At 41.3% G+C, this 121,896-nt stretch overlaps 1 protein-coding gene across 1 annotated transcript; it reads left to right on the forward strand.

Annotated features, from left to right (window-relative positions):
- The first annotated feature begins 51,343 nt into the window (after nucleotides 1–51,343).
- Nucleotides 51,344–119,737, forward strand: tnr (tenascin R (restrictin, janusin)). Its single transcript, XM_053437093.1, has 28 exons — nucleotides 51,344–51,455; nucleotides 52,741–52,957; nucleotides 53,059–53,159; nucleotides 55,100–55,262; nucleotides 56,735–57,211; nucleotides 62,397–62,516; nucleotides 62,665–62,808; nucleotides 65,001–65,116; nucleotides 68,003–68,153; nucleotides 71,105–71,283; nucleotides 71,572–71,662; nucleotides 72,182–72,282; nucleotides 74,162–74,264; nucleotides 74,973–75,062; nucleotides 76,221–76,354; nucleotides 76,545–76,674; nucleotides 79,696–79,962; nucleotides 82,889–83,008; nucleotides 83,362–83,505; nucleotides 93,182–93,301; nucleotides 95,311–95,454; nucleotides 102,991–103,121; nucleotides 107,282–107,414; nucleotides 109,771–109,922; nucleotides 110,140–110,236; nucleotides 116,666–116,827; nucleotides 117,482–117,645; nucleotides 119,618–119,737. The coding sequence occupies exons 1-28, from the start codon at nucleotides 51,372–51,374 to the stop codon at nucleotides 119,735–119,737; spliced, it is 4,155 nt and encodes a 1,384-aa protein (XP_053293068.1). The 5' UTR covers nucleotides 51,344–51,371.
- The last annotated feature ends 2,159 nt before the right edge of the window (nucleotides 119,738–121,896 follow it).

Consider the following 121,896-nt stretch of genomic DNA (forward strand, 5'->3'; position numbering starts at 1 on the left):
TCCTGGACTGCTCACAATGCACAAAGAGAGTTGAAGAAGGGGGGAAGGAGGCAAAAGAAGAAAAGATGGAAATGTCAAAGTGGATCATTACAGTAGAGGACAGGGATCTGTTCACTTCTGAATAGAAGCGTCCCTAAAGGTCACGTCAATAATTCTCCTGTTTCTCCTGCTGGTCATTAATCATCTGGTCGTACGTCTGTCATCATAGGGGGCTAATGAGATCTACATAGATCATTTCTTTCTCTGGCTGGAGGACAAACCTGCTGTTAAAAAAAAAAGGCCCTCTCATTGATCTTGTGTTCCTCAGAGGATCCACGTGTGGCCGCAGTCCGTGTTGCTCTGTTCGTGCTCGCTAGGGCAGCAGCTTCGAGCCTGTTACATGTGCTGTAAATTGAGGGAGCTGTTGTTTTAATGTAGCCTGTGATATATGAACTTGGTCCAATTTTGTGACCTTGTAGCAAAACTAAAATAGTCAACCAGATATTAGCGTTGTCTGCCGATACCGTCAACGGAACAGTTATAGGATTTAACTCTTGGCCTTTGGAAAGTCGATTATCAGGTCGTTGATTCCAAAATGAATCATCCAACTTAAAAAAACAAACACTTTCTAGATTTTATTTTTAGATATGAGGCAGTGTTTCAGATTTCCTTTCACACTGAACATTTCCCTCATCGAGGCTTGGGATGAATCTTAACCTGATTAAAGCCTCTTGCTCATTAATCATCCTGTCAATCAATAAATTAACAGTTCAGATCAATGAAACTGTAGTTTAACAATGTCAAAAGGGCCATTCATCAAGCTTTTGTAAATTCAAAGCGGATATACATCAGGGACATTTTCTCAAACAGCTGACTGGATGACAGATTGCTAGTCAGTGATGACCCAACCATTGCAGAGGGGAACACTAAAATCTCTAAACATATACGCCTGACAAATTGCCTGTCTCTCAACAAGAATATGCAGTTCAAGGTATATGATAAGGTGTCATTGTTTACCTTTCTGTTTTATTTCTATTTGGTCTCAACTTCCAACTTTTTAAATCCGTGTGACTCAAGGTAATTATTATTGTAATTATTTTCTAATTTCATTTTTGGAAAACCCCAATTTGAAATGTATTAATCAACATTTTTCTCATTGCTGGTTCAACACATAACTCCAACAACACTTCTGTGAGATTTTGATTTTCCATCTGTATTTACCCGAGTCCATATCTATGTGTCTCTAGATGAACAATTTATTTCAGAGCTTAAAGGGAAATTCCAGTATTTAGCAACCTGGGCCCAATGTTAATAAACATGGGAATTTAAATGAAACTTTTGGAATCGGTTCTGTGCCTCTACCGGCAGCCAAAAATAATACACAAAAACCTGTTCAGTTATTAAAAGGAAAACCAGGTGAGAAAGAAGGTAAACAGGAATAAGACTCAAAACCTGAGGTCCACTCTGACAGTAGACGTGACTGGGCTCCTGGGCTGTGATGGGAGATTTCAGTGGGGGGGGGGTTGTAAGTGCAGCACTTCCATGTGGCCGTGAGGTTAAAAAAAAGTAGAGAAAAAACAGAACATGTTGAACTAACAGAAAGACATGAAACAGATAGAAAGCATGAAACACAATATTTTGTCTTCCTATTAAAACATAAATGAGCTTCTCAGCTGCTCCTGTATTTCTGGGCAGAGATGATAAAAAACAAACTGTCCAGTATTCAGGTGATGTTTCATGGTCCCCACCAACTGTGCTGTGCTTCCCCTTGACAGCAGTGCCGTGTTTCATCTTTGAGTTGATAAGCGAGCAAGCACCTGTGTGCTCACGCAGGCTCAGCGGGACAGTGTGAATTTCATGTGCATAGAAGTCTGTGTGTGTGTGTATGTGTGTGTGTGTTTTAGATATGCATTTATGCTACAAAAAGGGTTGCTGGTGGGCGGATGGAAGATCCGTCATTTATTATGCATTGCACTTCAATCCAAATACCTGCCCCCGTCACTGTGATTACCAAACTGCCAACATCGACAGCACTGTCAGAACACACATTTACTGGACACAAAACATTTACCTGATGATTATTTGTCCGTGTTTGTGTGCGCGCAGAATTTTTCAAAAGTTTTTCATCAAAAGTGATGCATGCATCCAGTTTCTGACTTTCTTGTTTTAGTGAACTATTTGTATTCAGCTTTGTGCCTTTATAATAAAAGATAATGCATCACATATTCCGAATCATTCAATTATAGGAGGAGAGTGCCCTGCACCCTGCAAAAGCCTTTCATATTTTCCATTTCAGCCATAAAACAATCCCCACAGTGGGTTCGTCCATTGCTGTGCAGGCCTGGATCTTTGCTATTATAATAGAGAACAGAAGCTCTCATTTGGTGAGAGATCCTCTCTGTGCGGGAGAAGAATCAAATGGTTTTGAGTCTTGAGCTTGTGCCGTTCAGGCTCATTGCTTGCCTTCATCACACTCAAATTTATATCAGGAAAGTCTATTTCCCTTCTAACACAAAAATTATACAGGAGAAACATTTAAAACAAGAGAAAAGCCCCAAATCTCTACCTTTTCACATATATCTGTTTATGCCATAGCATAAACTCCAAATGCAAAACTGTTCCCCAATATATCTCTGTCTTCAGCTGTTCTCTGCTCCACTCTTCATGTATTTCACCATTTCTACAACTGTTTAAAGTAAAATTGGAACGGCAGAAGAATCCTGGTGTGCTGGTTTCATCCGTGGGCCACTTTAGGATTTTTTTTTTTCCCTTCTGCTGCCCACCGATGCTTCGTCAGCCCCCTTCTTGGATTATTCAAACATCCCTCAGCCCGATCAGTGATGCTTCTCATACCCTGATATCATGCAGGTCTGAATTTGTTTTTACTGTTTTTGCTTGAACAGCCCTGAGGTGCAGCGTCAGCCCACTTTTATTTATGCAACAGGTGGTAGCTGGGGCTGGTGAGGTTGAGAAAATCCAGGGAAATCTTTTAATCCCAGTCCATCCCTGGTTTAAGTGTGTTTCATTTCATTAGAAAAACTTGTCTATTTAGTCTAATCCAATGGTCAGATGTGTTCAGATCAGATATTATACTTTTTAGGGTTATCCTTGTGTCTGTGTTTAACAATTAATGAATATAACACAAATGATATTAGCCAATTAGTCAAAGTTAATAAATATAGATGGAAAAACCCTGACTTTTTGGATGTGCAATAAAAAATGACACAGGTTGCATTTTTTTGGTATGAAATCCTGAGAGAAAACCTTGGCTCTGTTATTTAGTGATTTAATTGATAAGCTAAATAATTGCGCTCCTGGACTGTAGCAGCCCTTTGAGTCGTTCTCACCCACCAAGAAGGCCATGTATTTTTTGCTGAGTTTCACAGAAATCTTATTAAAGAAACACAATGGTGGCTTTGCATGCTTTACACCAAGGAATCCAAATTGCTTACGGTACATTACTGCCCAACACTATCCCAAAGAAAGCTGCTTTTTCTTCAACTCATATGCGATGACGACCTTACCCAGAAGCCAAAAATGATGTTATAATAAAATAAGCGTTTTTATGGTACATTCACTGGCTGAAAGCACAGATAGTGATGGACAGAGAGAGCTTGGGAAGTACAACAGGGTCTTTCAGGCCTCCAGAAGCAGTAATGGACACTGACATCTATTTATAGTGGGAACAGCTAAATACGGTGAATATAAAAGCAGAACAAAGAGGGAGAGAACAGAGCCACTGGCAGTGTTTTTATGGTGCTTTCATGTAGCACAGATAATCTCAAGAAAAATTACTTTATAGTGAAAGAGTGCTCTGTTTTTACATTTATTACGTTCGGATCTTTTTATATTTGAATTATTAGATGCTTAGTTTATTTAAGAAAGTTTTAATAAGAATTACTGCAAACTTTACACTGAATGTCCTGGGGGTTAGAGAGATAAGTGTGTGGTCTGAGAGCAGAAACATTGTATAACGCTGCTGTTGTGCTTTTTAGCAGAGCCCTAGATGATAGAGATGCTGACCAGCAATTGAACATCATCATTTATAGTTTGAAAAGTCTCATCCACACAAGTTACGCATTTGTTGTAGTTGTTAGCAGGGGAGAGAATAAAAAAACAACAACAGGGGAGACACATTTGCTTTTTAGGTGTTCAGCATTTGTAGTCGGTCAAGTCGATCGTCTAATCACTATTCTGACCACAGTCTTTTATGCAGTTGGGAGTTGGGAGGAAAACATGTTTTGGAAATTCATCTTCTCCAGCTCTCTGGGCGACTCCATAAAGTCACAACATGATTTATTCCCCTTTCTAAAGACATATCCAAGAATTATGCCCCATTTGAAGAAATCCCTGAAGGTACTAATTCATATCTCCATATGATTGGACCATCAATACTCAGGGTAAGTGAAGGTCGCTCTGACAGTTTTACGGGTTGCCCGGTTTGCCTTGCCTTACCGCTGTTGCTCCACAAAGCTCCGTTTAAGTTGCTTTTCTTGCATCACTGATTACATTTAGTCGTGAAGGACGACCACTTCAAAAGATGGCAAATACAATCAAAGCTGCTTTAGCCCCCCCCCCCATTACTTTGTTGATTATACCCTGTCTTTTCTTCATTGTTTGTACTTATCAAACATGTATTCTGATATAAAATACTTCTTTTTTTTCTCACACTGCTAAAACTGTGATGACCAAGGGGACCTGTTTATCACTGATCACGGATCAATAAACAAGCTCTGTGAATGTTCAATAAAACCAGGCGCTGGCCGCACAATGGATCACGCTTTGAGCTGAGAGATCTCTTTACTGTCAGAGGCGATAACAATAAAAAAAGATCAGAGACTTTGCAAATGGTCTCAAACGATGGAAACATCCACTGACTTATTCATAGCTCGAAAAACAAAAGAGCCCATGTCTACTTCATGCTATGTGAGGTATTGGATGAATATTTTATCGTTTCCCAGACCTGCATTTGATATTAATGAACTTTCTGTCTGAGCCTTTCAGGCTGCTTGCTTTCTTAAGATGACATATCTGCCTGCCCACCAGTTATGAATAATTATAACATGCTAGTGGACAAAGGTTAAAGAGGCACATTTTGATTTTGGCTCGCTGGCTCCACTTCTTCTCCGTGATTGGTATTCAAGGCACGTCGCTGTCCGTGGTGCTGAACCAGCGATCCACTTATACTGAGAGTATAAGTGGATTCTCTCTCACTCTTTTTCTCCTTTCTTTGTCCCACTCTTCCATCCTTCTCAGCGTTGGTCCTGGAACGGTTAACATCGTCAACTGCTCAGGATTGCTGAAGTGCCGTCGGGAAAATAAAATGTTTGATTACTATTGTGAGTGATTTAATGGCTCGTTCAGCTGCAGCATGGCACCTCACCTCCCAAGCATGGAGAACAAGAAGGAATTAGATTGGAAAGAAAGAGAAAATGTGAAAGCCTTATTGACCTTGACCTGCAAAGCCGCGGTGAAATGATGTTTAAAAAAAGCTGTCTCTGATTAAGTGTGCTGGCTCCTCAAGTGCTGCTATACCTGACCTGTGATTTATTAATATATATATGACCACAGTTCAAACTAAACAGAAAAGCTCAAGGAGTGTGAGTGTCATAAGTATGGTTGTGCATGGCAAAACAATTGCAGCCTGTCTACTGCATAATAGACGGGTGGAAGTGTAAGCAGTGTATGCCATCCATGAAATCAATGGGCCACTGCTTGGTGGCTGGCTGACTCCCCTCAAAACACACCCAGGCGGGTGCCATAAAGGATGTTTATTAGGCTGACAAGTCGACACTGCGGCTCCTTGTCATGCTCTGATAATAGGGGCCATGCACAGACCAGTGGACGCCTTGCCTCAGCTGGTTAGGAGACAGACAACTCCTTCAGGGGTGCAGATAAGAGAAGAGAGTAAATAAGAGAGGAGTAAAAGAGAAAGACGGATGAGGGAGGGCGGTGTATTAGTGCAGCTTCTCTCTGTTTTATGAGACGTAAGAGAGGACAGAAATTATGAGAGGAGAGGGAGAGGAGCCAGGTGTAGAAAGAAGAGATTCAGAGAGGAAGGAGAATAGTAAACCACAGAGTGTGGTATTTTATGCGGTCCAACAAAATGTAAGAGAAAAAAGTATTTTCTTAGGTTTTCACATGTTTGGGCCCACAGAGAATCACACACTTCCTCTATTCAGGACACTGATGTATCAAAGGATCTGTATACTAGACTCAAGATGGTCTCAGCCCACATGTTCCCACTAGGCCCATTGACTTTGCTTCTTTAAACTTCACATGATTTTAAAACTCATAAATGCCTGCCAATAGCTTAGACATCTCTATATAACGCTGGTGTACAGCGGAAATACCTTTTGAACCGCATGTGATCTTTGTTGTTGCAATATGACAAGTGAACACTCTGTGAAATTAGAAGCACTGCTGAGTGGCAGTGCCGTGTCCAGCTCTCTACAGTAAATACATCCACAGATTTCCTGCAGAGATAACTGTTTTTGAAAACAATTTATGAATGATCTAAAACAATTACAGTTATAAGCAATTGCAAATCAACAGGCAGCTGTTTTCATAATAATATTAATAAATAAAACATCAATTTTCAGATAAAATTTAATTATATTGTCTGGTTCCTGCTTTACGTTGTACCTTGTGATTGTAAACTGATTTTTGATCATGTGTCCTTCAGGAAATTGCGATGAACATTCATCAAAGTTGCTGAATAATAATTGATTAATCAAGAAACTAAGCAGCAGATTTAATCCGTAATGAGAATAATTGTAAATTGTGTCCCAATTAACTGTGAAAGCTCTCCAAGTCTTTCCAAATTTAATTACACTAATGGCACTAAATTCTTATAATAGATACATTTTTAATAAGCCACATAAAAATGAATTCATCATCACCCTTCTGTCTGTAATGGTATGTGGGAAGTGATTTTTGAGTAAGCGTTGTTACCCCCACAATCGCTGGAACCATTCTGCTAAAATGTACTCAAAGCCCAGTGTGGTTCCCTGGTTAAAGACAAAAGTTTTGCTGTTGTCCTTGTTATGTTTCTGAATATAGTAAAAATTGCTGCATTAAGCTATATCCGAATATTGAGTGCATTTGATACATTGTAAAAAATCTGCTTAAGTCTCTCCTCCCCTCTCCTCTCCTCTCCATCGCTCTCCTGTAACGAGCGGCCCTGAGCAGATGCAAGCCATAAATCAGCTAATCAATGGCACCAAAGTTAGTCCCTGAACAATAATGTAGGAAAACGGCTTGAATGAGCCTCATTGATTCGTCTTCACAATCGTTAATTCCCTAAGAAAGGCTGACCTTCAAACACAACAAGGTTGTTACTTGTCACTCCACACACTGAGAAACCTATTGTAATTTGAAAGTGCCCTGTGCAGAGTTCCTCTGTTGCGTATTTCAAATCTCTATCCGATAGAGTCATTTGTTATTATTGGAACCTCTGCCAGCCATCTCCATAATTATCGTTTCACTCAGGAAACCGGGTCAAGGCAAGAAGATGAGGAGATACGATGAGATGTGTCTTATTTTTTGCTAGTTCATCATAAAATAGTGCAAAACACCTCTCTTTATTTCCAAGGGTCAGTCCTTTTGAGTCAGCTCTGCAGAGGGAGCTTCCCAGCGCCGTTATGTCATCAAGGACAAGAGGAGGGAGAGCGAAAGCTCGACCAAATAAGCAGTTTTAATTAAATCTGACAGATTTACTTGCCTAGTTGAGGCAGCCCGGGCCGATGGGGGCAAAGAGGTGGTCGTTAAAGTGACTCATGCCAGGCAGGGGTAGGAGAGAGCCCCCCCGAGGGACGGGTCAGGGGAATCAAGGTGGGTAGTCGCAGATTTGTCTGTAATGAGGACAAATGGCTGAGAAGTTTGTTGTCTGACACAAGGTCTCGAGCAGGCCAGGGAAATATGCATAATGCAACACTTTTAGTTTGGGTGACATTTTGGCTGCACCATGTTATCGTAGCGAGAGAGATAGGGGGAGGGAGAAGGTATGACCTAACAAGTAAGGGAGATGAAAGACTAACATAAAAGCAACTAAGATAAAAGTATAAGGTAGGACTTTGTGTGACGCCTATTAGTTAGTTTGGATAATCTGGGAATACATTAGTATTAAAAGTATATAAAATGCTGAAAATCATTTGCAAAAAAAAACACTTTATTGATCCTTGGAAGGGCTTAAAGCAGCTGATCTGCAGCATAATCAGCAGCTTATCGTCTAATACTTCTGACTGCATCAGCCAATAAGCTGTAACGCACCTCGCTGAGCTCAGTGAACGTCTTCACACGCAGTCAGTGTCTGGAATATTACTCACAAAATGTAATATGACACTTGTTTCTTTCCATTGAATTAAACTGAACTGACAATCATTTACTGTCAGTGTCCTCTCAAATTTGGCAGTTACACATATGTGCCAGTGCACTTCTGTGTGAAGGATCATGTAAACAATAGTAATTAGAAGGTGAGAGCACCAACCCCCCCGACAAGGCCCAACAGTCAACAATGAAACCACATTTAATTTCACTAGATCTGGATTTTGATTTGGCTCTCTACTAAATTACACACACCTATACATATTAGTCCCCTTAGCATGCCTCATTTATTTTTTCATAAAGATGCAACCAATCGTAAGTCAGTCTGAGCTGTCAATCAAGATATCTCACCTCATTTTTATATCATCAAACAAGTAATCAACCATTTACATCAGTGTGAGAAGAACAGACTACAATGACAGAAACCATCTTTGGGAAAACTGTGTTTGTTGCATTTCTACTTTTTTGTTTAGTCCATGTCCCACCCATTAACATGGAAAAAGGCATGCATGTACTGCAGGCAACCCCTAGGGAGCAATCAGGTTGATGTCGGGAGCTGTCATGTCATCCATCTTTATATACAGACTATGATCTGAACCTGTACAGAGATCTCACCTCACTGTTTTTTTCCACTTCTTCTTTAAGATTATATGCGTTACTGTGACTGAGAGGAACAGCGGGTCGTCCTCCAGCCAGATGCCCGTCGCTTCTGTGATTCCAGTCTTATCCATTCTGCGTGAAGTAGTGTCCTTGGGCAAGATACTGAACCCTAAATCACATACTGAAGATGCACTGGGTTTGTGTGAATGGGTGAATGGCAAAAACTGTTACAAGACAACAAAAGCACATATAAATACAGACAATTTACTAAATACCATAACCCTTAGTTATACTTATTTATTTTGACTTTTTCTATCATGTTTTGCCTCATGGTTTCTTATTTGTGTAAAGGACCTCAGCTACATGAGAATAAATAACTGTTTGTGACCACACACCTGGTTTATGTTGCTTCGCTTGCCTCTGACAAGAGATAACAATCTGGGAGGGCTTCGCAGCGATCCCGGCAGCTATCAAACACACAGAGTACATCTGTAAAGTGGGATCTGTGCAGCCATAGTTGTCTGATTCCAAGTGCCAGATTTGAATGGTTGTGAGGAGCCAGACGAGTTTGTGTTATGGGTGTGGGTGCGGACGTGTCACTGCGGCCGTCCTGTTTTCAGGAACCTGGAAAGACGGTGTGAAAATCAACTCGCCATCTTTTTAGATTTTTGTCTTTGTCTCACCACCCACACTCCCGTGCTTACCTCTCGCCTTGCTCTGTCACTTCCTCCCCCAAGCTGGTGGATTGTCCCTGGAATGAATGACATGATGAATTGAAAGCTGTAAAAATAAGAATCCCCCCCGAAGCACACACTTATACCCACACACATGCACACCACCTCACTCGCTCACCAAGTGCACTGTCTGCTGTGACAGCAGATGTGACTAGAAGCATGACAGCACTGTCAGATCTTCCCTCTCTTTCTGTGGATGTAATGGAATTCATAATTTATTTTCACCATCTGTAAAGCCTCGTATTTATGGCTCTGTCTCGGCATTCAAAAGCTGTTTTTGATCTTTAGATACGTGAGACAGGATCACTGCACAAACTGATTTGCAGGTTACCACGCCTCTTAAAAGCAGGAAAACAATAGATGGCAGGCCTTTCCATCTTTTCGCTTCCCTTTTCTCCCCCCTGATTCTCCTCTTTTCCCCATTTTTCTCTGCTCACCCCAACCGGTCGAGGCAGACGGCTGCCCACATGGAGTCTGGTTCTGCTGAAACTTTCTTTCTGTTAAAAAGGAGATTTTAGTCTCCACAGTTGCCAAAGTGCTTGCTGGTTGTTGGAATGTATAATATTGTAAGGTCTCGACTTCTCTATGTAAAGTGCCTTTAGATAATGCATGTTGTGATTTGGTGGCATACAAATAACATTGAATTGAACCTAGTTTAATTAATTCTTAGAAAAGCCCCAGTGAAATATTTGACCTTCATCATGGATTATGATGGATATATTTATTTATTTAATAATATTATTGTAATATAATAAATTATACGTATTATTTTTGAGAGGAAGAGACAAATCTTCACAATTTGGACAGATTCTGTGACGTCGTTCCTCTGACCGATGTAGATGTTTTCTTCTAGTCTTATTATCCAAAGGCTCCTTCTCAGCAGATTAAACTGGTTGACTTTTTAATCTGTCAGAATGTCAGCTGTCACTCAACAGGCTCTCTCTCTGCCCAAAAAACTGAATGTACTTTTTAAAAAAATTCAGAGACTGTGTCCTCAACTCTGGCTTCTTTTCAGCAGTTTGAGTTTATTTTTTTCTCGGATATGTTTTCCGACCTATCTTCTGGGGAGATTTGAGCACTGGGTAAATTAGACGTGCTCAATATGGAGCTCCTTCTGTGCCGTCTAGATATTCTTTGTTTTATAATCTGAAGTCAGTCATCTGGCACAGACATGAGCTCAAATCTATCCCATCTCTCTGACTGCGGTGTTGAATTAGTGTATTTGTATATATTTGTTTTAATGGGAAATCAAACATTCCTAAAGCGCCACAGAGGATGTGGTCTCTCTCTCTCTCTCTCTCGCTCTCTCTATCTCTATCTCTCTCTCTGTGTGTCCTTGTGAATATTCATTTCACTTGGAGCTTGTTTGTGTGTGTTTGCCTCTACAGCTGAGTTTTTGCATTTGAAAATGGATACATTTTAAATTCAGAAGTCTGATGCTGTAAACACACTGGGGCAAGAGTACACTTAAATTATTAAATTTAACATTAAAACTGAATGTAACTTAGATTATTTCTCAATGAGAGGAGCTTGAACTTGACCAGACACGTATTGTTAAATGCAAGTGCTGCAACAATACGGCAGCTTAATTAGGATGAAGAGAGAAGCTCATAGGACGAGTGACTTATGCAACAGCAAGGTCATGTTCTGTTACCTAGATCACACACACACACACACACACACACACACACACACACACACACACACACACACACACACACACAAAACCATGCACACACCATGCCACCATTCTCTGCCACTATCAAGAGTGTGTATCAAGTGCTGACTCATGTCTCAAGTGTAAAATGAGCTTCATTTCTTTGTCCTTCCAAACCATTATGAATGCTAATTATAGGTGCATTGCACATTAACGCGCCATTTTTAATTAAGAGTGATAAAAATGCACAGGATGTCTGAGTAGCAATGTAAATGGGTTTAGAATCGATCATCATGCCCAACTTTGTCATAATTACTCTTACAGAGCGTCTTAAGTAGTACAAGATATAGTGAATACGATTATTTGAATGGAACAGATGCCGCTACTGCAACTTTATAATTGCCTGACTTGACAAGTCCACAGGAAATGAGTCACTGGGGCAGAACATTGGAACATAAAGTCAAGACTATATGATTTAATCTGTAGATTTTTACTGTATTGCACATGCAAAATAGTTTGTGCTTAATAAATTGTCAATTTTGTGCAGTTTCATTCATTATGGGTTAATAAGATATACTGAAGCAACCTGTGATAAATATTCACCGGTTATTCCTCTGTATTTTAGGCACTTCCAACCTTATTAATCACTTATCTGAGAAACTGATCGTGCTTTGATTCTAAACAGGAACAAAAGACTTACCACCTCCTGCTTCTCTCCTCTCTGTTCACAGCTGCTTCCCAGAAGACCAAGACAAACAGGATCAGCTGGGGTTGGTGCTCTCAAGGTGAGATGCAACTTCTCATGCAGGCTACAGTATCCGATTGTTGTGTTCTTATAGCTTTGTGAGGACCAGTTTGACCACTAGACCTTGATGGTAACTAGGACTGATTAATATACTGTATTATTGATGAAGCCAATATACCCAAGGTCCAAATATTACCATCATATGCATTTGGAGTAAGAATGTGTGTGGTAAGGATTGTGGGGCTGGGGCAGCAGTAAAAAGGTTGTGCAGATGCAGTTGATACATCTTGTAATGATTCATGATTAATACTTGGACAAACGTCAACGTGATAATAACCAATGTTTTAGTTAGTCCTTGTCCCATCCACTTACATGGAGGAGATGGGATGTATGGTGTATTCTGCAACCAGCCACAAGGTGACAATTGAGAGGCTTCACTTTTTGGGAGCTGTTATGCCGTCCATCTTTATATCCAGGCTATGGTTGAGACTCTGTATGGTTTAGGCATTTACTGTAGTTGTGTTGGTTAGTGTTAGTGTGAGGGGCTGGGGAATACATTGTGTGAGTGAGTGTCCTCATAAAGATACAAGTGTTTGTGTGTCTTTGTGTGTGTGTGTGTGTGTGTGTGTGTGTGTGCTAGAGAAAGAGAGGGAGAGTGTGCGTGCATATTGTTTACAGCTTTCCTCAATAAAGTGCAAAATTGCAAAAATATATTCATGCAGCACACAATGGAAATCAACTCAGCGGGTACCTGCCGTGACTGCAAAGCCAGAAACAAGCTCTCCTTCTGTTTGCTTTTCAATGCCCATAATAATGATTCTTTGATTGAGGCCGCTGTAAACACTCTCTGTCTGTCTTTAAAGTATCCTGTTACATTATCACAGTGTGGGATTCCTGTGGAGAACATGGCATTTTTTCAGATAAGCCGAGGCCCATCTGCTGTCTGCATGTGTCCCTGGATATCCACTTTAGCCACGTTAGCATCGGGGCACATAGGAGCTACTTTAAGGACCGCCCACATCAGCCCTGTCCTTAAATCTCTGCACTGGCTGCTAGTGAGCCACAGGATTGATTTTGAAGTTTTACTGCTTATTTTTAAATCTCTTAACAGAGCTGGCCCTAAATACATAACAGACATGATGGTGCAATATAACTGGGCAAGACCTCTGAGATCAATGGGGAATGGTCAGCGTGTGGTACCTAGGGTAAGGTCTTATCAAGGAGGAGTGGCCTATAGTCATTATGCAGCACCAGGCCCGTTCGTCCGTCTGTCAGAGTAAACATTTAAAATTAACAAAATGTCTGAAGTTTCTATTTAAAAAGCCTAAAATCTTTGACCTAGACATGAGTGCCTTGATTTTTTTTAAATGTTTAAGAGACCTGTCGAAGGCTGACTGTTGCATTCAGGGAGTCACTGGCCTTGTAATTGAATGACATGCTGGGAAACGAACCAAGTAATTAAGGGAACATGTCTTGTAAATTACCAGTTAAGGATAAAGATATTGAGTTTATCAACCAAATCATAATAGAAAGTGATTTATTCTTTTCAGGAGAGGCACAGCATAGTTCCTCGTTAATACACATCCGGCCCTCTATTAATTATCATGTTGTGTCAACAACAATTTATTAGACATAACCTTGTGTATGTATTTATTTCTGACTCAGACTTCAGACACATCCCTGCTGTATTAAACTTTGTTTTCACCCTGCGGTGAGGAAGCTCTTAGTTCGGGACTCAGGCAGAGAGAAGGGAAGAGGCAGGGCTGGGTTTGCCTTTCTAATTACTTCTCATGGGAACCCAGCCATTGATTCTTGCAAATGCCCATTGATTTCTTGCAGGGCTCTACACTATTTGACGTTTGTGCTTAATACCATGGGACAAATGACGTCTGTGTGTCTGTGATGTCTGTGACAACAGTATGTATTTTTGCATTTAATTGCGTGTGTGTGTCTGCAAGTGTGTTTGCGCATATTCATGTGTGCATGTATTAAATGAGAATAGGTTCTGGGAGTTGACGAATAGGAAAGTCACTGCATTCCTTTTGGCCCGAGCAACCTAATCGAGACACATCGATCGGGCCAGGGAAACACTGTGCTTATTTGCACATGGAGATAGCCGGGAGCTATTGGCAAACTGTTTGTTCTCATTGGATAAAATCACAAGACTTTCCTTCTGTGGTCTGAACAGATCACTATGTCAGAAGGTCAGAATCAGTGCCGCGATTAATCAGCTAGTGTCCTTCGATACTTCTGTAACAAAATGTTCAGTGATGGCGCAGCTTGAATTATCTGCAAATGAATTTCATCCACATTGCCTGTATTGAGACGACAGTAGTTCAGGCGCCAACGAGTTTGAAATTATCATTGGCACTGAATAACTTGCTTCTGTAGCCCAATATGAAGAGCGACTGGAATTCATATTCAGACTCAATGTATAATCCAAAAGTTATTTTTACTATTTCGACAAATAAATATTTTTTCTCATCTTTCTTTGTTGATAGGTTTCTTAATATATTTTTGTGCAATTGACGCGTCTTGCAGAATTTTTATTTCAGCACAAAATGATCCATGTCATGAAGTCAGAACATGAGCAGTGGCTCTCTCCTTGCATTTGATCTCCTGTGTATCACATTGGCATTTTTCAGAAACAAATTGCAGGATACCGATCATGTGAATCACAATCAGTGTTTGATGTGTTTTGATCCCGAGGGCTCCATTAGAGCATGTTCCACACCAGCTTGACAGTATTCAGCTTATTGGTTCCAGTCACTTGATTTTCCACATTAACTTTGGGATGTGACGGGTTCAGTATTTCCACTGAGGTTCACAGCAGGCTCAGTGCTTGCCAGCTCACTGGCCATTGAGTTTAGTGCTGTGATCCCACAGCCCATTTCAGCCTACACTAACTGTGCAGTGGGTGTTAAAGACGCAAAGGTGTCAATCTTTGCCATTTGATATACTCAGCCTGTTGTGGTGGGGTTTAAAATGTGTCAGCTCCCTGTGGACAAAATGGTTCTGATGTTGTTTGTCCAATCATTTTTTTTTGTCCTAAAGTGTTTGAGTAAAATATCTGACTGAGAATGAATACGACAGAAAAGGTTCAGTCTCTTTTGCTGTCATGTGTGAATGTGTTAACTTGTCTCCTGCGTGCTGTCCCTGCTTTACTGTGGTCTTAGGATCTGTTGTCTCAGCAAACGGCTTTGATGGGAATTAAACTGTCATCGTTCTTAACTCTTGCTCCTGAATGATCCAATGCTTTCTCCTCAACTACCATTTAAATATATCTGCCTGGTCAGCAGAATGAAAAGCACACTAAAAAGACAGCGGCTCAGCCAGAGACAGACTCCTCATCACACCAGGTGTTGATCATGTCTCCAGTGTCCACATTGAGACATGATGGAGGAATAGAGGATAAGGATGACAGATCTGTGAATCTGCATTATAATGATTGCTTTCTTTTCATCTCATCTTCACTCCATGCTCAGGTGTCTTGAACAACGTGGGGACTGTTTTTCTTTTTCACTGGCTAATGGCTGCTAGCTACAGAGCTGCTACTCTCTTGCCAGTTTTGTCCCTTGCAATTGTAATTTCAGTGTGGATTGACGACACAACTGCATTTACAGTTGTGTTCACTGTGGTTATAATTTGTGCCTCACCACCTCAAGAGGTGACTCTTCAACTGCAACACAAATCCATCCTCGGTGTGACTGTGGTGCATTTACACCTGCACTACGGTGTGGCAGTCTGAAACCAATTTTAATGTCAGGTGTAAACAGGATAATTGAGACAGAAGTGCTCAGAGGCGAAATTACAAAAAAGCAAAAAGAAGAGAGAAAGGTAGAAACGGCAGAGAAAGTGGGTGATGGTCATGTAAAGAGACGGAGACAGAGATGTATAGAAAGCCTGATTATTAGCGAGAGGGCCGGTGCAGCGCAGCATCTACAGTGCCTTGCATAAGTATTCACCCCCTTTGGACTTTTCTACATTTTGTCATGGTATAACCACAGATTAAAATTTATTTCATCGTGAGTTTATGTAATGGACCAACACAAAATAGTGCATCATTTGGAAGTGGGGGGAAATATTACATGGATTTCACAATTATTTACAAATAAAAATCTGAAAAGTGTTGAGTGCATATGTATTCACCCCCTTTACTGTGAAACCCCTAACAAAGATCTGGTGCGACCAATTGCATTCACAAGTCACATTTGCAAGTCACATAATTAGTAAATAGGGTCCACCTGTCTGCAATTTAATCTCAGTATAAATACACCTGTTCTGTGACGGACTCAGAGTTTGTTGGAGATCATTACTGAACAAACAGCATCATGAAGACCAAGGAGCTCACCAAACAGGTCAGGGATAAAGTTGTGGAGAAATATGAAGCAGGGTTAGGTTATAAAAAAATATCCAGAGCTTTGAACATCTCTCTGAGCACCATAAAATCCATCATAAGAAAATGGAAAGAATATGGCACAACCGCAAACCTACCAAGAGGAGGCCGTCCACCCAAACTGAAGAGTCGGACAAGGAGAAAATTAATCAGAGAAGCAACCAGGAGGCCCATGGTTACTCTGGAGGAGTTGCAGAGATCCACAGCTGAGGTGGGAGAATCTGTCCACAGGACAACTATTAGTCGTCTACTCCACAAATCTGGCCTTTATGGAAGAGTGGCAAGAAGAAAGCCATTGTTGAAAGGGATCCATAAAAAATCCCGTTTGGAGTTTGCCAGAAGCCATGTGGGAGACACAGCAAACATGTGGAAGAAGGTGCTCTGGTCAGATGAGACCAAAATTGAACTTTTTGGCCTCAATGCAAAACGCTATGTGTGGCGAAAACCCAACACTGCCCATCACTCTGAGCACATCATCCCAACAGTGAAACATGGTGGTGGTAGCATCATGCTGTGGGGATGCTTCTCTTCAGCAGGTACAGGGAAACTGGTCAGAATAGAGGGAAAGATGGATGGAGCCAAATACAGGGAAATCCTTGAAGAAAATCTGATGCAGTCTGCAAAAGACTTGAGACTGGGGCGGAGGTTCATCTTCCAGCAGGACAATGACCCTAAACATACAGCCAGAGCTACAAAGGAATGGTTTGGATTAAAGAATGTTAATGTCTTAAAATGGCCCAGTCAAAGCCCAGACCTCAATCCAATAGAGAATCTATGGCAAGACTTGAAGATTGCGGTTCACAGACGGTCTCCATCCAATCTGACTGAGCTTCATCTTTTTTGCCAAGAAGAATGGACAAACCTTTCCATCTCTAGATGTGCAAAGCTGGTAGAGACATACCCCAAAAGACTTGCAGCTGTAATTGCAGCGAAAGGGGGTTCTACCAAGTATTGACACAGGGGGGTGAATACTTATGCACCCAATAGATGTCAACTTTTTTGTTCTCATTATTGTTTGCGTCACAATAAAATGTATTTTGCACCTCCAAAGTACTATGCATGTTTTGTTGATCAAACGGGAAAAAGTTTATTTAAGTCTATTTGAATTCCAGTTAGTAACAGTACATAATGGGAAAAAGTCCAAGGGGGGTGAATACTTATGCAAGGCACTGTATGTGAAACCGTGGTTAATCTAATCTGATTTGCTTTCTAATGAGACAGGCAGCCATTTGTACATTTCAATGTGTCACTGCTGGCCTTCCTGTTTCTGTGCTGCCTACCTGTATCCCCATCCTGATTCCTGACAAGCTGGAGATGTTTTGTTGTCTGGAGCAGTCGAAGACAGACTGTGATGAATGGAAGTAGTTCGACATTGTGGCAGCAACAGCCGGAGCAGGATTCACTCTAGCTTTTGCAATAATGCCGTCACTTCATCACACAGAGACAACCAGAAGTTTTTTTAAATTTTGCATATAAAAAAAAATGTCTGTTATATTCAAGCACTTCTTGAGAAGAGACAGGTAAATGTCTGTGCATTTCAGAGTCAGTAGTTAGTCAAATATTTTAAGTCAACCAGCAAGTTTGTCAAAGCTGAAGAGGGGAGACGGTTGGCTACAGAAACTAGGGAGTATGGTGGAGTCTATAGCGCAAACATCTAGAAGGAGTCCAAAAAAAGTTTCTGATCCTACAGGTAAATACGAAACAGGGCCAAATATATCCCTTAGGTTATATTTCCTTTGTTGAAATTGTCGTGTTGCCTGCAGATCGATTAGTGGCAGAGTTGACTGTGTGGTCAGTCGGACAGAGACAAAGACAGAGATCCAACATGGGGATCAATAGAGTATATCAACAGTATCCAGATGCCCAGGAGATCAATATCTGGAAGTTCAATAGAGCTCATTTGGAACCATGAGCTTTCCACTCTCACTTTACTGGTGAAGAGAACGTTGTGAGAAACATTGAATCCTCAGGAGCCTCACAAGTATTTGGCCAACATCCATTTTAATCCGTGTCGACAGCCAGTATCAGATTATTTTAGTTTTCGTTTCAGTTCCTCTGTGGCCTCTGGATTACAAATATATCACCAAAAGTAAATACCACCCACATCACACAAAGATGGGTAGAACATGTGTTGTACATCCGTGACTCCGTCTGAACTGGCCGGCCGTCATTTTTATTCAGTTTTTGCTAAATAGATTTGAAAAGCCATAACTCAAAAAGTGATTCTCCCTCGCGCCGTCTGAAGAGCACGAAATATGATTCCAGTTTCTTTCTGGAGGGCAGAACAACAATGCAGCTGTGGCTGAGCCTTTTGAACCGTAAATCTGTTTAAAAGTGGAGACCTCACTGTAACTCCCACACAGTCTGCTTTGACTCTCCGTTGTACTTGAGTTAAACAGCTTCCTCAGGTCCCTTCGAGAACAGCATTGAAATGCATTTCATCAGCTCGGATTTCACAGCTCCTTTCACACTCTTTAATTCCTCTGTCTTCATTTCAAACTACTGACAAAGATCTCTCTCTCTGTTAAGCAGCATCGGTTGAGGTCTCTCTTTCCCCCTTCGCCTTCACACTCACTCTTCAGCACCTTTCTTCTCTCACTCTCTCCACCTTTTTTTCCTCTTAAGAAGACAAAGTCGAATGGCCCGATAGCATTTAATTGCCGTGGTTTTTATGTGGTCTGCTGAGAAGTAATAGCCACTCAGCACTTCTGTCCACAAGATAGATGCTGCCGATGCTTGTCTTGGGAGTTGGTTGCGGTGGGGAGCGCACCCAGCGGCTCGAGGAAGTGCAGGGGAAGTAATAAAAGAAAATGGTTCGCTGAGGGAGGAAAAAAAAATTCCCACAATGGATTTCATTTCCTTATTGGAAACAAGTCACTCTGGGTCACGCACACAGACACAACACACATCCACACATCCACACACACACACACACACACACACACACACAAACACACACACACACACACACACACACACACACACACACACACACACACACACACACACACACACACACACTCAGAAACAGGGGTCAGAGTGGAGCAACAACTTGTTAGCAGCAACCATTCGCTGTGACCAGAACAGTAATGCAATCTGCTCCTGCTGTTGGACAGGCCACCATATGGAATCAGTTTCAGGGTGACTGACTCAGAAATGGAAACAGCAGGAAATCAACAGGATTGCTTGGTTCCCTCCTATATTTGTACTCCTATATAGCCTTTTTCCTATGGCTTAAAACCTTGAAAAAACACATCTCTGTCCACCGATGGCATTAAGTTTTTAATACAGTACATCACACAGAGAAATGATATGGTTTTGATAAGCTTTAAATCATTATTGTACATGCAGGTAATACATAATAAGGCTACAGTGCTATGATACCCCGTTCAACATATTAAAACATACCTAAAATGTCAGAGCACATCTTATTTAAAACATTTCAGTTGGTCTACATCCTATTACTTACATGGAGGAGACAGGGTGTATGACCTATACTGCAGACACTCAACAAAGAGCGATCTAGATGAATTGGATTTACTTCTGTGGAGCCGTCCGGTCGTCCATCTTTATATTTAGTTCTCTACTCTTGATTTGAGCCACTTTTAAAGAAATGAGGTGTGGGAGAAAGAAAACAATCCAAAATGTGAAACCAAGGATTATTAAGTGCAGAGAGTTCTTCTGTCTGCTTGCACAATGACCTGTAGAGAATACATCACTTTACTTCAAGTAGGTCACTGGAAACAGTGGTAACTGCAAACGGATCTACCGCGTTTTTGTACATATCAGGCAAACATGGCTATGACCAAACTTCTGCTACCCCACCTACAGAAAACATCAATGTCATGAGCGGAAATCAAATATGGATCACAGCAAGTTATGTGATTAACTTCGAACTGAACCATGTCAGAAGTTCACCGAAGAGTCTAATTGCTATCTGTTTTGATTGGATTTTCTATTTCAGTCTCACCACATGATAGAAATTCAAAATCTGAGTCCATGAAGAAGCAATTATTTGCTTTACTGCTTAACTGTTAAGAGACTCTCATTATCTAGTTAGAACCATTCACAATTTCACCTCAAAGGAAGCATTCATTTGCTTTATTTACTGTCGCACTGTGCAGTTTATTCCTCTTGGAAATGGAATATGAAACACTGAAATGATCGGCATTTTAGATATTTGCGAGAAATGCATAACTCAAATCTGTCTTTGTGTAAACAAAAATCTCAAGCAATACTATTCAACGGTTTGCCTGTGGCCACTTTGTAAAAACATGCATCAAATGGTTAATATAATATTCCTTTATACAGGGAATGAAAAAATGAATTGAATTAGAACAGAAATCTGTTGTTTGTCATGCTCAACGTTAAGTTGAGCAGGGGAAGTACTATAACCTGACTGATTAAAATTATACGTGAACTATTACATTACAATTTCTGATCAATATTCCCACTGTGGTCTTAATGCATCACAATCATTGCTGTCATCATCAAATGTGAGATACAAGAAAATCTATTACAACCGACTTCAAACTACTAAAACTACTGTTCAATAAAGCTTCTGTTGTTTACTAATGATACAGTTTGGGTTTTACTTTGAAAGTTCACTTAGATAAATTATGGCCTTACTTACAGTCCAGACAGCTTTTCAGTTATTCTCTCTCTCTCCCATTTAATCAATCAATAGCCATCAGGCGCCTGCTTTATCCAGGGCTACATTCAGACCCACTTCAGCCCATGCACGCTGCCTCCAAACACAATCAAATACATACAAGCGCTTGTTACTGGTGGATTAAATTGTTAATGCTGTTAACCTGAGAAATTTTATTATGAAAGATAAACCAACATCCACATTAAACCTGTCTTGTTTGATGAGGAGTCTCGCTCTCAATTTTTATGGCAGTTGGATTGTTGCAGGGGCATGAAGGCGGTGAGAGAGGAGTATGGATTTTACTGAAAAGAAAGTGTTGTGCCTAAATCTTCTGCACAATGTCGATGGAGCATTTTACTTCCATGGCAATCCCAACAGGAACTTTGTATTTTTTTTATTGTGTTGCTGACCGGAAACTACACCCAAATCTACACAATAGAGTTGTAAAAGTCTGAATTTCACATCTTGCAAATGTGCCTTGCAATCTACACTCAGGTTGTTCACATGCTGGTGTTGCTATGGTCAGGGGAAGGATGTAAGCATCCCAAGCCCTCAGCTGGGCCTACTTATCTATTTAGTCTAGGTTACTGTAGTGACCATTTGTCCCGAGCTGGCACGAGGCATCCATCCTACATGGAAAACAGCCCCTGGTGAAAATGACTTTCCATTACTCGTGACTCCATCAGTAAATTACGCTCCCTGCTGATAGGATAATTCGCTGCCTTACATATCCACCATTCTCCTTTTTTTTGTGCAAGATAATGGAGGCATATGGTGTAACCTTGCAATGTAGAAATACCTCCCTAAAAATAGAATAATGTATTCATCCTTTTCCTTGATGATGGATGGTATCCAGGGGAGCAGTGTGCTGCCACGGCCTCCATCTCAGGAAACTCACGTATAGAACAATGCCATCTCAGAGTAGAGTTCTTGTCTTATTTGTCATGTTTTTTATATTTTTCCTCTGGATAGTGGCAGAGCATTTCTGCGTAGTCAGCATCATGGAAAATATATATTGACCATGCCATTAGAATGCAATGGATGGGGGAGCGTTTTAGAATTGAGTGCTGTAGGGACACCTCTGAGAGAGACTTGTTTCATTGCATAACTCACAAATCAATATTCTCAAAACAACGAATCATCTCTTATCAAGTTGAGCGCCCGTAGCTATCTGTCATACAGTCTGTTGGTATATGTGTGTTTGTGTGTGTGTGTTAGTGTGTGTGTGCGGCTTGTTCATTTAGCAGAGCACTGAAGCAGAATTTAGTGTCATAACAAAGCAAAGGAATCAATGCAGAAGCCCTCTTGATCTCTGTTTTCATATATATATAGTTAAGGCAAGATGACAGCACAGGAACAGCATCCTGAGAGTGAGTGCGAGCGAGGGAGAAGAAGAAGAAGAAGAAGGAGAAAGAATCTGTTTGGATGTTTTGAGTGTGAGTTCACTGTTAAATTGTCGGGTCAGCACAGAGATGTCTCCCTGAATGGGCCAGGTTGACATCACTTCCTGAGGAGAAGAACATCTGGAGACACACTGCATAGGATGTGTGCTACCCTACAGGGTTTAACCGCATTTTCTCAATTTTTCACATCTTCTTCAATTTTTCTGTGATGAGGCTCAAATTTGACAGAGATAATTTGGCCCCAAATCTTAAAATTGAAAAAACACTTTTACTCATGTGGATGAATTGTTTTGATGCTTGAAACTGGTTAATCAAAGACCTAGGTTCCCAAATAGAGGGGATTACACATGTATAGAACACAGCATAATATTTTGTAAAATGCTTTTTGAGCAGAAGTGATGTCTGTAACCTGAGTTTCAAGCCTCTATTCAAAGACTTGTAACTCCTGTTCTGAATGATGTAAGATCTTGTGGAGAGAAGCAAACCAGAGCGGAGACTCTCTGGATTCTGACAGTGTCTGAATTGTGTATATGTCGAATGTAGTTTTTAATAGAAATATCTAGAAACATTTCTTTAGATGCAGCCCTAGACCCAAAAGGGTTAGCTACTGGCTCACTATATGGCAGTACTGGTTGCTTGAGGAAAACATAAATAAAACATGTATAACCATGGTATTTAATATAATTCAAGTACTCTTTATGTTATGTTCATAACATGCACTGTGATTGTACAGCGAGCTCACCCATTTACTTCGCTCCTCACATTTCCTATAGACAGACGTATTGACTGGAAAATACGAACCTGTATTCATGCAGACGACTGTAAAAGGAATGAAAAGGCTCCTGGGAATCAATGCAACGTGCAAAGTTGAGTCACCGGTTTTGCTTGAATAACTGAGGTAATAGAAAAACTTTTATCAAAGCACTCTCTCACTTTCCCGAGCGCGGTTTTGCTCATCGGCAAGCAAGAGCCATCTCCTGATATTATTGGAACGTCTGCTGCTCAAAAGGAACATATATCATTTATATGCAGCACTCATACAGTCCAACATGCAACTTTTCTTTCTGTGGTGCTACACAATCAGTTTAGGGATCAATTTTGGGCAGCGTTAGGGGACAAATGCTGCAGGAGAAAGGAGCTAAAACCCACAGAATAAATAATTCACTACAGGTGTAACTGCGTGCCCTTTTCTTGGAGACCTTAAAACTTGGTTATGGTCACATTTAGATAATATAATCAAATTAACTTTAACTTTTCTCTCGCTCAGATCTTCCAATACTACTATTTAGCCACTGGTTTCCCATCACCCTTTTTTCTTGTTTTGTTTCTTTCTACCTAACCGCGGGACAATGCGTTTCTTAGAGTGGAAGAAGTCATTACGTTACTTACTCGACAGACAATTATTTTCGTTGATTGAGAAATAAAGCTGTTACCATTAACTGTTGGGATATAAACTCAGTTGTTGCTGTCAAATTGAAATTGAATGCCACATATTGAGCACTGATCATGAAGCCAAAATGTTTTTTGGGGAATGAGTAAGAAATTCATCATGAATAGCTGTTTATGAGGTTTTTAGTTTGAAGCTCTTTATTTTAGATTCTGAGGCTAAAACAGAAGTCAGTGAGATGTGAATTAGGTAAAGGTACAATATCAGGTATAAGTACTGCTATTTAGATATTTATAATAATGAATGCTCTATAATGTCTTGATTGGTGTGGTCATATGGGGCCGTGATTCATGATTGAGTCACGCATGGGTGACCACAAATTTAATTTCAGCCTGCCTACGAAAAGGGTCAACTTAATTTGCTATATTTATTAGTTTCTATTTAAAATTGTCCTGCCCAGATTCAAAAACATCCCACTGTTGGTTCTAATCTCGACAGAACGCATATATTATTTTCTGTGAATTCAGTTTTTACACTCTCCTTTTTTTGTCTTTTTTCGTTTGTCTATAAAAACCCAGTCACAGTATTTGCAATAATTATTTATACCCTTTTTTGAAATACCTGTTTTTAAAACATGATCATTAAACTACACTTACAGCTTGAACTTTTTGAATTAAACTTCCTGGGACCTTGATTACTAATGTCATGCCAGTATTATTATGGGTTTATTCATTTGTACCTGCTCAACATGCTGAGTGCCTTCATCATTAAACCTGCACTCACAAAGCTCTCAGCAAATATCAAAAAATATATATTTAAATGCCTGCTCAGCATCTCTTGCTTTTCTTGTTTTCTTAGCACCCCAGGAATATTGTCTCTGATGTGCTACCACACCGCCTCTCATTCTGAGATCCAGTGTGTTTCAGTGAGATGTGTTTTCTCACATCTTTGTGAGTGCTCAAAGTGCTCTTTGCCAAAATGGCTCAAAATGGAGCAGTGTTGACATAATATGTCTTTGAGTCCACATGTCTGTATGTCATCAAGAGTAGAGGAATTATGTTTACTGCTTAATACATCTATTACACTTTTTGATTCACATTCAACTAAGTGCGATTTATGGGTCTTACATCAATCAAATTAGTATCATCAGCTAATAAAATAATCTTAGTTTGCTAATACGTCAAATATCTGTTTAATCCACTGCTCCAACTGTTATATATTTAAACATTCCCTGTATGTGTCAAGTGAGGTTGTTTCCCTTCAAACATAAAGTGCTAACAAATAAATAAACATAAATGCAGTGGCTTGTTATATCCTTTAGGTCCGTTTCGCTTATCATGGTCCCACTGGAGTGAGATTCAATAGAAATTGACTGAGCGGTGCTCTCCAGCACTCTCTCATGCTCTCTTCTCATCCTCCAGGATATGTGTGGCCAGACCTGCAGCCCCAACCTTCGCTGCACTGCTCCGACAAGGACTGTGCTGGCTTAAAAGGCTGATGACTGTGTGTGTGTGTGTGTAAGTGTGTGTTTGTGTGTGTTTGTCTGTGGGTGCGTACGTGTGCAATAGAGGGAGGCAGGGAGAGAGAGAGAATTTTGTGAGTAATATTTGCTGCGTAATTATGTGCATGAGCGGAGAAGACGGAGTGTGTTACTCTGCTTGTGCAGCTTATAACATCTTTCAATATTTAGGTATATAATATTCTATTTATACATTTCTATATCAACGCATAGCAACTACTGTTTTGCACATGTGGATTTGTCTCTTGTAACATGGAAGAAAACATGAAAGATATAGTAATTTGATCTGTTATGGTACAATTTTATTTTTTCAAGGTCTGTTTAAGGCTATATTTTATAAAAGCTTCTTTCTTTTGCTTCCATTTCTGAAAGTGAAGAAAGGTTAAAAGAAAAAAAAAAAAAATCGTACAGCTGTCTTTAAGTGTGTCGCTCTGCTACATTGTATTTATGAGTCATTTTCTTTTTGTTCACAAATCTTGAAAACATGTAGTCGACGTGTCATTGCAGAGCTGCAGAACGAGTAGTATACTGTTATCAAGCGACAATAAAAAAGACTTGTCCAGCATAAGCAACACACATTAGCGACTGTAATGTTTCTGAGCAGATCAGAGACACAGATGCGGAAAAAGTCTCAGGAAAAAAGGCTCATTTTACAAAAGGCCACAGAGAAAGGCAGGCAGTCGTTCAGGTAATCAGTCCGAATCAAATAAACTGAGGAAGGGAGTCGGCAGAAGGAGGAAAAAAAGAATAAACAACAAATATGAGTCAAAAACCATAGAGACTAAGACTGAAAAAGACTGGAAAGCAATGTACAAATGAGGAAACAGGGGAATGTGTATACATACATATTATACTACCTTGGCTGATAACAAATCCTGCGGCAGGTAAGTAATTGGAAGCTTGTGTGGATGATGAAGCGAACAGGAGACACATGAGGGCAGCGACTGTAACAAGTAAAAATAAGACAAGACTCACAACAGGCTATGATTAACAGCCTCTTATAGTTGTGTGGTCATACCAACAAGCTAACCCCGACCCAGACGTCAGCTGAGTGACCTCTGTTATAAAAAGGGAGATGGTAACAGTATTTGTCATAGTGCGTTCAGCATGGAGGCAGCTTTAGTTGTGAGTAGTTTGAAGTGGTTCGAGGGATGAAGCCGTCATATTTAGCTCCATTCTTTCGGCTCTTCAATACAGATACAAACCAAGTCTGAGAAACAAAGACTAATAAATGTCACATTTTCATATCAAGTCCTACATTTTTATAATGTTGTGACAGTGAAAGGTAAATGTGGCATCTGGCAACTCAAATGATACATTGACGTCTGTCTGCCATTTAGACATCCTATCATGTTTCAGATGTTATATTGAAGCAGTTTAGAGACGCATGAGCCTGAGAAGAAACACAAACACAATTCGGTTTTCCCTTGAGTCCACCCAGTGCAAGGACATACAACAGCCCTTTGATACTCTGCAATTTTGACAAATTGCTGACCTTAAGGGTTTGGTTGTTTTTTTGTGATAATTTTTGCAGTCGGTTTTGTCTTGGTTACTTTAATAGGACAAAACAATTTGCAAGAGAGTTAATCTCCAGCTCCAGTGAAAAGGTTTAGTGCCATAGGTGATGGATTGTAAATTAGAAAAGCTTTATACTCCGCCTGCATGGAAATTTGTCTACAGAGCACATGTTGTGATTAAAAGGGTTAAAGGCCCACGACAAAGGCGGCTCACTCATACAGGCAAACAGGGAATGACAGATAACTGCAAAACACATAATATAATTAGCCTGTCAATATTATTTATTATTTATTTGTCCAGTAAAATGACAAACGATGAAAAAAAAGATTGATTTAAAATATATGACATGTCTATTTTTAAATCCAGGGTGTGAAGGACATTTAACTACTGATGGATTTTCCCACCTGATTGTTTCATATACAGGTCCAACACTTGTCTCTTGGTGTTTCTCATTATCTTTCTGGCCTTGTCCACTCATTTCACGAGCTTGCTTTTTCATCCATCCCCTAAATTCCGTAACAACTTTAGGAATATGGGGTGACTGCAGTGTTACGGGAGGGATTTTGCTTAATTTAAATAATTTCATGCTTAATTTACCAGGACTCTTTTAATTTAACAATATAATTGGATGAAGATATTTTTCCAACAAGCCTCATTAAGGGTTACTCATACAGTATGTTCCCAGAATCTCCGAGGATGTTTGCTTTTGTATTGTTGCAGTTTCAAACAATGATATTGTAAATACACACCAAGGGATTTATACGATAAATTAATCCAGAACGTTCTGACATTCATCTGTTACCTTGTGTACCTTTTAATGCTACTTGATAAGATTCAATAAATAGCTTATGTGTCAGTTTTGAATTGGTAAATTATGAAGGTTGTTGGTTCCAAGATCAATATGAATCTTCCAGTACCTCTGCACCTGTGTGATTTCTTATATTTATCTCCTTTCCAAGGCTTTTACTTTGTAACCTGCCATGCTAAATGATTGATTTACACTCTTTTAATTTGTGTTTATTTGTTTGACACGCAGATTCGTCAGCTAGCCTCTTCTGCAGGTTGATCTCTCCCACTCGTTCACTTGTTCAACGTGTTCACTTGTTGACTCTCTCTCTCTCTCTCTCTCTCTCTCTCTCTCTCTCTCTCTCTCTCTCTCTCTCTCTCTCTCTCTCTCTCTCTCTCTCTCTCTCATAATGCCGGTCACCTCGTCTCCTGTCCTCCGCCCGACTCTCTCTTTCTGCCACTGGGGGATCGATTACTGTCATAATTAACAGTCTAACATGAAGGCGCTGGGGATCAGAGGGTTCACCGTACAACTTTGGGTATTTCTGTTGGTTTTGTGTATCAATCCTTGTCCTTGCAGCAACATTTAGCATACTGACCAGTTCTTCATTAGAATGTCTTTAAACGACCAGATCTGCGTTATATGTTTGGTTCACTGGTCGACCTACATTATCCCAAATGTTTCCAACAATGTTCCAACCTGGAGGAATTCCCAGTTTTTTTCAAGGTGATGCTGCGTTTCATTTCAGTCACTTTTTAGTTGGGCCATATCCACTTTACTGGTGGCTTTCCCCAACAAATGATTATGGATCTATCTTCATTGCCTATTGCTTATTAACGTGACCTGTAATTTTAACGTAACTTTAATGCGGTACTTCATCTGTAAACATAATAAGGACCTTAATCGTCTGCAGTGGTGGTGAAAACAACAGCTCCCGTGATCCCATGCTATATCACAAGGTCATCAAACTCGTCTTTTGTTATGGTTTTGATTGATTGAGAGACCCATAGTGGCCAAAGTTGCTACGTTTAAACAAACTCTGGAAATTAGTTAAGCGTTTGCATACATGTTATTAATTAATACTGGTAAAATGTACATTTTAAATCTTACACACACAAATCTCCAATGGTTTTTGTCATGAGGTAACAATCATTTTTTACAGCTACTGCAAACGCGTGATAACCAAGTTCTTATTACGTAACCATGCCTGTGCTTTTCAACTTTATAGTTTTGTAGTATAACTCTAAACGATCATTTACTTTCCCAAACTTTCACCAACCCCGGCTTTGTTAATCCTGACATTGCAGCATTCCTCTCTGATTAATTCTCTGATTAATTAACTAAGGGTGTTTGCAGTGTGACCAATCAATCTGTCTTCTCCTGAGCTTAGTCACATGGATCCTGATCGATTGAGGTATTAGTTGGTGGTCTAACCTCATTAGGTAAGTGACCTATAATGTGCGATGTAACGTCTCTGTTGTCACTGAAACTTAATCTGCATGTATATCAAACATATTGAGAGTATTTAATCCTACTGGTTGCAGCAGAAAAATCTGATCTGAATGGAACAAGTTTAAACTGAATGTTTCGCACACTGTTAAACTGAATTCACTCCGTTTATAACTAGTTTAACTTAATGCCATTGGAACCTTTAAGCACTAGCAGTCGCTCCTTGTAAACGGAGTTAACTCGGAATTTCATTTCTTGCTCTATAAAGATAATAAAGGTCTAATTTTCAGCTGCCCTTACTCTCACTAACAGTGTCACTGGGGCTGTATTATATTCCCTGACACAGTGGAGTGAAGGCTTAATAAAATCCTGACATTTGAAACACATTAACGTAAATGCTATTGAGTAATTATCTCAGTAAAAAGAAAAAATTGGTCTGTCCTGTTTTTCCCATCGCTGTCTGCAGAGGCTGTGGACATTGTTTTCTTAAATTAAAACCCTCTTTATCATGTCAATTATTATTTATTGAATCATATCAAACATGAGGCATTCAAAGATATTGAAGTCTCAAAGTAATTTCTGTGTCTAGACAGTAAAACAAAAGAATGACATTAGCTTGATTTATTACTTCAGTTTATGTTTTTATGAAGATGTAAAGGTCAATAACACAACAGATTTGTGCCTGTAAAATTGATGAAAAACACTTTTTAACTATTTAACTTTTAATTAGGTTCAAGAAAATTATTTTATTGTTTCTCTAAGTCAAGGCCACCATGAAATTGAAAGTGTTTACACTTTTATCACAGAAATGTTGTGTCTTAATAAAAGACAGCTAAACTTTATGTTTATTTAATCACTGATAATTACTCCACAATGTCACCCATGTTTTTGTTCTCTTTTTCCTCTGAGACCAGGAAGATCAATAAGGTTTGCACTTTGCTCTTTGACATTCTTTCCCTCTCATTGTGCTCTGTGAGACACAATATATAATTCAAACTTAAATTTTCCAAGGCCATATGTTGAAACCTGTTTGACGACACATTAACCGACTTTTTCTTTTCTTGAGGAAAACTGTGGCTCAAAACCCATTTTTCATCGGCATAAGGGGGACAAAGGGGTTTTGGTGTGTCAGGTGATGAATGGGTAGTGGGAGGGAATCCATCTGCTGCATCAACACAACGGAAATGGGATCGTCCCCTGATAAGAAGTAAAAAACAAAAGGCACACTGAGACACAAACCTGATTCATACACCAGACCAACACCCGCTGTAGGGTACAATAGTCCTGTGTGTGTATGTGTGGGTGTGCCTGTAGACGTACGTGTGCATGAGAGAGAGAGGATGTCTTTCAATCTGTGTCTCTGTCTTTCTATTTGTTTTGGTGTATGTCTCTTACACACACACACACACACACACACACACACACACACACACACACACACACAATAATTCACAAATGGCTGTGTGCCCTCCTGACTAAATACCAACAATCTATCATTTGAGATATTTCATAGTTCCTCAATTCAATAAGCCAATGTGATTTATGGAGTGGCTCCAGCAGCTTTGGTATAGAATTATTTCGAGGTTGAGGAGTAGAGACAATAATATACATTAAGTTTTTAGTTATTCTTTAGATTTATGTGCACACAAACCCCCCAAAAAAGTTCTGACTTTTAAACAGCTCAAATGTATTCTGAGTGTAAGGTTTGGGAGTTGCAATACTATATATATATATGCAATTAAACTATTTCAAATAGAAAGATGGATCTAGGACTGTGGAGATGCCAACTTCCTGCAGAATGTGAAGCTTTGTTCCTTCCACTCAACACGTGCTCTGCTAACTAAAGTTCACAGGTCCTCACTCTGCTCTTCACTTTGACGCGTTCAAGTTCTCACATTTACCTTCGTTTGCTCATTCTTAGTTCAAAACAGTTACACACATGCACAAATATCTCGCCTTAAAATTTGATTTTTGCCAGTTACGTTTCAGTATTCAGCCTACAATTTGCCAGCTCCAATACAACCATATTTAAGTTCTTATTGAATGAGTTATTTTTCACCACAGTCGCCAAAGGGCTGCTCATTGTGGGAACTGTTGTGTTTCTCTAAAATGTTTAAGGTCTTGACCTTCTATGTAAAGTGCAGTGAGATCATGGATATTATGATTCGGCGCTATACATGCAAAATTGAATCAATATGAATAGGGATATCTTGTGAGCAGCAGGTGAAAATTAACAATATAAACTGCAAAAAGAAAAATAATGTCGCCATGAACCAGAGTTTAATTGAACACATGATAAAACTGAATGGTTGTATTTTAATGCGCTTCAATACAATAACAACAAAGGAATAAATTACGTTAACCTTAACACTAACCATTGATGATAATGAAACAGCTTTTGATTCGATGTCATTGGCCTTATTCATTATTCTGTACTCTGTGTATAGGAACACTTAGCCAAAGGCCTTGGGGAAAACAGGAGGGTCCAAGTTCTTATTATAAGAGATTTGGTTAGGCTCCAAGATAGAGGAAAGCTGATTATTTATTATTCACATTTATTTCTGTCTTATGTCCTTTTTTTTATGCACAGGTTCTTTTTTGATAACAGCATTTTTTCAATGCCTGCTGGGCAAGGCCGGATCAGAGGGAACATGCTAAGATATGATGAAAAGCTTCCCTTTGTTCTGGTCTCATAGCTCTTATGCTTGTGGAAACGGAATTGTTCATTCAGAGGAGATATCTTGGCAAAGGTTGGCTGATTTTATTGCAACATGATTTAACACAAGCCTGTCCCTGCAAGACAAATTCAATTTTCTTTTTATTCCAATTCTTTGTATCACGAGAAACTCTACCTGTTGTTGTTTTATGAGAGTTGTTGAGATTTTGGCTAAGAACACAACCTTGGTGAAAATATAACCCACAACTTGTAGGTCAGAGTACTGCCTTCAAATACTTCCCTTTCTAGTAGGTGGAAAGAAATATAGAGCTCTAAGGACAATGAGTTTTGGAAATACATTCCCTGTGTGGATCGGAGCTTCAAGTACATGCTAATGTTGCTCTGGGTTATTCTGGTTAACCGTGATGTCGTTTTTCTGTCTTAACCAAACCTCAACTGTCGTGTTGGCACATCAGAGAACCTTCATGCTGCATGGATCAATTGGAACTGTTTTGGCATTATCTGTACAATTTAGGACGACTTGTTGTCTAACAGTTTACCTTGGATTTATAAGGGACGAGACCTAAGTAAGAAGGACACAATTTTCATAGAATTTGCGGTTCCTCTGAGCAGGAAACAGCCCAGTCAGCAAAGCATGTCATTTTATTACTCAGAGGGCGAGCGAGACTCCCTCACGAGCGTACGGGGCTGGGTTTTGTGTTTGAGTGAGTGTGCCTCAGGAGGTGTGCTGTAACACACAAGCCCCAGCAGCACTGCAGCGCGCCAGACCAAGAAAAACAAATGAGTTCTTTCTCCTTTTTCCCTGTGTTGATAGAAGAGCCTCGATATGTTCCCGTTCTTTCACAGCGGGGGGGAAAGTGTATGTACTTCTGTGAGCGCTTCTGCCTCGTATCTGTGTATGAGTGTGTGCCTCCAGTTTCCCGGCAGTGCCCCGCTGTTCCCCAGTGAGCCACTGGCAGCAGCGCTGGTTTGCTCTGTGACTATAAGCGCCAATTTACATTGCTAATTTACAACAACATCCTCATGCTGACGGATAGGCACACTGCCCGGCCATAAGGAACAGAGACGACTTGAGAAGGACCAAATGTGTGTTTCTACCTGTGTGTCCGTGCGATGCTGTGTGTGGGAGTAAATAAACACTCAGCTCCATCAGAGGTGCTACAGCATGTGTGTCTCTTCAACCAAAAATTTGCATTTCAAATTATTTCTCGGGAAATGCTAAACTCTTAAGTCAGGGAGAAGGCTATTCAAATGTGTAATTGGTGTAATGCTAATTTAATCCCCCTCTCTCTCATGGGCAGGTGCAGCATCGGAGAGAGACTGGCAACACGAGAACAAAGTACTCACGGAAAAAGGTACTGCCCCCACACACAAGAGCAGACACACTCCTACGTGTTGGGACACATTAATGGACATCCATGTTCTTCCCTCTGGCTACAGTATAATGTTCAATTTAATGCTCTAATGTTTCTTAATGACTGCTTTATGTGCACAGGCTTATTGTGCATCTATCAACCTGAAGCACATCTAATCAGACAATTAGCCCTCATCTAGGGCTAATACCCATGTTTGTATTCATCACCTAAACTGGTTTTCTAAAGGGAACACAAATAGATTGTCACTTCTCTTCCACACTCACATCGATACACACACAAACTATCCTGACACTGTCTTTGACAAACAAAACGGAGGTTGTCCTGGACAGACACGTTCATCTACATCAGGAACATTTCTGTAACATTCAGTTGAGGGCTGGTACCTGGGTAGAGCGTGAAGGAGGCAGGACAACATGTTTAAATTCTGCTGCGGGAACCACAGTGTTTTTGTTTACAGCCCAGCAACACTGGTGTCGGCCCTTATCACCCAAGCTCTCTCAAATCTCATTGCCTTTTAATGTTGACGTCTCCATCTGCGTCTTCTACGTGTGTGGCTCCTGATATATTTGTCTTCCTCCAGTTTCATGTCTGTCGTGTGTTAAAAAAACGTCATCAACACCCCAACTCGCTCAGTGTAAATACTCTAGACATGGTCCTGCTGTATTGTCAGCTGACTCGCGTGGAACTTTCTCCGGACACGTTACTTGCGGCTGTCGGGAGAAGTTCCGAAAATATGCGGAGCAGCAAACATGGACATTAGCGTTCTCACACAGCCGCTCTGGAAATTTTCAGTAAAATGTCTGGACGTTGGTGCACGTTTGAAAGCAGCTTCAGTGTTTGTCTGGACAAGCGGAGGCAAGAATTGAATCCTGTTTCCATCCCTGGTTTATTGACTGTTTACTCTGAGTCTGCTCCAAACTTAATAACACCACGTCATAAGAGTATTTTTTTAATTTCTCATGCAACCAATTAATTATTTCAATCAACCAAAATGTACTCTGCTTGCCTACAGCCCTGTTAGGAATTTCAGGAAATTTGGAGTGAATGTTTCCTGCTGGGTGTTAATAGTTGCATGTCACTGTTTGTATAATGTAGTGTGTGGGCGTAGTAAACATCTCTTCCCTGTTAGAGCTGCTCTGAAAGCGTGTGCGTCATCATAATGTTACTGGCACAAAATAAAAGAACCATTTCCTCCTGCTCAGGCCACCTGTTATCAGAATCACACATGCAAAGAAGGAGAACACCAAACCCCAGCCCTCTGTCATCTTGATGTTCATTTTACATTCACTGTACGTCCACTTTATCGCACATAACATAAAACAAAAACTGCTGTAATTAGCAGAGAGTCTGTCCTGGGTTCGATAACTTTAATGGGTTATTCATGTTCCAGCATTAGCTTCGATACGTGCATTTCATCTGCACTCACTGATTTGGGAATACGCAGCACTGCTCTGCCTAATTACACATGGCTAAACGGATTGGGGTATCTTCTTCTGTTAATTAAATTTTCAGCCTGGCATCGGAAAAAAATAGGTGCATGACCCCGATGTGCTTATTTATACATCGGGACTGGTGAGATAATCATCACAGATTTCACTGTAGAGTGTAGCAGGTGTCCTCAAAATCCCCAAACCCCAAAACAACATTTTTCTCTGGACAATGAAAGTAAAGCTTTTAGTTGTATCACAGGATTATTGTGGAGAGCTCTCAGTTAATGCTCCATGACCACTGCTTATTACAGCTATTGCCGTGGGGACATTATTGTATGCATATTAATGACTACATTTAACGCAACCTTCACCAAGTTCAAAAATGGTCCACAGATAAAACAATGAAATATATGCAACTTGTGTCGTAATATTGTAATAACAATAGTGAAATGACTCAATGATGTGAGACGCTCTACATTATTCATTTTCAGGACTTGTTCCGTTGCATCCGACAAAACAACCTCTGAAACTTATGTGTGTAAATCATTAGATGTGATTTGTCCATGGACCTTTGAGCTGGTTTGACTGCGTCATCTCATATGGTTTGTTCTTCCCCTGAGGTCAAAGCCAAAAACAACGTCGTCATCTTGGCTGTGATGTGTCTGCCAAAATATTACACATTTATTATCCGCAGAGGAGAGTTTAGTCTTGGAGCGAACAAAGGAGGCTGCTGTGGGACAAAGTATCTTCATCATCTTAATGGAATACTGGGAGCCTGTTGATAGCAGAGGCAGAGGCAGAGGCAGGAGAGAGAGAGAGAGAGAGAGAGAGAGAGAGAGAGAGAGAGAGAGAGAGAGAGAGAGAGAGAGAGAGAGAGAGAGAGAGAGGAGAGAGAGAGAGAGAGAGAGAGAGAGAGAGAGAGAGAGAGAGAGAGAGAATTTAGATAAACAGAGAAAAAAAAATAGAGGAAGTGATATGGTGACTGTCACTTTGTCACTGTTGTTGTTCTAATTCCAACTCTTCCACTGATTAAATAGATGTATTGGCTCTGCAGTCATTAAACATGAGAAGGCCAGCCCTCTGCAGCGCTAGTCACAGCTTTGCATCTATCAACCTACTTGATATCATGTGGTCAAGCATGTAAAACAGTGTGTGTTCAAATTGTGAAAAACACGCCTGCATTACAAATTAGAAAAAGTGGTTTGAGATTATAGATACAGATGCAACGACACACCACCTCACGTGTGACATCATGGGGAAGCAGATGCATAAACAATAGATACGCATGGAGCAACAACTTGCAATAGGTCACTCCATTATTACTGAACAGAAGCACAAGGCTGAATGAGTCAGGATGAGAAAATGTTCGGAGAGACACGATGAACGTGGGTTATCTAATTTTCAGGTGAGATTTTCACCTCCGGCTGTTTGACATCGTTTTGCAGTATGTTGGCTGCTCTGCTCCCTCTGTCTCTCTGATTGGCTGTTTTGGTTCCTGCTCAGAAAGTACTGACGTAATCGTCCTGATTTTAAGTCTAAAATCTCAAACATGTTTGACCCCAATGATTCTGCGCAAGTTAAAGAGTGGCCCCATTACACTTCACACATCATTCTCATCAAATTCCTATAGCCTAAGGGCCAGCCCAAGGTTTTCTGATTGATCATAGCTTATATAGCAGAATGAACACATCTGTCTATATTTGTAAGTAAACAACTGTAAAGGTTATTGAAACAGGTTCATGGATAAGAAGCTGAATGTCGGGATCATAAGAAGGAAAAAACACAAATACTAAGCGAGGACCAATAGCAGGGCAGAGAAAGAATCAGTATTTAGGTGCAGGTGAGTGACAACAGTAGAAGCCTTTGTGCTCATGTTTCCAATGGGGATTATGGTCCGTTTGCCTGTGTCAATTCTGATAATGGCAGCGCTGCCAGTAGACAGAGTTGCACCCAGAAGGAAAACAGACACAGACACACACACTGCTTATTCTGAAGAGGTGTATTCAGCACATGCAGCCTCGTATCGATGCATCTGGTCGGACATCTGAAATATCTGACAGGGCTCAGAAATTCAACACAGAGACGGATTCAGCTTTATGAATAACTCTGTGTCACACCCAAACACAGTGTGTAGAGACTGTACTGTAACACATAGTCAATCAAACTGCTACGTCGTGGCTGTAATGCTGCAGCAGTGTAGGAGTGTGTAGACACTACAGGAGATAACACAGAACATCATATGCACCCAGCCCCACAGACTATAAACTGCAATATAAGGACATACAGACCCTAGAGAAACTTAAACATCTCTAAATTTGTATCTTTAAGTGTTTTCTCAAGCATAAAAACAGAGTAGGAAAAAAAATATATCAATATACATATGTGTGAAGAGAATTTTAAGAGCTCCAACTGAAAATACAGACATGGGCAAATATAGGTTGGCCAGTGGCTTCAATCAATGGTATAAATGCATTAGCTAAGAAGATAAATTGCTGAAATATGAAATGATCCCCAAATGACCCCTTAATAAAGCAGACTTGTCTGTCCGACTATAAATCAGGATTACTCAAAAGCTACTCAACAGATATCCATGAAATATCAGTTTTGCAGCAAGGAGAACGGGTCGCTTTAGTTTGCTTTTAACATGAGCACCCTTCTAGTTTTCTTCAATCGTCCCTCAACAAGTTCCACTCCAAAGAACTATCTTATAATCACTTGGAAAAAAATAACTTTTGCCATAGACGTTGCTTGTTATTGATACTGTAGCTGTTCCCTTACTGGTGAGATTTAAGTCCATCTCTACTTTTGCTCGGTTCAGACGTTTGCTGTAGAAAACTGTCAGAGTAGTCCGTCACTGTGACAGGCTCTCCGCTAATGAACTGGACCTTTGTATCTCCTCCTCACCAGGCTATTCCTGGAACTGATAGCATCGCAGCCTGATGTCTCGGTACAGAGATGCAGCCGAGATAACCCGTTCAATCTGACCTCACCTCCCTCTGTACTAGAAGTTTTGCCAATTCGACCCTGTGTTAGCTCCATCAATACTGGATGTCTTAACAGTAGGACCCAACCTCTTAAACATGAGCTTCCCTGTAAAATATTTATTTTGCTGCCTGAGTTACTTTCAGAGTGTGGCTAGAAGTAGAAACAATATCCTTGTAGCGTATGAGTGCTGGAAAAAGTCAGAAAAAATGATTTTTAAAGTTTACAAAAAACTCTCAATTCATGATCGGTGCATTCCACATTGACAAGTCTGATTGAACAAAGTGATTGCAGAGAAGATTACTAAAGCAATTCCCGTTTGTATAGGTTGTACAATTCTCATAGCAGAGAAAATGTACCTTTCAAGCAAAACCCAAAAGAAAATATCTAAATTGCAATAGAGCAGACAATCTCTAAAAAAGATAAAGCACAAAGCAATCACAACAACAACAGACCCATCAGAGAACAGCATTCAGTACCTTCAAGTAGGTTTTTGATAGAGTTTGGCTTGATCTCATTAGACAAGTGTTTGAACGAGCCCTGATGGAGAAAGCTTAATAGTCCGCAGTCGTCCACCTGGACTGTAAAATGACTAGAGCAGTGCTGCCTCGGGATTTCTCGCCCTGCTTGAGCTCATAGGGGCTTAAAAGCTCAAATACAGCCAGGCGTGAGTCCAAGATGAGTCTTAAAGGTAATGAATAACATTTCTAGATGAGTCCATCATTGCACCAGGTGCCAGTGAAGTCATGGCAACAGCCAGTCTTTTATGAGAGCAAGCTTTCTGACAATCTCAGGTAAAGCCACCCTCAAAGATGGATGAATCCTCGATATATATGATAAATGGAGATGAATTTAATCCAACAGCTTCTTCAAACACTGGAATCCAGAGATTCAACCTGCAGATAGTCAAAAGTGGCTTGTGATTGACAAAGGTGTTGACCAATCACATGACCTATATACATCTCATGGTTAAAACTCTTCATATCGTCCCAGTTCTTTAGGCCTGACCAAGTCTCAGTTTTATACTTAATCAGTTATCAGTTATATTAAGTCAATAATTAACATTTCACATTGTGACCCGAACGTCTTTGGTTTCAATATTGTTACAGTTCTACGGAAGATACTTTGTGATAAAATAATTATTCTTGCAAAATAGTGAATTAGTCAACTAATTCTCCACTTTATAATACAGACAGGTGATATTTGTGTCATTCCAGTAAAAGTATACACCCTCAGGCCCATTACAGCCAGTAGCTGGTTCAAACAGCCTGTCAGTTTCTCACGCTCTTTAAGTCCCCCGCCACCCTTTTCCTCTTCTCTCACTGAATTCTCTGCCCTGTTTTTTTGCTCAGGCATGACCTGAAACAAAAGAGAAAACAAAGGACAGAAAAAGTTCAAAAACCTGCCATTTGTCACCTCATGAACTGCTGCTGTCTGCTGCTCCCTCTCCCTCCCTGTCGAGGAGGCCGTTTCTCCCATTTCATCTTCCCCTTTGAAAGGCTTCTGTTTGTTGAGGGACAGAAGTGACAACACAGCCTCCTGTACCTCTCCTATACAGTAAACAGGTGAAAAAAGAGCCACCCTCCTCCTCCCACCTGCGCTATCTGTTTCTTCTCCTTCCTCCGTGATGTGAATGTCTGTTGAAATGACACGCAAAGTGTAGCAGCAGTCCAATTCCATAAGCTGTGCGGAGACGATAAAGCCAACTCCGAGGGATCAGAAGGATTGACACGTTCCTCTGTTGGTGCTGTCTGTTCAATGCCACCGCGGCAAGGGAAGAAGTGCTCCCGGCGCTCAGCGGGGATTGTATTCAATTACTAAATAAACAGCTCAATAGCATAGAAACACAATGTGTGGTTATTTTAAAGCCTGTGCGGCATTATGCTTTATTGACAGGGATTATTACGCTTATCGCCTTCTGTTTGTTGTGACTTTGTCTAACGTTTATAAAACCTGTTTTTTAAATCTGGTGTTAAAATGAGGAACTATAAATAATGCAGTGCAGAGATAATAATTTTCCCCTTTTACACATGTTGGAAAAATATTGTCAAAGATGTTTGGGAATGGTACGGTCCATTACAGGTTTGACTTTAATTCATTATCTTTGAAATGTGCCATTAGCCAGCCAATCTTCTTGTATCTGATAAGCTTCTTCTTTTCTTGCTCATGACAATTGTTGGTGTCTGTCATCTTTAAGTTAAACTCATGCCACAGCAGAAGGAAAAAAAAGAAACACTAAAAATGTAACTATAATATACATAATGGTTTTTACACTGACGCGAATCAAAGGCCTCAACCTATAAAAGGAGCAGCCTCTGATTCTATTGGTTACTGCTTTTCTAACTTCATGCAATTGGTTCAAAAGTCCAAACTGTCCAAGAAAATGTTTTGACACTGCAAATGATCCAAACCATTCTTTGTTTGATTCATGGTTCGGTCGGACAATATACAAATCCGAAGGTCTGGTCCGGAGTCCAACGCAACTATTTTTTTGTTTGGACCAAACTTCTACATACGACGGTCCAGGTAGCTGTTAAAGTTCCCTGATAGGCTTCTGCAATTCCTCCTAGCACCATTTTCGAGACTTGTTGAAAACTGGCCCATGATGGGATACTTTGACCAATCACAGGGCAGTTTAGTGAGAAGATACTCTTTTTGGCTATTATACTAAGCATCTGCCCATGCACGTCCCTTAAAAAGCCTGCCCCTTAGTAAATCATGGAAAATCCTACAGGAGAGGTCAATATGACAACGGCCAAAGCAACCCCAAAAAAGCAACCATGAATTATCGAATATAAGAGTCTAAAATACAGTTGGAATCATGCTGCTTGTGCATATAAAGCTTTTGCATCTGGCTCAGGACGGGCTCTATCTAAACCCACCTTCTGCACCGTTAAGTATTCAAGTATGAACATGCGTATATACAAATTACATAAACAAACTTTTCAGTTTGCTTTGCTCTGAGCTGAATGTAATTGAAAATCAAAGAAGCTCCAGGCTTATTTATATTTTTTTATTTAAATATTCCTTTGTCCACTCTTAAAATGACCAGCAGGCATCTCTGAAATAGAAAATGAGTTTGCTAAAAGCCATGCATTGTGTCTGAATAGAATAGAGGAGCGGTGGGCATTCAGCTGCGAGAGAGAGAGAGAGAGAGAGAGAGAGAGAGAGAGAGAGAGAGAGAGAGAGAGAGAGAGAGAGAGAGAGAGAGAGAGAGAGAGAGAGAGAGAGAGAGAGAGAGAGAGAGAGAGAGAGAGAGAGAGAGAGAGAGAGAGAGAGAGAGAGAGAGAGATGAATCTATTCAATTCCTCCTGACTCATAGCTGGCTGAACTCAAAAAGGACTTATGCATTTTCCTCCACTCTCAACATTTTTACTGTCCTCTCACGCTCTTTCATCCGTCTGTTCTGTCTCCTGTGCTCTTTTTCTAGATCTCTCTCGTCTTTCCGTCTGTTCCCTCTGGTCGCCTTTCATCTCATTTAGTCTCTCCCACTTTTGACTCAGTCCTTTTCTTCTCTTGCTGTCTCTCTGACTGTCTGTCATTCTGCTTTTTGTATCCGGTCTCTTTTCCCCCCCTGTCGTTATTCCTCATTCTAACTTTAATAAGCAATTCAAGATGTGTCGTGCGTCCTCTGCTGAGGCTCAATAAGGGATGCGGTAAAGACCAGAGTCAAGTCCAAGAGACGAGTGAGTCAGAGTCGAGGCCGAAACCCCCAAAAAAGTTCAGATGGAGTCGAGAAGTTGTTCAAATACATGTAATTATGAGCCCTAGATAATTTTTGAAAATTAAGTCTAAGACAGACAATTTGAATACTCTCCGAGACCAGCCATAGACATTTGTTGTTACGTGGTTTTTTGAGTGTCAACTACAGCACAAACCTTAGAGAATTATTCAGCAAACCAGTTGTTTACTCTCTTCCAAGGAAGCGCCCAGACTGCAAGTTGCAATTGGAAAAGACAGGAAACCACCAACTTATTTTAATTGGTTGCACTTGTCGTTTGGTGTGTTGTCGCTCACAGACCGAGGCCAGAGGTTGGATGTGTAAGATGCTCTTCTAACACCTTTTTTGCAGGATTTCTCCATGGTCTATAGGCACACTGATGCTTTCTTTAGGCACGGGCTGTCTCTGTGTAGATACTAACAAGGGTCCTTTAGCATGGTTGTTGAGCAATAAATTCACTTAAAGCTAAGAATTTAACATTAAGTTTATGTAAAATAAAAAATCATAATTTTGCTAATTGGCTTAAAGCACTTTTTTCTTGTAAACGCGATAACCTAAGAGCAATACATAGGAATTGGTCTTACTTTCATCCCGAGTAGATGATCTAATCCGAGTTAGTTTTGCCCTGCTGCATATATGTGCATATAAATCAGATAAAGTGTATTTTTTGTGAGCTGTTAGCTTTCTTGATGAGACCAGCAGTTCTGTTAGCATATGTCTTCTTGTAGTCAGTGAGCTCATGGAGGGACATGAGGCAAGCCAAGTGCCTCCTGTTAGTTTTTATAGGAGCATGGAGCTCTATGGCTCACAGCTATTTAAGGCTGGAGCTACATAGGGGACATTTAGAAACATAAATCATCGTGCTTTTTTGGTCTCTGGGGGGTATTTGAAAAGTACAGAAAGATAAAAACACCAGCGGTACTTGTAGTGAACAGTAATCAAACAATGCAATGCTTGTTAAACAAAAATCCACACACATTTATTTTGTGTTAAAAAATGCAAGTAGACAATCAGAACCCTTGCAGCAGTAATTGTCATCGATGTTTAATTTGATTGTAGAACAATACAAATCATTTGTCAAAAGGAATATTGATTTTATATTTATGTATTTATCAATTCAAGCTGCATTTAATGGAAGCTAAGACATTTTTTATCAGCTAAACACAAGTGGCCACAGAGTCCCATATAGAGGGAGTAACAATTTAATTTTACCTTTGTTTCTTTGCCCTATGTCTTAGAATCAAAATGCAAACATCAGTGTTTTAGATTAAAAGGGAAACAACTGTAATCAAAGTCAAATGCTGTCTAGCTTTTCTCTACTGCACGTTGTCTCGGCTCTTTCCGAGAGCATTTGTTTACATCTTCCCTGATAAATTGATCCCAGTGTGCAGCATGCACACATCAACGGCCTGAGGTTGTATTATTTGCTTTAGAATTGAATCCATTTCTTGGTCCCATCTTTCCCCTGAAACAGCCCCGAGACTCAGGAAAAGACTTGTGCAGCCCTCTGGTTTGGAGGAGCAGCTCATGAACAGAGCCCAATGGTCCTGTAAGACAAGGCAATTTGGCCAGAGTGATGGGAATAATGAGAAAAGCATCGTAATGTTACCAGAGTCCAATTACCAAGGTGGAGAGAGAGCAGGAGAGAGACCGAGCGAGCTAAAGAGAGAAGCCGGGACAGAGAAGGAATAGAGGAATGCAGGAGACAGGAGAGCGAGTGAGCGATCACCCACGCAGAAAGACCTGGTATTGGTTTTGTGTTCATGTTGAGGTGGCTGCACATTAACTTGTGCAAATGGAGGTTATGGCTTTACTTCCATAGGGCGAGCAAGGAGGGGATAACAGGCCTGCTGCCAGAGAAAGAGAGAGAGTAAGAAATGAAAGTAGCAGAGAGAAAATTCAACTCTGTCCAACACTTCAGTAGACTGTGGGACTTTTAGCCACGGATACGTTTTTATACATCATTATACAACACATTACCCTGCACAGTGGGCAAATATGTAAACCTTCACAGAGAGATAAAAGGAGATGGTGAAAAAGACTAAAAAGAGATAATCAAATAATGAGCGTGGCAAACAGGAGGAGACGGACCACAAGAGCCAGGTGAATAAAATCATGACTGAGAAACAGTGCGAGTACAGTAGAATATCCTCCTTTTCTTCTGACTCCACGTTGTGACACGGCGGCGAGATGTTGCAGAGCTGGGACAAGAAATTCAGCAGATGGATGTTTTTGACCCCAGGCCTGAGAGCGACATCCAGCCCACAGCATCTCACACCAGCACTCGATGCCTCCCCTCGCAGTGATTGCTCATGATCACAGCGTCTCTCTGACCGACTGTGTGACTCCTTTGTGGCAGCAGCTGGAGATAACCGTCGCAGCTGGAGTACAGGACACAAATGCTTCATAAATGTTTCCTCCTCTCATCTCGTGAAAAAGGGGATGGCGAGGGCTAACTGCTCCCGAGGCTAACTTACCGGCTCTTGCTATGAGCCCCTCCCCTGGGGGCCGCGACGCGTAAAGAGATCGCATACACAGATTGAGATGTATGTGCACAGGGAAGACAGCGAGCACTTAGTCGGGAGGCAACAGTTTTAAAAGCCCTGTGGCAACGGAGAGTCGAGGGAGACACATACACAGTGAGAGTTAATGAAGCTTTTCAGTGCACATCCCTCCATAATCTAATGGGCATGTTAATCTCTTGTGGGTCCCTAACTAATAAAACACACACACACACGCCTATGCACACATGTTTTACAGCGAGACTGTGATCACGAGCAGTGTGTGGGAAGAGGCATTCAGTGACTGCTTCTCGTTTCAGCTGCTGGATGAGAAAGAGAGATGCTTATTTAGCTGTTGGTTCTTTTTCTTCAACTTTTCTTTTTGTGTCTCTCAGACTTTCTGTCCCCACTTGTTCATTATTTCTTCCCGGTATCCGAGGTAATGTCTTCAAATAGCTTTTTTGTATTTGATCAATATTTAGTCTATTACAGCACAACGCAGCCAGACTGTTACAAAGTTAGGGGCGACGAAACTGAATCAGCTATTCTCCTACTTGAGGGACCAACAGTCAATGGCCCCTGTTAAACATGCCTGATGAGAAACGTGACCATGGCTCAATGCATCAAATCTGCAGACGGGGTCGAGAGGTTCAGCGAGTGCTTCAGTCAGTTAGTTGTGTGATCTTAGGAAAGATGCAGTTGTTGCCAGACGAATGGTGCCGTGATTAGAGGAACAGAACTAATGCTGTCATTTGTAGAGAAATAAAGAAAATAAGATATCAACTTAAGAGGTCAAGGGAAAACAACCAGAGGAGAGACACGAGGAAAAGATGTAAGAGCTCAGTGAATCATATCTAGCTGACTCAAGAAACATGTCTCAAATTCACATGGAAAACAATTTGCATCCACTAAGATTGTACACCAAAGTCTGCTGTCAATCAGGCATTGATAACTACTGGACCAAATCACAATGCAGATTTCGGTGCCTGAGCTACAGTGCTTTGCATAAGTATTCACCCCCTTTGGACTTTTCTACATTTTGTCATGGTATAACCACAGATTAAAATTTATTTCATCGTGAGTTTATGTAATGGACCAACACAAAATAGTGCATCATTTGGAAGTGGGGGGAAATATTACATGGATTTCACAATTATTTACAAATAAAAATCTGAAAAGTGTTGAGTGCATATGTATTCACCCCCTTTACTGTGAAACCCCTAACAAAGATCTGGTGCGACCAATTGCATTCACAAGTCACATTTGCAAGTCACATAATTAGTAAATAGGGTCCACCTGTCTGCAATTTAATCTCAGTATAAATACACCTGTTCTGTGACGGACTCAGAGTTTGTTGGAGATCATTACTGAACAAACAGCATCATGAAGACCAAGGAGCTCACCAAACAGGTCAGGGATAAAGTTGTGGAGAAATATGAAGCAGGGTTAGGTTATAAAAAAATATCCAGAGCTTTGAACATCTCTCTGAGCACCATAAAATCCATCATAAGAAAATGGAAAGAATATGGCACAACCGCAAACCTACCAAGAGGAGGCCGTCCACCCAAACTGAAGAGTCGGACAAGGAGAAAATTAATCAGAGAAGCAACCAGGAGGCCCATGGTTACTCTGGAGGAGTTGCAGAGATCCACAGCTGAGGTGGGAGAATCTGTCCACAGGACAACTATTAGTCGTCTACTCCACAAATCTGGCCTTTATGGAAGAGTGGCAAGAAGAAAGCCATTGTTGAAAGGGATCCATAAAAAATCCCGTTTGGAGTTTGCCAGAAGCCATGTGGGAGACACAGCAAACATGTGGAAGAAGGTGCTCTGGTCAGATGAGACCAAAATTGAACTTTTTGGCCTCAATGCAAAACGCTATGTGTGGCGAAAACCCAACACTGCCCATCACCCTGAGCACACCATCCCAACAGTGAAACATGGTGGTGGTAGCATCATGCTGTGGGGATGCTTCTCTTCAGCAGGTACAGGGAAACTGGTCAGAATAGAGGGAAAGATGGATGGAGCCAAATACAGGGAAATCCTTGAAGAAAATCTGATGCAGTCTGCAAAAGACTTGAGACTGGGGCGGAGGTTCATCTTCCAGCAGGACAATGACCCTAAACATACAGCCAGAGCTACAAAGGAATGGTTTGGATTAAAGAATGTTAATGTCTTAAAATGGCCCAGTCAAAGCCCAGACCTCAATCCAATAGAGAATCTATGGCAAGACTTGAAGATTGCGGTTCACAGACGGTCTCCATCCAATCTGACTGAGCTTCATCTTTTTTGCCAAGAAGAATGGACAAACCTTTCCATCTCTAGATGTGCAAAGCTGGTAGAGACATACCCCAAAAGACTTGCAGCTGTAATTGCAGCGAAAGGGGGTTCTACCAAGTATTGACACAGGGGGGTGAATACTTATGCACCCAACAGATGTCAACTTTTTTGTTCTCATTATTGTTTGTGTCACAATAAAATTTATTTTGCACCTCCAAAGTACTATGCATGTTTTGTTGATCAAACGGGAACAAGTTTATTTAAGTCTATTTGAATTCCAGTTAGTAACAGTACATAATGGGAAAAAGTCCAAGGGGGGTGAATACTTATGCAAGGCACTGTATATATATGAAATAGTTGCTCTGCTAACAGGCAATATAAAAAACACCACAAATGCCCGGTTAACATCATACTTAACTCTCTACATGGCTCAAACAATGAATTTTAAAGCAGAGGGATGCAACATTGCCCCATACTTGTATCCACAGCATAATACTGATGTCACGCCTCAAAGAATTACCTACCACCCACTGCTAGGTAGGTAGATTAAAGTGTTCAAAGTGTGTATATCAAGGTTAAACAGGCCAACATATAATCCGCAATGTGGGGTAAATAAGTCTTTAAATCAGGATCTGTTTGTGAGCACGAGGTTTGCTTGATGAAGCCAAAGAGCAGCGTAAACCCATACTGCAGAGTGAGCTTTTGACCTGGTGTGTGCAAACACAAAATCCGGTAATCCCTGAAGGGAGATTTGCATTGGACTGCCTGATTGTTATAGACACTGTTCCTTCTCTACCTCTCCACACTCTTCACTGCCTCATAAATTGAAAGCCAGTTACCAAAATGGCAAAAGGACCCAGCTAGGACAGCTAGGCCTTTATTTGTTTGTGAAAGATGAGAACCCCTTTTATGGTATTAGTCTGCAAGAGTTTGATTGACTCTGAGAAGCAAGCTCAGTAGTTTGATGTAGAAATTCTGATTATTTTTCCTGTCCGGGGTCCATATTTGTTCGATATATACGCCATTGATTTGTTTCACTCAGGATTTGTACAGTTAGACCTTAAGAATAATTTAATATATCATGTTCAGATACTAAGTAGTTTTTCCTTTATACCTTTATAATACAATTTTCTTTAATACATGATCAATACCCAGTACTGTAGCTGATGAAATGACTCGTCAATACAACAAAGGATTTGATAAGTATTACATTACTCGTTTTTTAAATGAATTTCTCTGTTCATTTATCGTCTCACCTGCCCATGAAGAGCACATAGTGGATGAAAGAGAAAGATATTGTCAAAGATTCAAGACAGAAGATATAAAGAGATATAGAATCTAACAAAGATGAATGAAGTTTGAAAGACAGGATCAAAGATTTTTTTTTTGTACATCAAACTTTTAAGCATATTGTTTTTTTTTTGTGGATCTCTTTGCAGCTGGGATATTCTACAGAGTGGCCTCCTTTGTGTAGGCTGAATATTTTAGCTATTCCCTTTGTGACATGGCATAAAGTGCCCTGATGGTTTTAATTATAATTGGAACAGGCAGTTTCATTTTTGCCTGGCAGGGGGTGAACTCATACGAATCCTGCCAAGAAAACCACCAGGAAATACACAAATTGACAGCACTGTTTCAGACCTTTCTCAAAGTCATTAAATTTATATTTTCCTACGTGCCCAGAATATTTAGCCTGAACACACTTCCACTCTATTTGCCATGCCGCTAAATTACTTCACAAAGGTTTTTTTTAATACTTACACCTTTAGAAAGCTTCTCTAGATTGAGAAGCGGCATGTTGACAGATCTAATTACCATGAAGGCTGGTGGACTGTTATTAAAATGAAAGGCAGGAACCACTTAATCCATGAAGCTCAGTGTGTTTTTCAGTGCAGGTGCATACATGCTGGTGCATATTCACTGCTGTGATCATGTCGTTTGATGTGCATTCAAGTGTATTTGAAATCTGAAGGCACATGTGTCAGCACACTTTGTATCGTGTTGGCTCATGTGTCCGTGTGAGTAAATGAAGCCATTGTGTGTGTAGTGCCTACAGCACGTTGATTCACTTCACTCTGAGTGAGATGGTCCGTCCTTAATTGAGCCTCCATGAAAACCCTCCTCTCGCTGTGTGTTGGAATGCTCCCGGCCTGCACCATGACCCGATGACTACAGTCTAATCTAATGTGACTTTGAAACTCTTTCAAACTGTTTATTGCTGCCAATATAAAACTATATATATAGGCTTGTCTTTATGTGCAGGTCTTTATTTGGAAGCAGTATGGCTTAAAGGAAAGACACTGTGCATGCATACTGAAGACCTTCACCTCTCGTGTCTATAGTGAGATAAAAAGGGTGCGTGACACTTTTCTTACATGACACATCTATTTTTACCTCTATGCGATTGTTGTAGAAAAGAAGCTATAAAACTGGAATAGAGAAGCATGACTGATTCACCAATGTTTGCTTATATAACAGAGCATATACTGTATTTGCCTGCTTATTATTGCATATGCACACTGTGATAAATACAATCAAAATAACATTTAATGTGTTCCACAAAAGATACAATTCTTGAAACAACAATGAAACAACACATGTAACATTTACAATCGCCAAAGAACAAAACTAAGAATAAATAACATTACATGTTGGCTGATAAATTATAATAAATTGTAACAAATAAATAAATATATATATTGCTGTCAATTTAATTCACAACAATATCAATTGCGTAGCTGCTAGAGAGCTTTTGATCATATCCCTCAAAATGTTCTCTTCCTCTACTCGATGTGACTTTATATATAGGGCAAGTTTTACCATTGAATGCTGTAGTTGGTCCACCAGAGAGCACTGATCATTTATTTACCCGCATAGCTTGAACACAGGTGTTTAACATGCAGGTCTGTTTTGAGACTGTGTGGTTCTGTAATTGAATCCATCCATCTATTATCCGTACTGCTTTTCCTTAAAGGGTCACAGGGGGTGCTGGAAACGATCCCAGCTGACACCTACACGCGATTCCCAGTCTCCAATCAAAGTAAACTGCATGTGTTTGAACCGTGGGAGGAAGCCAGCGTCCTCAGAGAACTCCCACACAGAGCGGCCCCTGCCGATCTACAGGTTCAAATTCAGAACCCTGTGTGAAGTGACATTGCTCTCTAGACCACCTTTTCACGCATGTAATCCTATGCATATCCTTCAAAGAATAACATCATTTGCTTCTCAAGATAGGGAGTCTTCACTTGGCAAACTGCAATACATAAATTAAGTTAATTGCTCGAGTTTCCTAGAGAGCATTATAGTCAGTTTTAAGAAAGTCAGATAAAAAAAAAAAAAGCTACATACAGACAGAGGGATGGAGATATCTGAAACTATCTATTATAGATGGATGACTAGTATTACAAATTTGTTTGTTTAGGTTGGCAAAATGTTATTGGATGTGTAATATAACGGCTTGTTGCAGGAAGTGAAACAGCCATGTTGCCAGAGGGCTAGTGCTTTAGCTAATGGCTTTGAACATGATGGTTCCAGTCGGTTTTGTCCGTCTCACTGTGGCACCATCTGCATGTTCTCATTCGTTTGGTGAATTCTGCAGTTAAACGGCTTGTGTCGCGTCGGGCAGCAGCTGCATGCTTGAGGTTTTCACAGCAGAACACTTTCTATCTCTTTAACTGTGGGGCGGGTGCCATTGGTTGGCAGTTGAATCCAGCAAGGCCAAAGTCATTTTTAAAAACATTAGCCACACTGGCTGAAGCGAGGCGGGCTGTAGACTGTAACATATGACTGACTATCGTTCCCCAATGGCTCTTTCATGATATAGTGCCTGTGTCAACATTCTTTGTGTTGCTGTTTACCACACACACACACACACACACACACACACACACACGCACACACACACACACACACACACACACACACACACACACGTACACACACACACACACACATGTGCACATACACACAGTTGTTTGACCTTGTCTCAAAATGAAGGGTGCTGCTCAGGCGGGAGCAGAAAGATCCTTTGAAAAGTGAAGTGCGGCAGTGGGAGAAATTGTCAGTATGTGAACAGGAAGCCTGGGACATTGATTATGCCTCAAAACATTTTGTTTTGAATGAGAGAGAAACACACGCACACGTTCAAACTGGGATTCTCTCTCTTTTTCTCTCTATCTCTCTCTCTCTCCGTTTCTCATTTATGTGCAAATACACTGATGTTTCAACATTTCCTCCATAAATGATCAAAACAGCCCGAGCCAGTTAGGTGTGATAAGAAGACTTCCATCTGGCTCTCACAAAAGACGCCATCTGAGTGCAATAGCCCGCTTCACCAACATGAGATGCATTGTTGTGATAAAAGGAGCTGGTGAATACTGACTACACAGGCTCATCCGTGAGATGTTTTTTTTCTCTTCTTCTTTTTGTCTCGTACTAAATCTTCTGCCCACACTCACTCCGACATGAACATGTTGAAACTCAAGGGAGTTGTGCTTCAAATTACTACAAAGCACACATGAACTCACACGCTCACCATACTGTATAATTGCGTTCCCTCCTGCTGTGTGATACCTCACCTCTGCTGCTCGATAAGGACGTCTGATATGTCGCGTGAACCGCAAAAAAAAATAATCTAAACAGCTGCTTTAAAAGCTCTGCACGCGCCTGTCTGTTCCGACATGTGACAGTCTGCTTGAAGCGTCCACGTCACTTTTTCCTCAGTGCAGCTTTTTATTTCAGTGTGTCCCTGGTCTCACTTCCCTCCCTCAATGGAGAGGGGATTACAGCGGAATCACTCAAACCACGTCTCTGCTGAAATCCATCTATCAACTCTCTCCCTGAGCTACTCTTCTATATTCCTCCCGAGTGGAAAGATCAAATATTAGGTATTGCGCAGTGAAATAAATTCAAAGGTTCTAAGTCGGCTCCATAATCCATAATCGGATCAGAGGAATTTATTTACCGTTTACAGAGGATAAGCTGACTTCTCACACGTGCACAGAAACACGCGCTCCATAGACACACATGCACGTATGTTCCCGTGTTGTCACACTAACAACTACCCTGGTAAGGCCACAGTATGTATTCAGAAAACACATCTTCATGCAACACAGGCACCACCACCGACTGCTTGTTTTCATTTAACTCTTAACGCCTCTCTCTCTCTCGCTCTTTCTCTTCTTCTTCCACCTTTCTGCTATTTCTCCCTCCTCCACAGGTGTGAGTGGAAAGGAGTGGTGGGGTTTCCTCGCAGCATGGCACTTTCACAGCAGCACCGTGGGGCCGCAGCGCCCGTAACAAGCTGGATCCTGGTTTTGGCTCTGTCTCTTGCTCTACAGGTAAAATGAGTTCACACAAAATGGCCCTGTCCATTCCCCCCCCCCTCCTCTCTCAGTGAGTGCAGCTGCCCAGGGCCTTTTTCATATTCATTATTTATTTGCAATCTACCATTTTTGGCAGCCGCGTTAATCACTTGACTCTGGGCACAAATCCACTCCAATTCTGTCCTGGCTGGTTAGAGTATCAAAGAGGAGTGATGTCTCAGACTACCTGCGTGCTTTCTGTGTGTTTGTCCCTCTACAATTGTCCCTGAAACTAGATCACTTGCCGCCACCGCCCCTCAGTATGTTTACAATGATAATGTGTAATAGAAACAACATGTTCTTTATTTCAGACAGCAGCTTCTCAATTTAAATAAAGGCATCAATTATTCACATTGCATTTCCAGCTGAATCATTTTAAGATTCTTGTATGGAAATGATTGAGTGTGCTCTTCCAGGATTTATTTGTATGTACCTTGCATGTAATTACATGTTTATCCAGAAGATCACCTCCATGGGCAGTGGCTATAGTGTAATCTTATGGGGAAATTGTGACATTCAATAAAATATGCACTAAAAGTCCTATTTTCCACCAATAACAGGCTTAAACGTTGTGTTATTCTGGATCTTTGCTAAGAGTCTGGCAACATTACACATGTCTCACTCAACAAAAGTCTCACTCTCAACCGTGCAGCGGCATGTTGTCCATCCTCTGCTTGTTGCCCCTCCCTATCTGTTCTTGAAATTGTAGGAGCTCTCTTTCCGTATACTCCACTTCATACAAGCAGGGGCGGCCATCGAAGTACAATGCTTCTATGTGGGAAATGGTTATAACACACGGCTTGTTTCATGGAGGTAGTGCAAGAAATCAACATAAAGGGGCTGTCTTTATCAGATTTCTAAAAAAACTACACAATTTTATGTTAATCTTTTCATTTCATATACAGAATCAACCTCTAGCTGCTGAGTTGATCCAGTCGTGTATAAACTTGTCCGCCTGTGGCATTATTTTCTGCTATTGAAATATCAGAATGTTTATTTAATATTAGAAATTGTCTGAGCTCTCTCCCAGCCACAGAGAAAACACCATCTCACTGAATTGATGGTGCAGTCCTTTGAAAATGACCCACATTTTTATGGTGAAAATTGTGATGTCAGCGCTGCAGCCAGTGAGAGAATCCTTCATAGACTTTATATTAGTGTCATCTTGTTCTGTGTCCCCTGGGCTCTTTTCTCAGTCTTCACTCCATCACTCTGTGAACGCTGGTCTTTGTTTCATATTTCTCTCTCTCTCTCTCTCCAGGGGGCCATTCACGCTGCTCCATCAGGAGACAACAAGCTGGTTCGTACCACCAGAGTGAAGAGACAGACCCCCGGTGGGGATCAGCCCCCTTCCTCCACCAACCAGACACTGCTGGAGCAACCAGTGGTCTTTAACCACGTATACAACATAAATGTTCCCTTAGAGTCTCTGTGCTCTGTCGACCTGGACGCCTCAGCACCACCTATCCCCGGTGACGGTGAGGTCCCCTGAGTCATTGAGTGTTTTGGGTTTAAACTCCTGTAGCTATGTCATCTGCTGTCCGTCATGTTTTCACCATACATTCTCCTCATTTTAAAGATTCACGTGCTGAGCTGGGGTCCAGACCTCCGGTTGAGGGTCCGATGGATCCAGGTGGACCAACAGAATATATGGAGCAGACACTGGATGCTGACAGCCAGGTAGATGTTTATTTTTTTTTTAACTGAGAAAAAAATCCATGGGGATGAGTAGTTGCAGTTGTTTTGACTCTTGAAACAGGAGCACACCTGCTTTCTGCTCAGCGATGTAAATCCCTCCAGATAAATAGGGGACAGGCCGATTGTCGCTGCCAGCGTCAAAATAACTGCAGCGAGCCACCAGGACCTGAAAGAGAAAAGCGTGTGGAGATGCATCACACAGAAAGTGGACCATTTTGTTGTGCGCCAGTTTCACGGCCACAGGAGAACATAACTGTCCAACTAGAGCTGAGAGTGTAAATGACATGCTCAATGTTAAACACCTCTAAAAGCTTGACGCCTGTGAGAGGCAAGAGGTGGTTGGCTACTTTGAATGTAAACTATATTTATTATAATAATAAGCTTCATTTGTGTCACTTTTCCTTAAACACTGAGATAAAAACAACAATAAAATGCAGAGAAATTCAAACCGAGGTAAAAGCTTAAGGGGTGAAAGCTTGAGAGCAGTTTATTGAGTCTCATGTGGCACGGAAACATTTTTGAAGGACATTTCATCACACATAGTGATATACATTTAGATGTTTGTGATGGCCATAGTTATTTAAAGGGATAGTTCACCCAAAAATGAAGATTCACTCATCTACTCACCTCTAAACTCAATTTCCAATTTGTCTTGTTTCTAGCCTAAATGTCCTCTGTGATCCACACGTTAACATGGCTCCAGGGGAGGATCACAGCAGACATCATGTAAATTACCTTGTTTCATGTGGAAATTTGAATATCGGGACTTACTGACACTTGGATGAGACCACAGGAGCAGTATGGAGGCATTTTATGTTTTTCTCTGTAGTTTGTTTACGTTTGAAGAAGTGGTCACCATTGACCTCAATTGGATTTGATTTGCCTGCAACGCTGTGTACTCCTGAAACTCCAAGTGTTTTGTGGACTCAAACACCTACTCTCCTTTAAAGTCAGCCCCTCTGGACTTAAAAGATGCCTGTAAAAACCACGTTGATAAATTCTTCAACAAGCAGTCAAATTGATTCCAAGAGCAATCAAAGATCAAAACACATGAAGCAAATAGTCAAACCACTCCAGTCCACTTCTCCGTTGCCGGTTCATATCGTCAGCATGTTGCAAACAGTCATATTGTTGCCACAGTTTGTTTAAGTGCACCACTCCAGTTGCACCAGTTGATGCCACCTTTTGAGTCGATAAGGCTTCAGTGTAGTGTTTAAACTGGTGGTTTGTGTTTCCTGGTGGTCAGAGAAGCTGGCTTGAGAACCAGAAGGTGGTCCCAGATGCAGAGGGTCTAGTTTAACAGATATTTCTTCTTCCCAAAATTAACTTATAGGGCTTTGCCTGTTTAATCGACATAATCGTCAGACCCAAGTTCACAATATTTTCAAAATAACAGCTCCGTGATTCACCTCAATACAGAGCTTTCCATAATAAAATGAACATTTACTGTGTAGAGAAACAGCTTAATAATAAGTAATTCTTGAAAGGCTGCTGCCAAGATGGAGATCAGCAAAACACCCATGACTGCCTGTGTCTGTCTAATATGGTGAAATACAAATTATAAAATGTATCCAAATAATCTCAATTGTCGACCTCTCTAGTAGGTTATCCAAGGATGTAGAACAAGACATGTTCAACTCGGTCAGCAGGCTGCATATTAACACTGCTCCACCCCCACTGAGCCCAAAAGGCCTTTGATCAAATTTGATCAATATTGAATATATAGCAATTTTAAATCAAACCAAATTCAAGACTTGACCTCCCTGGTCCCTGAAATATAAAACATACCAAAGTGTGAAGCTTATAAGATGAGCAGTTCTAGAGAAACGCATTCCACCGAGATTTCTAGAATATGTCGATAGCAGATGCCCACATACACTAATGCTCACTTGTTCTCCAAACTGTCCTCTTAACTTGTTCAGGTCACGTTTACTCACCGCATCAACATCCCCAAAGCTGCGTGTGGCTGCACAGCGACAACCACGATCCAGCAGCTCGCCACCAGGGTGGAGATGCTAGAGAGAGAAGTTTCCATGCTCCGCGCTCAGTGTGGCTCCGGATGCTGTGGGGAGAGCTCAGCCATGGGTGAGTTATGTTAAGAAGAAGAAAACATTTATATTCTTTGAAGCTGTAGTTTTATGTTAATACTGTACAGAATTGAGTAGCACTCGTTAGAGCACATTCCCCCGCTAAGGCCTAGATGTCCCCTTAAATGAATCAACGGGATTTCCTTCTTGAAATGGCTAAGATTTAATATACAAATACATAATTTAGCATAGTGATTAGTACAGAAATCTTAATTCTAGGCCTTAAAAAGTCTTTAATATGCTAAAATATAGCATACCAAGCCCTTGATCATGTTCTTGTTCATTCAATGCTATTATATAACTTTTTCAAGATAAATATCTTAAAATAGTTTGTTTCTCAGCAATACAAATATTAGCACCCTGTATTAAAACCACAAGCAAGACCAACATGTATCTGACTTCAGTGATAACACTCTGATATTCCCTCTGTTGGACTCGACATTGGTCTTAAATTTAGATTTCTGCAATCTTTTAAGAAGTAGAATATTTTTTTTAACTTTTTGACTGCTGCAGAAACCATGAGCTAGCCGCACCACATTGCAAACACATGTAGAGTTTTTTCGTTTTCAGGATCCACGCATTTTGTCTAATCTCGCAATGTTGAAGAAAGTGATACATTTTTTTTTAAATGAGCCTCTTTGTCCAGATCTACACGGAACTTTAATGGACTATTTGCAGGCTCATGTCCCATCCGTCGATTTAGTTTCATTGAAATCCATTCTGTAGTTTTTGTGTCATCCTGCTGTCAACCAAACAAACTGCCTGGTTAAAAACTTCCTTAGTGGAGGTAAAAATACGGTGTCTGGCTTTTGGAGGCAGAGAAAGGTAGTCTGCTGACGAAACTCAAAACAGGCTCTCTCATATATGCAGTGTGAAAAAAAACAAGGTTATAGACGTGAAATTCGCTGGAGAAAAATGTGTTTACATGCTGCAGGGCGACATCTTTGTGCTGCTGCACAGTCTCAAGCTCTAAAAGATGCAGAGGAACCATCTGAAATTTTTGTTCACTATTCAGAAGATGCTGACATTGTATTATGAGAGGACTGGGATGGATAGAGTTATAGGCTCTAATGTGGTTAAAGGACCTGCTCATTTGACACCATCACCCCATTCAAATAAGTTCTGAAAACGCTCCGTCGCTGCGGTGAGATTATGATTATCCGCAGCAGTCACAATCTGAATCCGAATGAGGATGAAATGCTCAGCTGTGGAGGACGGTGGCAGGGTGGAAATGAGACAGGTTTACATTGATGTCTTGAGACTGTGTCTAAAATCCAGGGTGATAGACATGAAGCAGATTAGAAATGTGTTACAATTAAATTCTTGAAGTTTAGATTAATCAGAATTTATTATTATTGTCTTCTTAGAAAAGGAAGAAAATGTAATGTAATATTCCTTTGAGGTCAATCATGTTGGAGAGTGTTTGTGTGTTTGAATTATTTTGCCAAATGACATGTGCTTTTCTCCCAGGTCGTTTGGACTTTGTCCCTGGCTGCGGTGGCCACGGCAGCTTCAGCTTCGACTTATGCGGCTGCATCTGCGAGGACGGTTGGAGCGGCAAAAACTGCTCCGAGCCGCGCTGCCAGGACGACTGCTCCGGCCAGGGCGTGTGCATCGAAGGGGAGTGCGTGTGCGATCAGGACTTTGGAGGCGAAAACTGCTCAGAGCCGCGGTGCCCCTTGGACTGCTCGGGCCGCGGGTTGTGCATCGACGGGGAGTGCGTGTGCGAGGAGTCCTTCACCGGCGAGGATTGCATGGTGGGGAGGTGTCTCAACGACTGCTCGGACCAGGGGCTCTGCATCAACGGGACGTGCCAGTGCCGGCCCGGGTACGTGGGCGAGGACTGCTCGCTGGTGTACTGCGCCAACAACTGCAGCAAGAAGGGAGTCTGCAAGGAGGGCTTCTGCGTCTGCCAGGACGGCTTCGCTGGGGACGACTGTAACTCCGGTAGGGGACTACTTTCTCTTTTTCACATCAGTTTAATCCTCTGACTGTTGTCAAGCACAAAATGTAGTTTGTCCGACATTTGCAGTTCAGGTCCCTGGAGGAGAAACTCTGGGCAAAGAAGCTGTCCTCCCTGAACACTCGCTGTCAGTCTGAGAACAACCAAGTGACTCAGAGCAGCCATCTGGTCTAAACAGATTTCACAAAGACACAGTCTGAACCTCGAAAAGTTTAGGCCGAATTCTGGAGAGAACAGGTCTCTTTCAAAATAAGAGCCGCAGCATTCAATGAAGTGGGTGTTCTGGTCATGAATGGTTGATAATGTCACTTGAATGTACTATTCAGATTACAGTCCAGAATAATCTCCTTTACTTACAGTGAGGGAAAACCTTTACATGAAGTGAAAAAAAATGTTTCCACCTGATAAACAACACCAACAAACAGTTTCTCCTCTGAGCTGCTCTTATTAAATGTTGCTGTGGATGTTCTCACATTGTTAGATGTCACAGATTTGACTCGATTTTCATAGATTCATGATCTAAAGGTGTGGTGCAGCATCTTCGTGTAAACACCATCTGTCAAATACCTACAGTTATGGCTCTATCACCACTCAGCTAATTAATTAGGATTAGTCTATAACATGTCTATGTCCACCACAAGTATCTAAGGCCCGAAGAGACATCGTAATATTATCTGACCAACAGCCCAAAAACTCAGGATATAATTTTCTTAATAAGTCAAAAAAACACCAAACAGATAATACTTAATACTTAGAGCAAAAAACACCTAATGTTTGCCCTTTATTTGCATTTATTTGCTGATTTAATCGACTTATCGATTCACCACCAATTACATCATAAAGCAGAACTTACTATGGGCAGAGAAGGTCTCTGGTTCGTCTCTGGTTCGACTTCACGGAGAGACACCAAAAGACAAACCTGAATTGATCTGTCCAAAAATCCAAGAGTCTCCCTACCCTGTCTAGTGCCCCTGAGCAAGGCACCTCACTCCCCCAACATCTGCTCCCCGAGCGCCGTACATGGTTGCTCACTGCTCTGTGTGTCCTGCACCAGATGGGTCAAAAGCAGAAGTTAAATTTCCCTACCTGCATGAGTGTGCCTTTGCATGTCTGTGCATGTGTTTGGGACTAATAAATGCATCTTAATCTTAATCTTAATCTTAAATCAAAGTTACTTGTTAGTACAAGTTCTGTCAAATTCAGGGGTAGTACAGGTTTTGCTACTTTCATGGAGCGTTCGATAAGAATAAAGGAAGTCTGGTCAGCACGTTGCTCCAGCTTGAGCACTCTGACAATGGCTGCAGGTTCGGTTCCGACCCAGTCCTTTTAGCTGCGTGTCTTCTGTGTTTTATGGGCGGCTGTGACTCAGGAGGTAGAGAAAACCTTGTCTGTGCTTCAAATGTAGGTGTGGGCCTTGCCGGACAGCAGAAGCTGTAACTGCCTTCATTTGTCAAAAGACACACCCGTGCAGGTATAGAGAAGTGCCACATTAGCCGCTGCAGCTGAGGCAGCTTGTGAGCCCACGCTCTCCTTTGTTCGGCGGCAGCTCTTCACGCCCAAATATCAGATCCTTCTCTTCCATTTTAAAGCAGCTGTCAACAAGGAGACAAATGAGCACAGACAGAGGAGCGTGTGAAAGAAAGACAGGGACCGCAAATCATATTACCAAGGCTCATTCCTCCAGTGCTGGCCCCGATTTAATATCCACACCAAGTGAGGGAGTATGGATGGCTTATTTCTTAGCAATTAGAGGCCAAATAGCCAATACTTGTAGGGGGCAGTTTGCTGAATACCAGATGAAGCAGTTCAGATTCCAGAGTCCTGTAGGCTGACTGACTTCAGTGTTTTATGTTAAAGAAAATGGAATGCTATTTGCCTAAATCATGGCGACCTATAGAGGAAAATTATTTGCATGGACGGAGGAAAAAATTACAATCCATGTATTTTTTGTACATGAAAATATACCGCACTCTAGTGGCATTTAATCTTGACAGCAGAGGGAATCCACGATCACCTCCAGGAGTGCTGATGTCACATTGGGCAAATATCAGCGGCTTTCTCCCTTTGTTGACATCCTCCGAGTGCAGCCGTTGGTGACAACTGACATTTACATTTGTCTGTGGACGTCAGCGTCGTGACGCAGCTCTGAAAGGCCGAGTCGATTGCCATTTTTTATTGCCTTACTCTGCTGCGTGGCATCAATCAAGGTTATCTGAACAATGCGGCTTTTTATTTGCAGCAAATCACACAGTGGAAAAGTAGTTTAGAAGCCTTACTGTAATAAATATAGACAAATAATGAAGTGGCTTTGTTTTCATCAATTGTGCCATTAGAGGATTAAACTACCACAAAAAATGCATCACGCATCGTTCAATCTTTTGACTATGTCGAAGCTTCTGAGAGATTTGTTTTAATACCAAATAGAAACTGTGACGATACATCTTTGCAAAAGGCTAGTTCACTTTGAATTTCGACACTTTTTGGGGAAGGGTTTTAGACAAACTTAGCTCTTCAGGGACATCTTTATTTCCGACATTTAGAGGCAACAAACAAACAACGGTTTTCACAAATGAGCAGGAGCAGTTGACAGTAATTATGGAGTAAAGTCAAGACAACTTATATCATATACAAACTCAAAAGTGTTTTAATTTAGACCGATAGTAAAAAATTTAGTCGGGTTGAGCAAATTAACTACAGTTACGCCATTACACAAAGTAGCCTGGAGGTAAGTTAGTGTTCTAATGATGCACCGACCTCAGTTGTCAGCTGGTGTTTTGCTGTCAAGGTTTTAGTTGAGTAGATTTTTGCTGCGTCTGCCTATGATGGCACACTGATGAAACCTAATGAGACTTTAAGACTCCCGGCAAGATTCTCGAACAACCTTCAGCGAGTCAGACGAATACAAGAATACAAAGACCTTGAGCAGCAGGAATTAGTTTGCAAGTTATATCAGCAGTGCGTGTGCGGCGATGAAGGTGTTACGCCCAGGAAACTGGTGAGGAGCAAAATGCAGAAGACTTAGAAAGACGGGGGTATCCAAAAACACAAAAGGCATAGGAAAAATACTGTGAATGAAGATGAACCTTCACTGACGAACCCTGGAACTTTCTGGAGAAACTGATTTACTGCCAACAATTCCAGGAGGATTGTGGGTAATGTAGTATTTGTCCTTGACATCTCGATTAAAACATATTTTGTCTTCAAACACAGTTGGTCTCACAGACTCGTGGCTTCTACAGGAGCATATTGCATCATTCACAATCTCATGGTTTTTGATATGTCTACCTATCTATCTGGTTTGAAGATTTTTACCCAAGTGGAGAAGCTTGTTAATGCCAACTTCGTCCTTTAAACTCATCCTACATGTTTTGAGCTAGATGAACAAAACTGAAAATAAAAGAGGTCACACGAGAAACTGGGGACTGGGAAAGTTTCCCAGCCACAAAGGTCAGGGACTCTCTTGATATTCTGCAATCGAGTAGTGTTGATAGGATGTTATGTTGTTCCTCTCTCCTGGGCCACGATTTTAATTGAGTAAACAAGTATTTGCATTCAGATTAACTGGCCGTCGGTGACCTTTCACACAGCAACAAACAGTGGGATGATGAAACAAGTCTTTGCTGTATCTGGAGTGCAAAGTCACAGACTTCAGCTTCAACGGTCTCGACTGGCTTTTCTGAGCAACCTTTTCCAGAGAGCTCACTTGAGTCTGCCCTTCGCTCTCTATCCGAGTTAATGTCTTTACTTTCAAGAAGCTCGTCTCCTCAGCCTCCTGCATGACCTCATTCAATCACTCCTCTCCCATCCCGCGGATTATTGCTCCTTCTTTTCACTCGTTATTTACTTCACATACTACGAGGCCGAGTCCAGTCTAAGAAATAAAGCCGAGTGAATGCTGCAGGAGTTGTCCCCAGTGCAGGTTCACTGTTTTGAAAGCAGCCAGCTCCAGGAGAGAATGCAGCCATCTGTCGAGTGTATGAGGAAGAAGCTGAAACGGCTACTTAAGTGTCCAAATGTTCCCCGGGGAGTCCTCTGTGCTATGCTGTGTAGTCCTGTATCACAGGATGTATGTAGAGATGATGATAGGGTGGGAGGTCGTTTATCACATCATCACACTTGCTGTTCTCTCTCTCTCTTTTTCTCTCTCATTTTCTCTCTCTCTCTCTCTCTCTCTCTCTCTCTCTCTCTCTCTCTCTCTCTCTCTCCGCTCTCTCTCTCTCTCTTTCTCTGGCTTTCTGCATCAGTTGTTTGTTCTCCTCATCTCGACTATCTCTCTCTTCTCTACTTTTCTCGTCTGTCCTTTGTGCATCCATCTCGTCATTTCTTCAGCTGAAAACCGTTAGCACCTTCTGTCTCCTCCTCGCCTCCTTTATGTCCTTCACCTGTCTGCTCCTCCTCTTCCTCCTCATTGTTTTTGGCAGAGGGAGCTGTAAACACTTGTTTATCCCTCTGAATTTACATTCCCCACCAGCTCTCAGGTTTACGACTTGACGTTGTCCTCTTCAGCCTGAAAGAGTGACATTGCTTCTCCCTGCTCATGTTAACACTCACGACTCATGTTACCTCAAGCACTGGCTCTTTTACTGGCAGGAATGCACATTAGTAATGCAGTCTGACATATATATAAATATAGATATACATATATAGCTAAAAATGCAGATTGCAGAAAGTGAGGTGTGATTATCTTAAAGGGAACAGGCACAGGATCTGGTAAAAGCCTGAAGGACCATATCAGAGGTTTTGTATTTCTAATCTTACTTTATTTTTAAACCTTTGCTCTCAGTCATGTCCTAAAGCATGAGACTATGTTTGAGCTTTGGCAGTAGATTTGCAGTGTTTCCTATTTCAGAATGAAATGAGATTTTGAGTTGATGCTCCAAATTTAGAATATACAGCCCGATGACTAAAACGCATCCACATTTATGAGTCATGAGTTGCCAGTATATTTTTGAAAGAGTGTTTTAGTTTTACTCCCGTGTGCCTTCGTCCTGGATCAGTTTGTATTGATGGATAGACTGGATCTGATTGGACAGACTCTGCCCTATCTGGCACGCCAAAACACAGTTTGACACATTGGGTACATTTGCTGATACAAAAACCCAAGCACACAATGGCAATGATAATAATACATATTTAAACCCAGATTGTTTTTATTTTTCATTTCAACAGTGGCACCTGTCATGAACCTGATGGTCCGGGGGGTGACTGATCGCACTATCGACCTGGAGTGGGAGGGCTCAGTCGTACTCACAGATTTCCTGGTGACTTACACACCAAGCAGTCCTGGAGGTAAGTACAAAGCAACATTGAAGTAAATATACACATATATGTATATGCATATTTAGGATGCATTCCTGTCTCTGTGCATCTGTTTACCTGTCTCTCTCTCTCTCTCTCTCTCTCTCTCTCTCTCTCTCTCTCTCTCTCTCTCTCTCAGGTGTGCAACTAGAGTTAAGGATCCCAGGCAACACCACCACCTGTACTGTCTCAGGCCTGGAGGCAGGCATAGAGTACAACATCAATGTTTTCTCCGTCATTAACAACAGCATCAGTGTCCCTGACAGCATTTCTGTTTGGACATGTAAGTGCAGTCCTTAACTTGACAAAATGCTTCCACAGAGGCGTAAATATATTCCACTGCAGCCACGTCTGGTCCGTAACAAACTAGACACATTTAAATTCACTAGATTTGTGACCTATTCTCTGAGAAATCAATGAAAATGTTGAAGAATGCCCCATCTCACAATGTTGAGGAAAGAAAAAGAAAATCCTGGATCCACCTCCCAGTCGATTTTCTCATAATCCTGTCTTGTACTCTATTGCTCATGCATTCATACAAGCAAACAGTCATTCATTGGGCTGCACACACAACCCCCCCCCCCCCACCCCCCCGTTAAATCATCCCAAAGATGCTTTTCAGTGTCAACAGAGTGAAAGCAGCACCTGCTCCTCTGTGCAGCTGGTTGTGATTCCTGCCTCGAACATCTGCTTTGTTTCCAATTCCCACTCACGCACATATTCATGAGTACCGTCTGACACACTATGATTTACAACAACTTGCCTTGGTGGGGTTCACACCAGGTCAACCGACTGGACATGGAGACATGAAGGCAGAAGTGGTTTGAAAGGAACCAAGAATCATTGGTAATAATGAAATAGAATTGATCGTTTCAGGAAAGTGGCGTCAAGGATGGAAGTTTAAAAAAAAGTAAAATGGAAGCGATGAAAATACGATTAATGGCAGTGATGAAATATTAATGAGTTGAAAAATAGAATGATAAATTATCAATTGATTTTAAACATGTATTTGAAATTTTAGTTTAGGGGAACATTTTTATTGAAGCTGGGTTAAGAAAAACTGGTCCAGTTTGTATATATCAAAAATCAAATTGAATTCAACATGCACCGTGCTGCCTCTGTTCATTCTCATTTACTTTACATTTACATTTTCAAAGAAGCATCACTGTTGTCTCCTCAGTCGAGCAGCAACTTATACAAGATTTACAATCTTTAATCAAACGTAATTTTCCGAAATGAATTTGATCAAAATAAAATAAATAGTTCATAAATTAATGAGAATACAAGAATGCTACAAACAACTTTTTTCTCCTGGAACAACCAGCCAGTCACTTGAGGAGCTGGGCATCAAGCCGCTGAGATGAAGATGTCCTCACATCTCTCGGAAAATGCTGAATCAAAAACGGGCATTAAATAGATAATCATACCAGATATTTAACATTTAAATCATTCCTTTCCTGCCTGATAAACATATTGAAGTGTTATAATTAAAGTCCAAGGATGAAAAATCTCCAGCATTGCTGCTGGTCATCGGTTCAATGAGTGGGTGTTCAAATTTGTAAGCACCGATTCATATAAAATGAACAGCTTTCATGTTGTAAATGATGAGTGATGCATATAAGATAGGTTCTCTTTCAATTAGATCGCCTTTAAAGGAATCACAGCACTTGTTCATTTATCTCTACGGTTTTATGTCCATTTCTACTGCTCCATTTGTCCATTCACACGCATTTTCATCACCTCCATTTTCAATTAAGTTACTACCAGCCTACGAGTCAATTTTCATTGGAAACAGAAAACTGTATTGCCTCACATATAGTTGGCAGATACACAGCTGATACAATTTGATAGCACTGTCTCCGCTGCTAATGTTATCCCCCCCCCCCACACACACACACAGATAACTGAATTTAATTCCAGTGATAGAAATTGGCTTAGTGAAATGCAATTTAAGGCATTTAAACCCTATGCAACCATTTATCAGTGATGATATGAATTGTTGGGTTGACTTTGCAAAACTTCATTATAAAATGTTGTATTTGATCATCCGGGGTGATTCATAGGGACCCATCTGCCTGTGGAAAAAGTAATTTGGGCAATTTGCAATATCAAAGTCGGAGTTATGGAATCAGTGGTGCATGCCGGCCGGCTTCAGAAAGTATTATGCATATCTTAGCTAAAAAACGTTTTTTGTCTGAATGACGAGAGCCTGTGTTCTTGTTTTAAATATGTTTTTAAACAAAATTACATTTTAATTCATAAAAGTGTAAAGAAATCCTGTAGAGTCAGTGCACGAGAGAAGCATCCCTCATGATTAAAATCAAGAAAATTAACAAAGACGTGAGAACAGATCACAAACAGGGATTTAAAAGCGAAACGTCCAGAGTCGGACACGGCCAGCATTAGATTGAGTAGTGATTCATGGGCTGTGTGGGCGGTTGACGAACAATAATTTGTCTCTGGCTAACTCTCCAGATCTCTCCAATCCGGACGGTTTAGTCTTCAAATCCATCACAGAGACGTCGGTGGAGGTCCACTGGCAACCCTTCTACTATTCCTTCGATGGATGGGAGATCAGCTTCATTCCCAAGGTAGAGAAAAGCTGTGTGAGAACTCTGTGAATGTGTTCATCCTGTTGTAATACTGCCTTCTGCCCCCCCCCCCCCCCCCCCCCCCCCCCCCCAACACACAAAACATTGGAGTTTCCATTTTACACAAAGTATTCCTCATGGCAGGGGCAGATCTAGTTGCCAGGAGGACCCCAGCTGAAATCGGATTGGCCCCTGTCCTGTTAGTAGTCTTTAAGAAAAGTTTCTAACTAAAAATATTAACAATAAATAGGGAAATTTGTTAAGAGTTTTTATTTTGTAACTTTTTTAAAGTCATGTGTTGCAAAAAGAAGAAAAATAACTTGAAAGACTTTCCTGGTTTTTCTTGGGGCCCCGTACCAAATTAGACAAGCGGATTGTCTTAAGCTTATTGGCTATTAGATGGATGAGCCATTAAACCCTTTTCCAGAATAACCCTTTCGTAAAAACCGTAGCGGAGCCAGGTTGAAAGGCAGAAAGAAAAAGGATTTTCTTTCCAATTCACTGCTGTAAACTCAGGTCGTCTCGGCACTCTAATCTCATGCCCTCTCACAGTAATTGGTTTTCTCCTTTAAGGTGTTCTCAGGGGGAGATGTCCTTTGGTCCGGCTAGGCTCCAAGCACTAAATCTGATATGAAGACGTTTTTAATGTATTTATTTCAAGTCCTTGTAAGGAAAGAGCGTTTCTGGATGAAAACAAGCTGCGGTCCTCCTAATTTCAATTAATTGCCTCCTTTTCTCCTCTACCAGGTCTTCCTCTATCCATCTTTCATCCCCTCACCCTTTCCCTTTTATCTCTTATCTACCATCCACCACTTCTTGATGGAGATCTCCAGCCCTCCTTCGCTCCACTCCCATTCTGTTTCCATCACCTCTCTCCTCCTCCTCCTCCTCCTCCTCCTCCTCCTCCTCCTCCTTTCTGTCGGTTTCACCCCTCCGTCTGTCTCCCCTTGCTTTCCCCCCTCCTCACTGTTGCCACGGGGGAAATCATATTATGAGTTGGCAGCCCCGCCACCTGTGGATCGCATCCAGCAATGGGGATTTTGAATTTTGACAATCTGCTAATGGAAGTAGGCATGAAAGCCTTGGCCTATGTGAACAAACACGGAACTCACTGCTCTGTTAGAAGGAAAAGGAAACAGTGAAAGAAGGAGGGAGGGTGGGCGTCAGGACCCAAAGCTTACACCTTCAGTAGATGTCTGACATTAGATTGCAGCCATACAGCCAACGTTTTCAGCACCAGAGGCATTAAGATGACAACGCATCTTAATGGGAATTCAACAAGTCCTGTTCTTAAAGGGAAAGATCAAACTCTAAAATGAAGAAAAGGAAAAAAATAGATTAATAGATTGCTCATTACTATTTAATTACCTTTAAAAAGTCAATAGTGATGTATTTTTCCACAAATAATGTCCCCATCATCTGGATGATCCACGGACGGTTCTCTGCACAGTTAATGTGTTGTGTCCACTGGGGAACACTTTGATCTTCCCCATTACTCTCCAAACCCAAAAGGAAGAATGCCAGAAAATCTCTTACACATTTCCACACATAAAAGATACACAGTTGTATGCTCATTATTTACTTAATTAATATTTCTGTAAATACAAAGTAGTTACAAGAAATGTGCTGCATTCCCTTTTTCCAGTGATTGAGAAATAAATCATTGCAATAACACATTTCCAATCAAATCTCATAAGAATTTTTCAGATCACCTCTCACCAGTTTTTGATACAAATGGAAAAACTAAAATAACTTAATAAGTGACCATTAAATGCTGATATATACCAGGTTTGCACATTGAATTAAAATGTTCTACATCCACAATCAGGTACAATGTAATTAAAGTAATTAAAATAATTCCACAAGACGATTTGTAATTGCTTATTTGAGGGAGCTTGTCAGTGGCGAGACTGATGAGTAATTATGAGCAAACCGACACAGGAGATGTGAGTAGGATGTACAGTCACGGTGATTCATTTTGTTATAATTTAGCATTACCTTCATTTAACCGTATTGTTATTGAGATTGAACACCACTTGTTATCGGATCATTAGCGTTGTGTGTTGCTGCCCAGCCTGGTAATTTAGTTGAGCTGATTAAACGGCACAACTCTAATCACAGATCGGGATCAGGGAAGTAGCAAGCTGCTATATATTCTCTTTTAATATGAGGCTTGGTGGCGCAGGCCTTTGGGGACCTCGGAGCAGCAGTAGGTGGAACATCTGGCTGTCGGCAGGAAGTGCATGTGCAACACTTGCTCTCTGAGAACAGCTGGGAATAGCAGGGGCTCCGTGTGGATGAGTGACAGGTCTTTGAAAGTGTACAGAGTGCTGCCTCTGCAGAACAGACAAATAGCACTGTGGCGCACATAACTCATTTTTGCCAAGTAACATGGTTTTGGAAGTTTATGTGCCAAAGCATCCAGAAGCTCACAAATTAGTTAATAGAAAGTAAATCGCAGTATATTGTGAAGAAAATGTACTGCATGGAATTCAATCCACTTGGTACTATAATATTTAAATGGTAGATGTCAATATTTAAAAGGGTTGGTAAGGTTTTTTTTAAAACACTTTTTATCTTGTTTATTGAAATAGTTTATTGAAATAGTTAATAACTAACCTGCCTTTGACGAGAGGGGCGATGGGAATGGGTGGGATGAATCAGTTGAATTTTTTCGAAGTTTCAACTGCTCCTGATAACTTTAGGATTCAGGATTACCAACCCTGTCTTAATGGTGAGGATGCTTTTATTTTATCTGCCAGATTATTTTCTCAACTGAGAGGATTGTGCCCAACAGTAGCCCATGCTTACTTAAAATATGCAAACAACGTGCATCAGAGTTTCAGTGTCCTCTCATCACATGGCCTCTGTCTGTCTGGTTCCCAGGACAATGATGGAGGGATGACGGCACAGCTGCCAAGCACCATCACTTCCTTCGTGCAGACTGGTTTGAGACCGGGGGAGGAGTATACCGTCAACTTGGTGGCGCTCCGAGATCAGGGTCGAAGTCAGCCAGTCACGGCCACCATCTCGACACGTACGTATGAATTCAGATCTGCTGATTCTGAAATGACCAACATAAAGCTGGAGGATTTTATGTCTTAATTCCATCCTGCGTACTCATTGTCATATACAATGTTTTGAGGAAAACGATATCTCATAAGTATGAAAGTTGCAGACATCGAATGGTGCATGATTTTCCTCTGTGATTGCCCTCAGTCTACAAAAAGTAGATATAGATAAAGAAGCTTTCATTTAAATTTTGAGTTTGGATAATAACTCGGAAACGTGTATTGTATAGAAGAAAATGTGTTTCTTCTGTTGATTCTTGTATCAGTTGCAAAGTTTTTGCAACAAATTTGTCCCATAAAGGAAAAGACATTAAGTATTTTTTTATGATAGTACTTCCTGTAAAATATGGAAGTTTCCTCTTTGGTAGGCGTGAAGTCAGATTATAGCACATGAGCAAAATGAGGGTCCGTTGACTAAAATGTTACGTTTAAGATTCCAAAGAAAAACAAAATTTCCCACCAGCTTTTTACTATGAGTCATTTGGTCCCAATTACACACATTGTCATTCAAATTTAGAGCAATTATTTTGTGGATGTTGTTATTCCCACTGGTCTGAAGTGGGGCTGGTTCAGTTGCAGAAGTATGTCAGACTCAGTCATTTTTGTTTTTGAATAATCAGCCGATTAAGCTCTAGGTGACATTTATAAGCTTGTTTTGTTTTGTCCCAACAACAGTACCAAACACAGTGTTCAATTTCCAATGATTATACAATAGAGAGCAAACAAGACATGGAGCTGGAAACCTGTTTGGCTTGATAATCAATTTACATGAGCTATTGATTAGAACTGTTGAAGATCAGGATTTGACTCCCACACCTCGATAGCAAAAAAAACAGGCAGTGAGTGTCACCTTGACATATCTGTCACTCTGCCACCATTGATGTCCCTGATGTAAACCTCACGGCGGTATCGCCCCCACTCCTCACCCGGCTGACACAGGTCAGACAGATGTAATAGATCCAATTCAAACCTCGTCCATAACAATTCAAACTCTTGATGTCCGCAGTCAAAACACCATCAATTTCCTGTCAAGTCTTCGTTCATTTTGGTGGGGTTGTAATTAAGTATGGATTAATAATTCATGGCACGCCCTCATACATTTTTCATGGCGGCCCGCTGCAGGTCACCTTATTGGATAAAGAAAGAGAAAAAGACAAATTTGAAGTTACTCAATTATTTAGAACAAAGATTTATCCTTCCCCCGGGGACGGAGGAAGAGCGTGATGAAGAGTCGCAGATAAAACCGGAGGGAGAGGACAGCTGACGAGAGAACCGCTTCTCGGCAAGCGTCTTCCGCAGGATGTTTTCTAGGACGAGACCCAGGGGGCCAATTTCTAATACATCAAGGATCAGGGTGGACCTGTGATATGTCGAGCCTGAGTGTGGGACTCATTTAGATCCCAGGTACTGAGAGAAAGACGTTAAAGGAGAACATCGGTCCTGTTTTGCTCTTTATGTGAAATGTGCCATTCGCTTGAGTTCCTCCCCTGGGGCCTGCAGCGGCAGTATGGTAATGCTATCTCAGTGTGGTGCATTCAACTTAAAACACTTATGTTAAACATTTAATAAGGTATGTCTCCTTTTTTCAGACTCAAATGGATAGTTATTCTAATTATCTATTGTAAACTAGTTGTGAATGTCATTTAAAATGAAGCTTTGAGCCACATTCTTCAAGAAGGTGTGAAAATCAAAAGCACCTGCATGTACCAAGACATCTGCTAAAGCAACAGATGTCACACCAGAGCTTTTGTGGGAAGAGGTAATTAAGAGGTTAATGGAACAGAGTGCTAATTATCACATTCTCTAACAACCCATTACTCTGACTGAAATTCCTCTATATTGGCACTGATACTCTAACAATGAAGCTTGTAGAGACAGTGTTAAGTGTCAAAGGGGGAAGTGGGTTTTCCTCTCGTCACACCCGGTGAGTTTCCGGCTCTACACTTCCAGCGAATGTTGTTTTCCAGCAATTCCCTCTTGGAGAAACTTAAATCATGGCTGGTGGTTTGCACCTTGCATAGATAAAGCCCATTGCCTCAGTGTGCGTCAGCTCTGATAAGTTTTTACATGCCAGTTGGTTTTCTGATAAGAAATCCACATCCACAGCTCTGCTGCAAAAGCTTGAAGCACTGACATGAATTTTCTTCTTTTTCTTTTTTTTTTTAAATTCTCCATTTTAGCGTCCCTGAATGTTGACTGAAATTAGTCCAAAGCAGAATTTGGCTTCAAACTTACTCTTTGATTCTGTTTCATTTAATCATAATTTGGCCGAGACTCTACATTATATAGGCCAAGGCTGTTTAAAGCTACTTGTAGTTGGACAACATTTAGTTTTGAGAAGTTGTTTTACTTTTGTAGACAAATGTGCTTAAATTCATCCGAGCAGAGCTGAAACTTCTTTCTGATGGATCAATTATTGATTGGTCTGTTTTTGATTAGCCATGTTTAAACAGAACATTGATCCAGCTTCACATATATGATACTTTACTAGCCATTTAAAAAAAAAAAATCTCATAACTTAGTGATCCATCACATTATTGATTATTTAAAATCTTGGTAATGAGACAGTTTTAAGTCAGAACTTGTTACTTGTAGATGTCTGAAACCTTTACCTTCTTAACTTTAGAGTCAACCAATGAAAAGAGAACAAAACATTGTCTTATGTGATATAAACTGATAATTTGTCTGACCAAAAAAAAGAATCAAATTTGAAATAGTTTTTTATTAATGATACTGAAAATAAGACCAAACTAAGAGCATGGCAATACAAATCAATTGGCAATACAAATGTCAATTACTACCGAGCTCTAGTCAGAAAGTATTTCAGCTTATATGGAAAGGTTGACAACTTGATAATACCCCAGTGGTTCTGCCTTGATCATAACAAACCGTCTCTCAATAGTTGCTCCTTTCCCAGTGATTGATGGCCCCACTCAGCTGATTGTGCGGGATGTGTCAGACACGGTGGCGTTCGTGGAGTGGACACCTCCCAAAGCCAAGATCGATCAGATTGTACTGCGTTATGGCCTCGTGGGAGGTGAGGGGCCACGGACCACCTTCCGCCTCCAGCCCACACTCAGCCAGTATTCACTGCAGGTGAGTGTGAGTGTGAGTGTGTGTGTGTGTGTGTGTGTGTGCGCACAATTCCTCATGTCCTGAAGTTACAGAACGTTTTTCTTTGGAGTGTGAGTTGACTTTGAGGTTATTTAATTGTCCTCACAACGTGTGTGTGTGTGCGTGCACACATTTGTCATGCTTATTAAATAATCTAATCTCCCAGTCCCCTTGCCTTCTGTGTCTAGAGATAAAACAAAAACAAAGGGGAAAATCCATGCAAAAGATTAGGTGGACTAAACCGCCGCTGTTGTTTTCTTGCCGCCTCAGGTTCTGCGCCCTGGCTCTCGTTACGAAGTGTCGGTCAGAGGATTGAGGAAAGGAAACGAGAGCGGATCCATTTCCACTGAGTTCATAACCGGTGAGGTCTGACAGCGAGCAGATGTGGTGATAGTGGTTGTGGGTGGGTGTGTGTGTGTGAGAGAGAGTGTGTGTGTTTGTGTGTGACTGTGCAGGGCCTACTTCTATAAAAAGAACACTAAATGACATATGGCCCATAGCACACCTTACAGTTTGTGATACGGTAGATACCACCTGTTCAATGGGATTTTTTGTCTCCTATAAAGTTTGTGCATAAGAAAGTATTTGTGAAAACATCATCCTCATTTGTTTTCAGTGCAAACAGCTAAATCAAAATGAGTTTGTTTTCAACTACAACCAAGATTAAAATGTACTAAATTGTCCACTTCAACATTTTTAAACTGAAGTAGGATCTTCTTGATACCTGATGATAGCCTGTTGTAGTTTTAATCATCGCAGATACAGATTCACTCAAGTAAAGGACAGACTGCTAGGAACTGTGTCTGTATCTGTTCAAACTGCTGACGTTTGCTTGTTCACAATCCCTGAGAATTGGTCTCAGTGTCCCCAACATTGTCAGCTTTATCGTTCTTCTCAGAAATTGATGCCCCCAAGAACCTGCGGCTCGTGTCCAAGACCTCCACCGCCCTCGAGCTCGAATGGGATAACAGTGAAGCAGAGGTAATTAGACATGAGCTGAATATTCATCCTCCTTTATTTTTGGAGCTTAGGATTTTACATGTAACACATGAGCGCACTGATTGATGAATGTATTAAACTGAATGGTCTGATAGGAACATTCAATTTGGTAAAAAATCTAAATTCTTCTTCCACCACTTGAAGCTTCTCATGCTAATCCTCTCAAAATAGGACTCTCCTTAGAGATGTGGGTTTTAAATGTTGTGGATTAAACTGAAAATCACCAAGCATATGCCAATGATGTCAGTTTTGTAAAGTTTTGATAGTTAATCGTCGGGCCCCTGACCTTACCGCCCTGTTGTCACAAACAGGTGGGTCTGCCTCCGTCTGCTTTAGGAGTGTCAATAATGAAAAAGATAAAAAGACCCCAGTGGACACAAGTGATCGCTGAATGTTTCACTCGGAATTCACATGTAGTAAATCATGATGTTTCACTCAGTAGTTCCAGTGGTATTTGCAGGGCTCACTAACTACACACCCAGACTTACAAAGCCAGTCCGCCCTGATGCCTTTTAGCACTGCAAATTTATTCAGCCTCATGATTCTGCAAAGTGTTGACAGAGAGCCAAATATCCTCCTGGGCCAATAGTTAGACTTAACTGTTTATTTTATCAGCCATCAGCAAAGCAGGATAAAGACACAAGCTGTTAAGGAGACACTGCACATTTTTATATTTTCCCTTAGCTCTTAACTAAATGATATGACTGTTCTTTGATGAAACAAATTGAAACTTAATAAATCCCATTTATTAACTATGGGTTGATTTGGCTCATAACACCACCTAGTGTTTCAAACTATGTGTCTTTCAGCTTTTAAGACCAATGCTTGCATATGCTAACTGTGTTGGAAGTCTCTACATAATGACATTTACAGTATATAAATGAGAAAAGGAAAACGCACTCTCATCAACTTAACCCCTGAACCAACCAGCCCCTCGGCTTTCTCTGTCTCACACAAACACACAGACCATTTGATGAACATAGTCTTGGCCGCCGGGAATCTGCAGAGGCGTAAAGCCTCTACTTCCTCTGCTATATGACATTTCTGAAGAAAAAGAGTGCGTACTGCTACTGGGGTCCTAAACACCCCGGATAACTTAGGCCCTGTACACACCTGGTATTTAAATCTATCCTGACAGATCCGATCCCAAGTGGCCAGCGCTAAGTACGTGTTCACACCTGGCATTAAAAGGCTTCCTGAATGTGTCTCCTGTGACCGCATGTGATCGGATCTCACCTCCCCGCTCGACATGCAAATGAACGCGTCTGTCAACAATGTTGTTTTGACCCAGTCTGAGTTTACAGATTACATTACATGTAATTTGTCCAAAGCGACCTACATTTTTAGTACACGCAGCATTTCTGAGGGGCCATTTTAGGGGTTCAGTATCTTGCCAAGGACACTTATGCATGCAGATGGGAAAGAGTGGGATTCGAACCAGCAACCTTCTTGTTGCAGAACACCCGCTCTATCCCTTAGGCCACGCTCTACCCAGATGCTTCCAATGTCACTCTCGGTCGCCATTAGAGAGAGAGGCGTCAGGAAGCTCTGAATGAATCTCATTCAACTGCAGTACAGAAAGATTGCAACAATTTAAAAAAAAGTATAAATCATGATGTCGTGGTCCGTGTTGATGTTTTGGTGCTGAAAATTGAGATCGGATAACAAAAATTGATATTTTAAAACCAGTTTTGTACGCGGCTTAAACTTAAGCAAGCTAATTTGAAGAGACTAATGAGTGTATTTACGATGTCTGCATGTGTTTCTGAAATTCCAGGGAGAGGCACTCGAGCAAAAACTTGGAGTTACTCTTTAAACAGTGTTCATTTATAACTGTTTACATGTGTGTGTTTGAATGAAGGTGGAGGGCTACCAGGTGGTGTACAGCACGTTAGCAGGAGAACAGTATGATAAAGTCATCGTGCCACGTAATGAGGGAGCCACCTCAAAGACTACTCTCACAGGTGAGTTGGTCTTTCTTTCATTTACTTTGGTTTGTCGTCACTTCTCCTCGAGTCATATATTGTGTTGCATGTGTTGTGAAAAAGCCAGGTGGGGCCGGTTTTACATTGCAGGATTATCTCCAAGACTAACACATGTCTGACGCCCTCCAGACTGTATCTTTAGAAATCCTTGTTGCCCTGCGGGTGTATTGAAAGGCTGTCAGAGAGGAGGGGTCAGCCTGGATGTTTTTCCTGAAAGGCCACGGTGCTGGAAAGGGCATGGCCGGCATGAGAATAGAAGCTAAAGGTCCTCGTGTCATTCTGTTCAGCCCCTGCAATCAATGTTCTCTCTCACCTCATTTCTTCTCCGGGGCTCTCCCTGACTTTCCCCTCTAATAATCTCTGTCACTCTTGCTTATTTCTCATCGCTCATGTCTTCATCTCCATTTCCTGTAGCTTGAGCTCACCGTGGACGCTCTGAATTGATTTGAAACTGATCAATTATGCAGTGGGCAAAAAGAAACAGTATTTTTTCACAAATCATACCGATGTACATCTACATTTGCCAAGAAATCATCGCCGATGTAGAGCTAATTGGGCTGATATGAAAAAAACAACTAATTGACATGCAGCTTGTGGGAGGAGGCGAGCGTGAAGCGAGGCAGTGTGATGTTGCTTCTTGCTTTATTCTGCACGGAGCCAGTAACCGCTTCTCTCTCTGTGCCTCAGACCTGCTGCCAGGCACCGAGTACGGCATCGGCATCTCCGCCATGAAAGGCAGCAACCAGAGTACACCGGCAACAATGAACGCCAGGACCAGTGAGTGAAATGCTGTTTATGCAACACTGTATAAATCCACTCATCCACTCATGCATGTAAGAAAAAGTGAGTGAAACACAGCAGCATTGCACTGGAAATCACAGCATCACAGCAGGTTAGTTTGCAGGCCCATTTATCACTGTATGTGTAATTCACAGCTTGTGCTGTGGGTCAACGCTCCTGTTCCAGCCATTAAAATCCGTTTTAGTGGAATTAAGCAAAACTTTGGCAAGACTTTGTAGCATTTTCGGGCGCTGTGTGACTGTTTTATGTGTCCGGCTCTGGTCAAAGTTCCCATTACAGCATTTTAAAGCAGTAATAATGCATACTCTCTTGCTAATGGCCCTCTCTATACCTCAGTGCTTGATCGGCAATTTGAATTTTTATTGTGATTTGAGTTGTTTAGCTTTAAGAGAAAAAAGATCCCATTTCGCCCTCTGTTAAAAATGTTAGCGTAAGGAGGTGCTTCACTGCTCTCACCCATCACATCCACTGCAAAGCACATCTTTCCTCCGGTTGCAGTTATTCTAATGGCATGAAGGTGTTTTGCACTTTGCAAAATTACACCTCCATTTGCCTTACGAGCAAACTCTCTCAACGTCACCGTTCTCTGCACTTCATATGAACTTTTAAAACGCACTAGATCTGCCACACTTTTCTCAAATAGCTTTAAATAGCATGATTACACCTGCGCACGGTTGTGCTCATGTTACAATAAGCGTTAGTTGTTGAAAGCTTGAAGTTTCTCCTTTCCCCGAAACTCCATTTGACAGGGAGCTGGAGTTCCTGGCAAACAATGCAGCTGAAGATTCGATGTGAATTAAACAAATGGTGATTCAGTGGGCAAACAGCTGCAGGATGGAAAGAGTTTAATTTAATACACTCAACCTTTCTTTATCTGTCAGGTTTTGCCTCTAGGTTTTATTTGTGAATTAAAATGTTTGAAACACAGTTTATTGTCATCAAATCAATAATAATTAATTTAGCACGTTTAGGAAAACATGTGCCATAAAGGATAAAAAAATTAAAAAAAATCATTCACAAGACATTTGACCTGTCAGACTGCGTAATTTGCCTTGTTTGTCTGTAAAAGCTCATTCTCCATTCATACAGTGGATGTGCTCATGCTCTGATATAATGCTGATGTCCACCTTCTAGGTCTGGACGTGCCCATGGACTTAACTGTGACGGCGTCAACAGACAACACCATCACTCTGGTGTGGGGCGTGGTCCAGGGTCCAATCGACCACTACAAAGTCACCTTCACTTCCTCCTCTGGCGTCACCACAGAGGTAAAGCAGAGAAGAACATTAAATGGATAATAGGATATAAAACGCAGCACCTATAAGCTGCCTCACAGGGGTCTGCTGCACACTCACGCTATCACGTACTTGTCCTCAAAGGAGCCGACGAGGCTGTGACCTTGTGCAGTGAAGTCTTCTTAAAGTTAAATGTTGGTTTGACTGCTCCGTCTCGTTCCAGATGACGGTGCCTAAAGATGTGACCACCACCACCCTGACCGACCTCGAGCCCGGGACAGAGTACACCATCACCGTCGCCGCGAGAAGAGGCCGACAGCAGAGCACTGCAGCGACCATAGACGCCTTCACAGGTGAAGACAACGCTTCCATTTTATTTCACAGAAAAACTAACAGTGACACTTTTGTGCAAATTAAATTATTGGAAGCATCCATACAAGATTAAGTTAGTTCACCCATTAGGATCTAGGACACCAAATAAAAACACACTGTAAAACCTATGCATAGGTTGAAAACAGCCTCAGGGTTTTCTGAAGAGATCACAGAACAGCCAACCTTTACAAAAACTTTCATTTCTCAACCTCTGAAGCAGATAAATGTGAATACAAGCATTTGATAGCTTCAGCATTTTAGCTTTAATTTTAAATCATTGCCTTTCCCTTTAACTTAGCGAACTTTCACGGATAAAGCTGTCTTTTGCCGAGATTACCCCGTTCTCCCTCTGCCTTTTCATCAAACATTTCTTTTACTGACTGAGCCTCGGTCAGATTTCGTTGTTGTTTTCATCAGGGGTTTTGTCAGTGAAACACTGCAATCTGCTGCACTATCACTCCCCTCGATTGGATCTGTCAGCCATTGTCAGTCACATGACTTCAAAACGATCACAATGTCTCATCTGGCTCTGAAGGGAGAAGCACACCGATGTTGCACCTGGTCTTTATAAGTGATTGTGAGGCATCATCTCTAAATGGAGGATATATGAAAGTGAGATAATTTCCTTTCAAACCCAAACACTCGCAGAACAGTTTTCTCAGTTATCCAAAAAATTACGTTACTGAGTGTTCCAGATAAAGACAGGAAAGGTCAACCTGTTACTGCACAGAGCTCAGGAAGTGTTTGAACAAAACGGGCGTTTGACTGGAGTTAAAAGGTGAATATAATGAGCGGCACGTATAAGGCGAGTGAGAAAAATGGAGAACCTCAAAAGACTTTCGAGAATCAATGGGGCGGTGGTGATTTAGTGAAGTCGGCTAATGAGCCTGCTACAAACGTCGGCTAATTCCACCTCTGTGTTGCATCGAGGTGTGTGTGTGTGTCTGTTGCAGCAACAGTTTCCCCGTCACACTTTACAATGTCTCAATCACAACTTAGCTCTCTTCTCTCCAGACTTGTGTCTACCGGGCGATATGTCAGATCACTTGTCAGTCCGCTCAGCTCTGCTGGCCCTCTGTTTTTCTCACAGAGAACTTGATGGGATTTTCAAGTCGCACAAACAGCCGATGTCAGGATGATGGGCACTCGGCTACCTGCTGCCAGATTTGTCTCTTTTCTTCATCCCCTTTCATCATCATCAACTCCTCTCCTCTTCGTCGTGACTGGGAGGCAGCAGTCACCGCTTTAACCATCACAGCCATCATCAGTGCATTCATCCTGACTTGTTATCTTTGGCTTCCCTCAGTAACGCCATTCGAACCATCTGGAAAGGAGCGATGATAAAATGATAAGAGCGATAAAATGACAGATCGAGAGAATCGGGGGGGGGAAATAATTAATTACCTGTCATCTTCTCACCCACTTTTCACTTGGCCGCATTGGCAACATCTGTCTTCCTGTGCTCAAGTGAACTCACCATACGGGGGAAAGAAACAACATGTTGAATGATTCCAAGTTTGAACCCAAGTTATGAATCCCAGAATGCCCTCGGAGCACCTCTGTCTGACCCTCAGTTCTAATCAGAACTATTGCAGTTGTGTACATCACTCAAATAGCAACAGAGGATTGTTGATTTGTTGACTTATTCATTCATTCATATTAGTATTTTTCATTTCCCAGGCTTTATAGATGCAAAAAGCTAATTGAGTAGAAACAGGAAAACCTTTCATTAATTTTAGTGTATAAAGTGAATCCTTTTTTGTCACTTTCCAACTATCAACATGATCAATGCTTTTACTTTCTGGCAGTAGAAGTCCCATGTTTGTAGTCTCCATTTCCCATAATGCAACCTGTATGAAATAGCCCTGCAGGCTACAACAGCAGACATCTGGAATAATATCTGAATCATGCAGGGGAAAAAAGTCTGACATGGAAAGCTGACCTCAGTAACTTGATAATCATCTTTGGCATCAACATCATCATCATCATCATCATCATCATCATCATCCTCGAACTGTGCCATGAAACCCAAATGTGACATCACAGGAACCATGGACAATGGAACGTGATTCTCTGAAGGGCTGAACAGCATTTGCACATTTTCACCAGCATCACCACAGATCAGTCCATTTCAAACAGGCAGCTTTAGAACGGGCTTTGCAAATATCAATTCTGCAAATGACTTGTCATTATCACCGTGAACGACCATGACAACATCATCACAACCACCATCACCATCACGGCCATCACACGACACCAACGATTACTCTTCCCTTCCTCCTCTGCCACATTTAATCCATGTTTGTCATTTCTCTCGACGGCTCCATCGGTGCAGTGTTTGGCTGAGTGTCTTCTTCTTGTGCTTATGTGACACTTCTTCTACCAGCTCTCCGCACAAGGACACACACGTACAGCACCAGCATGGGGTTTATGAGACACAGTTTTCTGCTGACTGCACGGGTCGGTAATGCACTAAATTGGAATGAGAATAATAAAAGGTGCTAAAGAACCTAAACTCGGGTCGGTGAAAACAATCCAGGTTGTAAGGGATGACTCCAGGAGGAACAAGAAGTCGGTGATACATCAACACATGACTAATTACACTGACGTCCTGCTGTGTCAGCTGCTGCATTGGTTCATATTCTTCATATTCATCATCTTCATCATCATCGTCTTCTGTCCAAGTCAACACTATCTACTATATCATCATTATTCCAAATCTTTTTAATCCTCATCCCGGACTCATTAGTTTTCCTTCTTTCTATTTTTTTCTTGGACTATTTTGGTCCTTGTCTGTCTCTCACCTGCTCCATCAAGATCCCGCCCCAGGCTAATTTTCTCAACTGTATTTTTAATGATCTACTAAACCATCCAGAGCTGCTTCCATCTATCACCAGCTCTCTTTTTTATCATCTCCATAACGGTGGCTGGTTGTTTTTCTTTTTTTCCTGGCTTTGCACCCGTCCTTGAAAAAACTCTCTGATGACCACTTGTCCCTCCAGGAATCAGACCCGTCACGCACCTCTACCTGTCCGAGGTGACTTCAGACTCTGTGTCGGTGGCGTGGAGCGCCCCGGCGCCGCCCGCCACCTTCTTCATCCTGAGCTACAGCTCCGCCGACGGGACTGACACCTCTAAGGTGACGCTGGACGGCTCCAAGACAAGGTCGCTGGTCCAGGGTCTGCTGCCGTCCACTCCGTACACCGTCAGTCTGATCACGATTCAGGGGGAGGTTACCTCTGAGCCCATTACAGCATCACTCACTACAGGTGAGCTACTCGAAGTCATGGAGGAGTGGCGTCTAAGGTTTGACACTGATGAAGGCAGATAAACATGAGCAGCTCAAAGGTCAGAGTTTGTGTGAGCGCTGAGCAAAGGGTTATGCATCCTTGCTTCACATGTCTCCATGAAGGCCAGCGTGCATGGAGTTCTCTTTACATGCAAACCTATTATGAGATCAAGTTTATGTCATGATGTGAAGATTTATTTACTAGTATGTTTGTTCTATGTCAGAAAATAGCTCAATCTATCACAGTTTTTATTAGTTTAAAAAAAGTAATTTCCTTTGGCTGCAAATAATGTATGTTTTGTGCTTGTATAATGACTTTTAACAGTACTTGACATATCAAAAATGTGTTATTATCATTCATTATTATTTTATGATCAACGGACAAATTAGTTGACCAATCACCATTAATGAAAGGATTGCACTTTGAGGGGGTTTAATCTGATGGCACATGATCATCCCTAATTCAGTTAGGATTAGGTTAGGGGATTTGTTTAGAATATTATTTTGTCTTCTTTGTATGAAAGTAGTGAATGAGCATGTGTGAGGTAAAGCGAGAAGGTGGAAGATGAGGAGAAATCTGTGTAAGAAATGGAAATACAGAGCGATTACAGATCAAATATGCCTTTGCAAAATGCTGTGTGAGCATTTCATTTGCACAGAGCCACAGCAGAATGAGTTTTGCAATTAGACGTCTGCCTCACAGGTTTTTATTTTCTTCTTGTTTTTCTTCTCCGGATATAGAGACGCTGCACAAACAGTCCCAGCTGGTTTTTCTTCTTCTTTTGTCACGCATATGAAACTTGAGTCAACTGCCGGTCTGAATAATGATCCAGTGTTTAGTTTAAACTCAAATACGCTGTTTTAACTGTGGATAATATTTGTGTCTGAAGTGCAGATAAATGGCGCTCTACTAAAGGGAAGGACGTAGAGAAGGAGAAAGCAGAGAGAGAGAAAGGACAGACTCAATGTGAAGGCTTAAACTGTTTCTGTACAATTTAGTGCAGGAGCTGGAGTCGGCGTCTGTTGTTACTAAGATGCGTTTCCATCTACACAGTTGAATTAAATCTGTTAAGTCCCTTTCTTTCATATTCTCTGTTTGTTTTTTCATTTTTTAGTTTCTTGTTTTTCCTCCAATTACAAAGATCCTTCACACATTCCTCCTACTTTTGCTTTCAAATATAAAATAAGACACGACTGTCGAGAAGCAATCCCAGAAATGGTTCTTCCCATTACGAGCGTGCTGTTCTCATCTGGGAAGAGGGAGAATGAGAAGAGGGTCATGTTTTAACGTCCCGGAGAAATAGACAATGAAAAGACTTTTCCTAGAAAGAGGGACAAAACATATATATCTTCAAAAGGGAAAGTGAGATGACTGAAGAAAACGGTGAAAAGAGGGAAGTCAGCGTTGAACAATAGAGACGTTACCTTGGCATCAGTGCCAGTGCCACCTGCGTGCTGTCATCTGAATTTTGTGCCAGACTTTGGCAGCATCTCTCTCTCTCTCTCTCTCTCTCTCTCTCTCTCTCTCTCTCTCTCTCTCTCTCTCTCTCCCCCCCCCCCTCTCTCCCTCTCCCTCTTTACATTCACCCACACACACGCTGATAAGCAGATTTGCAGGGTGAAATTGGATGGGGCTTTTGAGACAGATGTACAGAGTTTCAGACACCTGTCTTTAGGCTGTGGTAATTTTGGCGTCTCACTTTGATCCAGCATGTTTGGACGTAAGCGATGAAGATGAGAGGCTGTTCTCTGGTTTCCCTTGTTAAATCAGGGGGGGTTTTTAGAATTACATTTGCTGTGTCATTTGAAACATGCTGCTTTCATACAGGTTTTAATCACAGCGATGAGTTTATTCCTCTGCCAAGGAGGTTGTGTTTTCATCTGAGTCGGTTTGTTGGTAGGATTACACAAAAACTCAGGGACAGATTGGGTCGAGGAGGCGGTAGAGGTTATTTTGTTTCACTTTCTGTAACATTACGAGATGATATTTTAAATTTTTCAGCATTTCCGTATTTTCAATAAATCCAATGAACTTGGGACTGGTTACTTTACATTAAAAAAATATTATTCTGGTAATCCCTGAAAACACTCTGACTCAGTGTATTACATAAATAAAAGTTAAGCTTGGTGCACATCCAAATAAAAATGAATCAAGTGAATGTAAATTTGGTTTCATAAGGAAACTCTTTGGCCTTGATGGAGGAATGGGCTCTATTCAGTGCCCGTCTAGTTTTATATTGGTGTAAATGTATTTGGTGTAAACAAAGTCTGATTCGTAAAGGCCACATTCATATATTGGCAGACACAGAGGAAAGTGAATTGAGACCTCCTACAAAGACACAGTAACAGTAGTAGAGTTCTCTGAAAGCATTATTATATAACCTACACTAAACCTCATGAGCAAATAACATTTTCAGCCATTACTCTTTGGTGCCACGTTTAAGACTGGGAAAGACAGAGTGTGGTAGGTTTACATGTTTCTCCCGTTGTCAAGGACCTCGTTTGCTCATGTTGCGTTCAGCAAAACCTGTGCAAACCTTTGTTCTTTTAGGTTTATGCAGCTGGATTTCCTCCGGAGTATCTTTTGATCGTTGCAATATAAATTCACATTTGCACTAAATTGAATTTTCATCCACAGAACAAGGACAGCTCTGTTTATATAGCTGTAATGAAGATGAGATAAAGAATTAGCTTTACGAGGATTAGTGCAGTATTGTTGCTTTCGAGGGCACCGTTTGCCTTTTAGATGTCTATGTAAATTCCCGAACTTGCTTTAATTATAAACCAAAAAATATGCTCCTACTGTACCTCCGGGATCAGAATAAACTGACTGATTGAATATATGTTGTATCAAAGACCATATTCACCACACAATAACATGTCTTTACCTTACTCACATCACTCAGGACTAGACCCACCAAAGGAGGTGACGGTGTCGGAGGTGACTGAAGACGCAGTGACCATCTCTTGGATCAAACCACTGGCTCCATTTGAATACTACAAGCTCTCCTACCAGTCGGCCAAAGGTAGCGCAGTCTTCACCATGATAATTGTCTTAGCTGCATGTTATTAAGAAAGTTTTTATTATTTCAACATATACCTGGCACACGGCTTATACTTGTCACAGCTAAGTGAACATGGCATTTGCTGTAGCGGTCTCTCTGGTGCGAGATATGTCGTAGCAGAGCGCCCTGCTCCACGCCCTGTTATATGCAATTAATTCTAACATTTTATCAGTGAAGTTTAATTAAAAATTATAATTAAAATATGGCTTTGATTAAATATTTACCCTGTGTACAACAATTGAGTGAGCAGTATAACTCCGTACATGAAGAAATGTGATGTCCTGATGCCGCTCTCTGGTGTCTCCCCCCCGCAGGTCGAGTGGACAGCGTGGTGATTGACAGTGATGTGACCAACTACACCTTGTCCAGTCTGTTTCCTGCTACGGAATATGAGATCAGTCTCAACGCTGTCAGAGCGAGTCAGGAGAGCAAAGTGGTCAGCACCTCCGTCTTTACAGGTGGGAGCTAATAATGAAACATTATTAGAACTTCATGATGGATGGTTTCATGGGAGAGGAGGGTTTTATCTTTTTCTTCTTTCAGTCTAAACCAATCAGCTGCAGCCTCCCACCATCATTTTCAGGGGACAATTTTTTGATTTTTGTGTTTTATTGAGGATTGAAGAAGTTTAAAAGTTGATATTGCAGCAACTTAGTGTTTCCGTGGCCATTTTTCATGAGCTGTTTTCTCATGTGAAGTCTGGATAGTGTCCAGATTTTCCCTTTCACACTGCAAACCACAGGAGATTTGTTCGGCTCAGCTTTTTTTTCACCAACTTTTTTTTGTTTTAGCCATGGCATGAGTTTGAGTTGAGTTTACAGGACATGACGCAGCAAGCAGTGTGGTAATCATCCAAAATGATGGATGAGGCTACAGAGTGATCTGTAATGATTCTGGTTTTGACGCCAGTTGCATGACTCCCTCTCACCTTAATTCTCTGGACAGTTGACAGGTGCTCTATTCAAACATGGGCTCTGGTTGGTACACTGGCTTTGTACTGTTGAGGGGCAGATGTTTGCCATGTAAAATGAATGAAGAATTCATCCCCCACCACTCGGGATAAATATCATTGTTGCTTTGTTGCAAAAAAATGTAATGTTTAAAAGACATTTCCAGAGCAGGCAAACAGCATCTGCTGAAAAGAACCAAGCTGGAGATGAGCAAAAAAAGCATAGTTCTGTAATTCATTTATTTCAGAATAGGCCTACACATATATTTTGTTCTCCTCTTCATAAGAGTTTGGTGTTTTCCTTTTTTGTAACAGGTAAAAATAGCAGTTAAATGTCAGCAGTTTTTTTTTTTGTCGTTCTATAATTTAATAAATGCAACAAACTATAGTTTTATATATATTGTAAAGCTATATATATATATCTTTATAACCTGTGTTATCAAATATGTTTTGCGGCTCCAGACAGATGTAATTTGGGGGAAGAAGGGGCAAAATGGCTCTTTCGATAGTAAAGGTTGCCTACCCCTGGTCTAAGCTAAGTGGAATACCCCGACCCCAACACCACCTTTCTAGTTTGCTTCAATCCCTGTCTACTACACCTTCAGACCTATTGTTGTTCCCATAACAATAACAACTCCACGTCGGGAGATTTGTGCTAAAAAGAGCAAAAGTCTCACACACGCACACACACACACACACACAGACCGACCGACATCAGACAAAATCTAAGGGTACAGCTGGCATTGCAGGAGGTGCAATCTTTGCTGCAGCAATAGATGAAACTGTCCAGTCCATGACCCAGTAATTGGTAACCCACTCCCAACTCCATCTCACTCTCATCCATCTCCCTCTGCTTTCCTGCCTTTGCTTATCTCCGTATCCCTTTTTCTCATTGTTATGACTCTCCATATCTCTCCCACTCTTTTTCTCCCTTCTCTTCCCTATCCTCCATCTTTCTGTCCACTGTCTATTTCCTCTCCATTTTTGCTATAATCTCCTGTTCCCTGCGTCTCGCTCCACCTGTCCCCCCCAATGCATCATTATAAGTGGAGAGTCTCCAGCTCTCTTGCTTTCAGACGCTTAACTTAAGTTGAGCAAAACATAAAACGTCACCTACACACACACATGCATGCTAATACGAGACGCTGTTCCTTCTCTGTAATAGAAAAGATTAACACGCCCCCCCCCCCCCCCCCCCCCCCCCCAGAGCTCTGTGTGTGCGTGTGCGTGCATGTGTGTGTTTGTGTGTGTGTGTGAAGGAACTGAGGAGAGCACAGAGCAGGGGAGATGAGAGCAGGCGGTGTGTTTGCATGCCAATGAGACCTGATTCACCGGCAGGTTCAAGACTCCAGTGAGAAAGAAGAAGCTCAGGGAGTTCCTTCTCCTCCCTTTCGCTCCCGTCTCTGTCTCGCTCTCTCTTTATTATCAGCTCCCTTTTCTAACAGTCCCAGTGTACTCACAATGAGCAGAGCCGTCGGGGCTGTAATAGCCTGAAAAGAACATAACTCCAGAGTCAAGCTTGTTAGGAACAGTAAATAACATTTTCCTCACGTCACACAATGCCCAACCAGGGACATTTTAATACCACTTTGAACAACGATACACAAACAAGGGATTGGAGGAATAATCCCACATGCCTGGTTAAGTATGTAATGACTCGAGTTGCTTCTTACTTCACTTCTTATTTAAGCAATTACTGTTAAAGGAGATGCAAAAATCATGATGCCATATTTTTGATTTTGCCAACACAGCAGGTAGATCAGCACTTTGATGAATATGGAAGGGCTGACACTAAATGGACCGAGTGAAGCCTGTTTAATGGATAATGACGCTGCTCATTAGCAAAAAGTCAGGACCCTCTTGGGAGGTATAAAACTTCCCAAAAATGAAAGTTGGAGAAAGACTGTTTAGGTCCATGCATGTCCCATAGTTATACACAGACATGTGGAAAGAAGATAGATAGTTTACTTTGTTAATATACACTTTAAAAATCACAATTAACAGTTGGTTAATTTAGACTTACATTACTCATGTCATGAAACAGCATCATGGGAGTTGTTGTCTTCACCACCATTCTCATAAATGAATAATGGTGATTCATTTTGAGTGATCGATACAAACAGTGGGAGGCAACAACATATCTAACAAAGAGCTAGTTAGACATTTTAATGAAGTCAGTAAACGACGACCTTATTGTGTCAACTAAATAAAACATGTGCCGAAGGAACATGTGGTCAGGGAGAGGCACTGGGAGAAGATGCAAAATAGAGACTGACAGTAAGAGGTTAATGTGAGACTGAGAAGAAACCAGTGAGGCTTGTTCAGACGTCATTTAAAGGAAGTGGACTCTTATTTTTTAGTCACACGTAACAAAAAAGCCAAAGAAACTGGCAACTATGACTTCTATTTATACAATGGCTAACAAGTGGTTCCTGAATACCTGTGGACAAAGGATAATACTAATGTTAACGCCATGTGCCCACTCAGAGAGAAAACCATCTTAACCCTGCACTTAAAAGCATAATTAATGCTCATTGATAAATGTGTAGTCAATTCCTTCTCCCTATGAGTCTACATAATGAACATTTATTTAATCAGGTTCAGCTGCTGAAAGTACCTGCTGGTTATGAATAATTATTGGTCATGTCTCACTTCTTTAATTCAAAGTTTTGGCATATCTACCTCCCCCGAGTGTTTATTCAGAATTTAAATCCAGCGTTAAAATCTCTTCCTGCAGCTTTGCAGCAGCGCCTCTCACGTTCATCAGACACAGTTATTCATGTGGCCGTGGTCCGCCTCTCATGAGCTCTGCTATTATATCACAAACTCGTCCAGTGCAGCTCTGGGGTTAATATGGAGGACACACTTACACACTGAAAACCGGGTGTTTTGCACGGTGAGGCATTATAATGAGAGCAGATGAGGTGATCGACCGGCGAGTGAAACAACCCTATGTGTCTGACTAACTGCACTGTCTACTGGTCTACATGATGACAGCAGACATAACACAACCCAGTCTGACCTCCTAGTGAACCAACACTGCTGCCTCTGAAGGACCGTACACAACAACGCACACACAGTCAGCGTGGAGCAGTTTTTTTTCTGTCGTCTTATTCAGACGTATTAACCGTCCCATCACTGCAACATCGCTCTGCAATTGTCCCCAATAAAATCAAGGGCAGATTTAAAGCTGTCAGCAGGCGTATAAACCCTATCAACATTTTATTTCATGAGTTAATCAAACTACGACACTGGAATGGCTCTCAGTAGAGCGCATATCTCCACCAAGGCCCGGCAGTCCCCTCGAATTCAATCAAGCTGCTCCAAGTCGTATGGACACCAGTTTATTGAAATCGATGTTTTATCCCCTGGGAAATCTGTGAAAAATTAAAAAATAAGCCAAGTTTCGGCCGGCTTGGTAAACTAACAAGTGCCGGCTACACTTTGAATATATGCAATTGATGCATCCCATCCCCTCCATTCAAAGATAAGCCCCCAAAACATATGAATGTGCACTGCCGACATTTCCGTGACTGGCTAACGTCTGGCTATCATCTCTAAATCAGCGTGAATGTGTCCCTGATAAGATAAAAAGTTTAAAGAACTTGCCAACTCTGACTTTAATGAAAGTGATAATTAAAAAATTTGTATCTGTCCCTTTTTCCGGATCTGCACCAAAATTTATAATTCAGTGGTCAGCAAGTAAATTACTGGTAAACAAACAAACCAACGAGCAAACAAGGCTGAAAATAGAACCTCCTTGGATGTTAAACCTATTAAACATCTTGTGAATCAGTACAGAGGGAAAGCTATTCTGTATCTCTGTGATTTCTATACAGTGTAGAAAGTGAGGATTGCATCTCTTTTGGGTCGGTACAGAGGGACGAGTCTGTCGGTCAGGAAACTATTAGCTGCATTTGTAATGATAATGATAATCCAGCCTGCTGTGTTGTGGGTAGTTAACAGCAGAGTGCAGACAAACAACCTGTAGGAAATTGGAGGAAGGTAGCCATCCTCCTTATTAGCAAAATGACCAAAATACATCTCCCTCGTTAATCCCTCCATCCACTCATATAGCAGAAAAGTGCACTGCACAGAAAACCCCACAACAACTAATAAGGCGTTTGTTATGTGTGTGCATTGATCTCCTCGGCTCGGCGCAGCTCCTCCACACAACAAAGCAATGCTGTGGTTCTGAAACAACAGCTGAGCAGTAGCCACGTATGTCTCAGCTAATCATTTGTGTTTGCTATTTTTCCATAGATAAATCAGTCTCAAACTGAGGGAGCAAAAAATAACAAGTGACAGTGGAGCCCAGAGTAGACGAGGAAACTCCTTGATGCTTCAGGCATCACTGCATTGCCTGAGTGATTGACATCTCTAAAAAAAAAAAAAAAGATTTATGTGTAACTTCCACAGAAAACAAAGGAAAGACAGAAGAGACAAACTTAACTAATACTCAGGGGGTGTATTTACAGGTTTTAATTGGGACAAATGAGGTGCTGGATGCAGGATTCTGGTCCAGCTATATTATGGAGGACTACTCTACAGGTCTATATGATAATCCAGATTTGTAATTATCCATACTGAAGCAGAGCCAAGGTCAGAAATTAACAGAGCTTCGAGGTAATCTAGCCTTTTTTCTTGTGATGAAAATGTGTTTATTTCACATATACAGTAATAGTTTAGTAAGTGCTCCTGAAAATCAGTTCAATTTACAAACAAATTGAGAACACAAGGAGAAACACCGGGAAGCACTTCACACAGAGCTGCTGTTTCTTTCAGGCCCACAGGATTGCTTTTTGTAGAGAATGAACTGAATCAGACGGCAGCAGGAGCTTCTCAGTGAGATGGAGAGAAGAGAACAGGAGCAGAACAAGAGAAACAAGGTCAATAAGACGATGAATCAGGGAGTGTAGGCAGTTTGGATCTGGCAGACGATGGAGGAAAAGAGCGAATGATGATATCCCTCAATGCTGGACAGAAAAGCAAGCAAAGTCGAAGAAGGAGCTGATATCCATGACTCATGTAGCACTGTAAGGCAACAAGGAGAATGCTGCCGAAGCAAAGATGGTTAGGAAACTTCAGCATGTTGTAGAGGATGGGATCAGGGTGGAGGAGGTTGCGTCTCGGATAACAAGAGGTGAACAGCAGCCTCCCTGTACCAAACCCACCACTGCACCCAACAATAACCAGACTCCTCAGGGCTTTGCACAAAACAATCCCTAAAAGAGCTTCTTGTTTTGGTGCCTCAGTCGTTCTCAGTATCTGGTCAGTTTTTAAATCGCAGTCGTCGACCGGCTTCCCAGCATCTTCATCTGCCGTTTGTATAAACAAGCGCTCAGAGCTGCGCGTGGGAGGTGCCGAGGTCTTGAGGCGGCTGCAGGCCGCAATCAATTTCTGTCTTTGATAAACCGTGCAGCCCCCATCATGCGGACTAAAAGCGAAAAGAGTCTTCCGCCTGTTGCAAGACTCTTTTAAATGCAGTTTCTAATTACATGACAAAGTTTGAGCTTAAGATGGACAGCTTCCAGCAAAGGAGCCGTGCCCTGTACAAGCAAGTGCTGTATCCCTGTAACAAGCTGGACAAAGCTCCACAGAAAGGGTTATGTTGTCTTGTAAATGCCATCAGCTCTGTTGTCCGAACCTTTGTGCTCAACATGGGACTCAAGTTTGATGCCTCGCAAGAACAGTCAGATCGCTACATCTCCCTGCGAGATAGAAGCATAACACTTCACAGGGCAGATGTCTCACTCGGTCAGTTGTTTTTTTGTACCTGAGGCACAGCATGCAAGTGGAGCTAAAACAAAGTGCACAAGAAGAAACAAAGGTGAGACATGACCAATTAACCAGGGGTTGTTTTTCTTTCATAGCATGCAACGAGTGAGGTGTCCACCAGGGACAGTTCTGCCAACTCTCGGGAGACAAATGAGAAACCTAGGCCCAAAACAAACGTGTTATAATATTAATATATAAATGTTAAAATACTGCGATGTGGCAAGTCTGAACAGGGAGGCTGCTCGACCCCAGAGATAAAACTTCCTCGCCAGTATCACAACCCGGCAGCCTTCCGATGTAGTGAAGCAGAAGTGTCGGAGCTCTGCACTTTACTTCATGCTCGAGAGTCGAGATGCACTGAGAGTCATGAGGGGATACACAGACACGGTGCTGAGAAGAGTGCAGGCTTCCAAAGGAGCTAAAGCCTCTGCTACAAGCGATCGACACACTTGCAGTTTTCCCCTCAAAAACGGCAGCACGCTCCAGCCAAATTAATATTACAAGTGGAATGGGGGGTCGCTCTGGGACTGCAAAGCTTATCGGATTAGATTTTCATTTATTATGTTGGTTCTCCTCCTCCCGAGAAATGTTTTTTTTGCCCCCGAGACACGTGAAGTCTCGGCTTCAGAAAAACCACATGTTCAGTAAAGACCTCCAGGCACGAGCAGGAGAAAACAAACACTATCAGCCAATATGGAGTCTTTTATAAAGCAGCTGTTAAATGAGAGTCATGATACTGAAGATGAGTCAGAATTTTGTGTTTTGCTCATATTTAAAAGAAAGTACATTTTAATGTGCACCAGTCAGTTCTATAACTGATATAATCAGTTTGCTGTAGCTAACAGTAGCTCAGCAGGTAGAAAGATTAGGTTTCAGTAATAGTATGATATATTGAGGTATTAAACAATACTCAATGATTATATCATTACAGAACTCAAGTAGTCATTGTTCTCTTGTCTTTAGGTTTTACAGCCTTTAGGTCAGGGTTCGAAGGATCGGAGCAGTATTTGTATACACAGTACTTAATTGTGTTATTACAGAGTTATGCAAAAACTACAGATTACTTCGAAACTTAAGAATGCAGGATGTGTAAGGAAGGAACCCATATAATTATTTTGTGGATCCAGATGACAGGGCAGAAATAGGATTTTGTCTTTAATATTGTGAGTGTTTTTCAAAATTTCGTTGATTTCTCAGAATATACCTGTGAATCCTGATGAGAAAATCATACCTATTTAGAGACGTATATCAATGGGCGGGTAGATTTTAGTGAAGATCCAAATTTAGTGGATTTAAAATATGTTCAGGGATTGTATATTTCCAGCTGTTGTATGATAACAAATAGGACTTTATATAATGTTGAGAACAGATAAATAATTTATGTAATCAGGCTACTTCTTTTTTCTGTTTACATTTCGTTTATAAGAACTAGATAATCCTGTGTGGGATTGTTCGGTTGTTCACTCCACTGAGTATATGTCTAATTGACACTTCCTTTTATGAGTTGCTCTGTAATCACTGCTGTATTGTGCTCCTGTTTGGTAGGAACAGCAGGTTTTTACTGGAGGAGGCTGCAAACTGCACACAATCTTCATCTCAATGCTCACGCTTTTCTGTATTCAGTGGTAGTTGTTGGCAGAGTAGCACATGTACAGGCTGCTCTTTTTGTGCGGAGGTCCACACCGTCATGTTACTGCATCACATCCTTTTTTCAGCTCCCGACCCGAACATGGCGATGAGCACGGGAGCCTGACTTCCAGATACCGATCGGAGTGTGAGCGTGACGTAGTTGGCTGGAGCCGGTGCTTCGCCAGTGCAATCAGGAGATGGAGAGTAATGATTGGATTATCACAGGCTCTGATGATAGAGGATGACCTGTTTGTTTTTTCTTTTTTTCTTTGGCCATCCCCACTCTATCTTCATTGCCAATCTAATTGACTTGGCAAGCCTCCATTAAATTCACTTAAACCTTTTCTGCAATTAAAGTAATGATTTTAATTAGGTTTGTTCATCTTTTTCAGTGACAGGAAAGACTAACTCATTTCGATGTGCTAATGAGCCCCTTTTTTTTTTATTCCGACGAGGGCAGGGCGATATGAATTAGCTCATCCGGGCAGAGCTTTGGAGCACATGCTCGTGTGCAGGCAGTGCCGTGTGTTCTCCCGCCACTTTGTATCTGTGCCAAAATAACAGGCCTGTGAAGAAACACTGAGGTTAAAGGTATAATTACATTCAAACTCAATTTTGACATGTCCAGCAGTCTGAGGGTGAAATTAGGGACGAGCCAGGGAAACGTCAGGCTCAGGAGAATATGTGAGAGTTTATTCTGCCAGTCCTGCTGCATCATTTTACTTTGATGTGTTAGAACCCAGGAAACGCATTCAAATGGCAAGACAGTCATTTTTTTAATTGTAACTCAGATGTAGGTAGAACAATTGTTACCTATTTAAATATGTTTCGGTGTAATTAACATATAAATATATTGCAATCTTTAAGACGGGGACTTGAGATAATGTTTTTTGTGATTTGGTGCTATGCAAATAAAATTGATGCTATTAAAATGTACGAAATTAACCTTCTACTCATGTTACACCGTTTTCAACGTGACAATTTGCTGCTTTTCCAATTTTAAATCATTGTAAATTGAATGTTTTTAGCGCGGCTCGGTTCACAAAAATTTGGAAATGTTGTCAGTGTTTTCTCTAGTTTGATACATAAAGCAAACGTATCAACTCCAGCGAGTGGATCTCTGTGTAAAGTGAAATCTGTGTGTAACTGAAAAGTATATTTTGTCTTTTTATGGCTCTACTGCAACATTTGGGTCGGTCCTGAAAATGTGAAAGAATATCTGTCGCTGACGAAGTGATGTAAGCCTGATTGATATATCAGTATCAGCCAATATGAGCCTTTCATATACATATTCTTAACATTCTTTATCTTTAATAATGTGTGACAATATGAAAACTTGTATTCAACAGAATGAACGATGCAGAAAAGAAGTGTATCTATATGTACATGTTACATTTCGTTTTCTTAATTTATCACACCATTACTGGCTGAGCGTTGGAGTTTCCTCATTTGCTCTTTCAGAATAATTTGGTGGGAGGAGTTTCTGTAATGTCATAACAGTGACTTTCACAGTTAAAGTTACTGTCTTTGTTGTTAGATCTACTGACTTCTCAGACCTTTAGCAACTTTAACAACAAAAAAACTGTTGTAACTTCTCGGATAACTATTTGGGCTCAGCTACGTTTCCATAGAAGACTCCCATTATTCCCCTGTGAGTGCATTGCTCGGCCTTTGTCTCACCAGGTCCACCTGTACATTATCCAACCATAGACCACACACTGACCAAGTCTCATTTGAAAACCATGGGCTTATATATTTGTGTGTGACTGTCATCCTAGCCATGGACATGCCAGCTGAGTTGACAGCCCTCAACATCACACCACAAGGAGCCCTGCTGCGCTGGAACCCTCCTCTGTCCAGTGTTGACAACTACGTGCTGACTCTCACACACAACCAAGGTAAGTTTTCAAAACATCTCAAGATTAAAAAATAACTACTTATAATAATTTGTTTATTTGTTTATACAATAACGAGTTATATTTTCATTAGGACAGAAGCTGACCTCTGAATGTGCAAATAACGAAAAACTAAGGTGTTCTCCTCACACTGGCTTCCAGGACACTCACATTGTTTTTGTACTGATACCAGTGTTTTATGTCGCTGATGCATGACGCACATGGCTATGAAAGGTGCTGTAAAATTTACATAACAACTTATTTTTGGGACAAAACACTACATTCACTGAGTGGAAATCACAGCACCGACTGCAGTAACATCAGCCTGCAGGGTCGGAGCGTAATGAGCGATATTTGTTGTAGGTCATTCAGGTGCAGCGTGGTGAGATGTGACAGGTACCATCAAGGTTTCCCCATCAAGAAGTGAGATCAACACAATGGGTCCTTTGAGGCAATATGGGCCTATTTGTCTTGTTTTCATTTCATTACGCTCGGTGGAACCACTAAGCCTCGGCCTGAATATCCCAGGTAGTTCACATGCAGCATACGATTCTGATGCAGCCCGTGTCCTCACTGTCTGACAGCCATACCCAGACAGGTACAAAAGATAGCCGCGCTGCTCGGCCCCTCAGAGCCCATTTTATAATTTGCTCCGTGAACTGTGGATTACTTCCAAGTTGGACAAGGTGAAATGCGAAAGTGTAAAAAACTGACTGAAGAAATCGGCCACTGTTGGCAGTCATTATAAAGATACTACTTTTTTTTAAACTCACCAATCAAGATTTTAGCGATCTCTGCCTTTATTTATTGCCCAGACAGCAAAACGAAAGTGGCCCGAACACAATAAATGTGAGCCTGAAGTGGACCATCTGTAAAATGGAAATTGTGGCAAACTAGATTCTCTAGGCAAGATGTAATTTGGATATGAACCTAAAGTGGCCCATGTGGTAAATAGTGAATATGGTCGAAATAGTGCTAATGTAATTGGGCCTCCTCAGGTTGGCATGTGGTGTTGCTCTGGCTTACTAGTGGCCCAGTTCTGGCTAACAGGAGCGGACCGCCTGAGTGCCATGACAGGATGAGAGTTTGGGCCAAATCTGGGACAAAACAATCCTGCTATTTGGATGTGTGACTTAATTAGCTGGTAGAAAATGTTCTGGGAAGCTCCTCTCTCGCACCTGACCCCCCCCCCCCCACACTAACTAAGCCAAGCCTGGAGATATCTGTAGAATCTCTATTGCTCAGCTTTCAGAATCAATGTGTAAATGACACCCGGGCTGACTGGATCGCAGCCAGATCAGATCAGCTACAGAGACAGTATCTATATGCTGGACGCATATTAGGAAACCAGCCCAGCCAGGGTTTACAGAACTGCATTGCAAGTTGTGGACAAATTCCCTTGAGCGCAAATGTATTAAACCAAGGTCAATATGGCTCATTTTTTGCTTCGTGTTGTCCTGCATTTTTATGGGCAACCGAGAACAACCTTTTAAAATCCTTAGCAGGAAAAATAAAAAAATATGATTCCGTCTTCTCCTCCCATCAGTTTCTCAGCCTCCTCATATTATCAGAGATTTAAAAAAAAAACACAGTTGACATTAGAGCAGTTACGTTAAATGTTTGTTTCTTAAGGCTGAAAATGCAGATTGGCTTTTGAACGGTGATTTATCTGAGTTTTTACCCTGTTAAAATTGGTCCGACAGATCATCTCAGCAATGACAATACCTCCAAATGGTAGTTAGAATATGAAGTTATAAAAAAGAGCATTTATAGTCATTAAGGAGAAGTCCACAAAAGCTTTTTCACTGAAAGCGTTAGAGAAATCCTTTGAATTTAAAAAAGGACCTCAACAGTTTTGTCTTTGAGATTCAAATCAGCCATTGTTCATGCTGTGGAGCATTTTTCAAAGAGATTTAATGTAATCTTTTTAGTGGAAACTGAAAACAGAATGTGTGTGGGATGGTGTAAATGTGGTAATAAACCCTGTGTGTGCGTTTTATTCTGTTATCCAGTGACGGCTGATACTCTGCTCGTGGAAGGCAACAAGCAGGAGCACCAGCTGACCAACCTTAAGCCCAGCACCACCTACTCCGTGGCCCTCTACGCCAGCAAAGGACCCCTCACCAGCGGCACGGTCATCACCAACCTCCAGACACGTACGTGCTCATTTTCTTCAGCTGTTCACGGACACGGCGACTCAGCGGGGCGCCTCACAGCAGGACGCCGCTCCAGGCCTGTCTGGAGCCGTTCAGTGTGGGATTCAAACGCTCTCACCTTGTTTGCCTTGTTTCATTCACACCAAAATGAAATGCACGTTAATTAGGAGTTGTCCTGTCTTTGTCCTTGACCAAGGGCAACAGCTACACACTGTTTCTAAAGTAGTAAGAATGAGTCAGATCCACTGGTTGCATTCCTCTTAGGGGATAAATAAAGTGCAGTACAGGGGGAGATCTTCCCGCTCACTGATTCTTCTTTGCTATTGCTGATCAGACAATGACAGTTGGGTCCGTTGTAAAGTGTTTGTGTTCATGCGCTTGTTTGATGTTATGAGAAATATGAAAAAGGCTGATTGTGAACCTGAGATAACCGTCACCTTGGAACAGGTTTGGTTTTTGTCGTGTTTATATATTAACACGAATTAAGTGAACCTAAGTTACTGCGTGGTTGGTAACTCCTGCTGCACAACAACAGGTCAGGTGTTTCCACAAGGATCTGGTGGACGATTGCTTTAAAGGAGCTTTATTTCTCTGATGTGATTGGTTGTTAGTGTGTCGTTGAGCAATGTAACTACAGGATATTTCCTTATTGAGAGGATTCATTTGGCCCAAGTTGTTGTAAAGGTTGCTTTTCATATCAATTGATTTCGATAACTGTCATGATAAATGCCACATTATTATTTCTTTCAAGTTTTTGCTCCTGAGTGAAGGTTGTGGTTTTAAACTCGTCTTTATGAGCAGTGAAAAACATTTATTTTAATATTAAAATGTTTATGTTTGCTGCAAAGAATCATATTTGTCACTGAGGGTCATGATCTTTGTCGTGGTCAAGGAAACAAGTTTCCCTGAGTTGAAATTCACCTTTATCAGCAGCTGCAATGAGAGGAAAGTTGAGGGTGAAGGAATTGTTCCAGTTTAGCCAAGTTGCAGCTCTGCAAACTTTGTGTTTTCTAGAGCTCCTGCGAGGGGAAGAGAAAAAAAACTTTTCAGTCAGCAGAGGAGTTCATATCCCCCGAGGAGTAGCTCTGCTACCTGTCCTGCACTGCAGCAGAGTGAAGCAGAAACAAACACTCACAACAGCACGAGAGCAGAGGCTGCAGAGGCTTCAAAACATAAATGGGTCTCGGAGAGAATTAAGTGTACCTGCAGCCATGTCGATGCTGTACGTGCATATAGTAACTCATACCTAAACAGCTATTCCTGGCAGTTTAAGGTGACTCTAATTTGGAAACAGATGCTCTGCCTGGTGCAGGATGTGCGTCGGCTTCTCAGGAGAACAAAAGGAAGGGAAGAAAAACAAGAAACATGCTTTTCTGCCCTGGTTAGACTCTGAGTAAAGAGGACAGGGATTTTGTTTTGTTTTGAACACCATGTCTTATTAAATCAAGCAAACAGTTGGGTGCTTGCCTTTGTTGCTCTCGTCCTCTGAGTGGAATATACTCAATTTATTCGTGCCTTTCCGTTTGGGAAGACATGTTATTATGCAGAGAAGGCATGTAGACAAGACCCATTTGGAAATCCTCCAGACACGTCCTTCCGCCATTCATGAGGAAACACATGCAGGATTTTTCTTTATAATAAACATCAAAAGTGTCACACGCATATTAACAGAGCTGAATGCGTTGGTGAATTTGTGTCAATTCTGGTGTCTAAGCCTTCAACGTATTTCTTTTTTCTATAATGAATTTATTTTGTCCTAAAGAAGGCCTTCCTAAAAGATTAATATTCTTATGCTATAATTAAATTCAAACATATTGCTCTTAAACTTTACCTAATTTCAGTGAGGAACTGAATTCAATAAAAGGAACAAAGAAAAATAACCCCTCACTTAATCATGGGCCACCCTCGGGCTTAAGTGTAATTTATTAAAAGCAGTTTTTTGAGAAACCTTTTTTTTTCCGACATTGACTTATATTAACAAATGTGCACAAAGAAACTCGCACCAACGTTTTGCCCTTCTGAGACTAATGATAACATGTCTCACCAGGGGGCGCCTTAGTCAGCGCCAACTTCAGAGGGATCTTCCAGAGTTGTTAATTAAACGTCCTAATTGAAATCTTAAAGCCTGGTACTGTTGCGCTCCCACAGTGTGTTTTCTCAGGCTGTTCCGCTCAAGTGGATAATGTCCCATTGGGAACGGGCTGGGGAGAGGACACTGATTGGTTCAGTCAACTATCCAGGCTCTTCCCTGGTCATCCTCCCTCCGTGTCTTGCTGCTCTGTGTCCGTCTGCTTCTGTCTCACCTGCTCTGTTAGTTCCATTGTGCTCCTGTGTCTGACTCCTGATCCACAGTGCTAAAGAGGCCAATAGGCAAGTCTGCATATTCATAGAGAACATTTAAAAACAAGCTTTGACCGTAATACTAAAATACTGCAGAATAAAGTAAATGCAAGGAAATTATCAAATACAAATAAATAGTAAAATAACTATACATATGTCTTTATTAATAATTAAGGGCACAGCTGTAATACAGATGGTTCTTAAATTGGATTTAAAAGTGATTTTATGACTTGGGAACATATTAGTAGACAAATGAGCCGCAGCAGAATTAGCTGACTGCACACACACACACACACACACACACACACACACATAGACAAACACACACTACTCTATCACACCACCTCTTCAACAAATCATATTGACCATTGCTGTATGTTTTTTTAAGCACATTTTGCTTGTTAAGTTAATGGTGACTCGTTGGGAATGAGCAAAAACTAAAGTTGTCTGTCTGTATAGACTGTTTGCTTGGTTCGCCACATATCTTCACATTTGTCAGAGTGTTTGTAAACCTGTAGCTACAGGCTGATGCACAATCCGCCCTCTCTCGAGCTGCCTAACCTGCAGGCGATGAATCCAAATGAGCAGCAGAGGGAGGAGGAGTTGACTGACGGTGACTGATGTCTGTGTTCTTCATTCAACTTCAATCACTGTTTTCATGTCAGGAATAGTTTCATTTTGACATTTTACATTTGTTTCCAGTAAGATTTTGTTGAGTTTATAAACTGCATAGACTTTGCTGCTGTAAACTATGCATTTTGCTTCTTTGGAAACAAATTATGTTTATTAGAACCCTGTTCCAAAGGCTTTGCAGGTTACCTGCATCAACCCATTGCATGACTCAGATTCACTGTTCCTGTTAATGGACCTTAAATCTGGAAAGAAGTTGTTAAGTGCGCGTACAGTTTACTTTATGGTCCATGCGCTGCACAGCACCTGTGCAAATACAAAAGCACAATCAGTAAAGTTTCTTCAGGTTTCGGTTCTCACTAATTTTTGGGAAAGGTGGGTCCTCCATACTTATATGCTGAACACATGCGGGGGGTTCTTTCGTTGATTCCCAAGCCTCTTAACCACAGCTAAGAGTTGTTTTGTTGTCTGGCCTCCATGGCTCAAGAGTTCAACACGGTAAGACAGCTTGGCTTTCCAAAGGCTGATATTTAAGCTATAGGACTGGAAAATAAGGGATTTTGCTACGGCTGTCTGTCTAAGCCTGTCGGCTGCAGCACCGGGACTTTTCCCCCTCAGATGTGTCTTAGCCCACTCGCGGAGTAGTGCTTGGCAGGTTGGTGAAGCTGCAGAGATCCTTGCTGCGGGCGGCTTCATTGAGCTCTGGCTGATATTTGTTCAAGTGCTCGGAGAGCTGCAATTATAGATGGATAATCTACTTTCTTCAGGCAATTGAGGCTCTTTTGACAGATTAATGTACTTTAAAGAACTGGTGTCCCCATTAAATCTATACCATGAATTTTGTTTTAGATAGATAGATACTTTATTGATCCTGAGGGAAATTTTGAAGTGTTACGGTTAAATGATCAATGCTTGAACCTTATCAGAATTATTTCATAGAGCTCATTAAATTATATTATACTACTAAACTAAATACACAGCTTTTAAGCTTTTGTCGGCTTTTAAGCCTGTCAATCATCAGCCTCTATTCTAATAATAAATATTCAGATTTAATTGTGAAAAACATAAAATACTCCTTCACTGAGTTTCGTCATTCGTCGGATTATAGGTGATATTCAGAATTGTACAAGAAGAGAAGCATCAAACAACCGATTACATATACTCAATGATTTCCGTGTGTGTGTGTGTGTATATATATATAAGTATATATGAAGCATTTGGCTCAGAATTACATTTAAATCTGTGCTGCTAGCTGCTTAGTGTCTCTTACGCAACTTGTGAACTGCAGCCTCACTCTGCACAAGGGCAACTTTAATGTGTGGCTTAACAAAAGTTAAGTGATGTCAAACTTTTTTTTACTGCCAAAGCAGAGAGAGGAGAAGTAGACAAAGTCTGATGAGGTCAGTCTGACTGAAAGGTTTGTCTCTAATCCTGGGGAACAGCGTGTGGATAATTCATCTAATAAAAGACATCAGAGGGTTCAGTTTTTATATCCAGACTCCTCATGTTGTTCTGAGCTGCAGTGATGGAATAAGAGAGTAAAAGCATCAACACTGCCAGGAATCCTGTCGGGGTTTCAAAGAATCCTTGTTCAATGAAAAACAAACTTCAATAAATATTATGGTTTTTGTGTGTTTGATAAATTCTACTTTTATAGAAACCAGAGTCGACACATGAAACACAAACTGATCTATATGATCTGATAAAATGTCTATTGTCCATATTATTTTGTCCCTGTCATGATCCTGTAGGAATGATGACTCTTAATTTTCCATGGGATCTGATTGGTTTATGGCTGAGCAGGTTTGGATCTGATCCTCTGACTGGATAGAGGTGCCAGTACCATTGCGGTTTATTCCAGTAAGAAGCAAACTAGGATTCAAACAGTTAGCGCATGGCCACATGTCATGGAATGCACAATGAATATCGCCTGTAAAAGTTCACCAAATTTGACCTCATGTAAAGCCATGCTGTGGTTTTTTCTGTGCGCCCCTGCACTGACATATTCACTCATGTGTCACTGGCCCCTTGAATTTGAAGTTGCCCCAAAAACTACAAGTCCTGCATCATTGTGCAGACCCCAGATCTCATGGTTAATAACAAGCTGTTTGCTTGAACAATTCAGAACAACGAAGGCGTCGCCTATAGATGTGATATCCACTCCAAAAGGAAAACCTCCTCCCTCTTCTCTTCCCACAACAAATTGCCGCTGCCCACGTTCCCTTTCCCATCTGCTTCTCTGTGTGGTTTTCTTTTTTTCTCCTCTTGCATTGTTGACTCTGTGTTAATGAGACATTAGGTGTAGCCAATCCCATTCATCTCAACCCCGCTGTTCTGAGCCGCCAGCAAAACCTGCTCACCTGCTCAGGTGCTCTCCATGAAAGGGTTTAATTGGAGGGAGAGTATGAGAGAGAAAAGGACGAGGTGACCGATTTAATGGGCGAGTGAAGAGGAGGATAGAATAAAGACAGGTAAAATGAGGGCGGCCATCCATTTGTAACGACCGAAGTCTCCCCCCCTGCCTCTCCGTTCTCTCATCTACACCCTGCACACACATTTACCGCCTTCACACACACACAAACAATGCAGCGCCAGTGTTCATCAAGACGAGGGGATGACAAGAACAGAAGATAAACTCCATTCGCTCTCGGGCACATTGAGTTGGAGTGGCAGCCCGTCAGATAAGGAGGAAAGAAGGAGGTGGACAAAGGATGGGTGGACGGAGAGAAACACAATCATTCAAGGAGATAAGGAGGAGAGTGAAGGGGAGGGAGACCCCAGGTTGATGTCGGAATAGAGGGAAAAGGACAAAGGGCATGGACGAGGAAGAGCAGGAATGAGAAGCGGAGGAGGTCAGTGCAGAAGAGAAGGTTACACAGGAGGAGATTGGCACATCAGCACAGACTTGGCACAAGCCGCAATGTGCTGCCTTTATCTCAAAGTGCACTTGTACTCTTAAACACTCTTAGTTCCGCCCTTTTTCTGTCCTCTCCCAGTCCCCCCGACACATAGTGTGAATCTGTCCATCACTGTCTCCGAGAGCAGGCACCCTGCATCTTTCAGGAGGCTGTCAAAGCGGTCTGCGCTGTTAATTACCGAGCTGTCATTTAATATGTGCGCACACACGAGGATTTAAATGAGAAGAGAGCACAGGGAGTGAGACTTGCAAATTGTCTTTGTATGTGGTGAGTTGTTTCTGCAGCGTGGGTTCATCTTCAGGACTTGAGCTAAAAGTTAAGCCTTTGGCCTCTCAAGTAAAAAATTGAAGCTGTTTATTCACGGAAAACAATAAGAGCGAGAATCAAAAGTCAGAGAATGGGAATCGGAGGAAGAGACAGCTCTGCAGTGGATGTCTTTAATTCATATTTACAGCCTCGGTGTTGGACTGCAGAGCATGCAAGGCACACTTCATTTATTCCAGCACCCCCGCCTCCCTTACACCGAGCGCCTGTTGGGCAACGTGACCCAGAGTCATGATGTAACTGCAGGAAACTGATTTTTTTTAAATGAGAGTTCATCTATTTTTCCACCATGCTCTAAATGAGGTGAGCCCCTGCTATAGCACAACGGACGATCAGATAGCGGCTCGGAAATGATGACATAAGGTGGTGAGTGTCCTTGGGATCATATTAAAATAAAAAGCACTGTAATCAATCTTTTTATTTTTTTACCGTACCGGGACCAACAGTAAAATTGGCTGGTGTGATGTAATGTGTGGTAAAACTTGGGAGGGCTCGTTGATCAAGGCCTTTATTTGCTGCTGCACTGTGAGTGAACATGAGAGTGTCTCACTGCTCTTCTCGCTGAGGCCCCCGGGGATCTGGGATCAGTGTCAAGGTTGTACCCACATTGTTGATTGCATTTCCTGTACATTTGGAATATGTCATGTGACGAAAATTCATCCTGAGATTTGAAATAATGAAATTCTCAGACCGGAGTTGCTTTTGAGTCTTTATAATAATAAGCTCTGCAGAGTTAACAAGCACGGGTGCTCAAAATGGAACAACAACAACTGGCTGCAAGTTCACAAAAAGTCAGAACTTATACACAGAGGCGTTACATAAGAGATGATATGAAAAAAAAGAGGACATCAAAGACATGAAAGACATGAGATCATCATCTATGTCTTATCTGCTGTGTCCATACGTCCCCGGTACCAGTTAGAAGAAAAACATCACCAAATAAGGGTTCCATCCTTTCAGGTAGACAGTATCACAGCAGTGAGACACCTAGACAGGGGATTTCCACTACCTTAGACACTGGTCAGTGGAATTTTCCATTACAGTCATTATCACCTACTTTTCCTTATCCTGATCCTATACACTCGTTCTAAATCTGTCTGTGTGGAATGAGCTGGGCCCTGTGGAAATGCTGGTTGATTCTCTCTGAAACTGTAAATGTGACCTGCCGTGATTGAGCCGTGGCGAGTAAAGACAAACTCCACAAAACCATGAACCCTTTAGAAAACCACGTGTTCCTCCAGCACGAGTCAATTTATCATTACACATACAGTCATTTCTTGTTTTGCAGTTAGCTAAACTTTTCTTTTCTCTGTCTTCCCTGCAGCCATGGATGCACCGGTGAACCTGACAGCCAGTGAAGTGAATCACCGCAGCGCTCTCATCTCCTGGCAACCGCCAATCGCAGAAATTGACAACTACATGCTGACCTACAAGTCAACTGACGGCAACCGAAAAGTATGTGGCACACACGCAGTCACTCACACATACACACACATACAAAACATATACTCCTACACACATTGTTACATCTGTCAAGGAGGTTTACTTCTGTGTGTTTGTCTGTAAGCAGGATTATGCAAAAAACGACTTAACCAATATCCATGAAGTTGTGTAGAGGGGTGAGTCATGACCTTAGGAAGAACCCTTAAAATGTTGATGGGATCTGGGTACAGAATTTGTTTTACTTTAAGATCCAAGATTTAGCAATTTCATTGATATCATGGATATTTTTTAGGGGACTTATATACGCGTTTGTGCAGTTTGGTGAAGATCCAAATCAAATCTGGATCTATTTAATTTAAATGTGGTTTTATAAGGGGACTGCGAAGACTTCTACTGAATTTTCTAAAATGAGTTTCTGCATCTTCTGGTTCTGGAGATCTTGTAAAGTAACCATGATACCTTTGCAAACCTGAGTGATGGACTCTCTTCTTTTGTTTCTCTATTCACTTGAAAACAGATGATCATACCTGCAGGTCCAAAAAATGCTCCAAATTTAATCAATTAATTATAGGTGACATTATCAATGTTCAGTGAAATCAAATTAATGTAGAATCCTAACCTTGTAGCAAGCACTTAAAGATTAATGAAATATATATCTTGCAGTCTTGTAATCCCTTGATGTGGAGTTTGTAAGCATTCAGGGATAGACACACACAAACGCACACGCACACACACACACACACACACACACACACACACACACACAGTCAAATTGCCAGTCCAATAGAGATATTATTTTCATGTGCCTCTGTAGAGACATTGTTTATTTTTGATTAAACCTTTTATGTGGCTGAGTAATGATAATAAAGCACTTTAGTCAGATCTGTGTGGAACGCTTCAAGCCTGTTAACAAATTGACTGTAATCATTTCCCACGATGCTTTGCAAAATACTCTTTTATTAGCAATTAACTTGCACGTCGGGTCTTTCTGTAGTTGGTAGGACACCCACTGACATACTGCACTCACTCGCCCCTCACAGCTGCTTTAACCATCACAAATAAACCAAGTGTTAACCAGAAAGCAGCACTTTGAAGATGTGTGAGGCATCTTCGCAACAATGTTTCAGAACAAAATGTTAGGACGTCAAACACACACACACAAACACACACACACACAAACACACACACACGGACACACAGAACTGTCACCTTCAATGGTCACTGTAGACACCTGATCTTATAAATGAATAGTTAAGAAATAAAATTATTCTTCCGTTCTCTCTCTCTCTCTCTCTCTCTCTCTCTCTCTCTCTCTCTCTCTCTCTCTCCCTCTCTCTCTCTCTCTCTGACCTTGTGAGTGTGGTATGGTCGACCATCGGGGGTCACTCACGCACAATAATGCAACTGTAACTCTTCACACGATCCCTCATTCGATTTTATTTGAGATGCAAAGAGACGTTTTAGTAATAGTTTTGTGCTGCATTCCTTTTAGATTATAAAGAATCAACCTCATTCGTTTATATTGAAGCATTTACAAATGACTCAGATAAAATTTGCATTAACTTGCATCCGTTTGCTTGTAATGATTCAGTTTGAATCATGTTTTATTTATAACTGATCTGCAACAACATTGAGCCAGGTTATATTTTACATAATTTCTCCCCAAAAACATTATTTTAATGATTTTATGTTAAAAATGTATTTTTCAAGTTCCAAGTATTTTTACCAAACTGTCAATCAGTCATTGTAAGATAAGACTTTTTCCTTTAATTTTCACTTTCCTCACTCTCTACAATCCTCACCTCACCCTCCCAATTTGGCTGTTTATTAAATCTGCTTCAGTATCACTCTCTGTGGATTCAGCCCCTCCACCAGCCCAGCATCCACCTAAAGGCTCCAACAGGGTTACTGGTATTTGCCCATCACTCACCATTATATCGATGTAATCCTGTCTGGGGAAGTGATAAAGTCTAGACGGAAATAAAACAATGTTCTGCTGCTGCATTGAACATTTCAAAGCCGACTTGTCTAAAAAACGTATTTCTTAAAGTCAATTTTCAGTCATACCTGCGGAAGAAAGAGGATTTCTGTGGTTTTTCAAACATATTTCTTCGTTTCAAAATGAAAAAGCTTAAATACTTTTCAAAGTCACTTTGAGATCAGTGGATGCAGCTCTACAGGTTGTTCCCGGTTTATGAATGAAGGGGACCGTTCCTTTGCTGTTCGAGCCCCAGACGGTGGAACAACTTACCTATTGAGGCAAAATCATATAAATCTCTTCTTAAACTTTACTTAATCGCAAAGCATTTATGAATGCTGAATAGCTGGATTTTATCGTCCCACTCTGGATATTTTCCTATTTTAACTTTATTTCACCTCTTAGTGTTTATGTTCTCGATCCTTCTGTTGTTTGTATTGTGGTTTTTATTGCTGTTTTGGTTCTTCTTCTCTGTAAAGCACTTTGTAACCTTGTTAAGAAAAGTGCTATACGAATATATTTTTATTATGTTATAATGTACATATAAATCCAGTGATTTCAGTTGACTATAGGTTGAGGGTTGTTTTTATCTTCTAGTAAAAAACGTTTCTTATCGCATGAAAGCCTTTGACTTACAGAGCGTTCCTCTTTTCCCACTGCATGATCATGTTCTTTCAGATGTGATGCAAACCAGCGTTCGCCACAGTGAGCTGCCTCAACGAGTGCCGCATTTTGAATTCACATCGCACAAACAACAAATGAGTCCCCAATCATGCTCTGAGCAAAAGACGCTATCGCAGCCCGAGACTGAAGGAGCTCCTTGTGAGGTCTTTCCTCGGGTCGTCTCTACTTGACGTTTCGCTCAGCTTAGAAACAGCAGTGTTACCTCGGCTGTAATCTAGCAGTATAAAGCTGAGCCTTACAGCTGTTCAGCTTCTCCCTCTCCCTCAGATAATGGACTTAAATAATTCACACAAAGTAGCTGCGCGATTCATTTCTTGCCTGATCAGCATTTGCTAAATAGTTTGTAATTACATGTATCCTCGGAGTGTACAGATCTCCCTGTTTACACATGCACACCCGGACAACATCCAACCGCTCCACCACAATCGGTAGTGAGTGTAAGATGGTGTATGTTATTATCCTTGATAAGACAGGGCTGTTTCACTTGCAATAAAAATCTGATCCGACCCTGAAAACCCCAGTGGGAAAATGTCAGCTCCTCGGAGACAGAGAGACACCGTTTACCAGCTGCTTCCCTGCATAATTCACACGGACACATTGCCTGAAAATGTGTGATTTTTCTCCCCTTTTTTTTCCAAACTGGCTGAATATTTCATTTTTTACTTGTTCATATTTAATGTGTATCCAGGCCAAACTGTACCACACATGCACCACAAAGCTCACACAAACACGAGAATAGATTTGTTTGAGTTTTGAGCTTCCTGTTTGTGGATTTGTGTGATATCTAAGAAACGTGTCAAAAAGTGGTCAAACGTTCTGGCTCAGTGAAGAAGGATTTGTGAAAACAATGGAAGGAACGAGACTGTACCTTCGTGACTTTCTCACCAGAAATAGAAGTGTTTGTTTCCTGCTTGGCATTTTCTAAGCTTGGATGTCCCATTAGAGTCTTTGAACTTGTTCTCTCTGTCTAATTGTCCCCCCACTCCACCCAGTCCGCACCCCTCCAGTCTTTTATTCTCCTCGCTTCTCCTTTTTTTATATGTTCCTTGGCTGAGTCAGCTTTCACATTAAAACAGAGGCGGGCTGCCTCAGACCTGTTCTGCAGTTGGCAGATTGGCACCAGTTGCTCATACAGTAGCTTAACTGACCTAATAGCTTCTTACACCTGAGAATTGTGTGGTGCTGCAACAAGAAGGAAGTTGTTTCCTTGACAAAAATAGCTTTAATTTCTTTGTTGCTCTGGGTTTTTATAAACCTCACAAGCGCAATTCATATTTTTCAGCACCTCATGGGGATTCTAATACAATTTATTTTTCACTTGAGGGTTTGTATTTTACACACATTCATTTATAGCTGTAAAGAGGCAATTTCCTCATCTACCATCTGCTCCCTCCCTTGATATGTGTTATGTGAATGAATTTACTTACCTCTGTGTGTGTGTTTTTGTGTGTGTGTGTGTGTGTTTATATGGGTGTGTTTTTGTGTGTGTCTGTGTGTGTGTGTGTACTAGGAGTTAATACTGGATTCAGAGGACACTTGGATTCGACTGGAGGGACTCGGTGAGACCACAGAGTACACTGTCAAGCTGCAGGCAGCCAGAGGACTTGACACCAGTGCAGTCGTCTCCACTACCTTCACTACAGGTAAAGTACAGTTTAGAGATATATATATATATATATATATATATGAAATCTAACCCCATTTAAATGTTTGGGTTTCGCTAAAGCCCTTTTTCCACTGGTCAAAAAACCTACTAACAGCCACTATAATATCTGAGATGGAAACAATCCTTATTCATTCCCTGGTCAAATGACTTTGCAGTAGAAACAGGTTTTTATCGGCTTCTGCTCCGACCGGTATTGATAAAAACTTAACATCCAGGTAAACATGCTAATATGTCAAAACAGCAAGGTGAGAGTGCCCCTCAGTTTCTGGTGTATTTGTGACATTGAACTAGCCTGACGTTGTCAGACTCACAATTCTAGTCAGAATGTGAGTCTGAGACCGCTCCATTGGGCTGTGATTATGGGGCGTGTTTCAACTGACCAGGAAGTAAAATTCCTCTTCGCTCAATTGGATAGACCTACAACCAATCAGAGCAACGTAGTATGTGACGTATGCTAAGCAACGCATTGTGAGTTATTTACTAACGCCGGGTTCACACCGGATGCTTCAGTGCAGCACCAAGCCTTAAATAACAGCTGGCTCCCATCCACTCCCATGTTAAAACTTTGTGCCGGTCACACCGGAGGCTGAAGCACCGCGAGGCAGCCTTGGCGCAGCGTGGTGCTTCAGCCTCCGGTGTGACCGGCACAAAGCCATGCAGCGAACTACTGGATCAACGGGTGATATTATTAGCGCTGCCCGGCGTCGCCTCCACGTTCTGTGTTCCTCTTTCAAAATGAATGCGCTGTCGATGTCTTCTAAAACAGACTCAATGGCAGCATCTACACATCTCAGCTCGCCAGCGGCAGGGATGTTTGTTGAAAACGAATTCAACCCGAGGGCACTGTGATGACGTGGTTGATTACGTTAACGTTGATCATCTGTCAATCATCGTATAAAGCCCGCCCTGACAATCTGATTGGCCCGGTCGGGCCATAATTTTTTCCCAATGGAGCGACTCCAGACCGAACTGCCCGACCAAAAATGTTGTGGGCGGGGCTAAGTTCGTCTGGCATCCAGGCTAACATTGAACGTGACTGGCAATGGAAAAAGGAGTCCATCACGTTTTGAGCGGGTTTACCTGCATCTAAGAGAGAGAAATGAGTCATAGACGAATGTTTTAATAAAAAAACATTAGTGAGATCAAATGTGAATGACAACTTTTATAAAGCAATAATAAATAGCAAATCGTTTTCAGTTTAATTTCTCCAGAATCAAGAGCGGAACAAATAACCTAAGAGCCTGTTGACACTATGGTCTTTAATAATTTAGCCCCGGGGCCAATTTACCGCTTGGGTTTGGTACCTATCCCTAACACACTCACACACACACACACACACACTTAATGTGTTTGTATTTTTGGATTAAAGCTCTGGAAGGGATTCTGATGGAAAGTGTTTTCTTGGTCTAACAGATTCATTTTCCCCTTTTGCGCCACATTTCACATCAAAGTCACCATAATAATGGGTCCCCAAAGTCAGGTACAATTTTCATCTCCGCTCTCTGTAGCGTAGTGAAGGAAACTTCCCATAAGGCTGCACCTGCAGGACGGTAATTTACAATCACAGAGCAGAACAGTCTGCTCTAATCTCCAGTGTCCTCGGTCTGTAATTGGATGTCGGTCAAGTGAGGTTTAGGGAATGTCATAAAGCTGCTAATCACCTGGAATGAATGGCAACACGCCAAAAGCAAATATCAATATCCATTATTTCAACCAAGCAGCGGACATATGGATGAGGTGATGCACTTCAGTCAAAGAATAACTGTAATCTGCATCGTTACATTTGATAACATTTATAACTTTGATTTCCTCCGCCAAGGAGGTTATGTTTTCACTGAATATGTCTGTTTGTTGGATAGTTAGCAGAATTATGCAAAAACTACTGGATGTATTACCATGACATTTGGTGGGAGGATGCGATATGGGTCAGGGACACAGGGACGGTCAGGGGACGGATCCAGGATCTTTTTTTTGTAACATTGTGAGATTGTTTGACATTGTTGCACATGAAAGAATTTAGGCACACTTAGGAGACTCATATTTTTGAGTATGTGCAATTTGATGCAGATCCAAATAAAGATCTGGATGTAGTGAATTTAAATTTAATACCCTCCTCTTTCCAAATGGATTATCTTCAAGATGTCCCTGGATGATTTTAATTTAAAAAACAGCTCTTGACCTCTCTCAAAGAGACCTGACTATGTAACGCTCCTTTAAGGTAATCTGTGTTTTATTTGATGCTACACATTTAAAATTGAACTGACTCAAGAAAGCTTCTAATGCATGAGATATAAGTACTGATATGTCCTGACTCCTCCTCTGCTCCTCTCCAGGGAGTCGTCTGTTTGCAACACCTCAGAATTGTGCCCAGCACCTGCTGAATGGAGAGACGCTGAGTGGTGTCTACACAATTTACATCAACAGAGACCCGAGCCAGGGCGTGCAGGTGTACTGCGACATGACCACTGATGAAGGAGGGTGGATTGTAAGTCACTGTGAAAATAACACCTTCTCTTTTAATAGCACCCTTGTCGAATGTGCGAATGTGGGTCACTGTGGTATTTGGGTAAAACAGAAAGGAGGTGGAGAGGAGGAGGAAACTGGATTAAATTACTTCTGTCTGTTGAGCATCGCTGCAATGTGTTGTGTCATCGGTTTCAGAGTAGACAACTGGTTCATGTTTTTTTTGTCCTTGTTTCCAGGTGTTCCAGCGTCGTCAGAACGGCCTGACAGACTTTTCCAGGAAGTGGAGTGACTACAGGGTTGGCTTCGGAAACCTGGAGGATGAGTTCTGGCTCGGTAAGACTCACACAATGAGAAAATGGATCTGTATTTCAAAATGAATATATGTGAGAGTGCATTTTACACAGTTTCTGGTCAATTATCTGGACATTTCTGTTGAGCTTTTAACCTTTTGGGAAATACACATCTGCCTGTCTCTGCGGTATCACTCTCATATCTGTTCAATGTGAAGCTGGAGCCAACAGCTGGGTATCTTGGATTAGCGATGCCTCACATTAGCCGCCCCATCCATCTGCAGTAGTGAAAGCTGTAGTGATTTACCGTCTATTAGTGCATCTGTCTTTTTCGTGTCTCATGCAATTTGCTGAATTCACATAGACTCTTTCCAACTTTTATCTATGTTGCATTTTTTGCATAATGCATAGTCAACTCCGCCAAGGAGCCTATGTTTGCTCTCTTTGTTTGTCAGCCAGCATAATTACACAAAAAATACACAGCAGCTTTCCATGAAATCTCAATGGAAATTGAAGGGTTGGGACATAAACCAAGGAACAACGCATTCAGTTTAATCCGGATCAACATTATTGTTGTTATCTCAGAGAATAATTCAATGGATCTTGATTTTAAAATAATAGATATGTTTGGGATGGATGTAGTGAATTTGAATTTGGTTTTAGAAGGGCTCTGCTCTATTCAGTGCCATTCTACTCAGAAACTGGTATCGCTAACATTTGACAACCCAAACCCAACTCCCCCCACACTGGGAAATACAACTTCTGACCTTTTTTTACTGGAGCACCACAAATAGCAAGAATATAAAACTATTCATTTAAAGATGGTGGGGTTAAATAAACTGACTCTGAAATCAGTGACCTTGGGACTGGTTACTTTCCTTTTCTTTACAAGCTTAGATTTGCGGCTGCCCCCGTCAGCTTCCTGTCACCAGGCACTTTATGCTATATGCTGATATTGAGCTGCAACCTACCTCCCATGTAGATTAATCCGTGTTCCAGGTGAAGGCTGTTTTACCCTCTTTATCCGCATTTTCTCACCATGACTGTGGATTAACAGGCTCAATCAATAGCGGGTCAAAGCTTTCACCTGGTTTCAATTGACACCTCTATTTTATGGAAGTAAAATATATTTCCAATATCTTGTAAAGCCTCTCTTGTACGATTTCTCACTTAGTGTGAAGATGGAGAACCGTGCTTCTAGACCTTTTATTTTTCCCGTCTTATCTCTGCGCACTTCACTTCACAAAGTCAGTGTGATTCATCCCTGGATTCCGCGAACACTCATCTCTCCCTGAAATTAATTGCTAATTGTTTCTAGTGTCGCTCTGATTCAAAGACGAAACAGAACAAGCTCACTGTTTTGATGGAGCGCAAAATGTGTTTTTTTCCTCTCCCCCTCTCCAAATCTCATTATGAAACAATAATTATATTCATTAGAAAATGTGCAAATGAGTCATGGTTCTTCCTCGGCCAGTTTTTGTGTTATTGTTTTGGTGCAGATGATTAAAGCAAAATATTACATGAATATTTCATCAAGTGAATCAGGGATTCGAGAACAATTTTTCTTTAACTTTTTGATTAGAGAAATGAAATAACACTGAGGGGAGATTTTATGGCATTACAATATTACCATATTATAACTGAGGGACTAGGGATATACATAATTAACTGTTAACTGACGATAAGTATTTTGAATGATTGATGCTCATTTACACAACATTTAAAACCATTTTTGATATCAGATACGTCTGCCCGAGGCTGGCCACTTGAGTGTGGCACTGTCTCTTCCTTCCTGTGACATTATCTGAGCTGTTGTTCTTCACTGTAGCTCTCATAGTTAACGGACGGTCACCATATTGTTCCCACTGCATTTGGACATGTTGCTGTTTCTGAGTAAGAACCAGAGGACAAGCTGTCCACTATGCAGGCGACTGAAGTAGACCTCTCCTATTTATGAGGCTTGATTATTGGGATTGGCCACCGAACATGAACACAGTTGACTCTCATGAGCACAGGAGTGACGATTAGAGCAGGTGTTACTCCGAGATCTGCCTGCCAAGGACGCTAAAAGCTTTACGAACGCTTTGATGGTCCACCGGCGCCGCTTGATCTCTCCCTGTGCTGCAGATGGTCGGCGCAACTGTGAAAGTCGGGTCAATGAGAGAGGGAGAGTGAAAGAGAGAGATAGCTCTGCTCTGCAGCAACAGCTCTTATACTAAGTTAGGGATATTTTAGTATATTATGAGAAGTGTAAAAAATGTCACTTTATAGCCTTGTGTTTATTTATTTGTAAGCAAGATTACATAAAAACAACTGAATGGATTTCATTGATATGTTGTGGAAGGAGGGAACATCTGTCTAGGAAGGATCAATTAAATGTTTTTTGCTGATCTTGATTAAGAAGTGGATCCAGAGTTATTATGTTTAACATTACAGGATAGGGCTTTCTTTTTTACATTCACATAATCAAATTAAAAAAATCTGACAGTTTAAGGGGACTGATAGTCTTGAGTGTGCAAGTAGATGGTGATGGGCAGCCGCAGTCTAGGTAAATAATGGGAAAGCCCACGTAGGACTATTGATCTGTTTTATCTTGTTTTACTGACAGCGGCTGCAGGAGTGATGATAAATAGTTGTAATGTTTATGCTGCATGTAAAATGAACCCCCTGTTGTAGAACAAATGATGGATTGGTATTTCCCTAATGCGCCGCAGACACAGAACATTTCATTCTTGCCAGTTAGCGGTGAGTGGTTGTTAACAAACGTCAGCTATCGGCAAGACAAAAATAAACCACTATTCTCTGTGAGGAAAGGCTGATACGTTACAGCTGACACATATTGGATCATAACACAAGATGGCTGTGGCGCGTTCTAGTCCATTAGTGACTAAAGCACTCTGTAATAGGTAAATGCAGGAGTTGAGATCAAACACATCACGAACAGCTGCTGACTACATAACATCAGGTTCTGTGTTTCATAGGTCGTCTGTTTAAAGCTGTAATTTGTGTTGTTGAGCTGAATGATAGCGTACACCCCCACAGAGAGGTTGCATTCACAGGCACCTCTTAACGTTTTACCACTATATTATTAATATATATATTTTTGTATTTATTTAGATAAAAATTGAAACTGCCGATAGCAATATTGGACATATCTTTGTCACATCAAGCAGCACACACCATACTCTTAAAGAGTGTGTTATGTAAAAAGCATTGGGGACGTTGACAGACACCTGAAGGCATCGTGCAGTACGGCTGTGCCTTTACAATATGATCTAAAAGACGTCCGAGCATATGTAGGTCAGTGAGTACAATCTGACCTGTTTCTACTTCAGCTGAATCAGCAACAATCTATCCTCTCACAGATTCTCACTGTATACCAGTCCAGGGCACCGGCGTCTCCAGGGTTTTACTTCGACTATCCCCTCTTGTCCTGTGCTCTTGTCCTTTCAGTGCATTAAAGCAGCTTAATGTTACCTCAGGGTGCGGAGCATTAAGAGCTGCTCTTGAGAAAGCTTCTGCCCATGATGCTAGATTAAAGATAACTTGGCAACAGGCAACCCTTGGAAACCTTAGTGTACTTTACAATGTCACTACTGTGCAGAACTGACCCATTAATCTAATAATTCATATGTTTTCATCATTTAATTTACTTATTAAACTATTCGAGCTGTCCACAGCACTCAGTGGCCTCTTTAATTAAGGGAGGTTTAAAATTTGAATCGCCACAAGCCAATTGTGAGTAAAGATTTACAAAAATGAAATAAATGAGGTCAATGGCAGTTTCCTAAGATAAACGCACTACTACTATCATCCATCACTACAACACACACCAGTTAAGTTGTTTGACCGTATTCCACAATTCTCTGATCGACTCATCTCATCGCCCCCTGGTGGCTGGCTGCTGAACAAGTCATAAATCCCGCCTCCTCAATGTTAGTGGATGGGACATGAACCCAAGTGACAATTCTTACACTTAGTTTGGTTTTAATTAATTATTTGACGCTACAAAAGGGGTTAATTTGACTTGACAAGCAAGTGACTGTCAGAGGTTGTTAAGCATATGGGAATATGGGAAGGGCCAGTTTGCACTGGTTTTGACCTTGTTCTTGCGGAACAGCAGTTGTGCAGAAATACTTGTTGGTCTGTGTGCTTCTATGCTCATGGATACGGTTCTATGCGTAGAGGGTAAAAATACTCCCTTTCTTGTAAAAAAACAAAACATAAACCGGTTCCAAATTACGTCATAGACGGCAGCACTCATGTCTGGGATATTTTGGTGTAAGTGCAGAAGGAGGAAGGGGAGATGTGTCGTCCATCTTTATTTACAGTCTATGAATCTGACGTTTAATACAACAACATTGCTGTCCTGTCCCACTATGCTCTCTCTCTCTCTCTCTCTCTCTCTCTCTCTCTCTCTCTCTCTCTCTCTCTCTCTCTCTCTCTCTCTGCTGGCAGGAATGCAAAGACAACAATGCCCCTATTCATTGTTCATACCTTTTATTCAGAACAATATTCAGGTCAATGCGGAATCCTGTCTCTCGAGAGTGAACTCTCCGCCTCGTTCTTTTATTCTGTTCATTCAGCTTACTAGATGATGTGCAAATATGCTTAGGCACCCAGGAGCCAGTCCCTTAATGGTACGGGAAATCCCTTGCCGTGCATTTGAACTGTTCACACAGTAAAATGTATCGTCTTTATAGTAAATGGAATCGTGGTATGAATGGTCATTACAATTTCGAACCATTTGACCTTCACTCTTGTTTCTACAGATTTGGTCACTGTTCGCAGCACTTGAAAAACCATTACATCAAACACTAAGCTAATCACTGCCTCGACACACAGAACAGCAATATCCTGGACAGTATGGAGCCATAAACATGGGTATTAAATCCAGTCAAACTAAAAAGAAGAGGTACTTCACTGGCCAGCAGTAAAGAATATGGAAATTAAGCTCTCATTATTAGCTGTTACAACTTGAGAACGGCCCTTTTTATTGCTGCTTGAGGGCGATCCATTCTCCATCCTCGCTGACCTCCGCCAGTCTCCTGCTGAACACGATGTCAGTTTGATGATGTAGCAACAGAGAAGCCAGGGCGGCCGTGTGCGATTTGTGATCATTATCCTGTTCCTTTTTCTTTTTTTAACAACGATATAAAAATATGACAAGATGGTAAATACTGGTAGTATAATAGGACAAGACTGAAATAATGTGTCAGAAGGCATTTTTTAATTGCTGCAGTTTGGAATAAATCAGTCTGATCCCATAAAACTGTTTAAAAAAGGGTGTTATATTAATTGCTGATTATACGCTGCTGTTATACAACAGGAATTTAAGATGATGTTGATTCTCCCGTGTTGTTAGCTTGTAAAATATATTTATCTGTTTTCAATTGACAAAGTGCTGCAGACTAGGACTTTTCTCTGCTCTCCTGGATTTCTAATTCCATTTTCTTATCAGGGAGGGTGGAGGATTTTTTTTTCTTCAGAGTGTCTCCAGGTTCAGAAAAAGTGCACATGTGACGTTTCTGCCGGAGGTTAAACAGGAAAAGAGGCTCTTTTCCAAATGGGTGCTTGTTGTAATCTGATAGCAAACGTGGTTCCGATATCTCAGGTCTGTGTGGGGTCTTAATGCCTGTCTGAGTTCAAAGCAGCCACGTATCTGCTGCTGAGGAGATAGAGAGCAAAGCCACATATCTCAGAGAGCTGTGGCAATCGCGGGCGGCTGCTGGTGACAGTGTCCACCTCTCCAGACGATGACGATCATCCAAGTCCACACAGCCGGCTGACATAGACGTCTGACATACTGCTTATCAGGACTTCATTTTTAGGTGGGGGACAAAATGTTTTGCACTCTCCGAAAAAAAGAAGAGTGTGGGTGTGATGTAGCGGCATGAAGTCACAAATGTCAACTAATTTTAAATAACTATACTTTGTTCCTGATCCACATCCTGTTATATTTATATCATAATATGAAAAATATTACTACACAGAATTCTATATTTTTTAAGGTCAAAATAGAGTTGTGTGTATGTAGTTATTCATAATGTTTTTTATTTAAGCTAACAACTTAAGCTTTTCTTTTTGTTTACATTCACATCCTGTCACAGTTTAAATACACGTGTGTGCCTCCGCTCAGTGACATAGCCGGAGTTTTTTTTCCACATTATCTATCTTTTGTTAGTAAACGTGATGTCTCAGGAACACCGTTTTTTTGGGGGGGGTTTTCAAATTGGTTCAAAGGTTCACTTGGACTCTCAGATGAACTGAGGATGGTTAAAGGTTGATGTCACTGTGACCTCACAGAACAGGTGTTTGGCCTTTTGAACAGGATTTCTCAGGAATACCTGAAACAATTTCCTTCAAAGTTGGGGAAAGAATGTTTGCTTGGACTCAAGCATGAACTGATTCAAAGGTTGTGTTGAGACATCAGACGTAACAATTCAAAGTAATGTGTCCTGTTTCTCTGCAGGTCTGGACAACATCCAGAAGCTCGCGGCTCAGGGTCGCTATGAGCTAAGGATTGACATGAGGGATGGACAGGAGTCGGTTTATGCCAATTATGACAAATTCTCCATTGGAGACGCGAGGAACCTCTACAAGCTCAGGCTAGGAGAGTACAATGGCACCGCTGGTATGTGGTTAACTACATTAGCTATATATTCAATGCACAATTCAAACATTTTCATTTCATAACCCTTAAAACCAACCCCCTTGTTGTGTAGAAACAGCCAGTGAACCATCCATCCATCCGTCCGTGTAGCAAACTATTTGCTTTTCTAGCCTTTAAGTGAAAATCACTCATCCCTCCTCTGCCATCTGCCTTTTTTGTCTCCTGCCTTCTTTCCCCTGCATCGTTTCTTCTCCCGTTTCTAAAACCTGCCTCAGCACTCCTCCACATTTCCACTCCCCCTCGCTCTCCCATGTATCTCTCAGTCTGTCAACAAGACCATATGGCATAATTACCTGTCATCTCCTCATGTTTATAATTATAATTCTCTCTGCCTAAATAAATTCATGGAGCCCACGGCAGGACCCCCTTTCCGCCTCCTCCCTCTCATGCCTCTCCATCTCCCTCCCGCCTGCCTGGATCATTAATGTCCCCTCATCACGCCATTAGCCGTGTGCCAGTGATGCTAGGCATACATTGATGTTTGTTGCTCTCCACCTCTCTCTCTCTCTCTCTCTCTCTCTTTTCTCTCTCTCTCTCTCTCTCTCTCTCTGTCTCTCTCTCTCTCTCTCTCTCTCTCTCTCTCTCTCTCTGTCTGTCCCTTTCCTCTGATCACAGGTGACTCTCTGAGCTACCACCAGGGCCGGCCCTTCTCTACAAAAGACAGAGACAACGACATCGCTGTCACTAACTGTGCCTTGTCTTACAAAGGAGCCTGGTGGTACAAGAACTGCCACCGGGCCAACCTCAATGGAAAATACGGCGAGTCCAGACATAGTCAGGTCAGTCATCTGGTGGATACACTGATCAGAGAGTGAATATGATAATTACTCTGCTTAGCTGTAAGCCAAGAATCTCTCACTGTCTAAGTCGGAAAGGTGGGTTCGCTCAAAATATTAAACCTACTTCTTGTGGTTCTGTATCCGGGATGGATATAAAATGTGCAGGGCTGCAATAGCTTCAGACTTTCTGCATAAAGTTGATTTGTGCTAATTATATTTAAATATATATACATATAATATTTGTTTTAGAAGGTAACTAGGTCCAGGTCTCAACTAACTGTTATTTCCTATTAGTTATATTTCTTGATTAATCTGTAAAAACGAAGTGTGTGAGATGCTATTAAGGTACAATTTCTACAAGTACACAGATTTAACAAGTCTTTAATGCACTTGTTTTGTCAAACCAACAGTTCATCATTTGAACATTTTCCATTTACTGTCATAAATGACCAAGCAAATCAACAAATTCGAACATAAGCTGAATTGTAAATTCATATTTTTTACTGTGTCAAGCATTATAATGGTTTAAGTTCATAATATTGTTAGATCCTAACTCAGGATTAATAACGTTAGCAAAGAAAACTTTAACTTAACAGTTCTCTGAGATTGGGAGGAACAGGAGAAATTTGTCTCAAAAATCTTAGATGAAACTTAGACATCAATTTAAAATGTTTTTTTGGTGAAGAAGCTCTATAATCCGATGCATCATATCAAAATGATGGTCCTTTTGGTGCTGCAGCTTGGCATTTACACAACTCCCATAAATTGGCTCGATTACAGACACCAGTGATTAAAGGTTAAAAGATAGCAATCTTGAAATATTTGTTAACGAAGCGACTCCAAACCTACAGACATCAGTGTTCATACTCATCACACTGATTGGTCTGACGGAGGAGCTACAGTAAACTGAAAGGTCAACAGCTGCACTGCATGTCCAATTTCAATGAAACTGAGGAGGGTGGTGCATCTCAATAGAGTCAGAGGGGTCCGTGTCATCTGGTTCTTTCTGGTGGACTTCAACCAAAGACTGGTACCATTGAGTTCATGTTCCTATTACAAAAATATTTGAAAAGAAAAGGACACAGATTTATGCGTGTGTTTGATGTAAACGAGTAACACAGTGGTGAAATGGACGTCTTTTTTGAGATGGTAGCGAGTGTTTGTTACTTGTCCGGAATGTGATGTGTTCCTTCTCAGCTCGACACCGGGGGGGGGGGCCGGAGAAAGAGGGTGTAAGTGAGTCCAGCTACAGAGGCAGTGTGGCATCACGGCTTCTCTGGCTGCACTCTGGACTTTCCTCTCTGTCCTTTGATAACATGAAATGAAACCAAGCAGGAGCGGCGGTGGATTGGTGTAAAAAGGCAGGCAGAGAAAAAGGTATAAACCTGGATTTGATGGTGGCAGGGATTAAAGAGCTCAGATGCGACTCATATAGCAGCAGGTTGGTTCTGGTGCTAGCTTTATAATGAGGGTTTTTACGCCCCTCTTGCTTTGACTTTATCAATTTGAATCAAAATACAGTGTAGTCAAAATAAAAAACTTCCATCGACGGACTATTACTACATTTTTTTTGTGATTTCCACAGATGGTTTGTCTTGCCTTGAAGGTAGGACTGGTATTTTTCATCTTAACTGTTGAAATCCTCTTCACGTCCCAATAGCCATCATTAAATAAAGTTGTCTGAAGAAGAAAAGGAAAAAAAGTGGTTTTATTCGGTCTCAATGAAAGGATTGGTCGGGGGACCTGTCTGTCACTAACTGACCTGCCCGTGTTCTCACTGCCCATGACCGAAGTCCTCAGCCTGAGGTATATTGAAGCAGAGATGATAGCCTGAAGGGAGCGAGAGAGTCTTGGGAAGTCTAGTCTGCGTGCTCCTGCAAATATCCGCTCGTTTAACCAGACTTACCATCCCTAGCCTTAAGAGCCATGTTGATTCTAGCGTCTTCTGAGCTTGTACTTTTCACCCTTACAGGGTATCAACTGGTATCACTGGAAAGGCCACGAGTTCTCCATTCCCGCTGTGGAGATGAAGATGAGGCCGTTCAACTTCCGTAGCATCAGCAGCAAGAGGAGGCGGTCTGCCCCCGTATAAACAACTCATCTCCACCCGCCCCGCAGTCTGGATAAACGGAGTTCGGACAGTGTTCGGTAATGAGTCCCTGCTATCTGTGCGCCTCACTGTCAGAGCGGGCACGTCCTGATGTACCTGTGCCAAGGCTCTTTAATGAGGCTGCAATGAAGAAAATAGTTACGATGGGGGGAAAAAGTTACTAATACGTATTAATATTCATTTGTATAATAATACATCACATTATTAATACACTACCAACAACAATCAGAAGCTGTGATCGAATGAGTAGCAGAGAAGGTGAAGCCTTTGTCCGAACTCTGTTTATCTCTGCTCCTGCCCGGCTTTAGCTGTCTCTCCCTGCTGTACTTCTAACCAGATGATAGAAGACACTGTATGTAATTTATTATTAAATACTTTGAATGACAATGGTATTATTTGCTGTAAAAATGGGAAGGCAAACCAATATTCCCCCCCTCCCCGTTTCGGTCTGCGATTTGCCTTTCCCTTGAGGTGCGAGGAAATGTGCTCAGAAAGGTCCTGAAGAGTTCTCTAGAGTTCCTGTTGTTTTAACCTTTATGAAATAACAACACTTTTAATGAAAGATATACTGTATATGCCATTAAAACCCTTAACTGTAAGATATATATATATTTTTATAACTGATAATGTGACAGAAGTCCCATCTATTTAATATGATTTGATGCCTTGGTTCTGTTTAGCCTATATTAAGTTGATGTGATCATACGACATCATGAGAAATACTGAGCATGAGAAGGGAAGAAAACCATGAAAATCTAAAATCAAAGCACCAGCAACAGCTCCATCACCATCTCTTTCATTTTACACGTGTTTAACTGCTCATTTTAATGTTATTTGTGGTGACTATTAAGGCGGAATGGGGATAAACATTAATATTCTAATTTATTCATATTGGCAGTCACATTGAGACAGTATTTGCACTACGAGTGCGAACACAGCAAAGCTATTGTTCATTCCATTCAGCCGATATATTGAATCGTTGGTGGGCGTTTGATATCACTTTCATCAAATTACAGACACTTAACATGTATTTCACCCCCTCATGTAGATGCTGGGATTGCTTGCAGAGATGTTGCTGATAGATGTAACATTTAACCAAAGATCTGCAGAATTAACAGTCAGCCTGCTGTTTGGAAAGACGCCAGTCAAACTGTCACCAAAGCCACAGAAGCAGCTTTTTCCCTCCCGTGTTAATAGATTCTCACTTTTCACAGAGTTTTATGGTAATCGTGTCCCCGGGCGTTACTTTATGCAACGCAAACATTAAACTCTATGCAAAAGAGAGCCGGGGTGGGCACGCTGCAGATTTTAGCCTCGCCTCTCCCCCACTGCTAGCTGAGATGAACTTAACAAAGAGAGCAGAACAGTAGGTGGAGTGGAGCCAAGCCTTCTCCTTTGTGCCCTTCTTTTACTTGCTTCGCTGTTTAAGCTCCCCGGTGGAACAACATAATCAGCAAACATGGCAGAGAATGTATTCTTTTAGTCGGGCGGGTATAATCTGCAGCGGGCCCACCAAGAATTTTGTTTTAGTCAGTGTTCTAACTGTTGCACAAAGTGTTCAGTGCTGGCTAGTAAACGGGAGAGTTCTGGAAACAGTTTCTACTTCAGTTTCCTGTCCATTCTTTAGGAGAAACGTTACCTCTGTGGATCCTCCTCTCTGGCCTCACACTATCAACTAGAATGGCAATCAGTAGAGTTCAAACCTCAGCCAGGGCACAGCAATCCCCTTATGGAACCACATTGAAATTCATAAGATTCAGATTATTATTTGGATCTGCACCAAATTGGACACACTCCCCTAAACATGTCTGATTTTTGTTCATCAAGATCGATGAATATTTCTCAACGAAATTAGATGAAAATGCTGAATAATGTCCCATCTCACAATGGTAAAGAAAACAACCCTCCTGGTATCGACCCTCTGATCTGGATCCAAGTTGAATTGGTTCTTCCCTGACTCATACCACATCCTTCCACTAAGTTTTGTGGTAACCCCGTCTTGTGGTTTTTCCGTAATCTTGTTTACAAACAAACAAATATCGGACCAACCAACAAACTAGGGCACATTCCTCCGTCATGGCCCAAACGGTTCACTGCACCAAATTTCACACTTTCATGGACGTCATTTGCCTAAACAAGCC

Source organism: Pleuronectes platessa, chromosome 13 (genome assembly GCF_947347685.1).
Source record: "Pleuronectes platessa chromosome 13, fPlePla1.1, whole genome shotgun sequence".
Classification (NCBI taxonomy): Eukaryota; Metazoa; Chordata; class Actinopteri; order Pleuronectiformes; family Pleuronectidae; genus Pleuronectes; species Pleuronectes platessa.

Excerpts from the sequence above, each read along its gene's own strand:
- tnr (XM_053437093.1), top strand. The coding sequence starts at position 51,372 with ATGGCACTTTCACAGCAGCACCGTGGGGCCGCAGCGCCCGTAACAAGC. Across the intron at positions 83,009-83,361 it reads CTCCTACCAGTCGGCCAAAG|GTCGAGTGGACAGCGTGGTG; the intron begins GTAGCGCAGTCT and ends TCCCCCCCGCAG. Across the intron at positions 116,828-117,481 it reads AGAGTACAATGGCACCGCTG|GTGACTCTCTGAGCTACCAC; the intron begins GTATGTGGTTAA and ends CTCTGATCACAG.